Source organism: Drosophila innubila, assembly GCF_004354385.1.
Source record: "Drosophila innubila isolate TH190305 chromosome 2L unlocalized genomic scaffold, UK_Dinn_1.0 5_B_2L, whole genome shotgun sequence".
Lineage (NCBI taxonomy): Eukaryota > Metazoa > Arthropoda > Insecta > Diptera > Drosophilidae > Drosophila > Drosophila innubila.
The window spans coordinates 2,130,285-2,274,463 of record NW_022995373.1 but is presented as its reverse complement, the minus strand read 5'-3'; the positions used below and the strand labels follow the sequence as shown (position 1 = coordinate 2,274,463).

The window sequence follows — 144,179 nt, the reverse complement described above, 5'->3', positions numbered from 1 at the left end:
TGAAAATATTTTTCAACTTTGACCGAAGGTCTTGAATTAACCAGAAAGTCATCAAGCCGTACAAAACATCAGTTTTTTAAAGCTTAAGAATGCTTTTAAATTTTTTTGAAATATTTATTGGTTCTGCAAGATATGATTTTAATACAGCAAAATGAGAGATTGACCCACTGTGCACCGTTGATCATATTAAGTCAACATGACTGTTAGTTAAGCTTTAAATATAAGATTTGATAAACTAATTGTAAGTCTCCCTTGGAGAAGATTCAATAAATAAAGGTAAAGAAATAACAAAAAAAATAAAAGCTATCTGTTTGTAAAAGTTTTTCATAAACATTTAAAATTTTTCATTAAACTTATAGGCTTATACATCACATTGAATTTTAAACCGCTTTAAAGCAGTTCATTTCTGGTTAGAGGTGTCAACGTCAATGTGTGAAGTCAAGAAATTTAATTAAAAATTTACAAATCGTCAAATGCAGCGACAAGTTGAGGCCCCAACGGCTGGTCGACTCTACTACATCCTTACCTGCTTCTTCAACTGCTTTATTTATAAATCACATTTGAGTTATATGTCAAAATAACTAATCTATAGTGTTTTAAAATCACTTTCTCTGTTGGAAAAATGAAATAACGAAATTGGCTCTATATGGCAAATTACACTAGACAACAGCCTAAAAACGAACGAAGCCCACTTTTTTGGATAGATTTAGTATGAAAATTTTTTTTAATTTTTTAAGTTATTTATATCAAACTCACAAGTTATGTATCTCGTATTACTGCGGAAGGCAGTTTACGCTAGTGACGAAAGCAGCACGAAGGGTGCGAAAGGCGACTAGCAATATATACAGCTAATTTGGGAAATTTGCTTTGACTGTCCGATCAGATCTAGTGATTTACCGATCGAAAGGTTTAGTCCTAACTTACAAAATAGCATACTACAACTTTTTCTAACTCATCTGGGTCAAGAGATACGGGGGAGTAAGTGGGAGGGCAACAAATTCAATGATTGCAGCTAATGTTGGGGACCTTTGGTAAAATTTTAAGATTTTTAAAAATTTTAATTTATTATACGCGTCGATTGATACCTCGATCACCCAATTCCGATAATTGGTTCAAAAGATAAATAAATTTGAAAATTTTAGTGGACTTCTCAAAATGAAATGAAAATTCAGTTTGTTTGTTTATCTGTTTGCATCAAAGCGCTAAAAAAGTTTAGATGTAATGATAGATTTATTCCTTTTCGAAAATCTAGAAATGTTTGTTCACGACTTTTTTGAAAAAAACTGCTAAGGAAAAACTAAACCTGCTAAACGCTTTAAACCTTAATAGTTTTCAAACCAGCAAAGAAGCTACAGATATGTCCTATATATCATTGGAAAGGTGAGCTTATGAGCTTTAAGGCGTACCCTTAAACTTTTTTTCTAAAGTACTCAGGTCACATATTACAGAATGATTTTTTAGACCCTGTACTTAAAAAAAGTACAGGGTCTATTGGGTTTGTTTTACCGAATATGCACAGGTAGAAGGAGGCGTGGCAGACCCTATAAAGTATATATATTCTTGATCAGCATCAATAGTCGAGTCGATATAGCAATGTCCGTCTGTCTGTCTGTCTGTCTGTCTGTCTGTCTGTCCGTCTGTCTGTCTGTCTGTATGAACACCTAGATCTCGGAGACTATAAGAGCTAGAGACACCAAACTTGGTATGTAGGTTCCTCTATACTGCAGGCAGATCAAGTTTGTTTCAAAAATCAGCCACGCCCCCTTAACCGCCTGCAAATCGACATTGAAAATTTCATATCCAAATTATAAGAGCATTTTGAAAGCCAGAAATTCCAGATTTTGCACAGATGAAGATATAATTGTCCTAAATTTTGCTGAAAATTTCATTCTGATCGCACAGTAAATAGCGAAGATATTCAAATAATAAATTTTGCTGTTAAATTCGTTGATGGCGTTGGCAGTAATTAAAACTTGAATATCTTGATAAAACAAAAAATTTATATTAACATATTATATAACAAATTGGCGTCCATTCAGACGTGAGCTTCGGTGGCGCAGTGTACTGAGTCGCGGAGTCGGACAGTGCTCGTGGGTTCGAGTCCTGCCGTGGGCGAAAGAGTTTTAATTTATTTATGTTCGAAATCAATTTCATTTTATATTAAAACTAACTCAGTGCTTATTTAAAATGTAATATTAACATTAAATGTTAAAATATAAATTATTTCTTTTACTTTTTAATTGAGCACTAAAACAAGCAATATGGCCATTTAGGAGGATAAAGACATATGCGAGAGTGGCTCAACACTTTGAGCCTTTGTCTTTGAAATTTTTTGCAATTTTGTCGCGGGTCTGATTCCCGGCGGGAACAACTTTTTCCAGCTGAATTTAAGCTTTTTTTTTTAATTTTTTACAATTTATTGAAATTGTTATTTATGAATGTTATACTGACATTTAATATTGAATACATGTTTAAAAGTTCATTTAAATAATTTTACATTGGTATTTATATAAACGTTAAGTTAAAATTCTATGTTAATTTCATGTTTATTATAAATTTACTGTGTAAATTTATGTTTTAGTAAATTTGTCTATTTTTGGTTTTCAATTATTTTACTATTTGATTTAACATTTAGCATGTTTAACATGCAGTTTTAATTTATTCTCTGTTAAGGTTTCACTTATGCTTAACATAGCCAAATATGCATAAACGCATGTTTATATATATGAATGCTTAGCTAGAAACTTCTTTGTTTTGGCGCGTGCCAACATATGTATGTATGTGCACTTAACAGATCTTAATCTTAAATATTATTTAGTTTTTAGAAGTGACTGATTTTGGATAGTAAGTACGGGGTCTCCGACAGTCGAGTATGCTCGACTGTAGCACCGGCCGACTAGTTTAGCTTACATCTAGGCGATTTCTGACAAAACAGCTCTATCGATTTTTATTAAATTATTTATGAGTATGTATGTTGTAGTACGTAAAATTTTGCGTTTTTTCGTATATGAAACATAAATTTTGGCAGAGGGGTTTGAAAGATATTACCTGTAATGAACTTTACCTTCTATTATGTAAAACAGGATTTAGCAGTTTAGTCTCACTGATATCATTTTGTGAAAAAATTAGTTTATCTGTATTAAATAAAAATATAAATTATTAAAAAAACGGCGAAAAGTGGCATTGTGCACTGTGAGCAAAATTTCTTTGTACACAAAAATTACTTTGCGCAGTACCGAATGCCAATTTTCGTTTTTTTTATCAATTTATATTTTTATTTAAAATTTTAGATTAAACTAATTTTGTCTGTCAAAATTGATATCAAATTTTGCTAAAATTGCTTTCGTCACTAGACTTTTGCCTCGTGTAGAGGTTTTTTTTGTGGGATATCAGAAATTTTTGCAATTGCTTTTGCTTTTGCTTTTGACATTGTAACTTTATCATTAATGCAGGCAAATAGTAAAATATATAAATTAAGTTGTTGAACGTATTTCATATTTAAAAAAATTTTGTTCTTTAATTATAAAGAAAAACTAGGGGCTTCGCCCCTGCTCTCTTTGCTCGCGTTGCTACAGCCGAGTATACTCTACTGTCGGAGACTTCGTACTTACTATGAAAAAAAAAGGTTTTCATACTAAGACTTGGATTTCGCCCGATCGGTCCTATGACAGCTATATGATATAGTGGTTCGATTAGAAGCAACTTTGGTCTGGATATATAAGTCTAACTTAAATGCATATTGTATTAGTTTGGCTAAGATTTCTCATAAAACAAAAAAGTTTTTCACTGTAGAACTTGATTTTTGCCCGATTGGTCCTATGACAGCTATATGATATAGTGGTCCGATAAGAACTAACTTCGGTCAGGATTTTTAAAACTAACCTAAATGCATATTCTATCAATTTGGTTAAAGTATCTCACTAAACAAAAAAGTTTTTCATACTAAATATTGAACCAATCGGTCCTATGACAGCTATATGATATAGTATTCCAATTTGAACCAACTTTGGTCAGGATATATAAAACCAAGCTAAATGGATAGTGTATCAGTTTGGTTGAGATATCTCATAAAACCTAAAACGTGATTTTCGACCGATAGAAAAATGTATTTATTCACTTAACAGGTAATATCTTCCAAACCCCTCAACCAAAATGTACGTTCCATACACCACAAAACGCGAAATTGTACATATTACAACATATTAAAATTTAACAGAAATCGTTAAAGCCGTTAGAAATCGCTAAAATGTAAGCTAAGAAACTTTATTTCGTCTGTAAAATTTTACCTGAATACTTTAGAAAAGGTTCGCATAAAAGCCCTCAAACTCACCTTTCCAATGATATATAGAACATATCTATAGCTTCTTTGGTTTGGAAACTGTTGAGGTTTCAATTTTAGCGGGATTTAGCGTTTTCCCGCTAAGCTAGCGGTTTTTTCAAAAAGTTGTAGAACAAACATTTCTAGATTTTTTGAAAAGGAATAAATCCCATCATTAAATTTAAGCTTCGTTAGCAGACAAACAGACAAACACAGAAACTGACTTTTCATTTCATTTTGAAGTCCACAAAATTTTCAAATTTATTTATCTTTTGAACTAGTTTTCGGATTTGGATGATTGAGGTATCAATCGACGCGTATTTTTAAGTAAATTTTTAAAAATACAAATTTTACCAAAGACCCAACAGCCATTAGCTGCAATCATTTAAATTTTTCCCCCACTTACACCCGTATCTACGACCTTGGTTTGAAAAGTTTTAGTATTCCATTTTGTGTTAGGACTAAACCTTTCGATCTGATCGGACAGTCGTAGCAAATTTTCCAACTTAGCTGTATATATTGTTAGTCGCCTTTCGCATGTTTTTATCAGTAAAATCACGTTTTAGTACGAAAACTTTTTGGTTTTATGAGATATCTCAACCAAACTGATACAATATGCATTTAACTTGGTTTTATATAACCTGACCAAAGTTGGTTGAAATTGGACCACTGTATCATATAGCTGTCATAGGACCGATCGGTCTAATATTAAGTCTTAGTATGAAAAACTTTTTTGTTTTTCGAGATATCATAACCAAACTAAAAGAATATGCATATAGTTTAGACTCATAGATCCTGACCAAGATTGGTTCTAATCGAACCACTATATCATATAGCTGTCACAGGACCGATCGGGCGAGGTCCAAGTCTTAGTATGAAAAACTTTTTTTTGACTGTAGCAACGCGAGCGAAGCGAGCAGTGGGCGGAGCCCCTAATTTTCTTTATAATTAAAAAAAAAAATTTTTTTTTTTATGAAAGTTATTCAACAACTAAATTTATATATTTTACTTTCTGCCTGCATTAATGATAAAGTTACAATGTCAAAAGCAAAAGCAATTGCAAAAATTTCTGATATCCAACAAAAAAAACTTCAAAACGTGGTAAAAGTCTAGTGACAAAAGCAATTTCTAGCCCCAAAATTATTTTATTAATTTTTTTCGAGTTTTCCTTGATTTTTGAAGTAAAAAAGCTAAAAAAAAAAAGTAAGCAAAATTTATAATAATTTTCTTAATTATGAAATTGATGCCTCTAAAAAAAAGTAAGAAAAAAAGCCAGATTTTTAATAAAAATCTAAAAAAAACTTTGCCATAGAAAATCTATCCAAATAAGTGGGTTTCGTTCGTTTAATAGCCAAAAAGTTCAAATTTGTTGCCAAGTGTTATCAATTATACAGGGTTTAAGGAGACATTAAAATATATATAAATAATACAAAGAAACACATAATTCTTAGGGCCAGTTTTTCAATGCCTCCTTAAACTGTTTTGTAGCTATTCATTTTATGAGGTTATCTGTTTGTAAAAGTGTTTCATAAACATTTTTAATTTTTCATTCGACTTACATCACATTGAATTGTAAACTGCTCTAAGGCACTAGATTTTTTAATTAAAAAATTACAAATTGACAAAAGGAGAGACTAGTTGCGACCCCAAAATTGATATATAACTGATATAACTGCAATTAAAAAATGCAGTATCAACCAAAGCCTCAACAAAGTTTGGTATGATATGAAAGACGATTTCATTATAAGTAGCAGAAACGGTTAGTCGACTGCTTTCTCTTCTACATCCTTAACTGCTTCTTCAACTGCTTTACTTATAAATCACATTTGACTTACATGTCAGTTGAAGTAACCTATGGTTTTATAAAATCACATTGATCTATTGGGATAATAAAAAACGAAATCGACTTTATATGACAGATTGTCTAACATATAAGATTTAAGGAAGCATTGAAATTTTAATGTTGAAAACAGTTCCAATTTCATGTATAGCGTGACCCTTCACAATGTTAGGCAGTTGCAATAGATGCCACCACGTAAGTTGCCCCTACATCTTTTACCCCTGCACTTACTACCCCTGCACTTGTTACCCCTGCACGTATTACCCCTCCACTTATTACCACACCACATATTACCCCTGTTGACACAGTTTTCAAGCCAATACCCTGTTCTTTCTGCCTCTTTTTTCCCCACCCCACAGTCGTTGTTCCTTGTTGCGTTTGGTTGAAGCAAAACCGACAGCAGCTTCGTTTTGTGCGTCGTTATTCATAGCCGAAGGCTTTGGCACATTCGGGTGATTTTCGGTATAAAAATCTGTGCAAGGAACTCGATGCGACACGACGCGCCGCAACGCCACAAAGCCGACTCCAGTTCTTAGTTTAGTTTTCATTGTGTTGCCTTTGCGTAAGGACTGCTGTACGATTTCGCTCCGTTCAAGTTTTTTGTCGTGCGTAAAAAATACAAAACAAGAAGTGAGGAAACTGCTGCAACAATTAACAGAATTGAACTATTCGTTGCAGCTGTGGGCAGTGTGCTCGTTTGTGTGCGTTCATTTGCAAGATGTGTGCAGATAAGTGTTTGTTTGTTTAACATTGCATATTAGAAACTAACTAAAGAAGCATATCTAAGAAGAGCAGAATCAAAGAAAAGAAGAAAACAAAACAAAAAACCGGTAATCAATCTAAAAATTTAAACATATAAATACATGAAAAATTCAACATTTTGATTTTGCTTCTATAAATTGCCGTGTTCGCCTGTGTGAATCTGTTGCTTCTTACTGTGTGCTGTGTGTATATGTGCGTGCATATCAGTGTGTATTTTTCTGAGCATGTGAGGTACATGCACTAACGTGTTCCTAGGCGATTTTGGCGAGATCCTTGATAAGCTAAATAGAATAAGAAACAACAAATGAAAAAGTTGCAACCTCCGACCAAAACAACAAGAAAACGGAAAACCAAAGCGCAAACAATATTCGGTTAATTTGGGCAAAGCGACTAAAAAATAAAGATTAAGTACTACAAATAATGACTTTCGTACATAAAGGGTAAAATATGTGACAAAATTGTAAACTTATAATACAAATCAAACGAATAATAAACATTTTAAAAAAGTTTCAACCACTTGAAATTCAAGCAGTAAGTCATCAGTTGCAAATATGTACTTATATTAAAAACAAATATGTAGAAAAAATATAAATCCCACTTGGATAATATTAAATATTATGTTCATACGACCGTACTTGAATTTAAACTGTTTTGCACTTAATATATTAAGATTATTTTAATATTATAATAAGCTAGCTTTTCCGACAGATGTAGTCCTTTACAAATTCAAAAAAAATGTATATTACCTTCAATATAAAGTGATATAGTAATTGCCACGTATCCTAAGAATTTTTTATTTTTAAGGAGCGATTGAAAGCGAAACCGTAACCGCTAATCGGTATTAATTGATAACCGAAATTGAAATAATTAGTTACCGATTCCTGAATAACGGTTAGTTTCGGTACAATCAAGCGTTGAGTTGAATTTCGTTTTCAACGCGAAATCATCAATTTGTATCCATTTTTGATTTTTTTTAATTTAATATGGATTTTATTAAATAGATCTTACTTTGTGAAATAAGAAAAACTTATGTTTGTATATAAACATATGTCTAATTGACTGGAAAAGTGACTTATCTCAAAAATGGCATTTCGAGATAAACGCATTTAAAGTCTTTAAGTGTCGTATGTCTTGCAGCAAAGCGGTCATACATATTCTATTCTCACGCTCTGTGTATTAAAGATGGGGTGATGAAATTTTTACACAACATAGATCAGCATATAATGAACATTTCTGCATCATAAACTCATAAATCGTGTTTTCGACTTATGTCACTCTTCTATTTAATGAGCGATATGTGTAACATATATTTAACTATTTTTTGTGTGAGCCCAAATCATACAGGTATTTTAAAAAGAAAAAAAAGGAAAACCAGCAAAAATCAATTTTCGTGTAGTTCTGTGTGACAAAAATTCTGATGTTATTCGATCAGGAATTGGTTCTCGTATTTTATGGATAGGTTTTTACATTTTTAGTTAATCTTAGTAATTGCAGATAAAATATGATAGCAAATAAATTTTTTGTTCAACCCTTTGTGGATTTTCTTAAAACACACAAAAGCTTTACTAAAGCAAAGATGGTAAGATTTTGATCTAAAATTTTAAATATATTTTTTCTGTTTTTTGTGTACATTTTTTAAGTCAACATACAAGTAGCATTGGCATGAGAACAGGCGTAGTTTAACGGGCAATCGCGCTTAGATACCTAGGTAGAGCAAAAAGAATTTTTTTCCTGACCGAAGTTGGTGCAAATCGGACCACTTTATACTCGTACATAAAGATTCAGTATGAACTAGGGGGCTCCTCCCTGCTCGCTTTGCTCGCCAACGCTGCTACAGCTCGAGCATACTTGACTGTCGGTGACCCCGTTCTTACTGTGGAAAAAGCAAAAGCTAGAAATTCAAAAATATTTTGCTCATTTGTCGCCCTTGCAGAGCGCTGTATTACATTTTCGACTACTCTTTTCAATGGCAGCTATATGATAAAGTAAAACGATTTGAGCTGTAAGGATGTCTGTTTGGATACGATATCTCATAAAACAAGAAGTTTTTCATGATATGACTTGATTTTTACCCTATGGCTCCTATGACGTCTAAATGTTATAGTGGTCCGATTTGAACCAACTTCGGTGAGGATGTATAAGACTAACTTAACCCTTTATCCACTGGTTCTAGCATGATTTTGGGCTGAAAAACACGAATTTAAAGTTGGTTTGTCGAAAAAAGGTCACCTAAAAGCGCCAGGTGAAAAAGTTGGATGACCGTCTGTAGACGGTCTTAGTGGGTAAGGTGAAAAATTGGAATTTAATTTAAATATAATTAAACGTTTTTAATTAAAGTTAATGCTCAATTCCTTGGCCAAAACGGTTTAAAAATAATGAATATTAACCATACATATATATCTTAGCTTTTTTTTGGGTTTTGAGAAAAAAAATTTGATTAGGGTCGGATTTTTTCACAGTTTTTTGATCACCATTCAAAAAATTTGTTTGTTTCATCGAATCTCACACTTTCTACTGGCTGAACTGATTTCTTAACAACGGCAAAGCTGGTAGCTGGTAGCTGGCAGTGCGCCGGGGGTGGATCTACGATTTTCTTATCAAATTCGTCGGATTCCATATCACTTTCAAAGAAAGTTTGCATTTTTGGCCTTGTCGCAGGCTCTAATTGCTCCGATTTATCGTACAAAATTGTCAAATAACAATAAAAAATTTAAAACATCCACGTCAACATGTATTTGAATCAAAATATTGCAAGTGGGAAAAATTTTTTTCACCTTAACCACAGACGTCCACAGACAGTCATCACAAATAGCTTGAAATAAAGAAAAAGCGTAGGTCTTAAACCAAATTTATAAATACTTATTACAAAACAACTATAAACATCTTACCAAAAAGATTTCCGACTTAATTGAACTGCTGTAATATACTTTTTTTTTGGTAAGCAGACACAAAATTACAAGTAATTTTTGGACCTGTTTTTACAAAAATTGAGACGCAAATCGGTGTGGCTCTCAAAATACTTAACTGTGATGAATTTTGAATTTGATGAAATTGTCATTTTTGATGAAATTGTCGAAAATCATATCTGACGGTTAGACCGCAAAATCGTTTAGATTCAAAAATAATTGGATGTTAGTGATACCCTTCTGTAGACGGTCTTAGATGATAAAGGGATAAATGCATATTCTATTAGTTTGGCTACGATATCTCGTAAAACAAAAAGTTTTTCATACTAAAAGTTGATTTTCACCCGATCGGTCCTGTTCTTGACTTTACCTTTTAAGAATCCACTTGTATTAAAAATGCCGATCCGGCTCCCGATTCAATGTTGTCGTTTCTCAAAATTTGTTTATAAAAACACACATATTGATTTAAAATAACTTATTTATTAAACAGCGTATTTTTTCAATTCGCTTAAAACTTCAGCAAATTCAAACTTCAAAAATCTCTAGTAAAGTGTGTGGCCATATTTACCAAGTGTGCCAACCTTTTACAAAAAAAAAAATGCACTAACTTTTGTCTGATTCTTTATGCTTTTGCAACACTAGCATTTCAATAAAAATAATCTAATATTCAAATTTAACTTATATAATAAAGTCTTATGCAACAGATCCCATGACAGCTATATGATAAAGCTTGAACAATTTTTGCACAGTCATCAGGAATAAAAGCAAGCAGTGTTGGAAAACGACTATTTAATTATCTGGCAACTCTGTTTTATCGGATTTGAGAACGCACTAGCTAAGCCGCTGCTAAATGTTCATCTAACTAATTTCGGCATTGTTGTTTTTTTTTTGTGTGGATTTGACATATAGCGCACAGGTTTTTTCGGTGTCACTACTTTCAGTATCTTAGTCATAAAATTTGTATATAGTTAAAAAAAATGTTGGGCCTTTATATCGGTTTATTAGCAGTAATTATATTATTTCCTATTCGTAAACTTCATTTAATTAAACATTTATCCAGTTTCGACAATTTCCACATGTAAGCGCGCGGCAGAAAATGAATACGAAAAAATGTCGTTAACCACGCTGAACATAGAAAGCTTGTCAGCTGCATAACATTTGCTCTCATAAACTGCTAACAGAAACTTAAGGATCTGAGCTATGTGTATCATGCAATAATATCCTCAGATTTTGCCTTTTTCATGTCACATTTCATGCAGTATTTCGTTGCTTTTTTTTTTGTGTGCTGCTTGTATTATTGACAAAAATTCCAGATGCATACTACAGTTTTTTGGCCAAATGCTGAGTCAGGCATAAATTGTTGTTCTTTTCGTTTCCGCAGCGAACAATCAAAATGTACACAAGTTTGTGGGACACGTTTGATTGACTGATTGATATGTGCCATGATTTATTATTGTCACTAAAAGGCCAAGGACCTTCGACAGCTTTAAGAAACTCAAGTTTCTATACCCTTCCAGGGTGTATTTAAATTTTGTTGTGAAACATGTAACGTATTTAGTGTGGGGTTTCAGACTAAGAAAAGTATATATCACTCATTTATAAAATAAAACATGGATTTTAATTTAATGACGCAGAAATAATTATTAAATCCCGTTACATGTTGTGTATACTACTCAATTGTGTATGATCTTCAATTAAAGCTGTTTATTATCCGATGGTAAACATGGTAATCTTTAGAAAGATATTTTAATTTTTAGACCCCGTTAGTAAAAAAGTACAGAGATGTATTAGATTTGTTTCAAACAAATGTGCGTAACAAGCAGACCCTATGAAGTACACTCAGATAAATATGCCATCCTAAAATTAGGTACGACCGTACTTGAATTTATACCGTTTCGTTCTTAAGATTTTAAGATTCCTGTGTACTAAAACTCTTGAATCAAGTATGAATCGATCTTAAATTTAGAATTCGGACTTCCCATTCCTATGGCAGCTATCCGAAATAGTAGTCCGATTTTTTCCAAACTTAGTCAGAATATATAAGACGATGAAAAATATATAATCCGTGAGTCACGTAAAGATACCTCCAGAAACAACTGAGTTATTTGTACAAAGCTAGTTTAAGATTTTTTTGTACTTAAAATAGTATTTTTCAAGGTTGAAAGGAAGTTAAAATAACAAACAAGTACGTTTTGGGATATTTCTTTTTCATTCTCGCACCTTAAAACCAGCACCAATTCCGAAAGGTCGCTAACCAAGAAAATACACCATTATTAAATGGTACTTAATTTTGGTATCTTGCCTCATTTCAGTACACATACTAGAGTATGTTTTAAGATAAAAGTTATTTAATTATGACAATGTTTTGTACTAAAAACAAGCACATTTTGAGTTTAGTTCAAGATTTTTGTGTACTTAAAGTAGTATGTTTTCAATTTTCGGACCCTGTACTTAAAAAAAAGTACAGGCGTCTATTGGGTTTGTTTTAACGAATATGTGCGTAACAGGCAGAAGGAGGCTTGGCAGACCCTATAAAGTATTTATATTCATGATCAGCATTAATAGCCAAGTCGATATAGCACTGTCCATCTGTCTGTCTGTCTGTCCGTCCGCCTGTATGAACACCTAGATCTCAGAGACTATAAGAGCTAGAGACACCAAACTTGGTGTGTAGGCTCCTCTTTATTGCAAGCAGATCAAGTATATTTCAAAATTAGGCCACGCCCCCTTTATCGCCTACAAATCGAAAAAAAAATTTCATATCAAAATTATAAGAGCAATTTAAAAGCTAGTGTCACCAAATTTGGAATGTAGATTCCTCAATATTGCAGGCAGCTCCAGTTTGTTTCTTTTTTTAATCGGACCACTATATCATATAGCGCCCATAGGAACAATCGGGCGTAAATTAAGTCTAAGTAAGAAAAACTTTTTTGTTTAATGAGATATCGTAACCAAACTGATTAAATATGCAAACCAATTGGCTTAATATATCCTGTCCAAAGTTGGTTCAAGTCGGACCACTATATCATATAGCTGTCATAGGAACGATAGGGCGAAAATCAAGTCTTAGTATGAAAATCTTTTATGTTTTATGAGACATCGTAACCAATCTGATAGAATATTCATTTAAGTTAGCTAAATATTTTTTAATTTTTTCCATTATTAGTTCTTGCCATAGTAAGTACGGGGTCTCTGACAGCCGAGTATGCTCGACTGTAGCACTGGCTCACTAGTTTTAGACTTGAATTAAACCCAAAGCGTACTTTAAATATCCCCGAAATATCTTACTTTAAGATTTCCGTACTTTCGAAAACCGAACTTGAAATAAGATTTTTGTTCTCAATTTTAGAAATTCTGAACTTAGACAGCTTTTAAGATCGTTTGTACTTGAAAATGGCCTGTTTAAGTACGGAAATTTTGATTTTTTTTCTGAGTGTATATATATTCTTGATCAGCATCAATAGCCGAGTCGATGTTGCAATGTACGTATGTTCGTCCGTAAGAGCACCTAGACTTCAGAGACTATAAGAGCTAGAGACACAAAAATTGGTCCAATCGGGCAAAAATAAAGTCCTAGTCGGGTTCCCGACTAAAGCATTCCCGTTCTTTCTTGCTTAAATTGAATTTCGTAATTTGCGTTGCTGAAAACTAAAGGCATCACTTGGCTCTTACAATTTTTCCTATCGCTTTCGTTGCACTTTCAACTATTAATAATAACAAAAATGTATCTTAAGGGAAATAATGAATGCCATTTAACACGGTCAGGTGCACGTAAAGTTAGTCCCGGATTGTTCTGGACAAAAACCAGCCGAAAATAACAAGAATAACAGCAATAGCAATGAAAATGGGCAACTAGCGACAAGCGTTTAATGAGCTGTGAGCTTCAAAGAGGAGTGTACTTCAGTCTCTGCAGATGGCCAAGAATTTCAACAATTTTTTACTGCCACCTGCAGGGACATCGCCGTTCTTTTTTTTATCTGCTGCCGCTTCTGCTTTTATTTCAGCTAGAAGCATTTCTCTAGACGGATTTCTCTGCAATTTTGTTTGGGGTTAATGCGCTATGCTTCGCCTTACTGTGGCTTATGACCATAATTTTTCGAAAAATCTCCTCTCAAAATAAAACGGCATGCACAACTCTCCAGTCAGCTTCGATAATTAGTTTAAGGTGCACCATTTTGGGGATTTTCCCCCTTCTCTATTTTGCGTTTGTCCTATTATAGAAAAATGTTAATAAAAATAGAGCGAGTTCCGAGTTCTTTGTTCGAGACTTGCTTCAATTTAATACATTTGGCGTTCTTCTATTATTTGTTTTTTCTTATTTAAGATAGTCTGTTAGGTTTTTTTTGAAAAAAAATTTGCGTTACAGACAGAAGGTTGCGTTTGCCATTAAAATCTTTAAAATTATTTTGAAATAATTACTCCTTTTTTGTTTCAATTAGTTAATAGGTTTAGGCTTAAATTCACATGCAAATTTTAATAAAACCTACGATGATATCTTATCGTACACGTTTCGGTAATCGGTATTTCAAGTAAAATTGGTTTTTGTACCATTTTTGGAACTAAACACCTATAAATTGGTTAATATCTGTTGAAACGGCCAGCTCAGGTATTATTTTATGATATTGTATATTAAAAATTGTTAAGCTTATTCGTAACATCTAACTAATCAATAGCAAAGTTTAAGCTCTTATGTAGCCCGATGATGTTCAAAAATATATTACTGTGCGCAAAAAGAGTGAGCTATCACGAACATAATATTTATTTTTTGCGCAGTGCCGAATCTCAATTTTCGTTTTTTTTTTTTTATTAATTTATATTATTTTTTATAATTTTTATATTAAACTTTATTTATTTCGTCACAAAATTGGATATCAGAAATTTTGGGGCTGGAATATGCTTTCGACACTAGACTTTTACCTCGTATAGAGTTTTTTTTTTGTGGGATATCAGAAATTTTTGCAATTGGCTTTTTTTTTGACACTAGTTTTTGACATAGTTATAATACTATCATTAATGTAGACAGATAATAAAATATGAAAATTTATTTGTTGAATTTCTTTCATTTTATAAAAAATTGTTTTCTTTAATAATAAAGAGGCCAATGTGCCTCCGCAACCTGCTCGCTACGCTCACGGTGAGGTGCGGATACAGTCGAGCACGCCCGAGAGTAGGATACCCTGAACCGATTTGAACCAAATCTGGTCAGAATGTAGAAAACCAACATAAATGCATATTCTATTAGTTTGGTTAAGATATCTCAAAAACCAAAAAACTTTTTCAAACTAAGACTTGATTTTTGTCCGATTGGTCTTATGACAGCTATATGAGATAGTTGTCCGATCCAAATATAAAAACAAAACTTGATCTGCCTATGGTATCCAGGAACTTACATACATATCCAAGTTTGAAGTCTCTAGCTCTTATGGTCTCTGAAATCGACACGTTCAAACAGACGGACAAACAGACGGCCATGGCCCATGGGGGTCTGCCACGCCCCCTTCTGCCTGTAACATACATTCTGCCAAACACATAATACCCTTTTTTGACCATTTTCATAGGCTCAGGATATAAAAAAAATATATAAATTTCATATATTTCAATTTTAGGTCAATTAAACTAGTTTAAGCCCGAATTGTCAAAAAACAAAACTAAACTATCTGGCAACTCTGGCTTTTTCTGCAAAACAAAACAAAATTTTCTGTCAACACTGGTTATTTTTGTCGCGCAAAAGCTGTCTTCTACATAGGTTATGGCTCTTATAGCTGCTGTCATCTTTGAACTCATAGTTATATGTATGTCCCACAAAAATCCTCTACACGAGGTAAAAATCTAGTGACAAAAGCAATTTCTACTCCCAAAATTTCTGATATCCAATTTTGTGACGATTAATATTCAGTATTATGTATAAAAATTTTAAATAAAAATATAAATTAATAAAAAAAAAAACGAAAATTGGCATTGAGCTTCTTTGTACATATAATTACTTTTTGCGCAGTGCCGAATGCTAATTTTCGTTTTTTTTTTATAAATTTATATTTTTATTTAAAATTTTTATTTAATCTGAATTTTGTTCGAATTTTGTAGAACATTGAATATCAGAAATTTTGGGGGTAGGAATTGCTTTTGTCACTAGACTTTTACCTCGTGTAAAGGTTTATTTTGTGGATATACGAAATTTTTACAATTTCTTTTGCTTTTGACATTGTAACTTTATCATTAATGCAGGCAGATAGTAAAATATATTAATATATCAAGACTGATATTAAGTCCTATGACAGCTATATGATATAGTGGTCCGATTTAAACCAACTTTGGTCAGGATATATTAAACCAAGTTTAATGCATATTGTATCAGTTTGGTTGAGCTATCTCATAAAACAAAAAATTTTTTTCGTTCTTTCGACCGATAGAAAAATGTATATATTTAGTTAACAGGTAATATCTTCCAAACCCCTCAGCCAAAATTTATGTTTCATATACCAAAAACCGCAAAACGTTCTACAACATACTCAAATTTTGGAAAAATCGTTTAAGCTTTTTTGTTAGAAATCTCAAAAATGTAAGCTAACAAACTTTATTTGCCTAAAAGCCCTCAAACTCACCTTTCCAATGATATATTGGACATATCTGTTGCTTCTATGGTTAGCGGAATTTAGCGTTTTCCCGGTTCTTTCAAAAAGTCGAAAAAAAAACGTTTCTAGATTTTCGAAAAGGAATAAACCCATCATTACATTTAAGGTATTTTAGCGCTTAGATGCAAACATACAAACAGACTTTTCATCTCATTTTGAGAAGTCCAATAAAATTTCAAATTTATTTATATTTTGAGCTAGTTGTCGGATTTGGGTGATCGAGGTATTACTTTGACACTTTGTAAGTAAGTACTAAGCCTTTCGATGGGTATATAACTCGTTCTGATCGGACAGTCATAGCAAATTATCCATATTAGCCATAATATCTTCCAAACCCCTCAGCCAAAATTTATGTTTCATATACCAAAAAACGCAAAACGTTCTACAACATACTCAAATTTTAGAAAAATCGTTAAAGCTTTTTTGTTAGAAATCTCAAGAATGTAAGCTAACAAACTTTATTTGCCTAAAAGCCCTCAAACTCACCTTTCCAATGATATATTGGACATATCTGTTGCTTCTATGGTTAGCGGATTTTAGCGTTTTCCCGGTTTTTTCAAAAAGTCGAAAAAAAAACGTTTCTAGATTTTCGAAAAGGAATTAATCCCCATCATTACATTTAAGGTATTTTAGCGCTTAGATGCAAACATACAAACAGACTTTTCATCTCATTTTGAGAAGTCCAATAAAAATTTCAAATTTATTTATATTTTGAGCTAGTTGTCGGATTTGGGTGATCGAGGTATTACTTTGACACTTTGTAAGTAAGTACTAAGCCTTTCGATGGGTATATAACTCGTTCTGATCGGACAGTCATAGCAAATTATCCATATTAGCTGTATATATTGCTAGTCTCCTTTCGAACCCTTCGTGCCGCTTTCGTCACTTGCGCGAACTGCCGTCCGTAGTGGAAAATATGTAAGTACACATTATGATACAATCAATTAATTTCATTCATTAATTTCAGACGCTATCTGTCCAATTCAGTGCAGGGAGCTTTTGCGGTAAGGTCTCGGCCGGAAAACTGCTGAAACTGCTTGCACGCTCCTGAAAAAATGGTTTTTTCTGTTGTTAGAACGGCCCCAAATTGTTCATAAGCTAATACCACTTCGTTACGAAATTATACTAAGCATGTTCCCGAATTATTCCAATTCGTTCGAAAAAAAGACCCAAAGGTTTGGAACATTTTATGAACAATCGTTCATGAACTATGAACAACCGGTGTCACGCTGTTTTTGACTACGTTTGGGAACGATTTTCGACCGTTTCGACCGGATATTTTTCTGAGTGTAGAATAATTGAGTGTGTTTATACATGCATTTAAGTTAGTCTTATGCATTCTTACCGAAGTTGGTTCAAATCGGACCACTACATCAATAGCTGTCATAGGACCAATCGGTCTAAAATCAAGCTTTAGTATGAAAAACTTTTTTGTTTTTGGAGATGGCTCAATCAAACTCATGAATTGGGTATCTTTAATTGCCCGTTACATCATAACCCAATTTGGTAGAAATCGGACCACTATATCATATAGCTGCCATAGGAACGATCGATACGAACGGTCGATAAGCAACCTTTAGTATGAAAAACTTTTTTATTTTTTAAGTTATATGCACCTAACTTACAAACTATAAACCTCGTATTGCCTTATGCAACCTGTCCAAAGTTGGTTGGAATCGGACTACTATAACATATAACGGGACCGATCAGTCGAAAATCAATCTTTGCGTAAAACTTGTTTCATTGCTTATATGCTAATTACTTAGTCGTCTTTCCATATATTTAAAAAATTCATAGCTTAAACGACGCATAATGAATGCAGCTATGTAAATGAAATATAAAATAAAATGTAATTAATTTTTTTTCGACTTTTTCTAGAATTTTAAACAAAAAAAAATCTAAGAAAAAGCTAAACAAAAAATCATAATTTTCTTAATTCGAAAATGTATGTCTCTTTAACTTCTGGTTTAAATCTTAAACTTTGAATTAATTAAGTATGGATATATTCATAAGCTTTCAGAAAAAGTAAAGCTTTTGAAAATCGGCTTTGTCATTCTTTTAGATTTTTAAAAAAATCCTATGATAAATCCAATATTTTCTTTCATATGGGGCCCCATCTATTGAAAAAAGTGGTTTTGGTTCTTGTAATTTTTTGGCTGTTGCCTAGTTTATTTAATATTTTCACATTTAATTAAATATTTTGATCTATGATTAAGCGTTAAATTCGGATTTAGTAGATTTAAAGTGTAATATGCTTACTATTCGCAAATTATACCGTTTACTAACTCTAGAACATAAATTTATTTGCATTAAGTAGCTTCTTACACAGCAAAATTCGATTCGTATTATTAGCTACAATATTACCAACATACGTCATAAGTTTGACAGTTCAGAGCAGTACTTCTTTGCTTATTGTCTGTGTAATCAAATGCAAGACAGGTGGTAGCGCACCGCGATTCAGGGACAAATTAAAATACCATTTGTCAAAAAATTATATTAACTAAATGAGTTTTCGTAAAATTATAATAAATTTAAATTTAATATGTGAAAATTTCTATGTAAAATAATATAATTTATTTTTGTGACTAGTTCACTAAAATATAAAAATACCCTTCTACCACTTGGAAACAAGATTCAAATAAATAAATTAATGTAAAATTCAAATAAATGGCAAAAATTACACATACCATTTATAAATTGCAACCTTTTAAATGAAAGTTTTACTTTGCACTTTATTTATTTTAATTCATTTAATTTGTATCTCTGTGTATCTCTTTCTTATTCTCTTACTTATACTTTTATGTACATGTCGGACAAAATATGTTCTCATTTGCTTATTTGGCATATCTCAAATATCTCAATTAGAATACCTGAAGGAAAACACAAGGCAGGAAGAAGCGCAAAATTATAATGTTATTTGAGTGTTATAAAACCGCCTTTAGTATTTCAATACTCAAAATATTGAGAGCAAGCAAGGATTTACACACACACATATATGCATGTGAAAGAAGAGGCAAACTTGTGAAAATTGGTAAACAATTTATGTGGTCAAATAAAATTGCAGCAGCATAGAGAAAAAAAGAACGATAAGGAAGTAGCCGCACCAGATGCAAATTTATGGCTGCTTCTAAGTAGCAAAGGATGTAGCTCCGATTTCCGCCCCTCGAAGTATGCAACACAACAACTGCATGAATATAGGCAACATAGAGATAGAGAGAGTGAGAGAGAGACAGACAGAAAAAGATGAAACAACATTCAGGGATATAAATTACATGCTTAGCTACTCGTGGTTCTCATATGCAAAGTTTTTTGTCGGGCTTCGGTTGGTGGAGTTGCTATTTTTTTTTTTATTGTAAAGATTATGAAATAAATTTTCAGAAAACTTTTCGATGCCAATACGAAGCAAACCACAGCTAGAAATCCAGCAACAACTAGATGTAAGTTTCTAGGTAGTCTTCTGTGCATTTCGCTACTCAACGATGCCTGGCAAATTTGTTGTTGTTACTCTTGCACTTGAGATGCGCCAGCGCCTGCAAGTAGGCAACACATATCGATACACACTTTGATTTTCTGTGTGTATGTGTGTGGAATCTTGTGTGTGTGTTTTTTTTTGCGGCTGGTAAACACATAAACACAAGGAGAAAGAAAAACAAGAGTACATTCGGTAAATTTACATATGAAAATATTTTTCAAACGCCCAAAGGTTTGCCTCTTGTCCTATTTGCCCCAAGAACTTTTGATATGTGTTGTCTTTTAGAATACCTTCTTAGCATCAAAAAAGTTCTGCGTTTAATTCATTTTCTTTCTTTTCACTTTGCACAGCTGGTAGATTTTTCTCTGCCATTACAATTATATGAATAGATAGCGATCAAAACACGAAAGAAATGCTATTTTCAAGACAAAAACTAACACGAAATCTATGAAATAAGTTGAGAGTCGTAAGCTTCCGATTCATTATGCCTGTTTCACACAAATGGCAAAATACTTGAAAACAAATTGTGCACGAGAATGTTTTAGTTTGAGCAGGCTACCCATTTGTAATTTAATATAAAATTAATTTTTGCTTAAGATTTTATTATCAAGATTTACTTGTTTTATATTTTCCATTTTTCCTGAATATGTCCACATTAACACGGGTCAATTTTTTATCTCGAAAAGCATCCACCAGAATCGAAAGCTACGTTGAATCCGAACAATACTGCATCTAGAAGAAACTATGGGTATGAAAAGATATCACTGAAAAGCAGGCTTTCAGCTTAAGGTGCTTAATATAATTTAATTAAGTCAGCAGGGGCGCAGCTAGTCAGTTCGAGACCCGGGGCAAAAAATATTGGGACGAAAAAAAAAACATGTCGGAAAGGCAAAAGTCGAGATCCCGAAGGGTGCGAGAGGCGACTAGCAATATATACAGCCAACAGTGAAAATTTGCTACGATTGCTCGATCAGATCGAGTTATTTACTGATTTTAGGCTTAGTCCTAACTTACAAAATGGCATACTTAAACTTTTTCTCACCAACCTGGGTCATGAGATACGGGGGTGTAAGTGGGAGGGGAAAAATTTAAATGATTGCAGATAATGACGCTGTTAGGGCCTTTTGGTAAAATTTTTTTTAAGCTCCACTTAAAAATACGCGTCGGTTGTTACCTTGTTCACTCAAATCCGACAACTAGTTCAAAAGATAATTAAATTTTAAATATTTAGTGGACTTCTCAAAATGAGATGAAAAGTCAGTTTGTTTGTTTCGTTGTTTGTCTGTTTGCATGAAAGCGATAAAAAGCCATAGATGTAATGATGGGGACTTATTCATTTTCAAAAATCTAGAAAAGTTTGTTTTACGACTTTTTAAAAAACCGCTGGTTTAGCGGGAAACGCTAAATTTCACTAAAATTCACCAATAGCCCCAATAGTTTCCAAGCCATAGAAGCTACATATATGTCCTATACATCATTAGAAAGGTGAGTTTGAGGGCTTTAAAGCGTGTCTTTAAACATTTTTTCTGAATTACTCAGGTAACATTTACAGGTGAAATTAGGCTCACACTTATCTGTAAAAATTCGTTTCGGCAAGATATTACCGATTCAGTGTATATATACAATACAGTGTATATACAGCAATAAAGTAGCAAATCAGGAAACCTATGTAGCAGACAGCTTTTGCGCGACAGAAAAAGCCAGTGTTGCCCGACAGTTAAGTTTTGTTTATTGACAATTCGGACTTAAACTAGTTTAACTGACCTAACCTTGTTGTGTCTTTCTGCAACGCATATGAAATTAATTTATTCTTTTTCTCTTTATTATTAAAGAAAATTATTTTTCTTAATATGAATGAAAATCAACAAATAAATTTACATATTTTAAAATCTGTCCACATTAATGATAGGTTTAATGCAATTTTAAAAAAAAGCAATTGCAAAACATTCTGATATCCCACAAAAAAACCTCTACACGAGGTAAAAGTCTAGGGACGAAAGCATATTCCAGCCCCGAAATTTCTGATATCCAATTTTGTGACGAACACAATTATTAATATTAATATTAATTATTATTATTAATATAAATATTCTTGATCAGCATAAATAGCCAAGTCGATATAGCAATGTCCATCTGTCCGTCTGTATGAAAACCTAGATCTCAGAGACTATAAGAGCTAGAGACACCAAACTTGGTATGTAGGTTCCTCTTTATTACAAGCAGAACAAATTTGTTTCAGAATTTGGCCACGCCCCCTTTTCCGCCTTTAAATCGACATAAAAAATTGTATATCCAAATTATAAAAACAATATAAAAGCAAAAGATTCAAGAAAGTGTCCTATATTTTCGATCTGATCGGACTGTAAATCGCCAAGATATTCAAATAATAAATTTTTCTGTTTGATTCGATGATGGAGCGTTAGCAGTAATTAAAAGTTGAATAGCTTGATAACATGAAAATTGTGTTAAGATATTATTTAACAAATTGCGTAGTGTGCTGACTCACAGAGCACATTTGTAACAAACATATTTGTGTTTTATATGTATGTGTGATCTTAACAAATCTCGAAAATGCACATTAGGAAGAATCAAGTCTTTAAGATATGTATGTTAATCAAGCTAACAAAATATGAATCTGAGTTATTCTTTTAATTCATGACCGAAGTTAGTGCAAATCGGACCCCAATATGTATCATATAGCTGACATAGGACCGATCGAGCGAAAATCAAGTCTTAGTATGAAAAACTTTTTAGTTTTATGAGATATCATAACCAAACTTTTAGAATATGCATTTAAGTTAGGCTTATACATCCTTACCGAAGTTGGTTCTAATCAGACCCCTAACATATATCATATAGCTGTCATAGGACCGATCGGCCGAAAATCAAGTCTTTGTAAGAAAAACTTTTCATTTTTATGAGATATTGTAAGCAAGCTTATACAATATTCATCTAACTCGGTTTTATATATCCTTACCAAAGTTGGTTTAAATCGGACTCCTATATCATATATATGTCATAGGACCGATCGGCCGAAAATTAAGTCTTTGCATGAAAAACTTTTTTGTTTTATGAGATATCGTAACCAAACAGTAACATAGCTGTCATAGGACCGATCAGGCGAAAATCAGGTCTTAGTATGAAAAACTTTTTTGTTTTATACATCCTTATCAGTTCAAATCGGTTTACTTTATTATATAGCTGCCATTGAAAAAAGGTGTCGAAAATGTAATACGGCGCTCTGCAAGGGCGTCAAGTGAGCATAATATTTTGAATTTTAAGCAGTTTTAGATTTTTCCATAGTAAGTACGGGGTTTCCGACAGTCGAGAGTGCTCGAATTTAGCTTCGTCCATCTATTCGTACAAAGATTTACTCCGAAAGGTAAATCTTGAGTTTTGTACAGTATTTTTTCGTGTGTTTGGTACCTCCTTGAGTTATAGTTAGATAAGGACTAGCAACAAAGCGTTCACACCAATCGTATGTGTTGGCGTAGGACTCGCATCTCCTTTTACTTTTGTGGCTGACCCTTTCCTATATTTAGCTCATGTGTTATAGGACCATATGCAAAGAACATTCTACTCATTTCTTAGCGAGGGTTGTTCTTAATATTCTGACACTCGCAAGATAAGAATATATGTTTATTTATAAACATAGTCAGTCAATCAGTTAGGACAAACAGTTTTATATATATATAGATGTAGATAATTAAAATACTATGTTTATGTCTCTATCGATATCTCTTATTTCTACTCTATAAACAATGGCTTGTTTTTCCCACTTTTAATTGTGTTCCCATGAGTGTCCGTAGCAAGTTCTTCAACGAACACACCCACAGACTGTTTTTGCTGGTCGTGTCTAGGAAACCCCAATGAAGATACGTGCTAAGACGATCCATACTCATGAGCGAAATGCCAGATGGACAAGTAGTCAATTGGTCAAAACAAGTGTAAACAAAAGCAAGTGGGAAAGGTTATAGTCGAGATTCCGACCATAGGATACCCGTTACTTATTTCTAAGGCTGCGAACCACCAGAATTTTGGTAAAGGTTCGGCTTCGATGATTCAGACTACAGAGCAAGACTTAGGCTCGGCTTGGAAACCGGTTAATATACCTCCTAAACTCAAGGTTTGTGTTGGAGCCTAGGTTAAATTATGTGCAAAAAAAATATTTTTTTGTGTATAATTTTTCTAGATCTTTTTAACGAAGTAAATTTAATAAAAATAAAATTTTATAAAAGTCTTAATCAGTTTTAAGATGACTTATTATTTTATGATGAACAAGCTCCAGTGATGTTTTCACGGAAATCGATAGATCGCGAGTTGAACTACTCGATGATCGCTTTCGCGAAAATGTAGTTGGCTATTTTTCGATGAACTTTTACATCAGTAATAAAAAGTATATTTGTAAATATTTTGTTTCGAACCAAACCTTTTATTTAAGAATTTGGTTCGGTTCAGGTTCGGGCTCACAGAGCTTATAATATCAAAGGTTCGGTTCATGATCCGGTTTGGTTTGCTTAAAAACCCGAACCGAACCGGCTACTCGAGGTTAGGTTCGGAACCGGTTTGCAGCCTTAAAAATTTACGTTTGACATGTTATATGAATGTTATGTTAATATAATTTTATGTTAATATACATTTCTTCTGCAAGTTCCATTGTTTATTTTATTTTATTTTAGCATTTTGAAAGTTAAAATTGCAAGTTAAATTTAGCCACTGTACGAACAAAATTTTTTAAAAGTATTTTTAAGTAATAAGAAGCTCAACCTTTATGCGCATGGTGCACAATATAATTTTTTTTTTTTTTTAATTATTTATTTTTGTTTAAAATTTATCGCGCCTGTTCCGAGTTCCGAAAACGAGTGGAAATGCCGCAAATTCCGAATTCCGCAAATCAACAAGAATTGTCAATTTCAAAACGTGTACTGTAGAGCGAACGGAATTAAAGGTAAATGCTACTTAAACATAAAAATAATTCCATAAAACAATAAACTAAAAATTCAAATAACCTTGAACACTTTTAAAATCGTTTAACATCACTACTTTAACTGTTTAAAGTTAAAGTATATTTAAAAAAAAATTTTATTTGTAAACATCTATAAGAAATTGCATACAATGACTAAACTGAGCTGTTCTGAATTCCACTTTAATTTTTGTTATCGATACTAGCTCTGTCAATCGAAAGCTGCTAGAGTTACTTCAATTGATAAATAAAATTCGAGCAACGATAGTCTAATTTAGCTTCTATGTACTATATTTAACATGAAATATTTCAAATTAATTTTGATAAATAGTTTTAAATAATTCTTATCCTATTTAAAAGGAAAAAAAGATTGAATGCTCTTAATTTTAAATTCTTGGCAGCTCTGAGCAAATGTATTTCTAAAATGCAAGTAACCAATAACCATAAGTGCCGGCATTTCGTAGAATTAACAAGGGCGTAGGCAGGGGGTGCCAATTCTTAAAATCGATTCTATAAAAAATCTCTAGAGATTTTTAGTGTGTGGATATACAATGAAAAGTAAAAACAAGTCCATTTCGGTCGGAGTTGGGAACAGCAAATAGTAAAACGTTCGTTTCAGTTTCGATTTTTCTTTTTGAAAACGTTTGGAATTCGGAACAGGCCTGCATATATTAAATTAAATATTGTTTGTCACTAGAGTTTTACCTCTTAAAGAGGGTTTTTTTTAAGTTTAAGGATACGCCCAAAAGCTCTCAAACGTACCTTTCCATCGATATATACGACATATTTTAAGCTTCTATGGCTAGGAAACTGTTAAATTTTAGCGGGATTCAGCGTTTTCCCGCTACACAAGAGGCTTGTCCAAAAAATTGTAGAACAAACATTTTTAGACCTTACTAAATCTTACCTTTTTTGATCCAAACAGAGAAAAAGGTAACCAGAAAAACTGACAAACAGGGAAACAAACAAAGAAAGGCCACTACAAATTAAAAATATTTGGGCGATCGAGATATCAATGAACGTTAATTTTTTATAAGAACTTTTTAAAAATAAAAGATTTTATCTAAAGGCCCCATTAGCTGCAATCATTTAAATTTTGGCCCTCCCACTTACACCCCCTTATCTCAATAACCAGGTGAGTTAGCTAAAGTTTAACCCGAATTATCCCAGCATTACCATATGGTAACAAGCAATAGGCATTTATTAAAACTTAATTTTAAGACAACATATTAACATTAGATTAACTTTAATATGATATTCTAAGAGAAATTTGTTGTCTCTAACCGATAAAAAGTTGATTAAAATAATCTCTTGAAGTTATCTGATCGAAAAATGGGCTTTAAGTTGCTCACTATATTCTGTAGTGCTAAAAACGGCATTTGGCAATTCGTCGCAAGTAAAATTAAATCGTTTAACTTATTTTAGTACTGAACTATAGGCAATGCACACATCATTAGAAAGGTAAAAGAGTACTCTTTTAATTAAAAAAAAATTCGGAAAAAACACTTTTTTTGGTAAATTTCTGGGAAGTACAGGGTACAGGTTTTTTCTATACATTTTAATAGCGTTTCGGTATTGTTTTGTTCAAAAAATATGATTGTTCCTATGGCAGCTATATGATGTAGTACCAACCAACTTTAATGCACATTCTGTGAATTTGGTTTTTCATACTAAAGGTGAATTTGACCCCGATTGTTCCTATGACAGCTATATGATATAGTGCACCGATTTGAACCAAATTTGGTCATATATATCAAGGAGGAGCCCCCTGGTTGGATAAAGCTGTGTTTATTCGAATTTTTCGCTAATATTCTTATTTTGTAGTATTAAAAAACCTGCACCCTGTTATTCCCAGTGCTACCATATGGTAACAGCCGAAAAAATGGTCCTGTCGATTAACCTGGCAAGGACCAACAAAATGAACGTTTTTTTCGGATTCAGTGACCTTTTAGTCCTGAAAGTTTCATGAAGAAACTCGAAAAAAGTTGGTCAGGACGGTTTGGGTTAAGTATGTCATTCTGCTAGTTAGGACTAAGCCTTTCGAACGGTATATAACTCGATCTGATCGGAGAGTCGTAGAAATTTTTCCGTTTTAGCTGTATATTGCTAGTCGCCCGTAGCGGCTGATTTGGTCATTAGCGCGAACTGCCGTCCGCATTGATATATGTAAGAAGTCTGTCACGTATCTGTTACATAATTTTTCACAAATTCATTATACTCTCGCTGTTAAAGGAGCACAGTTCTAAAGTTTTAAGAAATGTGAAGCAGCCAAAATCTCTTGAAATAGCACAGTTTCCGTTGATGGTAATCCAAATCAAAGGAGTGCTTTAAAAGCTGTTTTCCACTTTTTTACGCTGCTTGACCGAAAACCAATTAAAAGGATGCTGCGACTTTGCCCTCTGTGCAGTTTTTGTTCGCCTTTCGAATGGGAATTGCTGTCACTCCTTTTCCTTCGTCTGTTTTCGTCTCGTACCGTCTGTTCAATTTTCTTGTGTCTGAGCTGCAGTTTGCGGCTTATCGCATTTTGGCCAGACGTTGTTTTTGTTGCCTCATCCCTTGGCTATGTGGCTTTCAATGGGCTGCGTGGCATACGAGCTTGTGGGGTAGCTGCACGCTGCTCATAAGTTTGTCAATGCATAAATTAAAAAGTTTTTTTTGTATTTTCCTTTTGACTACTGTTAATGAAGCTAAACCAATTAAGGTAAGGCACTACACAATTAATGGGCCAAATATTCTCGGCTCACGGGTTTTCAATGTGTAATAAACTGGAGTATGAGTATGAGTAACTTATGATTGCGAACTCCAGTACGACTTGCTGCCATAAGAGAATATAACATCCTAAAAGTCAGAGGAGGAAATAGGGACTGCCACACTCTTACCCTCCCATTTTCAAGCTAGGCTTAGGGGATTATAATAATCCAATTTTCAACTTTTAGTGTGCACAACAATTTGTATTATTTCGCAAATTAGCATTCGTTTTATATATTTCACATTTTTGGCAACAGTTTGTGGCTCTCTTAGTTTCCTTACATATTGCAGAAAAAGTTTAACGCATTAAGCAGCTCATTTTTCGGATTTTGGTGATACTGTTGTTGTTGGTTGTTTTAATTTTTTTTTTTTATTAAAAGCTTAACAATAATATCTGTTGGATATTATGATATTATGATATATGTCGGACTTGAAGTTTTGGTTTTAATATTAAAAGTATTCTAAATTGTTTTTTTTAACCAACTTGGTTCATGAGATAAATAGGTGTAAGATGGAAGGACAAAACTTAAATGATTGCAGCGGATGGGCCCTTTTGAATTTTTTTTAAGTCGCTAGCGTAACGCTTAGTGTGCTGTTACGCTGTAATGCCGCTGTTGAGGTGAGACAAAACGTCACATGCTTGAGGTCCGTAAATATTCTGTTAATTCGCACACTAACGCAACGAAACATATGAGTTTGTTGGTGCCGAGCACTGCTATAGGTATATTAAGCTCTCTCAACGCGATCGGTCCTACGACAGTTATATGATATAGTACTCCGATTTTAACCAACTTTGGTCAGGATATAAAAAACCAAGTTAATTGCATACTGTATTAGTTTGGTTGAGATATCCCATAAAACAAAAAAGTTTTTCATACTAAGACTTGATTTTGCCATATCGATCCTATGACAGCTATATAATAAAAAAGTCCGATTTGAACCAACTTCGGTCAGAATAAATAAAACCAATTTATATGCATATTCTATCAGTTTGGATGGAGATATCTTTAAAACCAAAAAGTTTTTCATACTAAAACTTGATTTTCGACTGATTGTTCCTATGGGCGCTATATGATATGGTGGTCCGATTCAAACAAACTTGACCTGCCTGATAGATAGAGGAATCTACATACCAAATTTGGTGTCACTAGCTTTAAAAGTGTTCTTATAATTTGGATATAAGATTTTTTTTTCGATTTGTGGGCGATAAAGGGGGCGTGGCCGAGTTTTGAAACAAACTTGATCTGCTTGCAATATAGAGGAACCTACATACCAAGTTTGGTGTCTCTAGCTCTTATAGTCTCTTAGATCTAGGAGTTCATACAGACGGACAGACAGACGGACATTACTATATCGACTTGGCTATTGATGCTGATCGGGAATATATATACTTTATAGGTTCTGCCACGCCTCCTTCTGCCTGTTACGCACATATTCGTTAAAACAAACCCAATAGACCCCTGTACTTTTTTTAAGTACGGGGTCTACAAAATGTGGCTTTTTTATCCAATATAGTTCTCATGTTAATATTATAAAATTTGTATAATATTGACTAGATATCAAAAATTAAAAATACAAAGCTTTGAAATTAATTAATGAAATAATTAATTTTTCTTAAATAAATCAAAAATTAATAATAAAGCTTGCATCATAAAAATTTAACGACTTCTCAATTTCAAAAAATCACAAAGTTTGTGGAAAAAGAAAAAAATAATGTTGATGTTTTCGATACACATTAAATCAAAACATTGCACATTTTTATTCTAAGCTCCGATAAATATACGTAAAATCGGTTTATTTGCGGATATGCATCGCGGCAATATAAATGGTTATTGCAGGCAGAAAGTAAAATATGATAAATTTCTTTCATTCATAACAAAATTCTTCTTAAATACTAAGGAGAAAAATAACACATAACACAAAAGATTATACAGGAAAAAAAATTTGGAGTGTTATTTCCTTTTTTTGGGTCCTTATTTCCCAAAGAAAATTGGCGTCTTATTTCATAAATAAATTCATTTTTTATATGGAATTATGGTTAAGTGTTGTTGTATATCGAAAGTTTCCAAATAATACTCGTCGGCCGGTGCTACAGTAGAGCATACTCGACTGTCGGAGACCCCGTACATACTATCCAAAAGCAGCCACATAAAGATACAAATGTAAGCGAGCGCCAAAACAAAAGAAGTTTCTAGCTAAACATTCATATATATGAACATGCGTACATGCATATTTGGGTATGATAAGCATATGTAAAGCCTTTAAAGAGATTAAATGCAAAATGTTTAAATAAATAAATAAACGACCACTTAATTCATATAGTAACATAATTGAAGCCCACAATTTAATTAAATAATATAATTAAAAACATAAATTTACACAGTAAAACCTAGTTTACATTCAGACCGAACTGAAATCGCTACGTTTGCCCTTTTTCCTCGCTGAAAATCAGCTGTTATGTTACGTACAGAATTTTGGTATTTTTGTTATCGATATACTTATTTAATCGAGCGTGCGATTCAGCTGCTCATATACAAAACAAAATGACAAAATCTAATTTAACCAAATAATGTTAATTATGTTTGTTATTTGTATTTATGTAATTTCATAGTTACATAAATATTTTTGTTATCGATATACTTATTTAATCGACCGTGCGCTTTTATTGAGCCCTGTTAAACCAAATCAGCTGTTCATATACAAAACAAAATGACAAAATCTAATTTAACCAAATAATGTTAAGTATGTTTGTTATTTGTATTTATGTAATTTCATAGTTATGCATGCTTATTGCATATATAATTTTTTTAAAATTAATATTATCATTGAAGAAAGTTTTATTTTATTTTTTTATATTTATTCATATCTGCGTTCTTAATTTTATCGGCATTTATAAGCTGCACCTTATCCACTTTTCCAAAATCATCAAAGCAACGCTTTCTTGTTGTGCTCTTAATTGGCGCGCTAATTTTTTTTCATTATTGACTGACGAAAATATGTTTGAAACCTATTTCCAATACGTAATTGCGAAGAGTGGCTTTAACAATGCCATGTTATGGTTAACACAACGTTATGCCAATACGTAGCGTTACGTAGCGAGAAGTGTGAACCAGATATTAAACAGCAAGTCGTAAAATTTTTTTACTGTTTTTTTTTTGAATGGAGTTTTAGATTCCGCGGTCCTTTCGCTCTAAGTCTGAACAGGCCTTGAATTTAAAAAGGACATTGAATTTACATAGAATTTTAACATGACATTTATGTAAATACCAATATGAAATAATTGAAATGAAATGATTAAACATGTATTCAATATTTTAAGTCAATAAACATAACATATTAACATTCATAAATAATAATTTCAATATATTTTAAAATTTAATAAAAAAAAGCTTAAAATTAGCTGGACAGAAGAGTTTTTTCCGTCGGGAATCGAACCTCAACAAAATTGCAAAAAATTTTAATTGACAGAGACTCAACATGTTGAGCCACACTCGCACTAATGCGTTCAACCTCCCAAATGGCCTTATTACTTGTTTTAGTACTCAATTACAAAGTAATAGAAATAAATTATATTTTAAAATTTAATGTTAATATTACATTTATAAATAAACACTGATTTTTAATATAAAACGATAATGAATTCGAACATTAAAAAAACAAAAGTCTTTACCCACGACAGGACTCGAACCCACGAGAACTGTCCGACTCCGCGACTCAGTAGAACACTTTTCTTTTCGTCTGTTTAAAATCTGGAATCTCTAGCTTTTAAATTTATAATATAATATATAATATAAATATAATATAAAATTTTCTATGTCAATTTTTTAGGCGGTTAAGGGGGCGTGGCCAAATTTTGAAATAAACTTGATCTGCTTGCAATATAGAGAAACTTACATACCAAGTTTGGGGTCTCTAGCTCTTATAGTCTCCAAAATCTAGGTGTTCATACAGACAGACAGACGCTGATCAAGAATATATATACTTTATGGGGTCTGCCACGCGTCCTTCTGCCTGTTACGCACATATTCGTTAAAACAAACCCAATAGGCCACTGTACTTTTTTTAAGTACGGGTTCTAAAAAGTTAATTTTTTTTTTAAACTTTAAAACTCAATTTAAATAAATCATTTTTTCATGAAATAAAACCCTAAATTTTTGACGTATTTCATTTCTTCATTTGGGGCCTTATTTCCTGCAGCCAAATTTAATATGCTTTGCAGAAAGGAACAAACAGTTCAGTTAATTTAAGCTAGTTTATACCTAATTGTCAAAAAAAAAAAAAAAACTGTCCGGCAACACTGGCTATTTCTACAATGCAAAACAAAACTTTCTTGCAGCACTGGATATTTCTTCCGCGCAAAAGCTGTCTGCTACAAAGGCTTGCTGATATGACATTTTATCTATTTATCTGTCTTTAAACTCTAAATAACATGTATATAAGGGTGCATCGATTTTTTCAAAAAAATATAAAAATTTTACTTCATATTCGTAATCTACAGTCAATTCTAAGATGTTCAAACAATAGTTCTAAAATTAGTTCCTAGTCCCCGCTTTTTAAGTTTAATTATCTTTTGAACTAGTTTTCGGATTTGGGTGATCGAGGTATCAATCTACACGTATTATTCATCAGAATTTTTAAAATATAAAAAATGTAACCCAAAGGCCTCAACGGCCCACTTAGCTGTAAACATTTAAATGTTGCCTCCCACTTACACCCCTTATCACATGGAGCATGTGAGTTAACAAAAGTTTAATTATGCCATTTTGTTAGTTAGGACTAAACCTTTCGATCGGTGTATAACGCGATCGGACAGTCGCAGCAAATTTTCCATAGTAGCTGTACATATTACTAGTCGCCTTTCCACCCTTCGTGCTGCTTTCGTCACTGGCGCGAACTGCCATCCGCAGTGATTTATAATTAAATACTAATTAAAGTTGTTTTTCTTTCTCACCTATAGCAATCCATTCAACTACTGCAAACATGCGATTTCCACATATTTTCTACTATGCGTTGTTTCTCTTAGGTATATCAATCGGTAAGTGTGTTATACATTATGAAATAATTTCATGAAATAATTTTAATGCTAATTATTTTTATTTTAAATATATTAATTTTTGAAATATCTTGACCTATCGACGTATTCTAAATAGCATAATCTCTTACTTTAGAATCTTAAAAACACATTTAGAATAATACGAATCGAACCCATCTATTTTTCAAACTATAACTATAATTAGAGAGCGTAACACCCAAAAATATTATGAACTTCATAATTTGTATAGAATGTATAAATATGTCAAAAATAACGCAAACACTTTTATAAAGGCACTCATATTGTATTTTGTATTTTGAACAATCTAGCTAAAAACTATAGTGACGAGGGGACACTTAGCAGGTTATTCAGACATTAAACCTTTATACCTGATTACTACTTTTTACATTCGGTAGCTCGACCGCACTCGACAGTAGGATACCCTGCGCTCAGGCATTTTGAAGACGTTCGGCACCATAAAAGATTTTCATACTAAAGCTTGATTGTCACCCGATTGGTCCTACGGCAACTACAGTGATACAGTGTACAGCTTTGAAATAATTTCGATCAGAATGCATAAGACCACACTAAAACTTTATTTTCGCCCGATTGGTCCTATGGCAGCTATCTGAGTGGTCCGATCCAAAAAAAAAGGAACAAGCTTGATCTGCCTGCAGTATAGAGTAAAGGGGGCGTCGCTGAATTCTGATACAAACTTGATCTGCTTGCGATATATAGGAACCTACTTACCAAGTTTGGTGTTTCTACCAAAATGCTAGTAAGCGATAATTAAACTTTATGTCATAGAATTCTTGCGTGATTAAAATTTATTTAATTTGGCAATTGAGCATTAAAAGAGCTCATAAAAACTTAATAAGTATTGCAAAAAGGCTTAAAAATGATTTTAATGCTTAATAGGGATTTGCATTTGTCGCTGTAATTAAAATAAATTGAACAATTTGTTTACTGTCATTAATGGGTTAGCAGAATGGTAAAATTGATTTCGAAAGAAAGAAAATATCCCACAAAAAAAAACCTCTACACGAGGTAAAAGTCTAGTGACGAAAACAATTTCTAGCCCCAAAATTTCTGATATCCAATTTTGTGACGAACAAAATTCAGTTTAATCTTAAATTTTTAAATAAAAATATAAATTAATAAAAAAGAAAGCGAAAATTGGCATTGTGCACTCCTGAGCTCCTTTGTACATAATAATTACTTTTTCTTCCCACACTCAAAATGATCTGCCTAAATATGAATGGACTATATGGCAAAATAATCGGTTTTGCGATATCAGCGCATTAAGGCGGTCAAGGAGGTTACTATTCACCCCACCTAGTATACCCGTTACTTTAAAAACACATATCATCTCCGACCCTAAAAGGAGTAAATATTCTTGATCAGCATCATTAGCCGAGTCGATATAGCAATGTCCGTCTGTGTGAACGCCTAGATCTCAGAAAATATAAGAGCTTGAGGAACAAGATTTGGCACACAGACTGCTATAAAACCAAAGCAGTTGAAGTTTGTTTTTAAGTTTTCCAACGCCCGCTTCGTTCCTCCCAATTCGCAAGTAACCACCTACCTTATGGCCCCCTGCCTACGCCCTTGCTTTCGCTGGCTTCACGGCTTTCAGCAGTTGTCGGAGGCTCATTTTTTTTACCAGCGCACATAAATTTGAAAACCACAAGCACAGGACTCCCACATACACCCAAAGGAATATACACGTATATAAATATTTGAACAACACCCTCCACAGATTGATTCAATAAATTACAAGTTGCTGCCACACTCGCAGTTCACACTGACTCAACTGTGCAAAATACGTAGATTTAAATTTTATCTGCATTTACTCACACAAATATAATCGACATTGAGTTCCATCGGTCTGACTGCCAGGACACATGACAATAAAGTAACTTACTCTCAGTCTGTGACAGCCTGCCTTGGCACTTAAATGCATTTTACTTGCAGGTTCTTCTCAGCTCATCTACTTCTATATTTATATACATATACACCAACATACTTATACACATACTCATAGTATAAATATATGAATCAAAAGCTTTTCTTTGTTGTAGTTTTATTGACACTTTGATTGGATTCAATATAAGCTCGTATGCCCACGTACATATTCGCTTACATATCTATCAGTCACTCTATCAGCAGATGCTTAAATGACAGTGAATACATCAAATGACTTTCAATCCTTTCGCGTGACTAAAATTTTTGACTCATTGTCACTTGCGACGGACTCATCTATGCCAGTTAAAGTGTCTGGGAGTGTTTGTGTAAATATGAAGTTGTGTCGCACGCAATTGTCCTTGTTAGCACATAACACTTGTGTTTATGCGTGTGTGTATGTGGGGCTTCACACAAGACTTAATAAATTCAGGCATCGTGTCTGGTATTTGCAATTTATGTACTAAGCTAAAAAAATAGCATAATTGTTTGTCAAATGTATATAACAGGCATCTACGACCACACAAAGTATGTATATGTACAAAAGTGGAGTTAATTTGACTTTTTTTCGAAAACGCTTTATCATCAATGATAGTACGATATAAAAGCAATTTCTGTAAAAAAAATTTGATTTTTTTTTAATTCCACCTGAGGTAGCTCATTTTAAGAAATCAGTCAAAATCTCAAAGAATCCGACATAATTGTGATTTAACGGCATATCGACATATCTGGCGGAGATATGTCGTTTGAAAATGACGCGCGGACTAATGTCGTTTAAAAACGTTATGTCATATTATGTCGTTTCAGAACGACATATCTACGCCGTTGATCTCCGAGGAGTTATGTCGTTTTTAAACGTAATTTCAATACTTAATTATTTTGGCAATTGATTTGATGCACATATAATCATTTTACTAAGGTATAACTTTAAATGCAGCACGGCATTCCTTCCACTGTTGCCAAACAAGCTTTTTATAAGAATTTTAAAAGGTTTAAGAGTTATTTAAATTTAAGCAAAACTCTTTAATCATAAATTTTCTTTGTGGTTTGGCTGCATTGCTTCTTAGCCTTTGTTAGCATTTTTAATGTTATTTTTCCCTCTTTACTACATTGCTTTTAGGTTTCAATTACATTTATTAATATTGTTTTCATCTTTCAATCCTTAGGCAGGGGTTGCAGAAGGGGACCATTGCCCCTGTAGACTTATGATAAACAAATTTTTTGCTGCATAATCCCACTCAGAATTGTATCACATCACATCAGATAGCGAAAAAAATTTCAAACTCTGGTTCTTTTATTGTTTGCAAGCTGTTAAAAGGGTATATTCGGGCCTGTTCCAAATCCCGAAAACGAGAGAAATTGCCGCAAATCGAGTGGATTGCTGTTCCGAATTCCGCAAATCGACAAGAATTGTCGTTTTCAAAACGTGTGCTGTTGAGCTAGCGAAATTAAAAGTAAATGCTACAAAAAGCATTAAAATAATTTCCTGAGACAATAAACTGAAAATTCAAATAACCTTGAACTTTTTTACAACATCTATAAAATATTGCACACAAAACAAAATCGAGCGGCAATGACTTAACCGAGCTGTTCTGCACTCCACTTTTCTTTTTTTTTTATCGATACTAACTCTCGCCATCGAAAGCTGCAAGAGTTACTTTAACTGATAAATAAAATTCGAGCAACGAAATTTTAGTCTAATTTAGCTTCTATGTGTTATATTTAACATGAAATTTTTAAAATTAATTTTCAAAAATAGTTTTAAGTAGTTCTAATTGGATTTGACAAAAAAATGTAATGCAAAAATGCAAGCAACCAATAACCATAATTGCTGGCATTTCGCAGAATTAAATTAGCAATTTATATTATTTTATCAATTCCTACTTCTTTATTGGCTAAAACAGCTGATACGGTCGATGACTTACTGCTATCGAACAGTCGAGCTTACTCGACTGTCGGAGACCCCGCACTTACTATGGAAAAAGCAAAGACCGCTAAAAATTCAAAAATATTTTGTTTAACTTGACGCTGTTGCAGAGCGTTTATTACATTTTCGACTACTTGTTTCAATGACAGCCATATAAAATAGTGGACCGATTTAAATCAACTTCGGTCAGAATATATAAAACTAACTTAAGTGCATATTTTATAAGTTTTGTCATGATATCTCATTAATCAATAACGTTTTTCATACTAGGACTTGATTTCCGCCCGATCGGTCCTATGACAGCTATATGATATAGGGGTCCGATCTAAACCAACTTCGGTAAGAATGTATAAGACTAATTTAAATGCATATTCTAATAGTTTGGTTATGATATCTCATAAGACAAGAAAGTTTTTCACACTTACACTTGATTTTCGGCCGATTGTTCCTTTGGGCGCTATATGATATAGTGGTCCGATCAAAAAAAAAAAAACAAGCATGAGCATGGTGTCACTAGCTTTTAAATTGCTTGTATAATTTGGATATGAAATTTTCTATGGCGATTTTTAGGCGGCAAAGGGGGCGTGGCCAAATTCTGAAACAAACTCGATCTGCTTGCAATATAGAGGAGCCTACATACCAAGTTTGTTGTCTCTATCTCTTATAGTCTCTGAGATCTATTTGTTCACACAAACAGACGGACAGACGGCTATTGATGCTGATCAAGAATATACATGCTTTATAGGGTCTGCCACGCCTCCTTCTGCCTGTTACGCACATATTTGTTAAAAAAAAGCCCCAATAGACCCGTGTACTTTCTTAAGTACGGACGAAAGTGAATGATATTTAGTGTGTTGTATTCAAGTAGGAAGAATATGCAACCACCCATAAAAGTTATGTGTGAATTCTTCTATTTCATAAATAAAAATTTAATAATTTATATAATTTTGGCCGACAATTTTAGCTAATACTCCTGCAATTTTGTCCTGATTGAAAAACTCCAGACGTCTTTGTTTTGTTTTTAAATGAATAACGTCCATTTTTAGGTTGTCAGGCGTAAAATGATTGAAAAATTCCATACTGTCGCAGTCACTAGAGCTAAGAGCCAGCAGTGTTAAAAAACGACAATTTCTTGATCTGGCAACTCTGTGTAATCCGATCTCCGAACATGCCAGCTAAACCCCTGCACATTGATGCCATTTCTTATTTTGCGTTGCAAAAATCATATCTTTTGAACCAGTTAAGGTATTTTGAAAATTTAAAAAGCATTTGGTAAAAACTTCTAAGCTTTAAAATTACAGCTTACACAGGGTGATTGTCGTTCACAGTTGCAAAATGTTTTCTGTGCATATTTTACATGTAAAATTAAAATTAAAAAATCAACTTTTTTTGTCCGAAATATAAATTTAAATCTTTTATTATCTTTTAAACAACATTGCTTGAAATTTAAAAGAAATTTGTTGCGCTAATTACAAAAAAAAATTTTTTGATTATTCTCGAATGATGCCTGGCATATCGAAAACGTATGTAATTGTACCGTGCTCTTCATCTTCCATTACCATTTTATTGCGAGGGTGCTCCAGTTCTTGGAGTATAAGTGTGCTTAGGCGCACTCAGATGCATTGAAGAGCGGGGTAATTTCGTTAGAGAATTCAATTTCAAAGGCTCCTGTAGTAGTGGGATGGAGTCCAAATGAGTCGAAATTTAGTTATATTCCATCAAAGTTGAAAAATTGCCAAATTTAAGTGATTATATAAAACATTGCTGTTATAAAAAGTAAACACGTGAGGTATCAAATTTTTCCCTAGAAATTAACATAATCTTCAGATGAAGCCATAAACAAAAAGATCGGTCTCATACATTGTATAAAAGTTAGTATTTCTGTAAATTTTGACATTTGTGCACGCACTGATAAATGGGTCGACTTTGAGAGGAAGCCACGCCCACAAAAACCTTTCGGATTTGTAATCATTGAAGATTTCTTTGTGGAATGCATATATTACTTTCTCGTCAAAAAAATGATTTTTGCCTCGCTTTTTGGCCTGCGGCCAAAGTGTGCGCTGGCTAAATTTTATCAAACTAATTTCGCCTCGGTTTTTTTTTGTATGAATTTGACATTTAGCGCCCAGTTTTTTTTTTTGAATAAATAAATTTGTAGTTTCTTTTAATAATTTAATAAAAAATTCCATAATTAATGGTGATTCGAGCTAGCAAATTTCGACTGTATATCAGAGAGCTGCAACAGGTAAAAAATGTTTGATCAGGCTCGAACGCTGACTCGTACTCGTCGTGATTTTTTCACTTTGGTTGAGCGATCGGAGCGGATCGTTCGAACGGTCAGTTGGAATCAAATCGTCCGCGATCATGCTGATCGTTTGTGAGCGTTCGTTTTGATCCAATCACGTTCGAGTAGCAATGATCGAAATGATTTTTGAGCGTTTGTTTTTTGCCAATTTCTATTACAAAAATTGAAGACTAAAAATCCAGTGTAAATAAAAAATACATTTAACATCCTTAATATACGTCCTTTAAGATCGTTTTATGTATCATATGAAAAGTATTGAGTCACACATTATAAATGTTTTTAGATTTTGGAAATACGCCCTTTGGTTCAAAGTATATTTACACTCAATTTTTATCTTTCAATTTTTATAAAAGAAATAAAATAATATAATAAATATTAAAATTAATAATTATTTTTAATTTTTTGATTAAAAATTAAAGTTAATAATAATTTTAAATTTTAAAATTAAAAATTGAAATAAATAATTATTTTTAAAATAAATATTTGAATTAATAGTTATTTTTCAACTTTTTTATACAATATTTTTTTAAATCCAATTGTCTTTATTTATTGTTTAAGTTAGTTGTTATATCAATTTTAATTTAATAACTTTTAACTTTTTCTCACTCCTTAAGCGTCCAGCTCGGCCAAATACAAATCGCACTAAAACTTCTCAGCAGCTCTGTAGCTGCTCTCCGTCAGAGATGAAAAAGAGTTGCGATTACCGTTATGTCTTGCAGCTGCGTGTGAAGCAAAGCACGCGATCTCTAAATTCGGCACAGTACTATGTCAAATAATGAAATAAACACAGTAAAATATTTATTTTTGTGCGTCGGCTTTTTATGTTGGTTTTGATACAAACAATAAATGTAAACCAAATAAAAGTATGGTGCACTAAAATTAATGTTTTAACTATTTATTACTATACTAAACAGAATAATATAATATAATATAATAATAATATTATGTAATGCATATACAATATCACTCGTTGAGTGAACTTTGTGACTTTGAAAAGTACCGTTAGCCCTTATCTCACGTTCGTCGCTGCAGATGTTCAAGAACAGTTAAGCCAGCACAAGATTTTAACTGCAATTGTCGTTGGCCTCGTTGGCCATTATGGCCTCGGCATCCCCAGCCAGACCCACGTGGCAGATAACGTCATCGAAGCTACTACCAGAAGGACGCTCCAAGCCTAAGGGAGGCCCATCTGCGTAGCAGCAAAGGTGACAAAGGTGTCCCCCAATACGCAGCCAGATGACTTTTCAAGCGAAGGCGATGCAAGTTTGTCCAGCATAGAGCCAGGGGAGATAAGACGCAAGACTCCCGCTCGAAGTGCCCAGCAGAGCAACAAACCCAATGTCAGGAACAGCTACTTAGACAACGCCAATAGATTCGCCGCGCTCTCCGATGGATGCGATAAAGAAGGAGAGAAAGAAACGGACAAGTACCAGGACGCGGTCCCTAGCGCCCCAGAGAAGACTATCAAGCCACCACCAATATCCATTCCTGACGTCAAAGTCAGGGTGAATCTTGCCGACAAGAAGAGCTTCTCACAGTTGTAAGCTACCTAAATGAGGAAGACATCCTGTACCAGACTTTCCATGCCAAGGACGAGCGAGCCAATCGGATTGTTGTCAAAGGACTGCATCACTCCAGGGACATTTCTGAAATTAAGGAAGCCCTAGCTAATCATGGACACGGTACGACGCCGTGAGATCAAAGCCGCTGTCAGCCGTAGCAATGATGATGATGTCCTTGTTCTTGATATACTGGTTCGATTAGAACCATCTTTGGTCAGGATATATAATTTCAACTTAAATGCATATTTTATTTATTTCAATTCATATTTAATTATATGTAGCCTTTTTAGACCACGTACTTAAAAATAGTACTTGGGTCGATTAAGTTTGTTTTCAGGAATATGTGCGTAACAGGCAGAAGGAGGCGTGGCAGAACCTATAAAGTATATATATTCTTGATCAGCATCAATAGCCGAGTCGATGTAGGAATCCGTCTGTCTGTCTGTATGAACACCTAGATCTCGGAGACTATAAGAGCTAGAGACACCAAACTTGGTATGTAGGTTCCGCTATATTGCAAGCAGATCAAATTTGTTTCAGAATTTTGCCACGCCCCCTTTATCGACTAAAAATTGACATAGAAAATTTCATATCAAAATTATAAGAACAATTTAAAAGCTAGTGACACCAAGCTTGGTATGTAGATTTTGTTTCTTTTTTTGGATCGGACCACTAAGCCATATAGCGCCCATAGGAACAATCGGTCAAAATCAAGTTTTAGTATGAAAAACTTTTTTTATTATGAGATATCTCAACCAAACTGATACAATATGCATCTTACATAGTTTTATATATCCTGACCAAACTTGGTTTATATCAGACCCTTATATCATATAGCTCCCATAGGACCGATCGGGCGAAATTCAAGTCTTAGTATAAAAAACTTTTTTGCTTGTCGAGGTATCGTAACCAAACTTATAGAATATGCAATTAAGTTAGTTTTATACATCCTTACCGAAAATTTAGCGTATTATCGACAACTTAATTTTCGCTAAAGTGATTATCGAGTATTTCAACTCGCAAATTAGCGAGTTGATTACATCGATTTCCCTGAAAGCATCGCCAATACACTGAAGTTTTTGTTCATTGTAGTTAATTTCCAGAACTAAATGATCAACGATCGAAACTTTCTTGAAATTTAGTGCTTATCGAAAATTGAAGTGAACTTTATCGCGCGGAAACATAGCATTGTCACTTACATAAATCACCTATGAATAATAATAATAAAATAATAAGTCATCTTAAAACAAATTTAGAACTTCATAAAATTGGACTTTTATTTAAATTAACATTAAAATGAAAAAAAAAATGTATACAATAAAAACGTTTTTTTGGCATAAAATTGAACCAAGGTTTGAACCCAACCTATGTCTTGCTCTATGGTTCGAAACACCGAACCGAACCTTTACAAAAAGTTTGGTAGTTTGCAGCCGTAATTCTAATAAGAATGTGGTAATACCGAAAGTTAATATGAAAATATTATATTTTACACGTAAAACGCAACTTTTTTATCGGTGTACTTAAAATTCTTACACAGAGGGAAAAAATTAAGTATTTCGTACTTAAAACACCACTTTTCGAACTTGATTTCTCACTAAGAATGAAAATACTGAAGTCGAGGATTTCGATCTCAATTCAAGTACGATATTTTAAGAACGAAATTTAAATATTTTAGTATCTTTAAACTTAAAATAACTTTAAATCGTACTTGATTGAGTACAGTTCAAACTTGATTCAATTCCTTTTAATTCTGAAACCGACTAACAAAATATGTTTGAATTCGAATATAATACTTGATTTAAGTATACTGCAAGCCTTAATCATATTCGTGTACACTTCATTGTTAGGTATATATGAAATTTTCATGAAATAGGTATTACCACACGCTACCTGATTAAATTATCCAAATCATAAGCGTGGGTGTTATAAGCTTTCAGTTAGTGTGAAAGCAAGTGAAGACTAATAACAGAAAATATTTTGTCATAGTCTTAAGTTCTGAGTGTCCAACAAACTACTTCTTATTGCTGGCAAGCTAGAACCAGTTGAGAATTCTAAGCAAGCGAACACAAAACTTATGTAAGAATTACTGAACTCAATTCAAGATTTGACGAACTTGATCTGGAGTCCCAATCTTATATTAAAAATTTTCATACTCATTTCTAGTAACTTAAGAATGTTACTTGATTCAAGATTCTTTGTTTTTATATGAGGAAGGTTTGTACTTGGTTAAAGAATTTTTTAGCTTATTTTCAGTTTGTCGTACTTACATCAAGTATGAACTTTAAGTATTGAAAATACTTAATTCGAGTTCACTCGAACTTAATTATAGTACGGTTTTTTTCCCTGTGTATATCGCTCGACAATGTGTTTCAAATACACTATAATCAGAGTGACACAGAAAGCAATACAGCCCAGAGATCTTCTAAAGCTATTATATTTAACAATTTTATATAACTTATTTCCCTCAAATGCGTCAAATCACTCTTCTCAAATTGTCGGCAATCTACATTGTTTACATTGTTTACACTTTATAGTTGAGACTCAATTTTTTACCCGTAGACAATCGTGTTATCTACATGGTGATTTTAAATTTTGCTAAGGATTTGTTTTATCGATAACAAAGCATAAAAATCATATAAATTATTGCACTATTTTGGTGATGAATTTTCACCTATCAGTGATTAGCTATCAAAATTACAAATTTTTGGTTGCTCTTACAAAACGGTCCACTATATCATATAGCTGCCATAGAAACGATCGATCAAATAAATCACCTTTTTATGCTTCTCAGGGTGGGCTAGGTATTGATTTTAGATCCACAGCATCTTAATGAAATATTCTTAGAATTCTTCGATTATGATTTTGGCGGACGTTTTTTGAGACAAAAAAATGAATATAATATAATAATAATATTATGTAATGCATATACAATATCACTCGTTGAGTGAACTTTGTGACTTTGAAAAGTACCGTTAGCCCTTATCTCACGTTCGTCGCTGCAGATGTTCAAGAACAGTTAAGCCAGCACAAGATTTTAACTGCAATTGTCGTTGGCCTCGTTGGCCATTATGGCCTCGGCATCCCCAGCCAGACCCACGTGGCAGATAACGTCATCGAAGCTACTACCAGAAGGACGCTCCAAGCCTAGGGAGGCCCATCTGCGTAGCAGTGGTGACAAAGGTGTCCCCAATACGCAGCCAGATGACTTTTTCAAGCGAAGGCGATGCAAGTTTGTCCAGCATAGAGCCAGGGAGATAAGACGCAAGACTCCTGCCTGAAGTGCCCAGCAGAGCAACAAACCCAATGTCAGGAACAGCTACTTAGACAACGCCAATAGATTCGCCGCGCTCTCCGATGGATGCGATAAAGAAGGAGAGAAAGAAACGGACAAGTACCAGGACGCGGTCCCTAGCGCCCCAGAGAAGACTATCAAGCCACCACCAATATCCATTCCTGACGTCAAAGTCAGGGTGAATCTTGCCGACAAGAAGAGCTTCTCACAGTTGTAAGCTACCTAAATGAGGAAGACATCCTGTACCAGACTTTCCATGCCAAGGACGAGCGAGCCAATCGGATTGTTGTCAAAGGACTGCATCACTCCAGGGACATTTCTGAAATTAAGGAAGCCCTAGCTAATCATGGACACGGTACGACGCCGTGAGATCAAAGCCGCTGTCAGCCGTAGCAATGATGATGATGTCCTTGTTCTTGATATACTGGTTCGATTAGAACCATCTTTGGTCAGATATATAATTTCAACTTAAATGCATATTTTATTTATTTCAATTCATATTTAATTATATGTAGCCTTTTAGACCACGTACTTAAAAAATAGTACTTGGGTCGATTAAGTTTGTTTTCAGGAATATGTGCGTAACAGGCAGAAGGAGGCGTGGCAGAACCTATAAAGTATATATTCTTGATCAGCATCAATAGCCGAGTCGATGTAGGAACTGTCTGTCTGTCTGTATGAACACCTAGATCTCGGAGACTATAAGAGCTAGAGACACCAAACTTGGTATGTAGGTTCCGCTATATTGCAAGCAGATCAAATTTGTTTCAGAATTTTGCCACGCCCCCTTTATCGACTAAAAATTGACATAGAAAATTTCATATCAAAATTATAAGAACAATTTAAAAGCTAGTGACACCAAGCTTGGTATGTAGATTTTGTTTTTTTTGGATCGGACCACTAAGCCATATAGCGCCCATAGAACAATCGGTCAAAATCAAGTTTTAGTATGAAAAACTTTTTTTATTATGAGATATCTCAACCAACTGATACAATATGCATCTTACATAGTTTTATATATCCTGACCAAACTTGGTTTATATCAGACCCTTATATCATATAGCCCCATAGGACCGATCAAGCGAAATTCAAGTCTTAGTATAAAAAACTTTTTTGCTTGTCGAGGTATCGTAACCAAACTTATAGAATATGCAATTAAGTTAGTTTTATACATCCTTACCGAAAATTTAGCGTATTATCGACAACTTAATTTTCGCTAAAGTGATTATCGAGTATTTCAACTCGCAAATTAGCGAGTTGATTACATCGATTTCCTGAAAGCATCGCCAATACACTGAAGTTTTGTTCATTGTAGTTAATTTCCAGAACTAAATGATCAACGATCGAAACTTTCTTGAAATTTAGTGCTTATCGAAAATTGAAGTGAACTTTATCGCGCGGAAACATAGCATTGTCACTTACATAAATCACCTATGAATAATAATAAAATAATAAGTCATCTTAAAACAAATTTAGAACTTCATAAAATTGACTTTTATTTAAATTAACATTAAAATGAAAAAAATGTATACAATAAAAACGTTTTTTGGCATAAAATTGAACCAAGGTTTGAACCCAACCTATGTCTTGCTCTATGGTTCGAAACACCGAACCGAACCTTTACAAAAAAGTTTGGTAGTTTGCAGCCGTAATTCTAATAAGAATGTGGTAATACCGAAAGTTAATATGAAAATATTATATTTTACACGTAAACGCAACTTTTTTTATCGGTGTACTTAAAATTTACACAGAGGAAAAATTAAGTATTTCGTACTTAAAACACCACTTTTCGAACTTGATTTCTCACTAAGAATGAAAATACTGAAGTCGAGGATTTCGATCTCAATTCAAGTACGATATTTTAAGAACGAAATTTAAATATTTTAGTATCTTTAAACTTAAAATAACTTTAAATCGTACTTGATTGAGTACAGCTCAAACTTGATTCAATTCCTTTTAATTCTGAAACCGACTAACAAAATATGTTTGAATTCGAATATAATACTTGATTTAAGTATACTGCAAGCCTTAATCATATTCGTGTACACTTCATTGTTAGGTATATATGAAATTTTCATGAAATAGGTATTACCACACGCTACCTGATTAAATTATCCAAATCATAAGCGTGGGTGTTATAAGCTTTCAGTTAGTGTGAAAGCAAGTGAAGACTAATAACAGAAAATATTTTGTCATAGTCTTAAGTTCTGAGTGTCCAACAAACTACTTCTTATTGCTGGCAAGCTAGAACCAGTTGAGAATTCTAAGCAAGCGAACACAAAACTTATGTAAGAATTACTGAACTCAATTCAAGATTTGACGAACTTGATCTGGAGTCCCAATCTTATATTAAAAATTTTCATACTCATTTCTAGTAACTTAAGAATGTTACTTGATTCAAGATTCTTTGTTTTTATATGAGGAAGGTTTGTACTTGGTTAAAGAATTTTTTAGCTTATTTTCAGTTTGTCGTACTTACATCAAGTATAAACTTAAAGTATTGAAAATACTTAATTCGAGTTCACTCGAACTTAATTATAGTAATGGTTTTTTCCTGTGTATATCGCTCGACAATGTGTTTCAAATACACTATAATCAGAGTGAACAGAAAGCAATACAGCCCAGAGATCTTCTAAATATTATATTTAACAATTTTATATAACTTATTTCCTCAAATGCGTCAAATCACTCTTCAAATTGTCGGCAATCTACATTGTTTACATTGTTTACACTTTATAGTTGAGACTCAATTTTTTACCCGTAGACAATCGTGTTATCTACATGGTGATTTTAAATTTTGCTAAGGATTTGTTTTATCGATAACAAAGCATAAAAATCATATAAATTATTGCACTATTTTGGTGATGAATTTTCACCTATCAGTGATTAGCTATCAAAATTACAAATTTTTGGTTGTCTTACAAAACGGTCCACTATATCATATAGCTGCCATAGAAACGATCGATCAAATAAATCACCTTTTTATGCTTCTCAGGGTGGGCTAGGTATTGATTTTAGATCCACAGCATCTTAATGAAATATTCTTAGAATTCTTCGATTATGATTTTGGCGGACGTTTTTTGAGACAAAAAAATGACACGCCCTAAGATAAATATATAACAGCTTTCAAATATCAACCGATTCCTTTTATTTTTCAAACAAGCTTAAGTGCAAATATTGACCGCAATACAATAGAATATTAATTTTAACTAATATGCACTTTTATGGGCTAAAGTGTTGTTCAATATATCTATTATATTGTTGTTTATTCGGTATCCCCAGAGTGCGTTTGGACGTACTCCGAGATTAAATAAATTCTCTAACAAAGTTGACTTACATTTATTTGTCTGACCTTAGAAACATTACTACGAATACCTCTGTCATTAATTGGAAGTGGCTAGTCAAATAATTCAGTGTCAGGTAAAGATAACTGTATTCAAGTTTGCTTTTCGGGGGAAGAATCAATAAATTATCTCAATCTTGTAATTTAATACGCATTTAGAAATAATAGAAATCAAGGCACTTATCGCTTAATATACTAGACCTGTATGGTATTATTTATGTATGGTATGCCAACTAATTTTATTCGACTTGAAGCACAAACAATTTGTAATTAAATGTCAATTTTCATGTCGAAAAAAATGAAAGCATTGAGACATTAACAATGGGGCGTAATGCAATCGAATTAAATAAAGCTAAGGTATACAAATCATTTTATTTAATAACAATAGAAGGAAAGAGAGAAAGAGATTGTGGAGTAGCAACGGGTTCCACCGGAAAATTTGCGATCCGTCAAGGTTGCTTATTAAAATAAAATCAAGTAACTATACGACCGACTTTCGATACTTACCACACTCAAGGCCAGAGCTTGGAGGACATAGCCCCAAGTCGGACAGCAGACTAATTAGGGACTTTTGTTGTTGTAGAAATCGCATCGGTTGTCGACATGAGCTTTAGGTGCATATATGATAAAAAGAACAATGCCAATTCAAAATACGTTTTGTTGTTTTACACAAGAACAATATCAGCAATAAAATAAAAGTCAAGACAACCGCAACAAATGCTTCTATGAGTGCCATGGGTTTGCCTGTTAATAACAGGATAATAAACATTAAAAATCGACATTTGCAGGCACACACACTATTACTACAGTGCCTGACTACCATTTATATACGGTAAATATTTTGTAGCATAGTTCAGGCAGAAATTCTACAAAATCAGGTCGCAATTCACTTGCCTTACATAATTTTTAGTTAAATACAGTCTTTTTATTCCCTGTGCCCATTAAAAATGGCCAAAAAAGGGTATGTAACATAGACAAAGTATATATATTCTTGATCAGGATTTACAGCCGAGTTGATTGAGCCATGTCCGTCTATCTGTTTAAACGCGTCGATCTCAGAGACTATTAGAGCTAGAGACTTCAAGCTTGGTATGTAGGTTCCTGGCTACCGTACGCAGATCAAGTTTTACTTATTTTTTGATCGGACGTTTATATCATATAGCTATCATAGGATCGAAATGTCAAAAATTAAGTTTTTGTATATACAAGTTTTTTGTTTTTTGGGGTTTTTGAGGTTTCTTACCCAAACTGAGAAAATATGTATCTGGGCATGTATTATACATCCTGATCAAGTTTGTTTCAAATCGGCTCACTAAATCATAAAGCCATAGAGACGCTCAGTCAAAAATTGAGTATTAGTATGAAAAAGTTTTTTGTTTTTTTAGATATCTTAATCAAACTGATAAAATATGAATTCAACTTAGTTTTGCACATCCTGAGCAAAGTTCGTTAAAATCGGTCCTCTATATCATGCAGCTCTTATAGGATCAATCAGTCGAAAATCAACTGTTAGTACAAAGTACCTAGGCACTGGGTAACCTACTGTCGAGCGTGCTCGACTCTAGCGGACCTAGGCTTTTATACTTAATTTTGTAAGCCATGACCTTTTTATTAGGGAAGAGCGAAAACAACTTTTTAAGTTTTCAAAACGCCCGTATCATAAACCCATGATACGATCTAAAAGCAATTTCAGTGCTGAGGTCATGCTGAGGTGGCGCATCAACAATATATATATATGAGAAATCAGTCAAAAACTAATAAAATTCGACATAATTGTGATTTAACCCCAAAAGACAATAATTTAAGAAATAATTATAATTTTTCTTAGTTAGCCCTTACTGTTTGCTTTTCAAAACAATATCAACTGTTAAGATCGGCTGAAAAACATCGGACTTACAGAAGAAAACATATGAGTGTGTTGGTTCCGACTACTGGTCTAAAATGGTACAGTCAGAATTTGAACATTGGCCAACACTGATAATTTAAGCGGCATAAACTCTAAATATAAAACTAGAGACTTTAAATTTTTTGTGAACGTTAGACTAAAATAAATTTTAAAAACTTGATTTTGGAAATTGGACTATCCCCTCCCCATTTGGCTCTGAGAAAAAAATTCGACATATTGGCCAAAAACTCTAAAATTAAGGTATGAACTTGACATTTTGTACAAATATTACCTACATTAAACAAGATTTTTAGAGAAAAATAATTTATCAATTGGGCCACGCCTTAATTTGTACAAGCAAAAGGAAATTTTTTTAAAGTGATTTATTCAAAGAGGAGCAATAAAAAGATAGTTACATTATAGACTATAGACCTTAACAAACAAAAGTAATAGTCCACGGAACACAACTTCCTTGGTTCGATTTTTGAAAAAAAAATATACTATCAATAACAGTGGACAACAACAACACAACACATATAAATTTACTTATGACAGCAGATATATATTAGAATGCCTCAAGAATATTTATCCATATCAAACTTTTTTTACTTTTAAAACATTTGCTAATGTATTAGATTTTAAAAGATTTTTTAAATGTATGGTGACATTGGGCGCCAAATTTCACAAGCAGGTTTTATGGAAAATGATGACTTTGTAGAGCTGCCACAAAAAAAGGTTTGCCACCCAAACCAGAAAAAATATTTTAATCTAACTGAAGTATCTACTTTTAATAAATTAAGTTATTTTTTTGTTTATGCTACCGTGAAAGCTTGGGCTTTGTGCCTCCTTAACTGAAAAATCGCCCATAGTGCGACGGTAAACTTTGCCATTTATATTATTCGCTTCGGTTTTTACATAGAGATGCCTTCGGTTAATTTCTCATCAAATCTGGCAACACTCTATCATTTCTGTATGAATTTTAGTGGCTTGAGTTGACCGACGCAAAAAACCGATGGAATAGGACGTATTCTTTTTCCATCGGTGAGCGTCGGTTTTTAACCGACGACTTAAAATGCTGTCTGTTTACACAACACCAACGGTCTTTTAGCAAGAGTGTCGGTGAAAAAATACTCGTCTGACTCGTGCTTTAACAGCTCTGAAACAGATATGCTTTGATGCCCCAAACGACGAAAAAAAACTTTTTTTTTTTTATGGTGATTTAATTTGGCCACTATATGATATAGCTTACCGATTTGAACCAACTTTACTCATAATGTGTAAGACAATAACAAATTAAAATTCTGTGAGTTTAGTTAGGATATCTCAAAAAACACAAGAAATTTTCTTACTAAAGCTCATGCCGCTCCACAAGGAAGTCATCAAAGTCGACAAAAACATGCCTGGACACAAAATAATATTATATCGCCGTCTCTCCATAGATTTTAATGAATCATACTGAACATTAAACAAGATCATGAGGAATAAGCAAGTTCCACACAAAGAATAAAAACAATCATTTGGCGCCCTTTTTCGTCCTGAAAACAAAACTAATCTAATGCATATTTATCAAATAATGATTATTTTTGAGTATTCCACACAACTTAGCTGGCACTTCTTGTTTCTTACGAGTCAAATAAATATTTTGCGTTTTCTCTTGACAGTGGCAGCATGGCAGTGAGCACATGTGCCAGACGTCACAACAACAACTTGTACTGATACGAAAAGTCAGGCACAAATGCTCATGTAAAGATAATAAAAAACACGATTAAGACTCTATAATTTAATCGAGAGTTAGTATTTTTGGCATATTTTAGTGTGAAAGTTTTGACAACACTTGTTTAGTGACGACACGACACACAAGCATTTGTTTGATTGTAGGAACAATTTACAATGCAACCCACAAATTATTTTGCAAGTCGAAACAACAAAAAGTTAACGGTATTTTCACACTTTATAAATTTAAAAATTGTTAATAAAGGGCGCATCGAATAAAAATAAATGAAAAACATTGAAAGAGATTCCAGATTTAAACCGGCAACTTTTGTACATCGTGAACTCTAGCATCTAGACTACCAGGAAGCTCAAACATTTTCAAACCAAATTATAAAACTGAAATACAAATTCTTGGGCAGGACTGAAATGTAAGGGCATGTAATGCATATGTGCCCACTGCCATGCTGCCACTGTGAAGTGAACACCCTAATTATCGATCAAAAAATATTCATCCAATATCACCTTTTGCTTCTGTAAGGCATCAATTTCAAGATCACAGTTGAAACCCGTCGAAGCAGTGAAAAGTGATAATTTCATAACTTTTGGTACTTCGACTGAAGCAGTTAAAACACTGTTAGCTTTGTAGAATTACCAATCGATGGTCTATCGAAAGCAGCCATGTAATCGACAAAAAGATATTACGTGTCGACGTATTTAGATATACATACATAGTTTCGCATTCGCCTTACGTAATCTTTAAAATCAAGAAACGCTGGATCTTTTGGTGCGTCAAGACAACAAATTTTTTTTTATTACAGAATGGTTTTTCTATTATATTGAAAATCGTTCAAACCAAAATTTGATATCTGCACTTTTGGAAAATAAATATAAATTAAATATTATTTCTTTACTGTAGACACTGAGAAAAAAAATCAAATACTTCCGTACTTGAATTAAGAATTTTTCATGTCAAAATCTTGATTCAAGAGAACTTTTAAGCTTAAGAACTTTAAGAAGATAAGTCAAGCACATTTCAGGATAATTTAAAAAAAATTATGGTCGATAAAGTCCCAACATTTTACCAAATTACCCAACATTCTGTACTAATTTCAAGCGCGTTTTAGACTTTAAAACTTTCAAACGTACTAGATTTTAGGACATTTCATACATTTCATAGTTCAAAAGCAGTTAGAAATAAAAACATAATCAGGGGTGCCTCAGAAAACTCTGGAGATTTTGGCTCGAGTTAATTTTCAAATCTCTCAAACCAAACCCTAGGTGACACAGAACTTTGAGAGATTTTATTTTTCGGAGTATTTATTGTAGTATGAGATAACGCTCAAAACGAGAACGGATACCGCTAAAAAAAAAAAGGGGGCGGAGCGGGTATCGAGGTATCAATCGAAAAAAAATAAAAAATTTTTCCAGGAGGCCCCATTAGCTGCAATCATCGAAATTTTTCCCCTCCCACTTACACCTCCGTATCTCATGACTCAGGTGAGCTAGAAAAAGTTTTAGTATGCCATTTTGTAATTAAGGAGTAAACCTTTTGATCGGCACATCGGACAGTCATAGCAAATTTTCGAAATCAGCTGTATATATTGCTAGTCGCCTTTCGCACACTTCGTGCTGCTGTCGTGTCTAGCGCGAACTACCGTCCGCAGCCTATGTAGACTAAAAGAACAGGTGATGAGTGAATCAGGAATATAGGCTAGACATTTATTCCTGAAGAAAGCCTGTCTCCAGCACACTAAAAGTCCCTGTCAGAAATTTGCTATTTATTTCATGTGTTTGTTGAACATAACTAAAACAGTGTGACCAAGCACCTAACATTAAATAAATATTGTATGACGTAAAAAAATTTCTGCTTTAAGTTAATAATTATTTTATGCAGAAAACGTACATAACGAATTCTTAGCAGAATGTTGCTGACTAATGTTTTTTTCGAAGAGATGGTCACACACGAATTTACTTCTAAATTAAACCTAAATCTACCTCAACTTCAATTTGTAAGAGTTCGATCTGCGCACACAACACATTTTATACGGAGCTTCTATGAATCGAACCAGTGTGAGTTCCAAGGAAAGTATTAACGAAGGTCAAAACACAATTCAATGAATAGTAAGAAGTGCACACAAAACTCAATGTTCCGCATTCTAAACACATTTTTATTGCAGTGTGAAAAACATGGCCAACAACGATAACAACAACAGCAACAACGATAAGTAATTGGAGCAGCTACAACAAACATTTGGCTGGTGTTTAAGGCGACAATGTGGCAAGTATTTGAGAACGAAATTAAGGCCAAGACGTCATGATAAAAACTTTGCGCACCCCTCCTCGTGTTTGTTGTTGTTCTTGATGTTGTTGTTGTTGAACTTGAGGCATGTTTGTTGGCAAACAAACGTAAGGCAAGCCCCGCCAAACTCATAGCCGCAACTGTAGCAATTGGCTCATTAAAATGCGAGGCGTTAAGCTCCTTTGGTTTGGTATCCGCAAAAGTTGGCGCCTGACCTGTTCACCCACACAGTCACATTTTGAATGGCAGCCAAACAAATCTTATTTAATTTGGCTTTGGCGTTTTTCACGCGGCTGCTGCCAACAAGTTTGCCACGCACACACCACACCATACCACTCCACTCCACTCCACACCACACCACACCACTCCAAACCAGGCACACTGACACATACATTACGGGGAACTCGTTTAGCAGGTCGCAGCTGTTGCTTCAAGAATTTCAAGTGCATTTGAATGGCCTCATGGAATGGGGCTTCTGCCTGTTTGTCAAAGTGTTAAATGTCAGGAGCAGTGGCATGGCGGGGGGCAATAGGCACAGCTGGACCTTAAAATTTATGGAAGTTTCAGTGCGATTTGCATTTACTACATGCCATATTTATTATTTATGCGTAAGCACTAGCTTTCTATGGCTGACTGTCAACTGTCGCTAGTTGCCAATAAAATTGAGCTGACAACAAGTTGCATTTCCGACTGCCTCTCAACTGGTTCGTAAAGGAAGTGTACAAGATACGTTTTTCGGTTAATATTAGTTATGGCTGCATTTCGCTTTTTTTTTATTTTATGCCCACTGCACTTTTCTTCTTCAAAAGATTAATTAATATGCGCACATGCGTTTGTAACTCCTCGAAATTTTTTATTTCACTTGTTGAAAAGTTCAAATTGAATTTACGCCAAAAATTATGCAGCACATTTTTTGTGGCCAACTTTTATTAAGGGTCGAAACACGAGAGTACAGTTTGGCATATTAATTTTATTTTGTTGAGTGTTTTACGTGGACCTTTAGCTGTTGAGTTCTGAGAACTCGGCTGTAGGCTGTGAGCTCTGAATGTCACAGCTCTGAATTAAAATGTTACGACACTTTAAATGCTTTCAATTAATGATCATGTTTTGTGTTGATTGATGGAGTGCAGTATGTTTGGAACACAATTATCAGCTATCACCTGTTCAATTTAAAATTTTATTAGTTCGAAATAATTATAGTTATTTCAAGGCTTTAAGCTTTGAAAACCAACTGTATATATTATTTTCTTTTAATCTCTTTAATAGTAATACAGGGTGCCACAGAAATCACTTCCGTTTGAATTTCACTTCAATTTCATTCCGCTGTGCCACAGAGCAATCCCCAAATTTTGGGCAAACCGAATCAACCCTCAATCCACTGGCATCCGATGCTGCCACCTAGTATGATTTAGATTTTTGGTGTCAAGGTCAACAATACCACATTTTTCAGTCAGAATTCGAAAAAAGGTATTTTTAATTAAAATTTATATAGAACCAATTCTTTTTTTTTTGAAATTAGGCAATAAAAAAATCTCTTTTGAAGTAAACAAGTTTTGCTGCAAACTTCTTTTACTTATTGTGCAATTTGTGAAAGCATTTCAGAGCAGTTTTACTTCTACAAGGTGGCATCGCCTTTTAATCGCCATCAGCCGTTTTTAATTTAATGCCCAACTGTCTCGCTAATAGCAAATTTTTTTATTTTGATCAAAACAATTTAAATTTGTTTTGTTTTCAATTTCGTTTTTATTGCTGCATGTCACGATAAGATGCCAGAATGTTGGCAGACTGTTGCTAGAGTTGTCGAGTAACTTTAATTGTTTGTCGCGGCAAATATTGAATGATTAAATTTTTTAGCTATACAATATCAATTGCTATATAAATAAATTTAGTTACATAAATTAAATAAGAAAACAATTGAAAACCTATTGTCCTGCAATGATAAACTAATAATGATGATAAGCAAATCCTTGGGTAATTTAATCTGAGAAGGTGCCAACCCTTAGAAGCCGAGTTTGAAAAGGTTGGCGAAAATGGTTAATAAATTAAATCACTGACTGTGGCAACACGGAAATTTCCTTGCGGAAATGCTTTCAGAGAAATTCAATTTCACTAGAGATTTCTGTGGCACCCTTGATATACTTGTTTTCTGTCAATTAACCCGAATAGTGCTGAGATACTTTTTTCTGAGTTTCTTCATAATATTATCGGAACTGATAAATTGTTGGTCGCTCAATCCAAATAAAAACATTCTGTATTTCCACCCTTTTAAGGTAATCGACAAGACCATTTTTTCGGCTGTGACGGTATCACCCATAGGGTACAGGTTTTCTTAATACAACAATATCACTGGTAGTGATGAAAGCAGCTCGAAGGGTGCGAAAGGCGACTAGCAATACAAAAAATTTCCGTGTGCGTTATTGCGCTTTTTGATGTGACGCCCATGGGCGTTATTGTACTGGGCGTTATTGCATGCAACCGTTTGAAAGCCTTATTTGTCTAGTTCTCTGCAGCTTGTATCTTTTAGTGAAGGGTAGCGTTTGACATTGAATTCTATGGCTGGCAAGTTTTCTAAGTATCTCATCTACTAACAGACTCCAAAGTAGTGGAGACAAAACACCCCCTTGAGGACATCCTTTTGTGGTTGTAACTGTAACAGTGCTGTCTTGAACTGTTGAAATGGCTTGTCTAGATCGCAGCAGTGAGCCTGGACAGGGCTGCCTGGACAGCCACGTGGGATGTGTTGTCAAAGGCCCCCTCTATGTCCCTCTATGTCCTTCTTATTGTCAACCGAATCCGTGGATCGGTCAGCTCTGTATGCATGCTGCGTTGGGTGCAGTGGAGTTTGCATCAGCAGTTTTTCTAACGTTTTCAGCAAAAACGATGTCAAGCTGAAGGACTTGCGGTTGGTGATATCTTTCTTCCCTGCCTTGGGGATGAGGACCACCCTAGCTCTGCGCCATGTACTGGGCATGTGACCAAGTGCAAGGCTGCTAATCATTATCCCTCTAAGGATTGGGAGGAGTATATCCTGCCCTTGCTGTAGAAAGGATAGTGATATCATATCTAGGCCTGGAGACTTGAATGGCTGAAAGGGTCCAGTTGCCCATTGTAGCCGTTCCGTCGTTACCGTTGACTTGACAATTTCCCAGTCGGTGTACGTTGGCCTGATAATGGTCCTTATTTCGACGGAATCTTTATGTTAGGGGATGCTCCCTGGGAAGTGCGTCTCAAATAAAAGCTCTAGTCTCGCTTTGCTACTGTTTTTGAAGGTGTCAAATCTTCTTTTCAAAGCTAGGTTCGCTTCCGGTGTACGTTTCAAAAGTGCCCTATGGAACCGGGCACCCTCAATTGTACTTTCAATACTTTCGCAGAATTCGCGATAATTCTATCCGTTTGGCCTTTCTTATCTCCTTGTTGATGGATGTCAGGTTTTCACGGTATGAGTCCCTTATTTTGTCTCTCTTTTCTCTGTTAAAGAGGCGACGGGTGGTGAGTCGTAGCCTCTCAAGGCTGTCGTTACACCAAGGGGCGTCTGTGTCTTTGCGCTTCCTTCCAAAAGGACAGTTTTCTTCAAATACATTTATTATGCTACTGTTTAGAGGGCCTACCTCTCTTTCTAGTTCCAGTGGCGAGCGGGGTATACCCGAACTTCCATTGGAAAGGTTTAGTTGTAGGGTCGTTTTATACTAATCCTAGTTAGTTTTCTTGGGATTGCTGCTATCCATATTAGCTTGCAGCTCAAATAGGATGGTTCTATGATCAGACATAGCTTCATCCGATGAGACATGCCAGTTTCTTAAATATGGTTTAAGGCATCTACTTATCATGGTTATGTCTAAGACTTCTTCCCTGATTCTGGTTACAAATGTCGACATTTCCAATTTCTAAATTATATCTGAATATAATGTCAAGAAGGTACTAACCTCTCGTTTTTGTCTTTGGTCTTTGCGCCGCCTTCGCACGGTGGATGTTTACCTGGGCTAGCTTAGACTTGCGTCATCGCACTATAGAAGCGGCTCCATTTCGCATGACGAGGGAAACTCTCCGCCAGGGCCTCATCCTCGGCCAGATCCTTCAATGAATTGGTGGGATCTGCCAGATGAACACTGGATCCACCGACAGCCATGGGCGATGATTCCGCTACCGCCATAGGGGACTCCTCTCTTGCCGTTGCAGCTTGCTCAGTTGGAGTGGGTGCGGCCGTCTTACCAACTTTGTCCACCAGCTTCTTAAGTCTATTTACGGGTATTGACCCGTAGCGGAAGAAAAGTTGGTGACCTCTCGCGATGATATCGCAATTCGTCAATTCATCGATGCCGAGCATCAGTAAGGCGCCACCTCCATCGTTCCTCCTCGATATTAACCTCCATGCGTCGGTCTCGATCTTGTTTTGATTCCTCAGCAGCATCAACAAGGAAAAGGTAGACCGTTCCGCACTTCTCGGGCAAAATGTCGTGATAATATGCGGCGGTGGGATGTTATCTCCCATCCTGTTATCAAGGGGTACGCCCTTCCATGACTGAAGTCTTGACGCTACGGTCATCAGCCAGTCCGTCGAGTTCTCGTCGGTGCAATCAATAATCAGTTGTCACATCCTGAAGTGAATGCCCGCGAAAGAGACCGCAGTGTCCCATCCCGTCAGTATGACAAGTTCCCGTGACTGAGAACTACCTGGGGATAATCCACAGGTAACACGGCCACTTTCACCCTTTTCGCGACATCCACAAAGGACACGCGGGGCTAAGTGGGCGCTGAGTCGGAAGACTTCCCAGCTTCAGCTGCTGTTGATGCCGCCGATGCTGTCCCGCCGTTCAGCTTTCGCGCTGCTGGTGCATAAGTGATCCATCGGTGTATCACTTTATGGTGTGCGGCTTCATGGGTGGATTTTTTCTAATGAAGTCCAGTCCCCTTTGCTACTTTAGCTTACGCTGAAGTTAGGTAATGGTATTAGGGGTAGTTCTTCCTATAGTGTCTCGGCAGACCTATTGCTAAAGATGCAGTCTGCTCCTATTCCTTCCTTTGCCATCCTCAGGTTGCTTTCTTTTGTAGCACAACAACATGATGGAGTGGCGTGAGCTCCATTAGGACTTCAATGGCCGTTGTCAGACAGGTTCGATTAGCTCCCCTCATACATACGCAGGCCAGTCTTTGCAACTTTTGCATTTGATTTTGCACTGCGATCAGACGTACTCTCTCACCCCAGGCGATTGCTATGTATGTGAGTATCGGCCTTACTACCATTAAATATAGCCATCTGATTATCTTTGGTGAAATGCCCCATGACTTTCCGGCTGTACTACAACATGTATAAAGCGCTCTGGAGCACTTTGATATTGCATTCTGAACGTGTGGGCCAAAACTTAATCTGCTGTCGAAGGTCACACCGGGATACTTGACCTCCTTACTTGCCTCTATTATGTTTCCCGAGAGCCTTATTTGCCTTAGTCTCTGTAACTTGTAACGTCTCGTGAAGGGTACGATGACAGTTTTGGCGGGGTTAAGTAATCTTTCTTCTTCAGTCCACAGACGGGTATTATCTCGAAGCATAAGAAGACCTGGCGTCCCCTTGTGTTGATAACCTCCTTGGACAGACAACATATTACTCTTAGAATATCATATAAAAGTAAATATAATGTTAGGTAAATATGTTGTCTAAAAAGGAAGTTTTTATAAATTTATTTTGCGTGTGATCACATGGTCACACTAGCATTATCCGGATAAGCTTTATTTTTGTTTTTTAATATATATTTATTAGATGAAGCGTTAAATCCGTACAATGCAGTAATAGTATCATAACAACACAGGTATTAAATAAAGTCTTTCAAAACTTTTTTAAAATTAGTTAAATTATAAAAAGAATGTAAAATGTATGACAGCAAATAAAAATATTGTTCTCAACTAAATAATTGTTAAACTTTGCTGTAAAAAGAAACTTACTTTTTCCTTTTGCCATTTGTAGACTTTCCCTGAATAGCCAAAACGAGATTCACTGAGCTTGTTGCTAATTGTGAAAATTTCAAGCACAATTGAACTCGGTTTAAATGTCCGAAACGCGTTTGAATGTCGTGTCTGTTTTCTCTCCTTGACAGCAGAAAAGCCGGTCATGCCGCAAAATAGGGGACGCTTCCACCCAATCGAGCTGTCTGCTCTGCCTTGTGGACTAGACGACAATCGACGGAGTATTTCATACCCATTATAAGTCCGGGCAAATGAAAGACAATCGCCAGGACAACGCGGATGAGAAGGAAAAATTAAGTTAAAATTAGCAGTGCTTAAAGTATAATGAGCGCATAAATGATTTATTCGTTTTTTTTTTTTATATTGATATAGGAAGCCGAGGTTGACAGTCAGGTAAAAGTCGCTTAATTAACTAGGCTTTATTGGCTGATGAAATTAAGCTAATTGGCCGCTTGACGCGTCCCGATTAACCCTTGTGCACAGCTTTTTTTTATAAGCATTGAAATGGATGCAGACAAGCTCACTTTCTCGCTATAGCACAAAACATGTTAAATAAATAAACTTAAACAAATTTTGTTTTCTAGATTTGTTAAAAATACGTTTGTCAAATACTTATTTTGATGTGGTTCGATTAAAATTTGGGTTTGGTAATCAATGAAGAAGTTGTAAATTTTGAGAAAAATGTTTGTGACCCAGCTTTTAAAAGTTGGGGTAATTTTCGAAAAAATACTGGAAAAGTATTACTAAAATTCGCATTGTAAGGGAAACTTTTGATCATATATTTATGATAATTGACTTATTAACTCGGTAGCCAAAAATGGGTACTAGAGATTATTCGATCCGAGACCATAAGATTTACAGGAACTAAATTTAAAACCAATACTCTTAGGATGTTGACCTACATGAAGCTTATTTTAAAATTTCGCCACGCCCACGTCTGCTCTCGTAAATAAAAATATTAAATAACAAAAGCAATTTTAAAGATACACCTTTAAGACTTGAAACACATTATGTTGGGACGAGTCCTGACGTGTTCTTTTCATCAAGATCGGTTGGTGGCAGTACTGCAATGTTGTGCACGCAGATCCAGTTTGCTTCAAAATTTGGCCACACCTTAAAAAAATAAAAAAAAAATTTTATACTTAAAGTTAACTTGCATTTAATTGTTCCAATGGCTGCTATCTGATATAGTTACGCGACTTTGACCAGGGTGTAACAGGCAGCCTCAAATACACAATCTGTGAGTTTGGTTGACATGTCTTAAGACACAAAAAGTGTTTCATACTATAGTCCTCCGATATTAACAAAATTTGAGCGGGGTGTAACAAAGGTAAAAAAAAAAACAATCTGTGAGTTTGGTTGAGATAGCTTAAAAAACCAAAAAAGTTTTCCATACTAAAGGTGAACGTGAACCCATTGCAGCTATATGATATAGTAACTCGATTTTGACCAAATTGTAAAATATCGTAAAATTTAAAAAAATGTTATTAAAATTAAATTAAAAAATATAATAAAATCTTGCCTGGTGTAAGGTTTGAGCCCGCGTCTCCTTGTATTAATATTAATAAAAATATATTAAGACTTCACACTCAGCACGAAGGTGGTGTGATGGGATTTAGTTTAATTTTTGGCGAAGAACAGTTTTCAAAGCGTTGACCGTCTCAAATTTTTTTGTTGACACTTTGTCCTCTAGACTGGACCATATGGAAAAATTCATTGGGCTAAAATTTTGAGAATATGTTAGCCATTGATGAAATAAAGCTGAGAACGTTGTCTTGCTAAATTTTTTGGTATTTTCTGACTTTATGAGATGGTGCTAAGTCTTGTTGAAATGTAATATGGTTTCTACCAAATTATATAGGTGCTTAAGGAAGTAAATCACCATTAAAAATATTTTTAAGGTAGATAAGTTTATTAACCATTACGTCCTGTGCGATGAAAGCCATTGATGAGTGTCTGTGGCAGTTACTGCAGTTCAAGGCATCAATTAACTCATCTAAATTGTCGTTTAATTTGTTCTGGAACCATACGTTATGCTTGTTTACAAACTGGTGAACTGTTCCAATTTTTTCATCAGAAAATGCAATATTTTCGAGCTCGCCACATTTGGGCTGAGTGTGAATTCTTGAGAATCGAAATCGATGCTATAATCCGCGCTAAGGGTGGTTACATCTAACAATAACTGATTTTTTCTATAGTTTAAAATGTTTTTCCAATGATCAGAAGTTTTGAATAAAATTTTTTTTAAAAATTAACGAAATTACAGAATTTTTTACTGGTATCACTTCGAGTGCCGACCCCTGTATATCGATAACAAAAACTATAAATATAAAAATTATGTTAAGATTACATAGATTACCCTTTATTTAACGCTCTTTTGAAGTAACTAGAAAAAAATCATTTTTTCAGTTAAAAAAATTGATTGAAAACCATTTTTTTATGGAAAAAATACTTTTGAAGCCAAAAGTTGCATGATAAATGTTATTCACACTCTGCAAGTGGTTGTTTGATGAGGCTAAACTTGGTCGTACAAACACGAAGAGCTCTCTAATCGTCCAAGCTCGGCAGTTGTTCCGGAAATATAAGAAAAATCTATACAAATTTTTGTTCTTAATCGTTTAATTAAGTTGAGGGAGTTGGCCAAGGAGTTAAAGGTTTCAGATAAAAGTATTTTCACAATCTAGCATGAGCATTTGGCTATGAGAAAGCTGTTCTCAAAACGGGTGCCGCGTTTGCTTAAAATCGTTTAAAAACAAGTACTACATAGTATACTCACAAAATTGATTCTCCACATTCAAGAAAATCATAATATTAGAACTGCCCAACAATTGAGAAAAATTTTCTAATTATGAGAAATATTTTTCTTCAAAATAAAAAGTACCACCCTAAAATAAATGTTTTAGGGTTAATTTTTCTAAAAACCGAAACTTTCTACAATTTAGGAATATTGATCGGCTGCTCAAAAGTCTTTCTGTATTTTACGGTCTATTGCCTTTAAAAACGCACAGAAAAAAAGGCCTCGACACATACATTAGGCTTTTCTATTCACAATGAAAATGTTTCTAAGTTGTGTTGTGCAGATTATCATACGTCCCGTGACTCTGTGGTTGGAAACGCTAACCTGCCACATTTTCAGTCTGGAAAACTGGGTTCGAGTCCCAGTACCAGAGGTCATGAAAAAAAGGATGTAAAAAAAATTTAGAAAAATAAATGTAATAAATAAAAAATTAAGTATATAACAAAAAAAAAAACAAAAAAAAAATAAATTAAAAAATAATTAAAGAAAACAAATAACAAACAAACAAATAAAAAAAAACAAATAAAAAAACAACAAAATAAAATAAAGAAATAAATTTAAAGTATGGTTTTACCTTAATACAAATAAAAAATAAGTTTAAATTTCAATGTATTTTTTATTAGTGTTTAGATAAATTTTCTATTATTTAGAGCGATTCACCTTAATATCTGGAAAAAAACTTCTATAATTTTAGAAAATTTGCTCCAATTTTATCAAAAAATAATCCTATATTAAGGAGGCATCGCCTTAAAATAAAGAAAAACTTTTATAATTTTAGAAAATTATCTCTTATTTTCAGAAAGTTATTTCTAGATATTTAGAAAAAATTTTCTAAAATTGACGCTTAGTCGCCTTTGGCACCTTTTATAGGGCGATTTTCTAAATTTTAATGTGAAATCGACTGTTTTAGGGCGATTTTACGGTAAGATTTGTTTGAAAAAAATAACAATACATTACAGGGACTGTACTGGATTTTGGATTGCATTCGCCTTAGTTTTCGTTTATCTAACCAAGCAGACAATCACAATCCGAGCTTTTGTTCTCTCACCCAATTACTGCCATTAACATTTATGCTGTCGACCTGAAAAATAGAGACTTTCCAAATTGGGTAGCCAAGCTAAACAAGCTGGAAGGAAATTAAGTAGAAAATTGCAAAAATTAACAGCAGCAACCAAAACGAAAATGCACAAATTCCTTCTGTTTTTGTTGTTTTTGGATAGGTCTTTTTTTTCTGACTCTCTTGGCTCCGGGGCTTAAACTGCTTAAGAAAAATTAATTAAAAATAAACATGGCACACGCTTGTACTTTGGGAATGCCAACCAAAATAAACCTGTGGCAAAAGCGGTGTATGAGTGTGTGAGAGAGGATGACTGAGAGAGAGAAATGAGGAGAACAATGAAAAAAGAATCCGAGGCAAGGAAGACAAATAAGAAAAATAAAAGCTAGTCGAGCCGAGTTCCAACAAAGCACACGAACATTTGCGGTCACAAATCCGAGACGATAAAAGAATAAATAAGAGAGAGAAGGGGAAAGAAAGATTTGCTTAGACTAAGAGAGAATGAAACACACCTAAAAACAAAAGAAATAGCTTAACTAGAGCCGTTCAAGAACCAAATCTGGACAGCATAAGCGCCAAAAGTATTTAGTAATTACGTCAAGCACACAACAGTTGGAAAGTGAAGGGTCTGCAGGGCTGCGATGGAAGGAAGTGAATGGATTTGTGGCCAGGTGAAAATTGCATTAGAAACATCTTGGCTTCCCGTGATATTGTGGGCATGCGAAGTTATAACAACCATAAAATTACATGCTCTACAATTCGCGTGGAGTTTAATGTAACGTAATAACGGGAGAGAGGGCCGTGAGAATAGCTGCTGGATTTTTGTAAAACCTCACAAACATATTTTTAAGCGCAAGAGCAACGATATATATATTTTTCCCAAAAGGCTAGTTTTCAATAAAAATCAACAAAACATAAATCCTGTGTACTGTTGGTTAACTTTGAGTTCATGAATGGGCTGTTTTAAATGCATACTCAGAACATTTAGAGCTATTTTTTATTTGCATTAGCACAAAATCATTTGTGTTTTTAGAGATATCTTAGATATCAATGCATTTGGGTCTTATACATCCTGACCAAATTTGCTTCATATCGGTCCACAATATGATATTGCATTGTTGGTTTTATATATCCTAGGTGAATTTTGTTGAAATCAGTCGACTGTATCATAACGATTCGTTAAAAATCAAGATTCAGTATTGAAAACTTGCTTTTAAATATTCTTTGGCATTCGGCACTTTGCTCAAAAAGCTCCATATTCTATATGTTTTTTTGCGTAGTGTCAAAATGCCAAATTTTTTTTTTTAAAGAAGTCATGTATTAAATGTAATATCGTTCGTCACAAAATTGGATATCAGTAGTTTTAGCAATGGAAATGATTTCGTCACTGGACCGTTACCTCATAAAAAGGTTGTTTTAGATGATAATATGGTACTTGTTTCTAATATACTAAGTTTTTATACGCATTTTACGTTCTATTAAAGGCATTAATCTTTCTAACTGTAAGGCAAGCTCCAAACGGTGACGAATTATCACAAAATATTAGATACAAATCTTATTTGAAAAATGGGCATGTAAATTAATTGATTGATAGTGCGTTTTGATTGTCAGCAAATAGGCAAAAAAAACAGCCAAATTCATGTCCCTGGCACGCGATGACAAGCGTGGAAGTGACTTGAATCATTGAACTTACGTTATTTCACAATAGATGGAATCGATTTCCTTAAAAAACTTCCGAAAACTTTATTCTGTATATTTATGTTCAACATGCAATCAGATGTATTTTATTATAAGAAGTCATTCAGTCCTTAACCAGTGTGTCGACTACTTTATATTTTGTTTGGCGGATGGAGGTATTCGTCTAGGTAAGAAAAATGTTGTGCTTGTTCGTGCTTATTAATACTAAAAGACTTAATACAGACTAATTCAAAATACTACTTTCATGCAAAAAGAATTGATTTACCTAAGATACCATTTAAATATCAACACGCATTCAGCTCAATAAAAATTATTTGTAATTGCAACTTTAATTCGATTGCACGTAGTAGAGAAAAGCATCTGGGTTGTAGCTTACATGCTGACCAAATCCACGTAACGTAATGTTGTATTGTGCTGGGATTTTTATTATAAAAATTTAAAATAATAATTAATTTCAATTTTCATTATAAAAATCAATAATTAATTTAATTGTTTTTATTTAAAAACTAAAAAATAAAATTAATTTCAATTTTAATAATAAAAATTTAAAGATAGAAATTGAATGTAAATATCCATTGAACCAAGTGATGATTAAAAAAAAATTGTATTAAGAATTTTTATTTTAAAAATTGAAATTCATTTTTATTTTTGACCTGTACTTTTTTAAAATACGGAGTCTATTTAGTTTATTTAAAAGAAAATGTGCGTAATAGGCAGAAGGAGGAGTGGCAGACCCTATATCGCTCATAAAATAGAAGAGTGGCATAAGTCGAAAAACACGATTTTGAGTTAATGAGGCAGAAATGTACATTATGTGCTTATCTATGTTAGTTTGCCATTTCTTTAGTTAGAACTAAACTTTTCGATCGGTATATAACTGCTATATTGCTATATAGCTATATAGTGTTACCCTTTGTTCTGTCGTGGCACTATCGCGGACTGCCCTACGCAGTGATAGTGCAAGCAGATCAAGTTTGTTTCAGAATTTGGCCACGTCCCCTTTAACGCCTAAAAATTGACATATAGGGTTTTCGCTTGACAGTGGCAGGATGGCAGTGAGCACATGTGCCAGACGTCACATTAACAACTTGTACTGAAAAATTTCATGCCGCGGTGCTAGACCCAGACCCTTGACTATGAAAAATCAGGCACAAATGCTCATGTAAAGATAATAAAAAACACGATTAAGACTCTATAATTTAATCGAGAGTTAGTATTTTTGGCATATTTAAGTGTTAAACTTTTGACAACACTTGTTTAGTGACGACACGACACAAAAGCATTTCTTTGATTGTAGTAAAATTTTACAATGCAACCCACAACATTTTTTCAAAACAACAAAAAATTAATGGTATCTTCATATTTTATAAATATATAAATCGTAAATAATGGGAGCTTCTAATAAAAATGAACTAAAAAAATTGGGGGCATTCAGCATGTAGTTCTGATCATCAATCATGATACCTGATCACTACTTTTTGTATTCAGCAGGAAGCTTTCGACAATCAAAAATACCAAATTTTGTAATCGATATCACAAAAAATGTATTGTACAAATAGTGTGATACATGACACTGATTACTGATACTTAACGACAAACAACAGCTTCGTGTTACTATTATGTGTTTTTAACGATTATTGGCTTAGATCCCAAAAAGAAAACCTCTACACGAGGTAAAAGTCTAGTGACGAAAGCAATTTCAAGCCCCAAAATTTCTGATATCCAATTTTGTGACGAACAAAATTCAGTTTAATCTAAAAATTTTAAATAAAAATATAAATTAATAAAAAAAAAAAACAAAAATTGGCATTGTGCACTGTATATAACCACCTTTTCCGCAGTGCCGAATGCAAATTTTGTTACTACTATGAAAAAAAAAGTTTTTTATACTAAGACTTGAATTTCGCCCGATCGGTCCTATGACAGCTATATGATATGGTGGTCCGATGTGATCCAACTTTGGATAGGATATATAAAACCAAGTTATATGCTTATTGTATCAGTTTGATAACGATATCTCATTAAACAAAAAAGTTTTTCATACTAAAACTTGATTTTCGACCGATTGTTCCTATGTGCGCTATATGAGATAGTTTTCCGATTAAAAAAAAGAAACAAACTGGATCTGCCTGCAATATTGAGGAATCTACATACAAAATTTAGTGCCACTAGCTTTTAAATTGTTCTTATAATTTGGGTATTTAATTTTTTTTTCAATTTGTGGGCGATAAAGGGGGTGTGGCCGAATTTTGAAATAAACTTGATCTGCTTGCAATATAGAGGAACCTACATACCAAGTTTGGTGTCTTTAGCTGTTATAGTCTCTGAGATCTAAATGCTCATACAGACAGACAGACAGACAGACGGACATTGCTATATCGACTTGGCTATTGATGCTGATCAGGAATATATATATACTTTATAGGGTCTGCCACGCCTCCTTCTGCCTGTTACGCACATATTCGTTAAAACAAACCCAATAGACCCCTGTACTTTTTTAAGTACGGGGTCTAAAAACAAACAAGCGGGAAAGGCTATAGTCGAGATCCCGACCATAGGATACCCGTTACTTATTTCAATATATATTAAAGTACTTTATAGAAATTACTACCTAATAAAAGCTACCGCATATTTTTAGGTGACTGTATTGAATTAATTATTAACGATTTGGTTAGCTATTACCGCCGTTCTACTTGTTCCGATCTTGCTGCGCTAATAGATAATATTGATAGATAATGTTAATGTCGGGAGGAGAACTAAGCATGTTATTCTTTGCATAATTAACATCTTTTAAAAGTCTAGCCTGCACATTGGCATAAGCATATTGCTAGCATTATGTAAAATAACTCTCCTAATGTTTTTTGTGGCTTGTGCTGCATCATACAATGTTATCACACTTTACTCAATCGCTGTTAACGAAAATATATGGATGCACACAACGCTGCTCAATCGAAGCCACGCTTAGTTTTTAATTTCGATATTAATTCGCAAAAAGGGCTCACAAAATAGTGACTCCTCGAAACAGTTAATTTACATAAAAAATGTATTATCTTGAAAGCAGTAGGTGTGGTGGTTTTTCACGATTTGCGGGGCCGGAGGGGGGCATGTCCAAAATTTAAAACTAACTTGACCTGCTCCAACGCCTTTTGGAGTCTGTGTGTGAAAGTTTGGTATCTCTAACTCTTAAAGTCTCTGAGATCACACGGACGGACAGTCGGACATACACACATGGCTATATCGACTTGGCTGTTGATGCCTCCTTCTTTCTGTTACATACATTCCAACGAACACAATATATCCTTTTATTTATTTTTTAATTAACGGGTATAAGAGCACGAAAATTGTCAATTTGCACTGTGCGCAAAAACGAGCTTCTTTGTACATAAAAATTAGTTATTGCGCAGTGCCGAATGCCATTTTTTTTTTAAATAAGGCCCCAACTGCTTTAATGGCTGCAATTATTTACATTTAAGTTTTGGCTCTCCCACATACACCCCCTTATCTCATGAATCAGGTGAGCCAACAATCGTTTTAGTTTGCCATTTTATTAGTGATTACTAAACCTTTCGATCGGTACACAATCTGATCGGCCAGTCCATATTAGCTGAATACTATATATGGCTAGTCGCCTTTCGCACCATCCGGGCTGCTTCGTCTGCAGTGATGATGGATACAAAGATCCTTGAACATTTAGCATATCATTAACACATCCACCCATTGCTTGCAACCTCGGTCATTTATTTAAAACTAAATTAGACAAGAATCGCTAAATCGCCAACTAAGCTCATAAAACCCCACGAACAAGAGGCAGAAAGTGTAAAACAACGTTTGAAATGTTAAGGCAATGTGAAAAAGTAGAAAAGCTAAGGAAAACTAAAAAAAAAAAAAATAAAATAGTGCCAGGGTAAAATGCTATGAAAAAGTGCAAGGGATCAAACAACTGAAAGCAAGAGACACTCAGCACGACCAAAAAAAAAAAAGAAAGAAAAAAACAGTTAAAGAAGGAAACATGGCGGAGTAAGGGAAAGCTGTAAAAAGTGAGCAACGTATCGTGTTGCAATTCCTGCCCCCACCCCTTATACCCCACTTGCTTACATCTAACTGTGAACCGTTTTAATCTTACAGTGAAAATTGTGCAAGAATTTGTTCCAATGAGCTTTTTATTATCCATTTTCAACCCACATGCATTTACACCTGCACATACAACTACATACCCGGCAGAAAATTCGCCTTTGAGTAACAAATGCTTTGCAGATTTTACACTTTTTGCATTCCTTTCGGTAAAAATTGCAGTCCCAGCGTGTTTTCAGGCAGCAACCATGTGTACAGGTGAAAATTTATACCCTTTGCACCAATGGATAGCAATTGTTAGCTCACACCACCGAGAGTGGTTTATTTCTCCCCATCATAAAATCTAGGGTTTTTTTTAGCGCTTTGATGGATGCATTCAAACATCATGTCTTTTGCGCAACAATCTGTCGATTTTCCCAAAGTCCAATTGCAGGAAAACATTTAATGCAGCGGGCAGCGTGAATATAAGTATTTGTTTCCCTAAAAAATATTAACAAAAAAAAAAATATACAAATTTTGTTCAAAAAATCTGATAACTGATAATAATTGCTTCGTACGAAAGGTGAATAAACGTTGAAGTCTGATTTGTATAAGAAAGGTATCATCAGATACTGATTACTGAACAATCAGAAGTAAAGAAGGGATTACTGATTAAAAAACCAGCCGAATAAACCAAATGCTAGAAACAACGACTCTTAGCACTTAATTGACAGAAATATACTTGAAGATAATTTCCGTTTACTGCAGTTAAAATGCCTTACCTTGCAGATATTATTCCTACTTTAATCATTTCTTACATACAAACACATTATTGTGGTCGGATTTCAGAATCAACAAATTGTATGGTGGCAGGGTTACAGAATATTTCATAGATAACTAAGGGGCTCCGCCCCGTGCTCGCTTCGCTCGCAGGGCTACAGTCGAGCCTACTTGACTGTCGGTCAAAAATATTTAGCTCACTCGACGCCCTTACAGAGCGTTTTATTAAATTTTCGAATACTTGTTCCAATTTGAACTGGTGAGGATGTCTAAGACCAGCTTGAAAGCATATTCTGTCAGTTTGGTTACGATTTTCGTCTATGACCGATCCGATATGAACCAACTTCGGTCAGGATATATAGAACCTTGTAAAATGCATACTGTATTATTTTGCTTGAGATATCTCATAAAACCGAAAAACTTTTCACACTCAAACTTGATTTTCGTCCGATCGGTCCTATGACATCTATATGATATAGAAATCCGATTTGAACCAACTTCGGTCAGGATATATAAAACCAAGTTACATGTATATTCTATCCCACAAAAAAAACCTTTACACGAGGTAAAAGTCTAGTGACGAAAGCAATTTCTAGCCCCAAAATTTCTGATATCCAATTTTGTGACGAACAAAATTCAGTTTAATCTAAAAATTTTAAATAAAATATAAATTAATAAAAAAAAATCGAAAATAGGCATTGTGCACTGTGCGCAAAAAGGGTGAGCTTCTTTGTACATAAAAATTACGTTTTGCGCAGTGCCAAGTTTTTCATACCAAGACTTAATATTGGACCGATTGGCTATATGATATAGTGGTCCGATAAGAACTAACTTCGGTCAGGATTTTTAAAACTGACTTAAATGCAAATGCTGACTTAAATGCTAAATGAAAAAGTCGTAAAACAAACATTTCTAGATTTTCAAAGAGGAATAAATCCCCATCATTACATCTTAGCTTTTTTAGCGCTTTGATACAAACAGACAAACAGACAAACAAAGAAACTAACTTTTCATTTCATTTTGAAAAGTCCACTAAAAATTTCAAATTAATTTATCTTTTGAACCAGTTAACGGATTTGGGTCATCAAGGTATCAATCGACGCGTATTTTTGATAAGAATTTTTAAAAAATAAATAATTTTACCAAAAAGCCCCAACGGCTCCACAAGCTGCGATCATACAAATTTTTCCCCTCCCACTTACACCCCCGTATCTCATGACCCAGGAGAATAAGAAAAAGTTTTAGTATGCCATTTTGTAAGTTAGGACTAAACCTTTCGATCGGTATATAACTTGATCTGATCGGACAGTCGTAGCAAATTTTCCAACTTAGTTGTATATATAGTTAGTCGCCTTTCGCACCCTTCGTGCTGCTTTCGTCACTAACGCGAGCTGCCGTCCGCAGTGATCAGTTTGGTTACAATATCTCATATAATAAATAAAAAATTTCATACTAAGACTTGATTTTCGCCCGATTGGTCCTATGACAGCTATATGATATAGTGGTCCGATTTGAACCAACTTCGGTAAGGATGTATAAGACTAACTTAAATGCATATTCTATTCGTTTGGTTATGATACCTCACAAAACAAAAAAGGTTTTCATACTATGATTTGATTTTCACCCGATCGGTCCTATGACAGCTATATGATATAGTGGCTCGATTTGAACCAACTTTGAACAGAATATATAAAACCGAGTTATGTGCATTTTGTATCAGATATTTGAGATAAAACAAAAAAGTTTTTCATACTAAAACTTGATTTTCTACCGATTGTTACAATGGGAGCTAAATAATATAGTGATCCGATCCAAAAAAATAACCAAACTTGATCTGCCTGCAATATAGAGGTATCTATATACTACATTTGGTGTCACTAGCTTTTAAATTGTTTTTAATTTGGATATCAAATTTTTTAGAAAAAAAATCTTGATCTGCTTGCAATATAGAGGGGCCTACATACCAAGTTTGGTGCCTCTAGCTGTTATAGTCTCTGAGATCTAGGTGTTCATACAGACATACAGACAGACGGACATTGCAATATCGACTCGGCTATTAATGCTGATCAAGAATATATGTACTTTATGGGGTCTGCCACGCCTCCTTCTGCCTGTTACGCACATGTTCTTTGAAAAAAATTTAATAGACCCCTGAACTTTTTTTAAGTACGGGGTCTAAAAATTGAGTTTCCGAATTATCAGGCTTTCCGAATTATTGAAATAGTACAGTAAATTATTTTTGCGTGGAAGAAGTGCTTCTCTTTTTCACGCTTCAGTTCCGCGAGCGAAGTGAGCATGGGCGGAGCGCCCTATCTATATATATAAATTTGTATGTCCAACTGTCTATATATATTAATCTCTTTGTCCAACTGACTCACTGACTGACTTAGCATTTGATGCTAAGTTTGCAGCCCAAACGGTTTGACGTACGACCTTGAAACTTGTCCTGTGTGCTTTGTAATCTTTCCTTTTTTAATTAATCTCGCACAAAAATCAAATCAAAGGGCTTGAACATAAAATTTGTTTAACAGATGCCAAAACTGCTGTTAGCAGGCTGTGTTAATAGATAATTTAAATAAAATATTTTATTCTGTATAAATTTTTTTTATCAAAATAATGATCCGTATTTTTGTTGCTGTTTTTTTTTTTTTGTTAAAACCAAAGAAAACTAATCCCAGGGCTGCAGCATATCATATTTGCTTAACACCTGTTAAAAGTTCTGTAAAAAAAGCTGATTTACACCACATAATTATTTTTCTTAAATTAATAATTATTTTGTCAAATTAATATTATGAAAGCTAAATAAACCGAATTGTTTGTACCTTGTTAATAAATAAATGCCGCATTTAGTATGCTTATCGATAGTCCGTTTTGGATCTCATATCAATATTTACTTTGCATAAGTATCGCTGCTATGCATCAATAGATAGCGACACCCATCATTAAAAGTTGAAATTAAGTTTTGGCGGCGAGAGATCGGTGGGTGCGCTGCAGCCCAATTTGCAGCCACAGCAACAGAAATATTGCAATGGCCAACAACCACAGCAGCAAGGCAGCCAGCAATAAAAACAACAACAGCAACAGCAAAAGAAACAAAAACAAATGCAGATTAAGAAGCAACCAAATAACTCAAATATTATGAAAAACTTTTTTGTTTTTATGTTATCTCAACCAAACTCACAGATTCGCTTTTGCACGCCATGTCTCGAATTTTTCTGCCAAATTTAGAATTTTGCCGCCAAATCTGGTGATTTTCCCAAACATATTTATTCGTTTCTCTTTCAAAAAATGTTTTTTGTGATTTATATATTGCAGTGTTTGGTCAGCTAAATTAATCCAATGCGTTGTCAAAAGTACGGTAATCCCGGATTCTAATAAAATAAGTATTAAATACTTGAATCAAGCCCGATTTTTCTCAACACTGTTTTCATTATTGGGGTTCTGTAATATTTGTTTTCAGTTAGATCAAACAATTTTGGCTTCTTTGACTTTTTTAATGTCGACTTTTTAATATCGCTACCTTTTATCCACGTATTATATTAATTTAGGAATTATATCCTGAATAAATACTTAAAAAATTCAAGCTAAAATTAAGTTTTTAGAATGGATTTATTTACTGTGTAAGTAGTGCAGAGGATGGTGTGTTAGACCCAGGTGCAAGGAAGCGCGGGCTCATTTCCCACACCATGCAAGACTTAATTCTTATTTTTAGACCCCGTACTTAAAAAAAGTACAGGGGTCTATTGTGTTTGTTTTAACGAATATGTGCGTACCAGGCAGAAGGTAGCGTGGCAGACCATATAAAGTATATATATTCTTGATCAGCATCAATAGCCAAGTCGATATAACAATATCTATAGCGCCCATATATCATATAGCGCCCATAGGAACAATCGGTCGAAAATCAAGTTTTAGTATGAAAAACTTTTTTGTTTAATGAGATATCGTAACCAAACTAATATATTCTGTCCAAAGTTGATTCAAGTTGGACCACTATAACATATAGCTGTCATAGGACCGATCGGGCGAAAATCAAGTCTTAGTATGAAAAACTTTTTAGTTTTATGAGATTTCATACCCAAATTTATAAAATATATATAACACTTGGCTTTATATAGCCTGTCCAAAGTTGGTTCAAATCGGACCACTATATCATATAGCTGTCATAGGACTGATCGGACGAATATCAAGTCTTAGTAAAAAAACTTTTTTCCATTATTAGTTTTTTCCATAGTAAGTACGGGGTCTCCGACAGTCGAGTATGCTCGACTGTAGCACCGGCCGACTAGTTTAATTTAGTTTTATTAATATTTTTTAAAATAAATGATATTTGACAATTTGGTCAAAATCGGGTTACTATTTAATATACATAGCCGCCATAGGAACTATCGTGTTCACAGTAAGCTTTAGTATGAAATTTTTTTTTTTTAAAGTTATCTTAACCAAACTTATTTTATTGTATAAATTTGTTGCTACTTATAGTATTACATTCAGAAGGAAATTTTCTTTAAAAATTTTTTAAAGCCTTTTTTTTTAAATTTTAAACTAATATAATTTGATGCATTATTAATACTCAGACTAAGCCTTAAATGCTTAACCAAAAAAGCTGTCAAATTGCAACAATAACAAGAAGACATCCAACAGTCTAAGTTAAATTTATAGACATTGAGTCAGGAATTGCCACTTCCGGCTCTGACAACACATGCCCAGTACACACGTACACACACCCGAAAAGACATTGGCATATACTTACAGCTATTGCAATTATACTGGCATTTTGAAACATGGCAAACTTACAGTTACATTCACTAGCAACTTCATTTGAGAAGGCAACGGAACTTTAGATAAGTTCTCCAGCAAACACACGAGGACAACATAAAATATAAATAGCTTAAATTGTTGGTGGGGGTGTCTGAGAAGGGGAATGGTGCGGAAGTATGTACCACTGATAGCCGTCACATGCTGAAGATTTACTTATTTATGTCAAGCCTGAATCCTGCATCCTGCCAAAAGACAAACAGACAGTGAGACTGACAGCCATACAGAATTACCACCCGCTGTGTGAGTTTGTTTTGTTTTGAAGTTTCTTTGGTTTGCTGGGGAAGATTTTTGGTCTCATGGTCGTCTTCCTTTGGGGTCCCCATTGACTTTCGCCACCCTTCTGTACTTTCTGACATAATTTGTGCCCAGGACTTGCCTTGAGACCGTCTGTTGCTTCTTGCTTTTAGTGACTGTGACAGTTTTATACGATTTATGTCATGGTGAATTAAAAATTACGCGTCCTGCCTTCTCCCTTAATGTCGTACGAGGGGTTACTCGTTAGTGGTCGGGGGACATGTACAAAAAATTGGATAATGGAAACACAAGGGGAGGACCATTGTTATAGTGTGCAAGTAGTGCCAATACTTTAATAGATTTTATATTTCTAAATTCCCGAGTGTTATGAAATGTCTACCCGTCTGCTTTAATGAGAAGTCACCTGTATTGAGAAAAAGACCGACGTTCATGTTTCAGGAAAATTTATTAATTAATTTCGTTTTACATTAAAATGTCTTAAGCAAGGTGGTTGTCTAATTTTAAGGGGTTGAGCCTGAGATTGCTCAAGATTGCCACCTTGCTTAATACATTTTAATGTAAAACGAAATTAAAATAAATCAGACAACGAAAAGTGCGAAAACAATTTTAATATGTGGCTGCATATGATAGCAAAAACATACCAGAAGCTGCAACATATTGAATTCTATTTTTAGAATCAATCGACCCCATCATTTAGCAACTAAAATTGAGATTTGAGGCACTTTTTATTGTTTCTGATGATTTGAATTAACAAACAGGACTTTAACACTAAATCCAAATTGGACAGTGAACTTTTTTAACGATTCACATTACATCTTTCACATCGTATATTTAGCAAACTTCAAATAAATTTGAACAACTTACGATCATCAATTGGACAAGATAACTTAGCAGTCTCCATTTGCTATTGATCGAATATCTCCAAATATGGGTAAGGTAATTAATGATTTTGCTTTCATAAAAGCTAACAATTAATACCTCAACTTGGGGGACCTTAAATCAATTTTACAATTTTAGAAATAACAAACCATTAAAAAATTAACGTTTAAAATTCTTAATTTTTAAAGTATGTATTCAGAATGTTATAGTTAAATTCAGACAATATGCGGTGGTTTTTCGCGATTTGCGAGGGCGGAGGGGGGCGTGATAAAAATGTAAGACAAACTTGACCTGCGTGGTGTGTAGAGAAATCTGCGAGCCAAATTTGGTTATTCTATCTCTTTTAGACTCTGAGATCCTTTTGTTTAAAGAAATTACTTTGAAAACATTAAATCGCCATAACTGCCGATAGTACTAATAGATAACGTTTATTTTCACAAAAAACGTATTATCATAAAAACTGTGGGTGTGGTGGTTTTTCGCGATTTTCGGGGGCGGAGGGGGGCGTGGCTTAAATTTGAAACAAACTTGATCTGCGTAAGGTATATAGAAATCTGTCTGTCAAATTTGGTTACGCTATCTCTTATAGTCTCTGAGATCCCTTTGTTCAAACAGACGAGCAAAAGGTTTTTCGCTATCTGCGGGGGCGGAGGAGGGCGAAGCTTCAATTTGAAACAAACTTGATCTGCGTGGGGTATATAGAAGTCTGTGAGTGAAAGTTTGGTATCTCTATCTCTTATAGTCTCTGAGATCCTTTTGTTCATACGGACGGACGGACGGACGGACGGACAGACGGACAGACACACATGGCTATATCGACTCGGCTATTGATGCTGATCAAGAATATATATACTTTATAGTGTCGGAGATGCCTCCTCCCTGTTACATACATTCCAACGAACACAATATACCCTTTTACTTATTTTTATAGCCATGTGTGTCTGTCCGTCTGTCCGTCCGTCCGTCCGTATGAACAAAAGGATCTCAGAGACTATAAGAGATAGAGATACCAAACTTTCACTCACAGACTTCTATATACCCCACGCAGATCAAGTTTGTTTCAAATTGAAGCTACGCCCCCCTCCGCCCCAGCAAGTAGCGAAAAACCTTTTGCTCGTCTGTTTGAACAAAGGGATCTCAGAGACTATAAGAGATAGCGTAACCAAATTTGACAGACAGATTTCTATATACCTTACGCAGATCAAGTTTGTTTCAAATTTAAGCCACGCCCCTCCCCCCGAAAATCGCGAAAAACCACCACACCCACAGTTTTTATGATAATACGTTTTTTGTGAAAATAAACGTTATCCAATAGTATTATCTATTATCCCACTGAATTGCATCAAGATCGGACAAGTAGAACGGCAGTTATGGCGATTTAATGTTTTCAAAGTAATTTCTTTAAACAAAAGGATCTCAGAGTCCAAAAGAGATAGAATAACCAAATTTGGCTCGCAGATTTCTCTACACACACGCAGGTCAAGTTTGTCTTACATTTTATCACCCCTCCGCCCTCGCAAATCGCGAAAAACCACCACACCCACAGTATTTAAGATAATACGTTTTGTGGGTATTAGAGTTGCAAGTTGCTATTATCTATTATCCTATAAAATCGCAGCAAGATCGGACCAGTAGAACAGCAGTATTAACATGCCGAAGCTCTTGAAGCAAAACTAGCTCCTTAGAGTATGCAATAGTTTTAATATTATTAGACTTAACAAAAATTCATCAAATAATTCTCAACTGGTTCTGACGACGCAAATATGACATTCGACTTGAATCGCTACTCGACTCAACCCAAATGGTACCGATGAATCTTTAATGATGATGGAACTGGCATCTATCGAATCGTATTGAGCATACTACTTGCAATTATGCAAGTGTAGTATGTTGTTGAGCGTGTCAAGTCACCGGTTACCATATAGAGAGGTCGCTAACCAAGGGGATTGACATTTAGCAAAATTATAAACCTGAAGAAGTTGCTAATTTAAAATTTTTTGAATCGACAACTAAGTAACAACAGCAACACAATATGCCAAGCAAACTTTTCTGTCATTCTTGTGCCTAAGAATTCTCAACTGGATTCAGGCAATATAAAATAACAAAATCCTTTTTTCTTAAAAAAATACTTTTATACATATTTAAGTTAAGTAACGGGTATCCTATAGTCGGGATCTCGACTATAACCTTTCCCACTTGTTTTTTTTTTTATAATTTCTATTTGTATTAAATATTATTGTATTTAACTTAGTATATCATAAATTTTTGGGCTAGAATATGCGTGCGTCATTTGACTTTTATTTCGTGTAGAGATTTTTTTTTTTTGTATTAGGTCATTACTGTATCAAAAAAATATGTATTTACATAGAAATGAAGAATTCTCTTGTATCTATATCGTTCGCCGTTGACGGTAACATTTTAAGAAGCATGAACCAACGATTCCGCCTTAAGCACAACGAATTTTAATTTTTTTTTTTTGTGATTGAACCGCGATGTTTATAAGCAAAGTAAAACCTTTAAAATCACTGTATACATATATTCCAAAATATTCGAATAAGAGGGAATAATGCCCTGTCCTCACTAAAACAACATTCTAGCATTTTAGCATTTTGGTAAAAAAGCAACATTTTTCCCTATATATTTTAAATGAGAGCTAGTGGTGGGAGAATAGTACATTTCGAACAAATTTAATAGCATTTCAATGAAACTATGCGATATTCATCTTTTATGATTCGATATTTCGTAATTTTTTTGGATACCAAGAAAGTATTATCACTAGATTACACACAAGTAAAATTATTAAATGGCGCCAAATTTAAAACGATACAAAAATTATACAAAAAGTATTGGTTATAGCTAATAGTTATAATCTTTATTAATATGCAAATTAATAAATAATACAATAAGAATTATAAAAATCTCAGACTGTTGCTCTTGAAGCACTTGCACCTTGTCTCCAATCATTCGTTGTTCCACAGATGATTCTCATGCTGTTTGCTGTGAGCAAACCGAATAAGTGAGTCCTTTTTTAACAGGGGACATATTGCACCACAACCTGCTCCTGAATATTCCGTACCCTTTTAAAACATATTTTCTCAGACGCTTTTTTTTCTGAATGGTTTTTAAATCCAAAAGAGTTGGATAACCCTTAGAACATTAGGAATTCTGTTTTAAGCCGCGAAATAAGCTCCCAATTCTTCAAATTATTTTATCAAAATATTTTAATTTCGGTTGTCAAACGATTTGTAAACAAAACTAAATTCTAAATGCAAATGCTATGCAATGAGGACAGGGAGTTACATACTTATCGATAGCACCCATTTTTTCTATAAATGTACATTAGTGAGGACAGGGCATAACTCAAGCCGCTAGGACTAAAACACTTTCCCTATCATAATTCTACACATTTTTTTTACACAACTTTATAAAAAATAAGATAGTTTGGCGGAAAATCGATAAAACTTGTGGTTTATTAGACCAAATCGTCTTTAGCAACTTTTTTTGAGTTTTTCAAGAAACTTTCAGGAGTGAAACATTGAGGTTGCTGAATCCGAAAAAAAAACATTCTTCTCTCATCCCTGCATTGGATAATCGACAGGACCATTTTTTCGGCTGTTACCATATGGTAACGCTGGGAACCACAGGGTAAAGGATTTCTCAATACTACAAAATACAAATATTTAAGACAAAGTCAAAGAAACACAGCCAACAAGGGAGCCTTGATTTTTAAAAATTCTTATCAAAAATACGCGATTGATACCTCGATGACCCAAATCCGACAACTGGTTCAAAGGATAGCTAAATTTTAAATTTTTAGTGGTCATCTCAAAATAAGTCAGTTTTTTTGTTTGTCTGTTTGTCGATTTGTCTGTTTGTATCAAAGCGCTATAAGAGCTGAGATGAATTGATGGGGATTTATTCCTTTTCGAAAATCTAGAAATGTTTGTTCTACTTTTTGAAAAAACCGCTGGCTTAGCGGGAAAACGTTAAATCTCGCAAAAATTTAAGTTTCCAAACCATAGAAGCTACAGATATGTTCTATATATCACTGGAAAGGTGTGTTTGAGGGCTTTTATGCGTACCCTTTAAGTACTCAAGTAACATTTTACAGGTGATATAATGTTTTTAAGCTTACATTTTGGCAATTTCTGACAAAAGGTTTCTAACGATTTGGTTGAGGGGCTTGAAAGATATAACCTGTTAAGTGTATAAATACATTTTTCTATCGGTCGAAAATCACTTTTAGTACGAAAAACTTTTTGGTATTATGAGATATCTCAACCAAACTGATACAATATGCATTCAACTTGGTTTTATATATCCTGACCAAAGTTGGTTCAAATCGGACCACTATATCATATAGCTGTCATAGGACCGATCGGGCGAAATCCAAATGAAATACATTTTTTTTCATAGTAAGTACGGGGTCTCCGACAGTAGAGTATGCTCGACTGTAGCAACGCGAGCAAAGCGAGCAGGGGGCGGAGCCTTCTACTTTTTCTTTATAATTAAAGAAACATTTTTTTTTTACATATGAAATACGTTCAACAACTAAATTTATATACTTTACTATTTGCCTGCATTAATGATAATGTTACAATGTCAAAAGCAATTGCAAAAATTTCTGATATCCCACAAAAAAAACCTCTACACGAGGTTAAAGTCTAGTGACGAAAGCAATTTTTAGCCCCAAAATTTCTGATATCCAATTTTGTGACGAACAAAATTAAGTTTAATCTAAAAATATTAAATAAAAATATAAATTAACAAAAAAAAAACGAAAATTGGCATTCGGTACTGCGCAAAAAGTAATTATTTTTATGTACAAAGAAGCTCAAAATTTCAATGCTAATTAACGTTTTTTTTTTTTTATTAACTTATATTTTTATTAATTTATATCTTTATTAAAAATTTTTATATTAAATTGAACTTTGTTCGTCACAAAATTTGATATCAGAAAATTTTGGGGCTAGAAATCGCTTTCGTAACTAGACTTTTACCTCGTGTAGAGGTTTTTTTTTGTGTATCATATATCTGCCATAGGAACAATTGGTCGAAAATCCACTTTTAGAACATAAAACTCACATTTATGTTGGTTCTATACATTCTGACCAAATTTTGTTTAAATCGGTTGACAATCGTAGGTCGAATTTTTAACAATCGCACAGTGGGCGATTTACCGATTTAGCTTTCGAAACAAATTACTCAAAATCCAAAAGATTTTTTACAAATTTTTTAATATGCAAAAACCCATAAAAAAAAACATTTTTTTTATCTTTTTTAAATAAAAAAAAGTTTTATTACAAATAAATTTTTTTTTTAATTTTTCAAATTTTATATATGAAAAAATTTATTCAGAGTCGGTGCTCAAATTCTATTCCGAACTATTCGGCTTATTAGATAACTTTAATAGAAGATTTTTTACCTAAGTTTCAGTGTTTTTCACCTAAACATGATTACTGAAATGATCAATAGTTTTTACAGCTTCAGACTGCTGCAGATAATTTTGGTCAATTGACACAGAAGACGATCCAATCAATTGATACAGATATGTTAAACTCAAATTTATTGTAGTCTACGACGGTCCCACTAAGACGTACTCCACCAAAGTTAAGACTTGCTCACAGAAAGGGTGTTACAAAGGTTGCTATTTAAAAACACAAATTAATAATTAGGGTGTTCACTTTACAGTGGCATTATGTGGTAAAATAATTTGACGGTTGCATTGTTAAATGGTTCTACAATCAAACAAATGCTTTCGTTTCAAGACGTCACTAAGAAAGCGATGTCAGAAGTTTCACACTAAAATATGCCAAAAATAGTAACTTTCAATTGAAATTATCGACTTTTAATCGTGTTTTTTATCATCTTTACATGGGCATATGTGCCAGATTTTTCGTAGTCAAGGTTCTGGGTCTAGCACCCTGGCAGGAAATTTTTCAGTAGAAGTTGTTGTTGTGACGTTTGGCACATGTGCTCACTGCCATGCTGCCACTGTCAAGCGAAAACCCTAAATATAACACATATGCACAGGTCACAAAACAATGTTTTTCTTTTATTACACACCTTTAACTTTAATAAAAACCAAACGCAAGCTGCTAACAATCCAATCTGGCAATTATTCTAAAAAAGACGGAAAATGCTTTTTGTCACAGCTGTGTTTACATATGTTGACGTTGAAAGCTCACAGCTGATCAAAAATATCAAATTAAAATGTAAAGATAACATTTTTATGCTAATTGAAGATTTTGCTTTAGGCGGGAAATCAAATTTTGGTAGATTTCCAAGATCAAAAAATTTCATTTCTTTACACTAAATCGCCCACTGTAAATCGGTCGAAAATCAACTTGCGAACTCTAAGAAGTCTCCAGATGTTCGCATATGACGACTTGATGATTGATTTGTTGATCAAAATGTTGTACACATGATCATCAATTGATCACAACTAGCATCATCAATGGGGGTATTCAGCAGGTAATTTTGAACATTAATCATGATACCTGATCACTACTATTCAGCAGAAAATTTTCGAAAATCAAAAATATCAAATTTTGCTATCGGTATCACAAAAAAGTATCGTACAAATAGTGTGATACATGATACTGATAACTGATACTTAACGATAAACAACAGTTTTTGTGTTGCTATTCTGTGTTAGTTGCATATTATATATATTATATATATATATTTATTATATTATATATTTGCAAAATGAGTCCAAATGTGCTTAACGCAGTAATTTTAAATAACTAAAATTAAAAAAATTCATTTTTATTACGGCATGAAGGTGCCACGTTTTTATAAAAAAGTATCATGTCATTCAGAAGGTACTGATTACTGATTGATCACAATTAAACGAGCGATTACTGATGCCTGCTGAATGCCCCAACTGATACCACCTTCATCTTAAGTGGCATTTTCTTCGCCACTTTAATTTTTACCATTAGCAGGTGGATGAAGGTTAATCAAATAAATTTTGTTTTCAAAAACTTTTATTTTTTTCCTCCTCAATAAGCTGATCTTAGTACTCAGCCACTTCTTGGACGGTTTATTTCCTAAACAATAAAAAATGGAATCATAAATTTATTCGATAATTCGAAAAACAACAACAGCACCCTGTACGTTCCAGCGTTACCATATGATAATACGACAATAAGAAGAGTACATTTACCGAATTTCACTTCTTTACCTTTTTTATGATATGTGCTTTCCATATAGTTCAGTACTTAAATTAGTTGAGCGATCTAAATTTATTCGTGGAATTGCCAAATACCGTTTTTTTGCACTGCAGAATATAGTAAACAACTTAATTCGCATTTTTTAATCAGCTAACTTCGAAGGATTGTTTTAATCAACTTTTGATCGGTTGGAGACAACAATTTATTTATAGAATATCATATTAAAGTTAATCTAATATTAATATGCTGTGTTGCCATATGGTAGCGCTTGAAATATTCGGGTAAAGTTTGTTTCAAATAAAATGTGAGTATCAGACTGCGTGGCAGACCAAAGTATATCAGCATCAATAGCCGAGTCGAGCCATGTCCGTCTTATCATCTGTCCCAACGTCTGTATAAACACCTTGATTTCAGAGACTACAAGAGCTAGAGACAAGAAACTTGGTATATAGGCTCCTCTATATTGCAGGCAGATTAAGCTTGTGTTTTTTTTTTTTTTTTTTTTTTTTGGATCGGACCACTATATTATATGTATGTCATAGAACGAAACGGGCAAAAATTATGCTATAGTATGACAACCTTTTTTGTTTTATGAGATGAGATTTAATAGAAAAACTCTTATGTTTATTAATCAAAATAATAGAGTATGCATTTAAGTTGGTCTCCGACAGTCGACTGTAGCAACGCGAAGCGAGCCGAGTGTTTGCGAGCGAAGCAAGAGGGGGGCAGAAACCACTAGTTTTATCTCACAATTTGACGATTTACGAGAAAACGGTTTATTTATTCATATTTTGTCAATAAAATTTTACGTTAATTGATATAGTATACTGGTCTGTCACAATTTGTATAGCATAGCATACATATCATTATACTTCGAGTTGAAAAAATAGCAATAAAGTAACGTAGTATTAGTTGTTTTTTTTTGATACTTTTATAATTATTACATAATACACGGTAGGGTTCGAACCCAGTTATTTTTCAAACTGTAATTCTTGTTATATGACAGGTCGGCGACTCTAACAACTGAGCCACGGGACTACACGTAGTGTTAGTTAAATTGAACAAACCTACAAAGTCACAAATTCCTAAGCAAATTAAATTTAAAATATTTCTTATATCCTGTATAAAAAAAATTCTGGTGACAAAAGCATATCCATTCCCTAAAATTTCTGATGTCCTATTTTGTTAAGAACGATTTTAAATTCGTTAGAAGATTGTTCCTACAAGTATCATCCCCAAGATTATAATATTTATTTTGTGTTTTGCGTGGCGTACATAGAAATGCATTGAATTAAATGAGAAACCAAGAAATAGCTGACAATGCGACTGTCATTGTGGGAAGCCGGAAAATGTGCCATTAAATGGCAAACACCAAGACACAAAGCACAGACACAGACAAAGCAGTCGAAACACAATTAGACAAGCTGCACTCTCTTTAACAGTGAGACAAAAAACACGAGTAGGTTTTTGTTCTTAAATTTCATAATCCATACAAAGCAAAGCAAAGACAGCACATCAATCTACTTCGTCTGTTGACGCTACAACGTCAGCAGCAGTAGAAGTGGCAGCAACTTCTAGTATTACTGCGGTTGCCTCTTTGAATGGCTCCGACGAGGCGGCAAATACAAACCAAGAAGTGGAAGTCTCGCCAACTTGGTCACAATTTTCAGTTGACAGTGCACTATGGGCGATATTTCGATTTAGGCGGCATAAACTCTAAATATGCAGCTAGAGACTTGCAAATTTTTGTGTACGTTAGTTAGACTAAAATAAAAATGAAAAAAAAAACAACATTGTAGACTTTAGACCTTAACAAAAAACTTTTCACCTTTAGTTGTTTGCAACGGCGTGCACCATAAAAGTAATAGTTTACGAAAAACAACTTGTTTGATCAGATTTTTAATAAAAAAAAATGTATAGTAACAATAACAGTGGACAACAACAACACAACACATATAAATTTACTTATGGCTGCATATATATATTATGAAAATCTCAAGAATATTAAAATTTAACATTTTTACTAATTTATTAGCTTTTAAAAGTCACCATACATTGGGCGCCAAATTTCACAAACACGTTGTAAGAAAAATCAGTTGTCTTTGCAGAGCTGCCTCAAAAAAAGGGTTACCACCCAACTGAAAAAAAAAAATGTATTAATCTAACTGAAGTATTTACTTTTAAAAAATTAAGCCATTTTTTGAATATGCTACCATGAAATCTTGGACTTTATGCCGCTTAAACCGGAAAACCGCCCATAGTGCAATGCTAAAAATGCATGAAATGAATGAAAAGTGCGCATACATGTGACCGCACGAGAATTATATCTGTGTGTGTGTGTGTGTGTATGTGTGAATGTGTCTGTGAGGCGCAAACAAAATGTTGGAGAAGCGATTGAAACGAACTCTGTAATAGTAGTGGCAGACCCCAAAAATACTGACATCCAAATGCATTAAGCAAAAATTGTCAACAATTTTTCAGTCACATTCATCCCCATTCTCGTCCTCACCCTCGCCAACGGACTTCGACAGCAGCATCCCCTACGCGACGCTGCGACGTCAAGTCTGCCTAAATAAACAGTTTGTTGGGAAAAGAAGGGTGGATGGATGTACGGTGGTGGGGGAGTTTCTGATAAAGTCAGTGAGTCACCATCAGTTCTGCTTGTTAGTGGCTAGAGATGGTTTTTTGTATTACAAAGGTTAGCTGTGCAGTTTTTTATATATTTTGATTATATAGTACTGGGATGGATGTATTTAGAATTTTTTTTTGTAATTAAATGGATCATAGTTTACTACAGTAACAAATATCGCTCATTAAATAGAAGAGTGACATAAGTCGAAAAACACGATTTTTGAGTTAATGATGCAGAAATGTTCATTATATGCTGATCTATGTTGTGTAAAAATTTCATCATACAATCTAAAATACACATAGTTTGAAGACATACGGCACTTGAAAACATTAAATGCGCTTATCTCGAAATGACAGTGAGATATGTCACTCTCCTAGTAAATGACAGATATAAATGTAATTATCAGGGACGGTAAATAATTATTATTTTGGTTTTTTTTTTTAATTAAAAAAATCATTCACTTCTAGTAACTTTTAAAGTGCGTGAAAAACACAAAAATTTGTCTTAAAATGTATTCTATGCAATTTTACCATGATCGTTATTATTTTAGATACGAAATAATGATTATTTTTTATCAAAGAATTTGAAAATTTTTCATAGTATACGCCTTGCAACAATTCTCTATAGATTTAAAAAACAAAACTAACGAGCTGATTTTCGAAAAATTGTTCCTATGGCTGCTATATGATATATGGAACCGATTTGAACCAAATCTGGTCAGAATGTACAAAACCAACACTAATGCATGCATGTCTTAAGAAATAAAACACTTTTTCATACTAAAACTTGATTTCTTACCGATCAGTCCTATGACAGCTATATGATATAGTGGACCGATTTAAACGAACTTCGGTCAGGATGGACAAATCCAAGTTAAATGCATATTCTATCAGTTTGGTTAAGATATCTCAAAAATCAAAAATCAAATCAAAAAATCAATAATGGTCTCTGAAATCGACGCGTTTAAACAGACGGACGGACGGACAGACATACGGACTTGGCTCAATCGATTCGACTGTTGATCCTGATCAAGAATATATATACTTTGGGGGATCTGCCACGCCTCTTCTGCGTTGCAAATGCCCTTTTTGACATATCCCAGAAACAGTTTATGAATAGCACTTGCCCTGATGTAGTTCCAGTTAAGCGGTTCCCAGCTAATAGAAAATTTAAATGTCATGTCCTAGAGCACCTCTTGCCCAAGTGAAACTTAATGTTGCAAAACATTTTAAGCCAAGTTAAACGAAAGTTATGGAAAAAAACTTTACATCAAAAACTTATAGTTTCTTGAAATTTTTGTATCTGTTTTTATTTATTTCAAGAAAACTGTGTGGTCAGTAAGGCAAATGTTACTTCTAAAAAGTTATGGCTGTTGTTGACAGATCCAAAGAAAAAACTAGTCGGCCGGTGCTACAGTCGAGCATACTCGACTGTCGGAGACCCCGTACTTACTATGGCAAAAACTAATAATGGAAAAAAGTTTTTCTTACTAAGACTTGATTGTTGATGGACCCCTGTACTTTTTTTTAAGTACGGGGTCTAAAAGTCTGACCACCCCAACATTTTCATCATGCGTACGCCCTTGACAACAATGATTACACAAATGAGATGTACCATCGAGTGCTCTGTCCTGTAATCGCTATACAAGGGAAACGTATGTTGCCAGCAAGGACACCAACTAAGGAACGCAGTGTTGGCCTTTACTGGAAGCTGCCTTTCACAGCCAGCCCAAGGCACAGATTCACCTGCAGGCGTGTGCATGTGTGTAGGCTCCTCTATACTTTGTGTGCCACTCACGTTGTGCTCGTTATTCATATATATTGCACACGTTGCTAGTGCCACTGACGACTGCGAAAACAATGCCTTCATGAGCCGCCTTTGTTGCAGATCCTGGCTATTGGGAGTTGCAGACAAATGCACGGGTTGTAGCTGAAAAAAATGTTACAATTACAGTTATTTAATGGGATTTGTAAGGGTGACACCTCCTACTGATGCGTGTGTTACCTGTTTGGTCACTCATATGTTGCCGCATTTTACTTTATAGTCTAAACGATGCAGTGTGTCACAAAAGTATAAGCCACGAAAAAGCGGTAAGTGTTTTTAATTGGAAGTTATTACAAAAAGAATAAACATGCTATAAAAATTTGATTTTAAATTTTTATCGCAAAAAATAACAGAAGTTATGGTTGCTCAATATTAACAACCATCTACCAAAAAACCTCTTTACGAGGTTAATGTGTAGTTATAAAAGTCTTTCCATGCCCCAAAATTTCTGATTTTTATTCTTGTGTTTCATACTAAGACTAGATTTTCACCCGATTGTTCCTATAGACGCCATATGGTATACTGGTCCGTTCCAAAAAAAGAAAAATAACTTGATTTGCCTGCAATATAGAGGAATTTACATACTAAGTTTGGTGCCACTAGTTTGGATATGCAATTTTTTTGTTGTCGATTTGTAGGAAAAGGGGACGTGGCCGATCTTTGAAACAAACTTGATCTGCTTGCAATCACGAAGGGTGCGAAAGGCGACTAGCAATATATACAGCTAACTATGAAAATTTGCTACGACTGTCCGATCAGATCGAGTTATATACCGATCGAAATGTTTAGTCCTAACTTTCAAAATGGCGTACTAAAACTTTTGCTTACTCACCTGGCTCATGAGATAAGGGGGTGTAAGTGGAGGGGCCAAATTTTAATGATTGCAGCTAATGGGGCCGTTGGGGCCTTTTGGTAAAATTTTAAATTCTTAACTTCTTATTACAAATACGCGTCGATTGATACCACGATCACCCTTGTCCGACAACTAGTTCAAAAGATAATTAAATTTGAATTTTTAGTGGACTTCTCATTAAATAAAAAGTCAGTTTGTTTGTTTGTCTGTTTTTATCAAAGCGCTAAAAATGCTTACATATAATGATGGGGATTTATTCCATTTCGAAAATCTAGAAAAATTTGTTTTACGACTTTTTGAAAAAACAGCTAGCTTAGCGGTTAACAGTTTCTTTTAACCTTTTTTTTAAGTACTCAGGTAACATTTTACAGGTGAAATAAAGTTTTTTAGCTTACATATTGGCGATTTTTGACAAGACGGCTCTAACGATTTTATAAATTTGAGTATGTTGTAGTAGGTAAAATTTTGCTGTCAGAGGACCGATCGGTACAATATTAAGTCTTAGTATGAAAAAAATATATAAACTAATAAAAACAAAGCGATAATTGGCATTGTGCACTGTGAGCAAAAAGGGTAAGCTTCATTGTACATAAAAATTACTTTTTGCGCAGTGCCGAATGCCAATTTTCGCTTTTTTTTATTAGTTTATATTTTTTTTTAAATTTTAGATCAAACTGAATTTTGTTCGTCACAAAATTGATATCAGAAATTTTGGGGCTAGAAATTGCTTTCGTCACTAGACTTTTACCTCGTGTAGATATTTTTTTGTGGGATATCAGAAATTTTTGCAATTGCTTTTGACATTTTAACATTATCATTAATGCAGGCAAATAGTAAAATATATAAATTTGCTCGCGTTGCTACAGCCGAGCATACTCTACTGTCGGAGACTTCGTACTTACAATGAAAAAAAAAGTTTTTCATACTTAGACTTGGATTTCACCCGATCGGTCCTATGACAGCTATATGATGTAGTGGTTCGATTAAAACCAACTTTGGTCAGGATATATAAGTCTAACTTAAATGCATATTCTATTAGTTTGGTTACGATATCTCGTAAAACAAAAAAGCTTTTCATACTAAGACTTAATATTGGACCGATCGGTCCTATGACAGCTATATATATGACAGCTTCATAAAACAAAATTAAATGCATATTGTATCAGTTTGGTTGAGATATCTCATAAAACCAAAAAGTTTTTCGTCCAGAAACGTGATTTTCGACCGATGGAAAAATGTATTTATTCACTTAACAGGTAATATCTTCCAAAACCCTCAACCAAAATGTATGTTTCATATACCAAAAAGCTGTTACACTATATTAGAATTTAACAGAAATCGTTAGAGCCGTTTTGTCAGAAATCGCCAAAATAAAAGCTAAAAACTTTGTTCCACCTGTAAAATGTTACCTGAGTACTTTAGAAAAAAAAGTACGCCTAAAAGCCCTCAAACACACCTTTCCAATGATATATAGAACATATCTGTAGCTTTTATGGTTTGGAAACTGTTGAGGTTTCAATTTTAGCGGGATTTAGCGTTTTCCCGCTTAACGCGGTTTTTTCAAAAAGTAGTAGAACAACCTTTTTTAGATTTTCGAAAAGGAATAAATCATTACATATAAGCTTTTTTAGCGCTTTGATGCAAACAGACAAACAGACAAACAAACTGACTTTTCATTTCATTTTGAGAAGTCCACTAAAATTTTCAAATTTATTTATTTTTTGAACCAGCTATCGGATTTGGGTGATTGAGGTATCAATCAATCGCGGTTTCAATAGAGTATTTTTAAGTAGAATTTTTAAAAAATACAAAACTTTACCAAAAGGCCCCAACAGCACCATTGGCTGCAATAATTTAAATTTTTCCCCTCCCACTTACACCCCCGTATCTCATGACCCATGTGAATTAGAAAAGTTTTGTAAGTTAGGACTAAACCTTTCGATCGGTATATAACTCGATCAGATCGGACAGTCGTAGCAAATTTTCCATCTTAGCTGCATATATTGTTAGTCGCCTTTCGCACCCTTCGTGATGCTTTCGTCACTAACGCTAACTGCCGTCCGTAAATTGATGATTTTCATTGTGAAAACAAAATATTTATTAGATACTTAAATATATTAGAAGCAATTTTGCATCATCAGATAAATTATAAAATGTTTATTTGATTTTAAATTAATTGAAATTTTTCACACCGCGATTCTAACCTAAACAAGTTGTCGGATTTGATCAACTTGTTCTAATTTCCGAAAGTATTTGTGAAAATATATGGGTAATATAGTAGGGCTGCCCTTGTATGTGCAGAAACGAGTACATTTTTTGCTACATATTTTGATCAACAATTTGATTGCTTTCAGAATAGCGTAATTCAAAATGAAACACAGGCAAAATTTGACAAAATTTTGTTTAATTAAATAGAAAGAAAATATATTAGATTTGTATCGGAGCTGACCACTCTGTGAAAAATAAATTTTCAGCCCTAAAATTAGGCAACATCAAATTTTCGAAAATCATTTTTAAATTTTTCTTATGCTGAAAAGACCGGTTTTTAAATTGAAACCACTGTAAATTCTATCTGTACAATCAGCTCATTTTCTTTGAATGCTTTTCAGCAATGCTGCAAAGTATGCACTAAGTCAGAGAAGGGAAATTCGTAGAAAATTTCAGGGAAATTTATGGGAAATTCGGGTCAAATTATCGGATTGAAATTCGTAAATTTTAAGTGAAAACCGGAACAGGCCTGTATATACATTTTATAGACACTCGAAAAGGAAATCATAGTTAGCACAGACCTGCGACTGCAGACCGCAGATTGCGTATACGGTGACTATCAGTAACAAATGCTTGACTTTATCTCTTCCGATTATTTGATTTATTTATACGATTAATGTTTTTGAATAATATTATAGGACATATTCGCAGTTCACTGCAGTGCTGACAGTAATCTACTAGTATATGCGTATTTTATAACAATTTTTATGACACTCCCAGAGGCGTGCTTTATTTTTTAATTCCATCGCATTTTCTCATACGAAATCAGAATTTATAGGGTTTTGTATACTATATATTATTACATACACGCAATAAATGCAGCAGGAAATGTTGAGAACGAAAAGGCAGGCCTTATTAAATGTTGATTTGTAATGCACAACGACAGGCACTTAAATTGATGGCATTAAATGTGCTGACAATAAACAAGTGACGACAAGTGTACAAATGTCAGCGTCGGACAATGGACATAAATTTCAGTATTTCACATAAACACGGTATAATAAATAAAGCCGATATTATTTATGCTACAAATTCTCATATGCTTAGAAGAGTGCCAAATGACACGTTTAATAAGTATTAAATTATAAAATAATTCAATTATAATTGAATGAAAAATCAGTAGAAGCCAGAAGTATAAATATAAGTTGTTCTATGGGATTCCAGGGATTTACCCTGGGAATTGTGAAGTTCATAAAGTTCGAAGCGGATTTATTTTAATAATAAAATGCATATCATAAATAATTTTCAAAGCCGTAAAAAAAAAATCAAAATTAATAATAAAATACAAATCGTAAAAATGAAAACAAAGAAAAAAGTTGGGGATTCCGCCCCTTTATGTTTCGCTCGCGTTGCTAGAGACGAGCATGCACGACTGTCAGTGACCCCGCACTTACTGTTAACTGTTACCCAGAGCCCAGGCAATTAGATACTTGAAACGCAGAAAGTTCGATGTCCTTGCAGAGCGCTTTCCTAAATTTTTTGACTAATTGTTCCAAAGACAGCTGTGTAATAAAGTAAGCTGAATAAAACCAAATTTGGTCAAGTTATATAAGACCAACTTAAAGGTATATTCTATCTGTTTGGTTCAATTACCTCAAAAACCAAAAAACTGTTTCTTACTACAACTTGATACTCGCAAGATGCAAATAATTCAGCTCGATTTAAACAAACTTCGGTCAGAATGCACAAACCAACTTGAATGCATCAGCTTGGTTAAGATACTTCGAAAAACAAACTAGATGGACGAAGCTACAGTCGAGCATTCTCGAGTGTCGGAGCTAATACTGCTAAAAATTCAAAAATATATCAAAGATATAGGGGTTCCGATCTTAACCAACTTTGGTCAGGATATATATAACCAAGTTAGATACATATTGTATCAGTTTGGTTACAATATCTCAAAAAAACACAAACAAGTTTTTAGACCCCGTACTTAAAAAAAGTACAGGGGTCTATTGGATTTGTTTTAACGAATATGTGCGTAACAGGCAGAAGGAGGCGTGGCAGACCCTATAAAGCATATATATTCTTGATCAGCATCAATAGCCAAGTCGATGTAGCAATCCGTCTGTCTGTCTGTATGAACACCTAGATCTCAGAGATCTCTCCTTATGCCTGTTACGCACATTTCTTTAAAAAAAATATAATGGAACCCCGTTCTTTTAATAAAAACGGGGTCTTAAAATGAGAAAATCGTGTTCATTAAACGAATAGAGAGTTTTTGCTATTTTTATTAGGACGCGTTCGTTGTTACAATAATTTGTGTACTTTGTCGATTTTGTATGCTGTCAAATACATTTTAAACTTTAAAATATCTGTTAATATTTATATATGTACACATATTTTTTAACATTTCAGAACTCTCCAGTGCATTGCGGGACGTTCGTGTTCGGGTACCACATGCTGCGAGGCGAGGCGAAAAGGTTGTGCTTAAATGTTTCTACGACATCGAGGATGACAGTTTGTATTCGGTTAAATGGTACAAGGGGAGAAGAGAGTTCTACAGATATACACCCAAGGAAACGCCTCCAATGAAGGTCTTTCATTTCCCTGGGGTTAAAGTACGGGTAAGCTCAGATAATTTAAAGATATTAATAATACTGAAGAGAAAACGCTTAGCTCAAGGGTGACTGGCTACGAGCAATCTTGAATAAAACAAAAATGTACACTACATATATAAAATTCTTTGTCCTGACTGACTCACTGATCATTGTACAGCCCAAGCCATTAGACCTAGGAGGCTGAAATTTTTACACAACATAGATTAGACAATTTTATCGTGCAAAAAGCCGGCGTTTTGCGAAATTCAAACTACAAGGGGGTCAAAATCGGGGTCAAAGTTCACACTTTGAGACAATTGTTTAGTATAAAATACTTTGTTTGTTTTACAGCGATCTCAACCAAACTCACAGATTGTGTATTTGAGACTGCCTGGTATACACTTATCAAATTCGTTCAAAATCGGATCATAGCACACTGGGCCAAATCGCGATAACTAATGGAAATAAAACACAATTTTAGTAATCCATAATTAAAGTAAATACTTTATCTATGAATATTTGATAATAATTTTCGCTATTACTGCAACCGTGAAAATTTTATCGGGCTTTAAAGTCAGGTGTTTAGTCAGCTGTTAGCATTGCTAAAATTGGCTGGAAATTTTTGATGACTTTGACGTCTTCGCATTTGCACATTTTTGGAGCGAAACTCATTGCTAATAATGGATATTGAAGGTCAGCGTATGTGGAAAGGATAAACCAAAAAATATTTTGTTAGCATTTGCTATTTGTCATTTATGTGTATTGTTTTATTTTGTCCAAAAATTAACAAAATTCAAGAAAAATGCTCGTCTTCTGTGGAGTAAAAACTAACTTTCTGCAGGTTTCTGCGATCTGTTATGTATGTTAAAATAAAGTAGAAAGTGTCTATTAATTAATGTTTCTAATGCATTTTGCGGCCTTTTCGGAACTTTCAATTAGCAGGTACGTTTTATTTCTCTCATGCAACGCTGCTAAAAGTTTGCTCGACAATATCCGAATATATATGTAGTTTTGACCACCTAAAAATTAGTCATAATTCATTTCATTTTCTAAAAATCTTAATTGTCATAGAAATTTCCTTCTTACATGAAGATTACATATCCGCAACGTGGTCTTATATGGGCGTTCAGGGTAAGAGTGGTCAAACGAATTCAAAATTTTGAAACAATCAATCTCAATTTAAACTTTAGCATGAAAACCTTTTTAGGTTTTTGAGCTATCTTAACCAAACTCACAGAATACGTCTTATTTACCATATGTTGCACTCTGGCAAAATTTGTTTACAATTTTTTTATTTCACCTGTGAAATGTTACCTGAGTACTTTAAAAAACCAAGGGTCTCCGTCCCCAGCTCGCCATTGGGATATACTGAGCCCAGGTACTCTTTTATAAAAGTTGATTTTCGACCAATTTTTCCTATGGCTGCTATATGATATATGAAACCGATTTGAACCAAATCTGGTCAGACTGTACAAAACCAACATTAATGCATATTCAATCAGTTTGGTTAAAATGTCTTAGAAAACAAAAAACTTTTTCGTACTAAAACTTGATTTTTACTGATCAATCCTATGACAGCTATATGATATAGTGGACCGATTTAGCAAACTTCGTTCAGGATGGACAAACCAAAGTTAAATGCACATTCTATCAGCTTGGTTAAGATAAGACCTTACTTTCGATTGATCGTCTCTATTGCAGCTATATGATTTAGCGGACCGATTTTAACCAAATTTGGTCAGGATGTATAATACCAGCCCAAATGCATTTATTTTTAGTTTAGTTCTGATATCTCAACAAATAAAAAACTTTTTCAGACTAAAACTCCATACTCGTATAAAAAGTTGGAAGGTGCACCTAAAAGCTCTCAAACTTACCTTTCTAACCATACATAGAAAATATCTGTAGATTCTACGGTTTGTAACTGCTCAATTTTAGCAGGATTTAACATTTTCCTGCTTAGCTAGCTGGTTTTTTAAATAGTCGTAAAACAACAGATCTAGATTTTCGAGGGGAAATAAATTCCGATCATCAAATCTAAGCTTTATTAAAGCAAACAGACAAACCGACTTTTCATTTCATTTTGAGTAGTCCACTAAAAAATTCAAATTTAATTATCTTTTGAGCTTGCTGTTGGATTTGGGTGATCAAGGTAGCAATCGACGCTTATTTTTGATATAAACTTTTAAAAAATAAAAATTATTTTCAAAAGGCCTCATTAGCTGTAATCATTTAAGCCCACAAAAATACCTTTACACTAGGTAAAAGTCTAGTGACGAAAGCACTTTCAAGTTCCAAAATTTCTGATATCCAATTTCGTGAAGAAAAAAAAATCAGTTTAATCTAAAAATTTTAAATAAAAATATAAATTAGTAAAAAAAATCGAAAATTGGCATTCGGTACTGCGCAAAAAGTAATTTTTATGAACAATGAAGCTCACCCTTTTTGCTCACAGTGCTTCTTTGTACATAAAATTACTTTACTGCAACCAATTTAATTTTGTTTTTAGACCCCGTACTTAAAAAAAGTACAGGGGTCTATTGGGTTTGTCTTAACGAATATGTGCGTAACAGGCAGAGAGAGACGTGGCAGACCCTATAAAGTATATATATATCCGAGTCGATATAGCAATGTCCGTCTGTCTGTCTGTCCGTCCGTCTGTATGAACACGTAGATCTCAGAGACTATAAGAGCTGGAGACACCAAACTTGGTAAGTAGGTTCCTCTATATTGCAAGCAGATCAAGTTTGTTTCAAAACAGGCCAGGCTCGACAGGCTATAAAAAGCCAAGTCTTATGTACATTCTATAAATTTGGGTATGAAATCTCATAAAACTAAAAAGTTTTCCATATTAAGACTTGATTTTCGCCCGATCGGTCCTATGACAGTTATATGATATAGTGGTTTGATTTGAATCAACTTTGGACAGGATATATAAAACCAAGTTATATGCTTATTGTATCAGTTTGATTACGATATCTCATAAAACATAAAAGTTTTTCATACTCAAACTTGATTTTCAACCGATCGTTCCTATGGGCGCTATATGATATAGTGGTCCGATTCGAACCAACTTTGGACAGGATATATTAAATGCATATTTTATAAGTTTGGTTACGATGTCTCATAAAACAAAAAAGTTTTTCATACTAAGACTTAATTTTCAACCGATCGGTCCTATGACAGCTATATGATATAGTGGTCCGCTTCGAACCAACTTTGGACAGGTTATATGATTATTGCATCAGTGGTTACAATATCTCATTAAACAAAGAAGTTTTTCATACTAAAACTAGATTTTCGACCTATTGTTCCTATGGGCGCTATATGATATAGTGGTCCGATTAGAAAAAGAAACAAACTGGATCTGCCTGCAATATTGAGGAATCAACGTATTAAATTTGGTGTCACTAGCTTTTAAATTGATCTTATAATTTGGATATGAAATTTTTTTTTTTCGATTTGTGGGCGATAAAGGGGGCGTGGCCGAATTTTGAAATAAACTTGATCTGCTTGCAATATAGAGGAACCTACATACCAAGTTTGGTGTCTCTAGCTCTTATAGTCCCTGAGATCTAGGTGTTCACACAGACGGACAGACAGACAGACAGACGGACATTGTTACATCGACTTGGCTATTAATGCTGATCAAGAATATATATACTTTATAGGGTCTGCCACGCCTCCTTCTGCCTGTTACGCACATATTCGTTAAAACAAACGCAATAGACCCCTGTACTTTTTTTATGTACGGGGTCTAAAAAGAGAAAAGTATCCTAGATTTTTGCTGAAAATTTCACTTCTATCGGACAGTAAACAGTCAAGATATTCAAATAATAAATTTTACTGTTTGATTTGATAAGGGAGCGTTGGCGAGTAATAAAATCTCGAATAACTTGATAACATGAAAATTAAGTTGACATATTATATAACAAATTGGCGTCCGATCAGTCATGGGCTTAGTGTAATAAGAGGCGGAAAGTCAGACAATGTTCGTGGGTTCGAGTCCTGCCGTGGGCGAAAGGCATTCAATTTTTATTTTTTTTCAATTAAAATTCAGTGATTATTTAATAATCATATTATTTTATAAGCAACATTGCTATAGGAGCAGTACTATTTCAAGACCATAAACCTATATGCTACGCAAGCCAAACACTAAACAAACACTAAACGAACTACTCAGCAATTGAAAAAGAACTTTTAGCAATTGTTTGGGCCACCAAATATTTCAGGTCATATCTTTTCGGGAGAAAGTTCGAAATTCTCAGTGACCACAAACCTTTAAACTAGAAGAGAATTTATTAGGGGAACTTTCCAACAGTACAGCAGCAACAGTGTATAGCGCACAAGAAGATAATCAAAATTATATTTCAATAACAGAAAGACCAATTAACTATTACAACAGACAAATAGAATTCGTTAAAAGTAACAATAATGAAGTAAATGTATTGCACTATTTTCATAAGACTAGAACACAAATCAAGTACAAAGAAATGACAAACACCCACACTAAGTAATTAATAAAAGAATATCTATGTACAAAGAGGAGCGTTATATACTTTCATAACGAGGTAGATTTCCTAACATTTCAAACCGCTTTAATAGAAATAATAAGTCCAAATAATTTAACAAAAGTAATGAGATCAAATAAAATGTTAACAGACATTCAAACATATGCAGAATTTAAAGAATTTGTCGTTAAAACACATAAGAAATTATTGCACCCAGGTGTTGAAAAATTAACCGTACTTTTCAAAGAAAAATACTACTACCCAGATTATCAGAATTTAGTACAAACCATTATTAACGAATGTCAAACTTGTAACATTGCCAAAACAGAACATAGAGACACAAAGCTAGCATTTGAACTTACTCCAGAAACATTCAACCCTAGAGAAAAATATGTTATAGATTTTAATATGGTGGACAACAAACAATTCTTGTCTTGTATAGACATATATTCTAAATTCGCATCCCTTATCGAAGTAAATGGTAGAGATTGGCTAGAAGCAAAAAGAGCGTTACTTAAAATATTTAACGAAATGGGTAACCCAAAAGAAATAAAAGCAGACAAAGATTCAGCATTTATGTGCTCAGCGTTACAAAACTGGTTAAGATTCGAAGGAGTGGACATTAATATTACTACAAGTAAAAATGGCATTTCTGATGTTGAAAGATTTCATAAAACCGTTAATGAAAGTTAAGAATTATAAACAGTGAAAATAAGTTGACTAGGTTCGAAATAATACTTTATACATATAATCTCAAAACTAAACATAATACTACAGGTAGAATACCAGCAGACATTTTCATATACGCAGGAACCCCAGAATATAACACTCATTTAAATCAAATAGAGAAACTAAACAAAAAACGTAAAGATTTCGAAATTGACACTAACTATAGACAATCACCTTTAGTGCGATCAAAATCAACTAACCCATTTAAGAAGACAGGTAATCTAAAACAATTAGACGAGAAACATTTCGAAGAGACAAATAGAGGCAGAAAAATTATACATTACAAATCTAAATTTAAGAAGAAAAAGAAAATTAACAAAAGCAAATACGATAATTCGAGATCAACATCAAATGACAACTCAAACCAGAAAGCCACTACATAAAACAATACTATTTCCAATACTATTCTTAATAATATTTTTGACTCAACAAACTAATGGCCAAAGCTTAGAAATAAACCCGATTCAATCGAAAAATGGATATCTTATATTCACAACAGGAACTAAATACTTACCAATTAATTACGAATACCACTACTTAACTGTTAATTTATAAAAAATTGAAGATACATACAATAATCTAATAAAACAAGCAAAAGAATTTGAAACATTAACACAAATTCAATATTTAACAGAGAAATTAGAAAGAGAAATGAACGGTATTAGATTAGCAAAACGTAATAAAAGAGGTCTAATTAATTTTGTAGGAACATTTTACAAATATCTATTTGGCACATTAAATCAAGAAGATAAAGTAGAATTAGAAACAAAAATAAATAACCTTTCAGAAAACAGTGTCCAAGCAAATGAATTAAACCAAGTAATAGATGCAGTAAATAAAGGAATAGAAGTTATAAACACTTTAAGTTTAATTAATGAGAGAGAAGAAAAATTAGCAATAATAACATTTAACTTACAAGAATTTACAGAATACATAGAAGATATAGAGCTAGGAATGCAACTGACAACATTAGGTATTTTTAACCCTAAATTACTAAAACATAGTCCATTATCACACGTAAATTCTGAAAAGATTTTAAACATTAAAACTTCAACATGGCTTAAAATAACTACAATCGAAATTTTGATAATTTCCCATATTCTTCGCGAAATTATATTAATTATATTAATCGTATCCAGACAAAAACAAAAACATTTTAACTGAAATTATCCATGATAAATATTACTTACAAAACAGCCAAGCTTACACAGATAAAACCAAAGACCTAGTTATGGACAAATGCATTACAGGAATATTAAATCAAGCATCAACCGAATGTAGATATTCAAAGACACACAAAACTTTTGAAATTAAATACGTAGAGCCTAATATAGTGTTGACATGGAACTTACCTAAAACTATTTTAAATCAAAATTGTCTGAATAGAGAAATAACAATAGAAGGTGACAATATAATAAAAGCATTTAACTTTTCACTTCAATTAGAAGAAATGTTAATAACAAGCTCTATGTTAGATTACACACAAACAGTTTATGTAAACAATAACGTAACTAAATTAGAACCACTTTCCTATATCCAAGCAAAAGAAATTGTACAACAACAAACAAAGCATTAGAATACATTTCAAACTATTACATTAACGACACTTATAACTATTATAATCACTCTAATACTATATTTTAGATATAAGTATAAAAACATACCACACAAAATATTTGTTAATTATAAAAAACAAACAGAAACAAACCCACAAACAAATAATGTAAACTTAAATCAAATTTCAAACGTTAACGAAAATCCAAATATTGTACTCGAATCTATCCCAACTTTATACCCTACAATCACCGCCTGAGGACAGGCTAATTTTAGACCCCGTACTTAAAAAAAGTACAGGGGTCTATTGGGTTTGTTTTAACGAATATGTGCGTAACAGGCAGAAGGAGGCGTGGCAGACCCTATAAAGTATATATATTTTTTGATCAGCATCAATAGCCAAGTCGATATAGCAATGTCCGTCTGTCTGTCTGTCTGTCTGTCTGTCTGTCTGTCTGTCTGTCTGTATGAACACCTAGATCTCAGAAACTATAAGAGCTAGAGACACCAAACTTGGTATGTAGGTTCCTCTATATTACAAGCAGATCAAGTTTGTTTCAAAATTCGGCCACGCCCCCTTTATCGCCCATTAATCGAAAAAAAAAAATTCATATCCAAATTATAGGAACAATTTAAAAGATAGTGAAACCAAATTTGGTATGTAGATGCCTCAATATTGCAGGCAGATCCAGTTTTTTTCTTTTTTTAATCGGACCACTATATCATATAGCGCCCATAGGAACAATCGGTCGAAAATCAAGTTTTAGTATGAAAAACTTTTTTGTTTAATGAGATATTGTAACCAAACTGATGCAATAAACATATAACTTGGTTTTATATATCCTGTCCAAAGTTGGTTCGAATCGGACCACTATATCATATAGCTGTCATAGGATCGATCGAACGAAAATCAAGTCTTAGTAAGAAAAACTTTTTTCCATTATTGGTTTTTGCCATAGTAAGTACGGGGTCTCCGACAGTCGAGTATGCTCGACTGTAGCACCGGCCGACTAGTTTATGGCTGGGGAAGTGACATATCCACTACACAAACCCACTTATATTATTTAATACGACACCTCACTTATGTATGCCTAAGCACTTTCTCGTATCAAGTAATAAGATATCAATAAGAATAGAGGGCCAGTGAAAATAACATTTCAAGTGCTCCCACGAACCTTATGCTAACATAAATATCCGCTAGCTGACTAAGGGTCAGTATTGTCAACGCGGCACAAATCCAAGCTGTTGCTTAGCGCCCCAAATGTTCGTCATCTCAACAGAGCGATCGCTAAGATCTCTGTTTACTTAAGAGCAGATTCCATCTCCAAGATCCCACAGACGAGGTTTGCTAAGCGTCGCCAACACACTTTATGATTAGTCTAGATTTATTCTCTAACTCGAATGTTCGCCTTTTCCGTATTATAAATAAAGTTATGTACATATTCACTGTTTTTAGCTTGTCGACTTGGTTTGGCAAAATCCGTTTCACGAAATACATTAAAATACAAAACAATATGTTGGTATTATTATTAATATTCTTTCACGACACAGAAATACAATACTTACATGGTAAAAATATAAAAACTTCACTTATTTATTGGCAAATTCACAAAGATTTCGTTTTCACTTGTGTACTGCTCTGCTTCTTTCGGTGTATTAATTGCAAGCTGCATTTGAAAATGCAGATCATATGTATGTATACAATAAGAAGAGCAGAGACAAAGACGAAATTAAAGTTAAAATTACGTTAAAATTATGCTATGCCCGCTCTTTCGTGGTAGTTGACAGAGTTTGTGGCTCTCTTTGCGAAGCAGAGGGCGTGACAACATACATAGCAGAGCAGCGAACGTTTTGAAAGGCCTGGCATTTAGCCTTCCAAAGTCAGCAAATGCAGCGTACTCCTATGGCAAGGTATTTTGAGCTCTTTTAGCACCCTGTAAAGCCATATACTACTCATTTTGCATGAATCATAAGGTTGCCAGAAGGAATTGCTTGGCGGAACACGTTGCTTCGGGTTTTACTGGGCATATTCGTGTATATAAATCCATACATTTTGCATTACATAAACTTTCACGGCACTTAAAACTTAGTATGTTCAATATATTTTATAAAAAAAACACTTTATATACATATGAATGTATCTGAGTGTGTGTATAAAGGAATAACTTCTTAGAATAGACAACAAAAAAAGACGAGCTTCGAAAAGCCTGTGTGCATGTGTATTGAATTAATTTTGCACAAGTTGAAAACAATCACTGCGGACGGCAGCTCGCGCTAGTGACGAAAGCAGCACGAAGGGTGCGAAAGGCGGCTAGCAATATATACAGCTAACAATAAAAATTTCCTACGACTGTCCGATCAGATCGAGCTACATTTAAAAAAAATTTTTAATCAAAAATACGCGTCGACTGATCCCTCGATCACCGAAATCGGACAACTAGCTCAAAAGATAATTAAATTTGAAATTTTTAGTGAACTTCTCAAAATGAAATGAAAAGTCAGTTTGTTTGTATGTTTGCAACAAAGCGCTAAAATACCTAAGATGTATGTTTGTTCTACGACTTTTAAAAAAAAAACCGCTAGTTTAGCGGGAAAATGCTATTTTCCGCTAAAACTTAGACCGAAACAGTTTGCAAACCATAAAAGCTACAGATATATTCTATATATCATTGGAAAGATGTGTTTGACTCCGGTAACATTTTACAGGTGAAATAAGGATTTTTATGCTTACATTTAAACGATTTTTGAAAAATTGACACATGACATCTTTATCAAATTCCAAAATTTCTGATATTAAAGTTTGTGACGAAAAAATAAAGTTTAATGTAAAAATTTTAAATAATAATATAAATTAATAAAGAGAAAACATGCAAAATTTACAGTCAGCACAGCGCAAAAAGTAATTTTTATGTTCGTGGTAGCCTTCCGTTTTTGCGCACGGTGCTGAATGTCAATTTTCGTGATATTTTTTTATTAATTTATATAATTTTTTAAATTTTTTACATAAAATTTATTTTTTTCGTCACAAAATTGGACATTAGAAATTTTTGGTCTGGAACATGCTTTCGTTACTAGACTTTTACCTCGTGTAGAGGTTTTTTTGTGGGATTCTTACTAACACTCACCTTTCAAATAATCAAATACATTCTCAATCCCGAATGTTTTAAGCAGAGCCACTACACTGCTATCTTTTAGCCCGGGTGACTGCAAAAATCTGGAATTGTTCAAAAATTTTACGCCTGACAAGCTTAAAATGACCGTTTGGAGTTTTTTAACCAGGACAAAATTGCCAGAATATTAGATAAGATTAAAACAATTTGTCGGCCCAAATTATATAAATTAGTTTATTTATTAAAGAGAAGAATCCACACATAACTTTTTTGTGTCTTTGCATATTCTTCTTATTTGAATTATAATAAACTAAATATAGGATATTTCGTCATTTTTCATTCCCTATGCCTCCTCAATGTAATCTTATCAGTTGTGCGTTTTTAAAAATGTGAACAAAGCACAACTAACGCAACAGAGTTTCCATCAAAATTTTGGTTATTTTTGAGTGTTGCGTTGGCAACACTGACACTCGCTCACAGACAGCTAAATATTGAGCACATTTCCTTCGCTTGTGTCAAATCTTTTGTCCATACCCACCCAGCAGAACTGAAATTCCCTGTGCTTGATTTTCGAACACCACTAGAACACCCATAAATAAAACAATAATTTAATACAATATAAATTAAAAGATAAAAAAACAAAGTAAATAAAGTAATAAAAAAAAACAATTTAAAAAACTCAAAATAAAAACAATACGTTTGAAATATTTTTTTTATAGTTTAGTGCCTGGGGATTTTTTGGCAGAATTACACGAGGAGTCACTAACGGTTCTTGTTAAGGGAAACGTTGAGAAATGTATAGGAAAGCTTCCTCGTCAATCATTTTCATACAAACGGCTCCATGTTTCCTCAATGTCCAGGGAATGTTCCTCAACTTCAACCAATGTTTCTTTGAGGTCCAGCTCTGCTGGGCAGCTTAAAAAACAACGCGCAAAGCACATGAAAACCAAAGGTTTTTCGTCTTAGTGAAGCGTTGATGCTGATGCGTGTCGCAAAAACGAAAGCATGTGAGCACGAGATTAAAGAAAATACTTCATTTTCAACACAGTCGTGATTGAACGTGACTCAAAAATATTGCTAGGCTCCTTCTCTAAGAATTGGCATCTACAGATGAAAAAGATGACGCTTGAATATGACAATAAAGGAGTAACGTAAGAAATTCGATTTAAAAATCGATATTTTTAAAAAGTTATATCTTTATTTCTATGCGAATCCCACAAAAAAAACCTCTACACGAGGTAAAAGTCTAGTGACGAAAGCAATTTCTAGCCCCAAAAATTCTGATATCCAATTTTGTGACTAACAAAATTCAGTTTAATCTAAAAATTTTAAATAAAAGTATAAATTAATAAAAAAAAAAGCGAAAATTGGCATTGTGCACTGTGAGCAAAATGGGTGAGCTTCTTTTTACATATAATATAAATTATTTTTGTGCTACAGCCGAGCATACTCTACTGTCGGAGACCCCGTACTAACTATGAAAAAAAAAGTTTTTCATACTAAGACTTAATATTGGAGCTGGCCTTTGACAGCTATATGATAAAGTGGTCCGATTTGAACTAACTTTGGTCAGGATATATAAAACCAAGTTATTTGCATATTGTATTAGTTTGGTTAAGATTTCCTATAAAACAAAAATGTTTTTCAAAGTAGAACTTGATTTTCGCCTAAACAAAAAAGGTTTTCATACTAAAACCTAATTTTAGCCCGATCGGTCCTATGACAGCTATATGATATAGTGGTCCGATGATGCCACTTTAGTCAGGATATACAAAACCAAGTTAAATGCATATTGTATCAGTTTGGTTGAGATATCTAATAAAACCAAAAAGTTGTTAGTACTAAAACGTGATTTTTGACCGATAGAAAAATATATTTATTCACTTAACAGGTAATATCTTCCAAACCCCTCAACCAAAATTTATGTTTCATATACCAAAAAACGCGAATTGTTCGTATTAAAACATATTAAAATCAGAAATCGTTAGAGCCGTTTTGTCAAAAATCGCCAGAATGTAAGCTAAAAAACTTTGTTTCACCTGTAAAATGTTACCTAAGTACTTTAGAAAAAAAACTTTAAAGGTCCGCCTAGAAGCCCTCAAATACACCTTTCCAATAATATATAGAACATATCTGTAGCTTATATGGCTTGCAAACTGTTGAGGTTTCAATTTGCTGGATTTAGTTTTGCCGCTTAACGCGGTTTTTTCCAAAAGTAGTAGAAAACATATCTAGACTTTCGGAAAGGAATAAATCCCCATAATTATATTTGAGCTTCTTTAGCGCTTTGATGCAAACAGACATACAAAGAAACTAACTTTTCATTTCATTTTGAAAAGTCCACTGAAATTTTCAAATTTATTTATCTTTTGAACCAGTTATCGTACCAGTACCTAAGTACTTTAGAAAAAAAACTTTAAAGGTCCGCCTAGAAGCCCTCAAATACACCTTTCCAATAATATATAGAACATATCTGTAGCTTATATGGTTTGCAAACTGTTGAGGTTTCAATTTTACTGGGATTTAGCGTTTTGCCGCTTAACGCGGTTTTTTCAAAAAGTAGTAGAAAACATATCTAGACTTTCGGAAAGGAATAAATCCCCATAATTATATTTAAGCTTCTTTAGCGCTTTGATGCAAACAGACATACAAAGAAACTAACTTTTCATTTCATTTTGAAAAGTCCACTGCAATTTTCAAATTTATTTATCTTTTGAACCAGCTATCGGATTTGGGTGATTGAGGTATGAATCGACGCGTATTTTTAAGTAAAATTTTTAAAAAATAAAAAATTTTACCAAAAAGCCCCAACAGCACCATTAGCTGCAATCATTTAAATTTTTCCCCTCCCACTTACACTCCCGTATCTCATGACCCAGGTTGGTTAGAAAAGTTAGCTTAAAATTTTTATATAAAACTATATTTTGTTCGTCACAAAATTGGATGTCAGAAATTTCGGGGCTAGAAATAGCTTTCGTCACTAGACTTTTACCTCGTGTAGAGGTTTTTTTTGGTACGATAATTTCGCGAAAAGGGGTCGATTTGATGTTTTAACCCTATCAATTTGAAAGTAAAGTTTTTTTTATCGTAACTTTAATAAAATTTGTTTGACTGTCGCACCGTGTATTTTTTAAATCGTAATTGATAATAATAAATGAAATAGATGAATAGGCTATTTCCACGACCACGACCATAATTTATTGAACAAAACAGCTGGTTAAAGGTATGAGCCCCCTAGTTAAGTACATATTTTCTGGACCAGCATCAACAAATCGATATAGCATTTTCGATTAATTTTTAAATATTTTTTTATCTCGCTTTTGTCATTTACTTCCCATTCTCATCGTTTGACTTTTTTTTGCAGCGCCCAGCTTCCAACGAGAGTCAAGTGGTGCTCGATGCGGTAACAATGCCAACATCCGGTAAATACAGTTGCGAAGTATCTGCGGATGCGCCCTCATTTCATACATTAATAGCAGCCGCCGAATTGGAGGTTATTGGTAAGTAGAAATATGTAAGTTTATAAAGGAGGCAGAAAGGTCCACCGCGACCAAAATAGTAAAATTTATAAAAATTGAAAATCTTGTGTAATTTTCTTCGTAATCAAATTTTAGATACTTGTTTAAACAGATTTTATTTGTATTTATTAATTTCAATTTATTAACATTTTTATAAATTTTACGATGTTTAACAATTTTTTCAAAATAGCTGTCATAGCAACAATCGGGATCATATTAAGCTTTAGGATGAAGAATTGTTCTGTTTTTTAAGTTATCTCAACCAAACTCACAGATTCGCTTTTGCACGCCAAGTCTCAAATTTTTCTGCCAAATTTTGAATTTTCCCTCCAAATCCGGCTTTCTTTCGCCAAGTCTGGCAGCGTGAATATAATTATTCTTTTATCTTTCAAAAAAGTTATATTATATAAATTTGTTGCTACTTATTACATTCATCAGGAAATTTTCAACCACTAAAAATTTTAAATTCTTCTCAAATAACTGATAACTGATAATAATTGCTTCGTACGAACGGTGAAAAACGACGTAGTCTGATTTGTATAAGAAGCTATCATGTCATTTAGCAGGTACTGATTACTGATCCATCAGAAGTAAAGAAAAAAACCTGCCGAATAAACCCAATGTTGAAAAAGCGACCCTTTGCTTTTAAACGACAGAAACTGCAGTATAAATGCCATCACTTGCAATTTTTAGACCCCGTACTTAAAAAAAGTACAGGGGTGAATTGGGTTTGTTTTAACGAATATGTGCGTACTAGTTTTTTGTTTAATTTATATTGTTATTTAAAATGTTTATATTAAACATTATTTTTATCGTCACAAAATTGGATATCTGAAATTTTCAGGATGGAATATGCTTTCGTCACTAGACTTTTACCTCGTGTAGAGGTTTTTTTTGTGGGTTATCAGAAATTTTTGCAATTGCCTTTTTTGACATTATATTATAACTGTCATTAATGCAGACAGATAATAAAATATGTAAATTTATTTTTCTAAAATCTCTTTCATTTTATATAAAATAGTTTTCTTTAATAATAAAGAGGCCAAGGGGCCTCCGCAACCTGATCGCTTCGCTCGCGGTGAGATGCGGCTACAGTCGAGCACGCTCGCCGGTAGGATACCCTGAACCGATTTGAACCAAATCTGGTCAGAATGTACAAAAACTTACATTAATGCATATTCTAAAAACAAATACTTTTTCAAACTAAGACTTGATTTTTCTCCGATCGACCCTAAGACAGCTATATGAGATAGTGGACCGATTTAAACTAACTTCGGTCAGGATGTACAAATCTAAACATATTCTATTAGTTTGGTTAAGATATCTAAAAAACAAAAAACTTTTTCATGCTAAGACTTAATTTTCGATTGACCGTCTGTATTGCAGCTTTATGATACAGTAAACCGATTTTAACCAAATTTGGTCAGGATGTATAATACAAGCCCAGATGCATATTCTATCAGCTTAGTTTCGATATCTCAACAAACAAAAAACTTTTTCATACTTAAACTTTATTTTCAACTTGATCTGCCTATGGTATCCAGGAACCTACATACCAAGTTTGAAGTCTGTATCTCATATGATCTCTGAAATCGAAGCGTTCAAACAGACGGACTGACGGACAGACAGACGGCTATGGCCCCATCGACTCGGCTGTTGATCCTGATCAAGAATATATATACTTTGGGGGGGTCTGCCACGCCCCATTCTGCCTGTTACATACATTGTGCGACTAACAAGATATACAGCTAAGTTGAAAAATAGTTAGTTAGTTGAGTTCTATACCGATCGAAAGGTTTAGTCTTAACTTACAAAATGGCATACTAAAACTTTTTCTAACCAACCTGGGTCATGAGATAGGGGGTGTAAGTGGGAGGGGAAAAATTTAAATGATTGGAGCTAATGGGGCCTTTTGGTGAAATTTTGTATTTTTTAAAAATTCTACTTAAAAATACGCGTCGATTGATACCTCAATCATCCAAATCCGATAACTGGCTCAAAAGATAAATACATTTGAAAATTTTAGTGGGCTTCTCAAAATGAAATGAAAAGTCAGTTTGTTTGTTTTTCTGTTTGTATCAAAGCGCTAAAGAAGCTTAAATGTAATTTTGGGGATTTACTCCTTTTCGAAAATCTAGAAATGTTTGTTTTACAAATTTTTGAAAAAACCGCTAGTTAAGCGGGAAAACGATAAGTCCCGGAGTCCCAAACCATAGAAGCTTCAGATATGTTCTATATATCATTAGAAAGGTGTGTGTTGAGGGCTTTTAGGCGTACCTTTAAACTTTTTTTTCTTAAGTACTCAGGTAACATTTTACAGGTGAAATAAAGTTTTTTAGCCCTCATTTTGGCGATTTTTGACAAAACGGCTCTAGCGATTTTTGTTAAATATTTTGTAATACGTACAATTTCACGTTTTTTGGTATATGAAACATAAATTTTGGTTGAGGGGCTTGGAAGAAATTACCTGTTAAGTGAATAAATACATTTTTTCTATCGGTCGAAAATCACTTTTTAGTGCGAAAAACTTTTTTGTTTTATGAGAAATCTTAACCAAACTAATACAATATGCATTTAACTTGGTTTTATATATCCTGACCAAATATGGTTCAAATCGGACCACTATATCATATAGCTTTCATAGGACCGACCGGGTGAAAATTAAGTCTTAGTATGAAAAACTTTTTTGTTTTATTAGATATCGTAACCAAACTGATAGAAAATAAATAAATAATAAATATTTATATATCGTGTCCAAAGTTGGTTAAAATCGGGCGAAAATCAAGTCTTAGTATGAAAAACTTTTTTGTTTTATGAGATATCGTAACCAAACTGATTTAATATGCATAAAAATTAGTTTTATATATTTTGTCCAGAGTTGGTTCAAATCGGACCACTATATCATATAGCTGTCATAGGACCGATCGGGCGAAAATCAAGTCCGAGTATGAAAATCTTTTATGTTATATGAGACATTGTAACCAATATGATAGAATATGCATTTAAGTTAACTAAATATTTTTTAATTTTTTCCATTTTTATTTTTTGCCATAGTAAGTACGGGGTCTCCGACAGTCGAGTATGCTCGACTGTAGCACCGGCCGACTAGTTTTAATTTCGTTGCTTGAATATCTTTATCTTCATCCGGCGCTAGCAAATTTGTGGGTATTTTATTTACTTTCAGTTCATTTTTAATTCACCACCACTCACAGCATCAGCTCGCTTGCTCTCTAACCACTGCATATTAACATCAACTCAAATCGGAGCCCTTTGGCCTGCCCAATTGAACTCGACTCTTCCATGTCGACATCGAATATGATAGCCATGTATGAAATTAGACAGTTTTTCATTGCTTCTCCTTTTTATATTTGACTTACTTCAAGCTTGCGCTTACATTGAACTTCTGTATGGGTGAGAAAGGCGAAAATAGCACATTATAATAAAAAGATCATGTTTTTCATATATTTTTTGAATTTAATAGTCAGTACTTAAACTAAGGATTTTGCTTCAAGGAATACAAACCAAATGTAATGTCAAGTAAAATAAGCAAATCGAGCTTATTTTATATATTTTGAAATCTCTGCTGCCGGTGTTAACGCTGTTATTGCACCGCTAAAAAAATGTGCAACAGTCGAGTTTGAGTTCGAACACGTTTACAAATGAATTTTAATTATAGACTGTGTAACCACAGAGATCAGTACTATCCAGTCATTACGCAAAATGTTGGCAAAAAAGCAACAACAAAACCCTTCACATAACTACACACGTCGGCCGCGAACGACGTGAAGTTTATCAAATCCACACTCAGAAAAAAATCATGTCGAAACGCTTGAAAATCGTTCCCAAACATAGTCGAAAACAGCGTGACACCACTTGTTCATGGTTTGTGAACGTTTGTTCACAAAATGTTCTAAAACTTTTATTTGTTTCACATGTCAATGTAATGTTGTTAAATTTTATACTATTATTTTTCAAGTATCAAAATTTATGCATCGAGAACATGGGCCATAGTTTGAAATCAAATGTAGATGTTTTGTCAACAAAAAAATAAGAAAGATTCGGTTTTGAATCATCACCAAATGTGTTTGATATTTATCTGTCTTTTCTTTCTAAGTGTAGTGACAATCGAGGGCCAGATTCGCTCGAAAATGTTCAATAAAAATAACCCGACGGCAAGAGTCCCTGTACTTAATTTGTGAAAACAGACACTTCGTTGTAGTGCCAGTCTTTTCTTTTTTTCCTTTAATTCTACACTGAGTATACTCCCCGCATGTCAGAACTACAATACTTATCATGAATACATAAACCCAAGCCTATAATTCTTAAAAGGCTCTAGTTTTAAGATGTATATCATTTAAATATAGTACTGAGAATTCCACACCACAGATTTTTGAAGATTTTGAAGGGACTTGCTTTTGAAAACAACAGTTCGAAAAGAATTATATTAATGCTTAAATTAAATAAAAAAAACGTATAATACATTTTAACTGCTCTTTTTTTTACCAGATATACCAATAATAAATAATTTTATTGATATTTGAAATGAATTTTTGGCAGACGATGTATATGTTTACCTAAATATGCCTAGCTTACTTACCTCATCGACAATTTTATATCATTTATACACTATATTTGATGTGGTGTGATTGGCCGATTTGGAAAACAAAAAATTTGATGGCCCTCCTGCCTAAAAGTCTGTTTTTCGTTGTAACTAACTCGCTTTTATATTTCTGTTACATTTATAGAGACTCCTCACAATGCACCATTCATAACCGGAATCCGGCAACGATATCGGGTCGGCGACATATTGCGGGGCAATTGCACTTCGCGACACTCACGGCCGGCGGCGAATCTCACATGGACGGTGAATAATGAAGAGGTGAGGCCAATGAAAATTATGCAAACACAATTTTCTTGTTTTTAAACGGCATCTGAGCGTAATTTATGCGTGTGTCTGTCGGTGTTTGTGAGGGCGCAACGTGAGAAGTATGGCATGAGCTATTTAATTACTACAGAAGCACCCACACATGCACACCGCCCAAATACGCATCTGTTTTGACTCTTGTCTCTAATATTTTGGCGCAGTTTTATGCACGCACTGGGCATGAAAATGTGTAAAATGCTTTGGGAAATTCTCCTCCGTGGCGTACACATTGTTTTCAGTCAACATTTTCGGCGTTACTCTTACAATGCCAACGCGGAGGGAGGGAAGTGGTGGGTTGTGTATGAGCAATGTAAAATGAGTATTTTTTGTTTGACCTTTTCGGTTTGCTTAACTAATTTACCATCACCATTTGTGCGCTCAAATGTATGCAATGCTTTTTTGTGTAAGTGATTGCACCGCACTTACTGCTGCTTTGTGGATACGTTAAAAAGTCACAATTCTGTGCATAATGAATGAATGAACCATCACACCCACAGTTTTTACAATAATCCCAGATCAAATAAGTGGATAGGTAGCAATGGCTGATAGAATGTTTTAAACAGGCGACTATGGGGAATTTTACCATTTTCTTGAAATTAATTAATAGCTCGAGAACGAATGTGTTTTTTTTGGGATTAGTTTTTTGCATTAGGCATATAATATCAATACACAAATGAGCTAGAAAAGTGGGCGGGGTGTCGCCTTTATTCTGGATTCTGTGATATGCAAATATTTTGCTGGTTTGGTGTGTTATACTAACTTATTGGTTAAATTTAAACCAAATCAGACAATTTTATCATATAGTAATAATAATAATTATCGGTTGAAGACCACTTTTTTGTAAAAACCTTATTATTTTTTCATTATTTATCTGCTTGCAATATAGAGAAACCAAATCGAAGTTTGACAAAAACATCGGTCGTAACGATTAAGACTGCTATAAAAGCATAACATACGATGCATATGACTGATACGGTAGCACTAATTGTTCTTATTATAATTTAAAACATTGTTAGTCAAAAATATTTATCAACGGAATTTAATCAACGGAGTTTATTGTGATAATATTTATTTTAAACATTTTCAATAAAAAATTGTAAATGTTATGAAGAAAACATTTGTATTATTTTATTGTATATAACATGTCAACGCTTAATTTTTATTACTTTTTTTTTAAATGGAATTTTGTTAAGAAAAAGGAGCATCGGACACCATCGATACATCGAAGTTTTTGACCGATGTTTTATACACCATCGAATTTGCATTTTGTAAACATCGATGAACATTGACATCGAAGTTTCGACCCAAATTTACATCACTAACACCTCGTGCTTTGATTAAGTGTAAATTTGCAGTGCTTTTAAAAATCATTTAAAAAAGTCAAAATATGCAATGTATTTTAATAATTAGTGTTTTTACTTTGTTCTGCTACTCATATTTTGTTAGATATGGGGCCCCAAACGACGAAAAACATTTTTTTTATTCTATGGCAGAGTTTCTTTTTTACAATTTTTTTTTTTTTGATCCGTTTTTTAGAGGTACGCCCACTTTTGTCATCATTACTCCAGAGTGGCAACACCGATTTTCAAAACCTTTACTTTTCATAAAAGCTAATGAATATATCTATATTTCATATATACATAGTCTAAGATTTAAACCACTAGTTTTAGAGCCATCAATTTTTGAATTAAGAAAATGTTGTTTTTTTTAAGCTTTTTTTGTAGCTTGTTTTATTTTAAAATTCAAGGAAAACTCGACAGAATTTCTGAACTTCGGTTTTAATCTATTTTTGCAAAGCTGCATTAGTTGAGCGTCGTTTAAAAAATGATTCATTAAAATCTATGGAGATATGGCGATATAAAATTTTTTTTATATATATGCATGTTTTATTGATTTTTATGATTTCCTTGTAGAGCGGCTTGACCTTAAGTATGAAATTTTTTTTTGTTTTTTAAGATATTTTAACTAAGCAGTCATTTTAGCTAAATTTTTTTTCATTGTGCACTGTGCGCAAAAAGGGTGAGCTGCTTTGTACATAAAAATTACTTTTTGCGCAGTGCCGAATGCCAATATTCTTTTTTTTAATTATTAAATTATATTTTTATTTAAAATTTTTATATTAAACTGAATTTTGTTCTTCACAAAATTGGATATAAAAAATTTTGGTGCTAGAAATTGCTTTCGTCACTAGACTTTTACCTCGTGTAGAGGTTTTTTTTGTGGGATATCAGAAGTTTTTGTAAAATATACAATTTATTTGTCGAATTTCTTTCATATTAAAAATAATTTTTTCCTTCAATTATAAGGAAAAGTAGGGTCCTCCGCCCGAGCATACTCTTCTGTCGGAGACCCCGTACCTTCTATGACAAAAAAATTTGTCATACTTCGAGAAAAATGCGTATATAAAGTAAACAGGTAATATTTTTCAAAATTTTGTGTTAAAATTTATGTGTCATATACTTAAAAACGCAAAATTGTACGTACTACAACATCCTCAATTTTCATTAAAATCGTTTGAGCCGTTTTGTCAGAAATCGCCAAAATGTAAAATAAAACACCTTATTTCACCTGTAAAATGTTACCTGAGTACTTTAGAAAAAAAGTCAGCTTAAAAGCCCTCAAACACACATTTCCAATGATATATAGCTTCTGTAGCTTCTATGGCTTGGAAACTGTTGAGGTTTCAATTTAAGCGGGATTTAGCGTTTTCCCGCTAGACTAGCGGGAAATTGAAAAAGTCGTAGAACAAGCATTTCTAGATTTTCGAAAAGGAAGAGATCCCCATCATTAAATCATTTTTGAGCGCTTTGATGCAAACAGACAAACAAACAGACAAACATTTTTTTCATCTAATTTTGAGATGTCCACTTAAAATTTCTTATTTAATTATCTTTTGAACTAGTCGTCGGATTCTGGTGGTCGAGGTATCAATCGAGGCGTATTTTTAATTATAAAAATTAAATTTTACCTGAAAGCCCCAACGGCCAATTAGCTGCAATCATTAAAATTTTTCCCCTCCCACTTACACCCCCTTAGCTCGTAATGCAGGTGAGTTAGAAAAAGTTTTAGTTCGCCATTTTTGTTGTTGGACTCAACCTTTCGATCGGTATATAACTCGATCTGATCGGACAGTCGTAGCAAATTGTCAATATTAGCTGTATATATTACTAGTCGTCTTTCGCATTCATCGTGCTGCTTTCGTCAACAGCGCGAACTGCCGTCCGCAGTGATTTGGCAAGTGATGTTAATAGATGCTTTTTGAAACGAAAGTTAAGCTTCGCAAAAAGTTACAAAAAATTGTTAACACTTGTCATTAATTCTCAATTCAACACAGTTGGTCTCAATGTGCGCTTTTTGAGAAAATTAGTTTTTTAGGACACAACCTCACGTTTTCAAATGAAGATTTGCTTGCAGCGCGCTATGAGAAATCTGAGCAGTTTTAAAGCCCCACCTATCATTTTTTTTTAAGGTTTTTTTACAGCCGTCTAAGAGGGCTCAAATCTTTCTGCATCGAAAAATCATGATTGTTCTTAATGCTAATAATATACAATGATGGAAATTGTTACTTTCAATGGCAATATTTCCATGCTCCCACTTATTTTAACCATGTTATTTTAGCATAATAAAATAAAAATTAACATCATTTCATGTAAAAAATAATTTTGTTTTTATTTTTGACTCAATCGCTTATTTAATTATGTAAATCTCAAAATGTTTAATGGTTAATGAATGTTTACTTTTCTTTTATATTAACATTTTGTCATTTTATTTATGGGTCATTAAATCAAACGACTGCGAAGATTTGGCTCGACTGTAGAGCTTCTACACCTCACCGCGAGCGAAGCGAGAAGTTGGCTGATCCCCAATGTTTTTATTTTTTATGTTGCTTATTAATTAAGTAATACATGCAAAAAAAATTTACATTTTATTGTTAAATCCTTTCTTTATTTCGTCCACAGGTGAATCCCGCACATGTTCGTCATCATAAAATCCTACGGGATACACGAAGCGAAATGGAAACTGCAATTGTGGGAATTCATTTTGTGGTGACCGATCAGCACTTTGACAATGGCAAACTGAAGGTAAGTTCAATTGCCACCGTGATTATGGAAAAGTGATTGATATGTATCATTCTATATGAAGCTTCGCTGCAGCGCCCAACTGCATGATGTGTACTGGAAAACTACGGAAAAGACTATTTTGGAAGCGGATCTATTGGGCAAATATGGTGGCGGTAGTGCCGGCGGCAATCACGTGAAACCCGATGAAGTATACGACCAGTATACGCTGCACGAGGATGACCAATTTCACAGCAAGAAGAACAGTTACCTGACTCAGCTGCAGGGTAAGTTGGAATGTCCAATTAGCTTTCACATACACAAAGATTCGCTGTATAGCGGAGACAAAAGACAACAACAGCAAAAACAACAAATAGTATATGCGTGCATTTTTCTATTTCTTGCTAGACTTGTTCTTTCATTTTGTATCCTCAGGCGAAGAAGAAGATGGCGCCGAAGATTTAGAGGAAGGCGGTGCCGCATGGCGAGGTGCCAGCTCGGGCAGTAGCCAAGCTGTGGCACTCAGTGGTGCAACAGCAACGATGCTGACCCTACTCAGCTGGTCGCTGGCCAGGCAATTAGTGTCGCATCTAGTGGCGATTACAAAGCCCTGGAAACTGCCAATGCGGGATGAAACATCGCAAAAGGAGCAACAACAGCGTCAGAAACAAAGCCTGCGGGTGACCAGCTGCAACAGCAGCAGTAGCAGCAAAGGATGCAGCAGATGTATCAGGCAATTAACATGATTCAATTGTCACGCAACTCTAGTGCCACACTTCAGGGAGGGTAATGCGGGGCGAAAAGCAAACGAGGAAATATATGCAACATATTTAAGATGTGAAGGTTTAGCCCTAGGCAACAAGCAACTGCAAAATGTCTCTGAAATATTTACACCAATACACACACACAAACACACAGCATATACTTAAATATGCTAGCTCAAAGTAGCTTCGAAGGCATTTAACAGAATTACTTACAAGGCAAATCATGCAAAACAATGATTGTTTATTTTTCTTGTCGAACATGAAAATAGGCCGGCAATATTGGTTCCAATAAAAACCTATTATATATCGAAAGGTTTCGATTATCAACAAAACCATCACAAAAATAATGTATTTCCTTGTACAGCCGAGCCACAATGTTTTGGCACCCAATGCCGAATTCTAAGACGAAATGTTGCGAATTGTCGCGGTTTACAAATGTAGCTTTTTTCATTCAAAAAAATGTTGTGCTAAGCTTTTCTCTTTAGTTCTCTATAATTAATATATTTATACAAAAAAATATACATATGCATATACAAAAATCTACATTACTATATGTGACATTTATATGTACCATATACAATTATGCATGTATGGAAAATCAAATACTCATATACGATACATATATATTTAACCTAATTCCAAAACACCCCAAATAGCAAGCCGAAAATAAGCAATTAGTACATAAGTCTAAATACGCCTATATATGTAAAAATATATATGTATTTGTATATAATATAAGATAAATTAAGTAATTACATTAGATAATCAAAAATTAAACGAGCAAAAAAAACAAGAATAAAAAATGTGTAATTTTCTTTGATTGAAATGTACTGACCACTGGGTAAGATTTTAAAGTATTTTAGACACAACACAATGTTCCCACTTGAGGTGGACACGGGCCGTGTCGGTTCTCGTGGCCCTTGCAGAGCGCTGTATTACATTCTCTACTACTTGTTTCAATGGCAAATATATGATATATTAAACTGGTTTGAACTGGTAAGAATGTATAAAAAAAAAGTTTAAATCATATTCTGTCAGTTTGTTTACCACATCTCAGAAAACAAAAAGCTTGAGCCCATGTACTCTTTTATAAAAGTTGATTGTTGCCCATTTTCAATGGGCTCAGGGTATAAAAATTACACACGCGAAACGATGAACAACTTTCGGTTTTCTTAAATCACTGTGCTTATCACTGCAGACTACGTTATTAATGCCTCACTGAACTAATACATCACTCGGTATTATATTAAACTTATTTAAAATTAATTAGAAATTGATAAATTGGTAAATCGCAAGTCGTAATCGTAATCGCTTGCAATCGATGTAGAGTGTGTCAAGAGTAGCCACAAACTACAACTTCGCTCAGCCTGCATTTTGGCAGCACCCATTTTCCACTCTCACTCTCTCCCTCTTACGCAACAGATTCGAGCCTGCCAAAGGCTGCTGCAGTTCGCGCGAAATTTGAAATAAAAGACTATGTCTAATTTTATGAGATTCTTAAAGAGGAAAATGCTAAGTTTTTTTTACAACTATAATAAGCAGATACTTATTATATATATGTGTAAGGAACCGGAAATATTAATAATTAAAATTATTATTTTGCAGCTTTCAGTGCTCGGCAAAGATGCAAAAGTAGTGCTGCAAAATGATCGCTTTTTCTCTCATGCAACTTCATGCATAGCTATCAGCTTCTGCTGATTTTTGCCATGCAAAAATACATATATATATACACACAATTATATTTTAATCAAATTGTGTATTTGTATATACATAAACTATACATTATCATTTTCATTACATGATATCGATAATATTTTTGCTTATCGCTTAATTCTTATTTGGTACCCAAAAAAAATGGGTACTGATTCGTACTGTCTTTGTGCGCGCCTTGCATACAAACGTGAACATGCTGTCTCGCTCGCTCGTTTGATTTGCCATGCAAATGTAATTATTTTATTAAATGTAAATTCCGAAATAACTTTTTTATTTATGGGACAATCGATTTGAAATTTTCAGGGTCGTTTAATACGCATACTTCTCAACTGATTGTTCAGTAAGGGAGTGCTATGTCAAAAATTGCGCCTGTAAATCGTTTTTTTGCAATTTGTGGGCGAAGGGGGCGTGGCATCAAAAATTGGAAACAAACTTGACCTGCGTATGGTATTCACAAACCTGCATTCCAAATTTGAAGTCTCTGGCACTTACAGTATCTGAGATCGACGCGTTCAAACAGACGGACAGACAGACGGACAGGGCTAGATCGACTCGGCTGTTGATCCTGATCAAGAATATATATACTTTATGGGGTCTGACACCCCTCTTTCTGCCTGTTACATACATTCTGCCAAACACATTATACCCTTATTTTCCCATTTTTAATGGGCTCAGGTTGTAAAAACCTTACCTGTAAAATGTTACCTGAGTACTTTAGAAATAAAGTTCAACAGCCTTCAAACTCATCTTTCCAAAGATATATAAGACATATTTGTAGCTTCTATGGTTTGGAAACTATTGGGGTTAAATTTTAGCGGGACTTAGCGCATTCCTGCGAAACTAGCGGTTTTTTTTCAAAAAGTCGTAAAACAAACTTTTCTAGACTTTCGAAAGGGAATAAATCCCCATTGAAGCGCTTTGATGGAAACATACAAAAAAACTAACTAACCAACAAACAAACAAACAAAGAAACAAACAAACTGATTTTTCATCTCATTTTAAGTAGTGCACTAAAAATGTAAAATTTAATTATATTTTGAACTAGTTGTCGGATTTTGGTAATCAATCGACGAGTATTTTTAATTAGAATTTTTTAAAAATAAAAAATTTTACCCAAAGACTCCAACGGCCCCATTAGCTGCGATCGTTTAAATTTAGACGCTCCCATTTACACCCCCGTATATCATAAACCAGGAGAGTTAGAAGAAGTCTTAGTATGCTATTTTGTAAGTTAGAGCGTGTCCGAATTCTGAAACGTACTTGGTCTGCTTGCAATGTAGAGCAACCTACATACCAAGTTTGGTGTCTCTAGCTTTTACAGTCTCTGAGATCTAGGTGTTCATACAGACAGACAGACGAACATTGCTATATCGAATTGGCTATTGGTGCTGATCAAGAATATATATTCTTTATAGGATCTGCCACGACTCCTTCTCCCTGTTACGCACATATTTGTTAAAACAAACCCAATAGACCCCTGTATAATTTGCTTAGTATTAAAAACTTAATTATTATAGTCTTATAGCTAACTCAACCAAACTCACAGTTGTTCATACTCAAACTTCAATTTGGCCAGGTCGGTCTTATGGCAGCTGTATGATATAGTCGACCGATTGGTACCAACTTTGGTCAGGATGTATAAAATCAAGTTAAATGCATATCTCATAAATCAAAAAAATTTTTTATTCTTAAACTTGATTTTTTACCGATCGGTCCTATGACAGTTATATGATGTAATGGTTTAATCAAAAAACGAAATTAACTTGAACTGCCTGCAATATAGCTTGCTTTTATACTCTCTGAAATAATGTGAACATGAAATTTTCCATTCCGAGTTTTATGCGTTAAAGCGGGCGTGGCCGAATTCTGAAACAAACTTGATCTGCTTGCAATATCGAGGAAAACACATGCAGATCAACAAAAAATATACTTTATATGGTTTGCCTCCTTCTGTTTGTTACGCGCAATTTCTTTTAAAACAAACTTAATAGTCTCCTCTTTATCTCTTTAAGTGAAAACAAATCGGCAATATCTAAAAAATCAACAACTATAATTATTGTTATAATAAATAAGTAAATGGGTATATTGTGTTCGTTGGAATGTATGTAACAGAAAGAAGGAGGCATCTCCGACCATACAAAGTATATATATTCTTGATCAGCATCAACAGCCAAGTCGATATAGCCATGTGTGTCTGTCCGTCTGTGTGAGCGCCTAGATTTCAGAGACTATAAGAGATAGAGATACCAAACTTTCACCTACAGTCTCCAAGTGCGTTGAAGCAGATAAAGTTTGTTTCAAATTTACGCAAATCGCGAAAAACTACCACACCCACTGTTTTTATGGTAATTAACGTTATCTAGTGATACTATCTATTATCTCACTAAATCATATCAAGATCGGACAAGTAGAACGGCAGCTATGGCAATTCAATGCTCTTCAAGTAATACAAGTAATTTCTTTAAAGTACTTTTATATACATTCTCACTTTCTTACACAAGCATAGAAGCTACAGATATGTCCCTGATATCGTTTGAAAAGTATTTTTGAGGGGCTCTGTGCAGTTATCGATTTTTTTTTTCATTTTCCATATTTTTATATATATCTTAATTTCGTTTGTCACAAAATTGGATATCACAAATTTTGAGCCTAGAAAAATAACAGAAAAATTTTCAACAAAATATATAAATTTATAAAAAAAATTACATTTGGCACTCCGTAAGAGAAGCTCAAACTATTTGCACATGAAACAGAATTTAATTTTTTTTTGATTTATATATTTTGTTGCAAATTTGTATGTTAAATTGAATATTGTTTGTCACAAAATTTGATATCAGAAATTTTGGGACATGGAAAGACTTTCGTCACTGGACTTTAACTTCGTAAAGATGTTTTCTTTTTGAAAGATCTAAATGTCTTGGCGCAAGGTATATACTAGTCGTGATTTTTCGAATGTAGCGTTATTATCTGTTTTTGTTTTAAATTCTGATTGTTGCTCTTTGCTTTTGTTGTGCGTTCTTATTGTTAGCAATTTGTGGGTGTAATAAACGTTAATGGCGGTTGACCACAAAGAGAAATTGAGGTACTTCGTTTTTCGGCCACTTCCTTTGTCGTATTTTCGTTTTGTGCATTTTCCTGATTAGCACAATTCTTTTTTATATGTTTTCAGCTTTAATTGGTTCTATTTAATTGATGATTTGTTATCTCAGCTGTTTAGTGCTTTATTATTTGCATTACTTATGCCATTATCTGTGAGAAAATAAAGAAAAGGAAGAAAATAATATAAGTAGCTCAAAGCGCTTCAAGCGTATCAGCCGAGTTTTTGACAAAGCCGCTTCAAGCATTTAAAAAAAAAGAAAGCTGAATGCGAGCTTTCGTCTTTTATTGCGACTTTTCGCTTTTTTTTTTGTCTGTGCTACTTATTAAACCAACTGTTAAGGAAAGTTTTCACCAAAACAAAAGTAAAGCGGCTTTTTAAAAAATTCAACAACTTGGCTTGGATTCTCACTTAGCGCAAAACAGACACCCTGCAGCAACAACAACGCATAGTAACTACAATAATAATACCCGCAAGACACATATAAACTGAAACTTAAGTTGATGTAGCTAAGTATTCATAATGATTGATTGTCGCTTCTTTCGTCTCTGTTATCCTACAGATTGAAAATTTATTCAGCAGTCTGTCCATCACCGTGTTCTCCAGTACACCAACTCTCTACACAGCCTCACATAGCATATCAATTATTAAAAGCTATAGACGAGCAAGCTTGACTGTGTTGACCCTGAACACATTGAGCAAAAAACGAAATTTTGGCAGTGATTAAAAATTTCTAATAGCACACTGCATCACGTCACATATCGTCGTTTTTTCAACATTTTCGATATGAACAAACACATGCACAAGACAGGCAATCAGCTTGTGACAAAGAAATGTTATGAAAAAATACAAGCAACCAATACTAATACTAATACCAATACCAATAACCTTTTGCAGAATTAACTAAGTAATTTATATTATTATGGCAATTTCCACTTCTTCATCACTGCGAACGGCGGTTTTGTCCTAACTTACAAAATGGCATACTAAAACTTCTAAATCACCTGGCTCATGAGATACGGGGGTGTAAGTGGGAGGGTCAAAATTTAAACGATCGCAGCTAATGGGGCCGTTGGGGCCTTTTTGTAAAAATTTTTTTTTTTTTTTAATTTTTTATCAAAAATACGCGTCGATTGATACCTCGATCACCTAAATCCGACAACTAGTTCAAAAGATAGTTAAATTTGATAATTTTTAAATTCGCTAGCTTAGCGGGAAAGCGCTAAGTCCCGCTTAAAATGTAACCCCAATTTTTCCAAGCAATAGAAGCTACAGATATGTTCTATATATCATTGGAAAGATAAGATTGAGGGCTTTTAGGCGTACCTTTAAACTTTTTTTCTAAGGTACTCAGATAACATTTTACATTTTACACATGACACATGACATCTCTAACAAATAGGTTATAGTCAATAAAATTCAGCGTTTTTTGATATATCACACTTATCTGCAATAGCTCGTTTCGGCAAGATATTACCGATTAAGTATACATATTACTAAGAGTGCAAAGATGACAGCAGCAATAAAGTGGAATATCAGCAAATCTATGTAGCAGACAGCTTTTGCGCGACAAAAATAACCAGTGTTGCCAGAAAATTGTGTTTTGTGTTGCAGAAAAAGCCAGTGTTGCCAGATAGGCTAGTTTTGTTTTTTGACGATTCGGGCTTAAACTAGTTTAATTGACATAAACTTGTTGTCTTTCTGCAACGCATATGAAATTTATTTATTCTTTTTATACCCTGAGCCTATGAAAATGGTCAAAAAAGCGAATAATTTGTTTGGCAGAATGTATGTAACAGGCAGAAGGGGGCGTGGCAGACCCCCCAAAGTATATATATTCTTGATCAGGATCTACAGCCGAGTCGATTGAGCCATGTCCGTCTGCGTCGATTACAGAGACCATATGAGGTAGAGATTTTTAACTTGGTAAATAGGATCCTGAATACCACATGCAGATCAAGTTTTGTTTTTATTTTTGGATCGGACCACTACATCGAATACATCGAAAATTAATTCTTCGTATGAAAACGTTTTTTGTTTTTTGAGATATCTTATCAAACTGATAAAATATGCATGTAACTTAGATTTTTACATCCCGACCGAAGTTCGTTTAAATCGGTCCACTATATCATATAGCTGTCATAAGACCGATCGGAAAAAAATCAAGTCTTGGCTTGAAAAAAGTTTTATGTTTTTTGAGATATCTTAAACAAACTGATAGAATATGCATTTATGTTGGTTTCGTTCATTGTGACCAGATTTGGTTTAAATCGGTTTCATGTATAATATAGCAGCCATTTGGTCGAAATTCAACTTTAATCCTGGGCTTATCACTGTATCGACTGTATCAGCGAGCAAAGCGATAGAAAGAACAATTGAACATCTGAAATTCAACTTATACATAAAAGAGTTCTGCCACTAGCATTTTTTCCGACAAATCTTGCCTTTTCCTGCCAAAACTGGCTATTTCCCGGCAAAATCTAGCTTTATGCCATTGCCAAATCTGGCGACTATCCCGCGAAATCTGGTGATATTCCCAAAGGCCAATTTTGTGACGAACAATATTTTATTTAATGTTTATATTTGGGACGTTCTTTGTCAAACGGAACAAGCCTATGCCCAAAATTGACCTCGATGGATTTTAATGGCCCCACTTAAGTATGCTAGGAAATGTGGTTGAGTCACAGAGACCAATCCACTATGATCAGGATGACGATGTTTTGGAATAAAGTCATTATTTAAAGTTGTTCAAATTAACGATTTTTTGATGGTGATGCATTCAAAATACATCCAACTCAAATGTTGCATGGTCAAAATTCCAACATTGTCCAACACTGCTTAGGAAACAGCTGTTAAACAGCAATGATTTGAACGAAGAGTACATGAAACTGTTATTCCCATTTTTTTTAGACCCCGAACTTAAAAAAAGTACAGGGGTCTATTGGGTTTGTTTTACAGAATATGTGCGTAACAGGCAGAAGGAAGCGTGGCAGACGCCATAAAGTATATATATTCTTGATCAGCATCAATAGACGAGTCGATATAGCAATGTCCGTCTGTCTGTCTGTCTGTCTGTAAGAGCTAGAGACCCCAAACTTGGTATGTGGGTTCCTCTATATTGCAAGCAGATCAAGTTTATTTCAAAATTTGGCCACGTCCCCTTAACCGCCTGCAAATCGAAATAGAAAATTTCATATCGAAATTATAAGAGCAATATGAAAGCCAGATTTTGCACAGAAGAAGATATATTTGTCCTAGATTTTTGCTGAAAATTTCATTCCGATCGCACAGTAAATAGCGAAGATATTCAAATAATAAATTTTGCTGTTTAATTCGTTGATGGCACGTTGGCAGTAATTAAAACTTAAGTAAATAACTTGATAAAATAAAAAATTGTATTAAAATATTATATCACAAATTGGCGTCCAATCGGTCGTGGGATTTTTAATTTATTTATGTTCGAATTCAATTTCATTTTATATTAAAACAAACTCAGTGATTATTTAAAATGTAATATTAACTTTAAATGTTAAAATATAATTTATTTCATTTACTTTGTAATTGAGCACTAAAACAAGCAATATGGCCATTTGGGAGGTTGAACGCAGAAGTGCGAGAGTGGCTCAACACGTTGAGCCTCTGTCAGTTACAATTTTTTGCAAAAACTAATAATGGAAAAAAATATAAAATATTTAGTTAACTTAAATGCATATACATAATACATAAAAGATTTTCATACTAAGACTTGATTTTCGCCCGATCGGTCCTATGACAGCTATATGATATAGTAGTCCGATTTAAACCAACTTTGGACAGGATATATAAAACCAAGTTTTATGTATATTCTATCAGTTTGGTTACGATATCTCATAAGCCAAAAAAGATTTTCATACTAAGACTTAATTTTCACCCGATCGGTCCTATGACAGCTATATGATATAGTAGTTCGAGTATGCTCGACTGTAACACCGGCCGACTAGTTTCTTTTTCACATAAAATAAATAAATGTATTATTAAGATAATTAAAGGCTAAAATAAATTTTTTTTGATTTTGTAATTGATTAATAAAAGAAGTAATATGGCAATTTGGGAGGCTAAACGGATATGTCCAAGTGTGGCTCAATATGTTAAGCCACTGTCATTCAATATTTTTTGGAGTTTTGTCGCGGGTTCGATTCCCGCCGGGGGCAACTTTTTTGTTTTAAAGAATATGTGCGTAACAGGCAGAAGGAGGCGTGGCAGACCCTGTAAAGTATATATATTCTTGATCAGCATCAACAGCCGAGTCGATATAGTAATGTCCGTCTGTCTGTCTGTCTGTCCGTCTGTATGAGCGCCTAGATCTTAGAGACTATAAGAGATAGAGACACCAAGCTTGGTATGTAGGTTCCTCTATATTGCAAACAGATCAAGTTTATTTCAAAATTCGGCCACGCCCCCTTTATCGCCAACAAATCAAAAAAAAAAAATTTCATATTAATTCAAATTATAAGAACAGTTTAAAAGCTAGTGACACCAAATTTGGTATGTAGATTCCTCAATATTGCAGGCAGATCAGTTTTGTTTCTTTTTTTAATCGGACCACTATATCATATAGCGCCCATAGGAACAATCGGTCGAAAATCAAGTTTTAGTATGAAAAACTTTTTTGCTCTATGAGATATCGTACCCAAACTAATATAATATAAATAAAACTTGGTTTTATATAACCTGTCCAAAGTTAGATCAAATCGGAGCACTATATCATGTAGCTGTCATAGGGCCGACCGGGTGAAAATCAAGTCTTAGTATGAAAAACTTTTTTGTTTAATAAGATATCGTAACCAAACTAATTAAATATGCATAAAAATTGGTTTTAAATATCCTGTTCAAAGTTGGTTCAAATCGGACCACTATATCATATAGCTGTCATAGGACCCATCGGGCGAAAATCAAGTCTTAGTATGAAATTCTTTTATGTTTTATGAGACATCGTAACCAATCTAATAGAATATACATTTAAGTTAGCTAAATATTTTTTAATTTTTTCCATTATTAGTCGATAAGCAGAGCGTCGGCCGCTCTTTACTGCTCGCAACCACGAAACTAAAAAAAACGAATAAAAGCTTCACTTTTACTCTCTTAAGTTGAGTGTCTTGACCCATAGTTGGACAACCGCAAGCAAATGCATACGATCAGCAGTTAGCATGCAAAACGCAATCTACACTAATGTTCAAAAATTAATGTTTTGATTAATGAAGTCGAGTAATATTTATTTCATTTGAAGATATTCTGTCGGGATTTAAATTTATTCAATTAATGATTAATTTTTCTAAGATCGTCACATGCATTATACATACATTCCATATGTTATATATTTAACTATTATAAATTATTTATATGCATGAACATATTTATTATATTAATACCTTAATTATATTTGTATCTATAATTACTCCTCATTTACAGCAGCTCATAAATACTTGCAAATGTTAGTCGATAGTATTATTAATGTATTTTCTTAAAATTCATGTCGGCTATGATTTGTTTTTATAAGTTTGTTAATATATTTATGTCCGCTTAAGCTTTGTGTGTAGTTTTCTGAAACCATGAAATTCCGAACGGCCGGTATTTAGCTTATCGAAGGCTACAATTAGAATCCTGATAATTTATGTTTATTTTTGGACCTACACAGGATCGTGGCAGGTCGGGTTTGTGTACCTCACACCAGTACACCAATAAAAAGTAGCCTTGTTTTATATTGGCCTTCTCTTTACTTTCCTTTCCTTAACTTTCTACGATTTCCTGTTCTTCCCTTAGTTCCCCTTCTAGTTTTCTAAAACGTAGTATGCGAAATTTAATGGAACATAATTAAGCGAATCGGAGCAAGGTATTAGGCGGTTAAAACATGAACCCAGTCTCATGCCGTTGAGCAATAGCTGTGGAAGCAAGCGCATACTCCGCTGCTGCAATACACTCCCAACAGCTCTTTAAAACAGGTCGATCGTTATTCGGTACAGTATAAGTATTTTTTGTGTGATATTAGAAATTTTTGAAATTGCTTTTTCTTTAGGCATTGTAACTTTATCATTAATGCAGGCAGTTAGAAAAATGTATAAATTTATTTGTTGAATTTCTTTCATATTTAAGTAAAAATCGTCAAAAAACAAAAATAAACGGTCTGGTTACACTGGGTATTTCAGCAACTCAAAACAAAACAAAACTGTCTGACAAAACTGGTTATTTTTGCAACGCGAAGCTGTCAGCTACACTCTCAAGTTTTCAATGGGCTCAGGGTATAAAAACTAGTTAAGACCGCCAACTAATTATAATTATAATAATAATTATTATCTGTAAGTTTATCATAATTTGGCCTTTATCTGGGGTTTTAGGGTCTATTAAAATTGTTTTAAAGGATATGTGCGTAAAAGCCAAAAGAAGGCGTGACAGCCCTATAAAGTATATATATTATTGATCAGCATCAATACACTCAGAAAAAAATGATCGAAAAATATCAAACACATTTGTTACGGTTCGTGACCGAATCGTTATTATTTTGTTGTTGACAAAACATCTACAATTGATTTTAAACTATGATAACATGTTCTCGATTCATAAATTTCGGTGCATGACGTAAAATAGGCGCTTGATATTTAACAATATTACATTGGCATGTCAAACGGATGATGCTCCGGTGGCACTCTGCTCCTACTCTGGCGAAGGACAGTATTTAAGTTTTAACAATAAAAATATTGCAATACAAGCAACTTATTTATTTACAATTCTCTTACAATAATAATCGCTATTCATTCATTTAAGATGCTATCTTTTATTAATTCTAATTGTTTCGGACCACCCAGAGCAGAAGCTTGCTTAAAAAACTTTATAGTTTTAATGTTATTTTGTTCTTATAACGACCACAAATTGTTCATAGTTCCACTTCGTTTCGAAATTATACTCAATATGTTCCTAAAAGTTTCCCTTTCTTTCACAAAAATACACCCAAGAGTTCTTGAAATATGAATATGAATCTTACGCTTTTTTCATGCACAGTTGGTGTCGATTTTCTACTAGTTCGACCGGTTTTTCCTGTATGTAGCCGAGGCGATATAGCTATGTCACCAAACTGGGCAAATAGAGCAAAATTTCTTATCCACATTATCTCAGAGATCATAAAAGCTAGAGATACCAAACTTGGTATGTAGGTTTCTCTATATTGCAGGCGGATCAAATTTGTTTCTTTTTTCGATCGGACCACTATATCATATATTACTCATAGGACCGATCGGTAAAAAATAAAGTTTTAGTTTTAAAAACTTTTTTGTTTTTTGAGATATCTTAACCAAACTTATAGGATATGCATTCAAGTTGGTCTTATACATCCTGACCTAGTTAGTGCAAATCGGTCCACTATATCATATAGCTATTAGCTACCATAGGATCGGTCGGCGAAATTCAAGTTATAGTATGAAAAAATTTTAGTTTTATGAGATATCGTATCCAAACTGATAGAATACGCATTTAAAGTGGTGTTATTCAGTCGAGTAAACTTAATAATTTTTAATGTTTTCCAGTCTTAGCTTTTGCCATAATAAGTTCGGGTCTCTGACAGTCCTAGTTTTTTTTTTTAGCTAAGTTCCACCTAACATTAAATTACCAATATAAAAATCTCAAATAACTTCTTTGCATAAAGTGGAAGCTCGATATTGATGTTAGACCATGGTTTCTTCTTAGAATTCATCGTAGAGTACGATTTTCATAGTCACTATGTCACGAAAATAATAATAATGTATAGTTTTCCACCTGTTTCAATAACCGTAATTAAACTATTTTATATACTATATTGTTTAATATATTTATATTTAATATTGTTTATTAAATAAAATAAGAGTAAATGTATATTTCGAGCAAAAAAACAAGGCTTTTTTTATATTTGATCCAAAAAATATGCAGAGAAAATATTTTTCTGCATTGACCGCATTTCAAAGCGGAAGAAGTTTACTATCAAATACTTTAAATATTTGAAATTTTGTATTGGTTCAAAACATATGACCTTTGCCAAAACGGTAATTTGGCCCACTGTGGTTCGTTGGAAGCATAAAAATTCGCGGCTCCGAAAAGTATACTATCAAAATTTATAGGCATATACTGAATCTACGGCATGAAGCCAACTAGATACTATCTATAAAAAAGGACCATTTCTAATAATTTGCAGACATAAAAAAGTGCTCGTCAATGCGTATAAATTTTAATAAGCCACAAAAAAAGTCACCATCTACTTAAATAAAATGAATGTACCATATAAACAAAATAATGAGAATGGAAAGCCAGTTAAATATGGATTCTATTGTAAAACGAAGAGTTAAAAGCCTTTGATTTATTGTGGATAAATGTCTTTTAGTACAGTAAGATTTTCGTATACACAAATATATCTGGCAAACTATTAAAACATTTTAAATGGCGAGACAAACTGGCAGACTGACTGAGTTGAATATGTCTGTCCCATCTCATGAGTCATGCGACAAATTCTACGAGGTGTTGCCAAAATAGCAAAAAGAAAACCAAAAAGAAAACGGAAAATGCAGCCAGAAAAAGTAATAGAAGCATCAACATAAATTTTGTCAAACAAAGCGTAACGGTCGTGTTTTTTTATGGCAAGGTCGAGGAAAAGCAGGGTTAATAGCAAGTGGCATTGCCAAATGCCAGGCTGGGAACGATTGTAATGTCGTTGTAGCTGCCTGACTAAAAATGTTGCGCGTTATAAGGCGTAAACACTCAAATATGAATGTAACAATCACATTCCACTTCGCAACACGCCTCGTTTCAGCGTGTTACCACAATTATGTGAGAAAGAGTTAGATGGAAGCTTACGACTTCTGGCATGCCGCTTGAAGGTATGCAGCAAAAAATCACAGACCCACGCACTATGGTCCGGATGACGATTTTTTTTAAAATAAATTAATAACTCGAGAACGAGTGAAGATTTTTTGGTCTAGTCTTTTGCATTGGGCTTATAATATCAATACGCAAATGGCCTAGTGGGCGTGGTGCCGCCTTTATTTTGAGTTCTGCGATATGCAAATTTTTTGTTTTTCAATCTATCAGCACAAAATTTGCAGGTCAGGCGTGTTACTATGCACCTAACGTGTTGGTTAAATTTGATTAAAATCGGACAAATATATCAAATAGAAATAATAGGAATTATCGGTTGAAAATTCACTTTTTGTACAAAAACCATGCATTTTCCAAAATATCTGACCAAACTGAACGTATATATGTAATATTATGCTCCTCACATTCGGGCTAACATATATCAAGATCAGAATACTATAATTTATAATATCATGTTGTTCACATTATAAAAATTGGTCGTGAACTGACTTTTTGTATGAAACAAGAAATTTCTATTTTTTGTCGATTGTAAACATTTAACATTTATTCAATACGTTAACACAAGTTTTTGTAATTTTCGCCAATGCGCACAAAAAAAATAAGACAAAAAATTATAACATTCGTAATTTTGTCTCATGTGTTGTCGCTACACCTTAAACAACAAACTGCAATAAAGGAAAATATAGAGAAATGCGCAAAAATGCGCAACTTCAGCTTAATAATACAAATTAAGAATTGATTTTTCTACAAAATGCATATAGTCGCATTGCTAGCATATGCTAGCAAAATTAGTTACCTCTTTCCAAAGATAAAATTTAATCCCAACATTTTTTAACGAGGCAAGTTTTTAAATTACCAGAAAAACTATTGGGCCGGTGCTACAGTCGAGCATACTCGACTGTCGGAGACCCCGTATTTACTGTGGCAAAAACTAATAATGAAAAATTTAAAAACTATTTAGTTAACTTCAATGTATATTCTATCAGATTGGTTACGATGTCTCATAAAACATATAAGATTTTCATACTAAGACTTGATTTTCGCCCGATCGGTCTTATGACAGCTATATGATATAGTGATCTGATTTAAGCCAACTTTCGACAGCTTATATAAAACCAAGTTATATGCTTATTGTATCAGTTTGATTACGATATATCATAAAAAAAAAAGTTTTTCAAACTAAAACTTGATTTTCGCCCGATTATTCCTGTGGGCGCTATATGATACAGTGGTCCGATTCGAACCAACTTTGGACAGGATATTTAAAACCAAGTTTAATGCATATTCTATTAGTTCGACTACGATATTTCATAAAACAAAAAAGTTTTTCATACTAAGACTTGATTTTCACCCGATCGGTCCTACTTTTTTTTAAGTACGGGGTCTAAAAAATTGCACGTTGATTTTTACCAACGCGGATATATAAACACAAATTACAAGCCACAATGAATAGAATCCACGATAAATTTAGTTAAAAAGTTTCTGAATTAGAGCTGTAAAGTAATTTAATGTAACCTTAAAAATTGAAATAACAGTTTCATGTGCTCTCTGTTGAAAGCAACTCTGCTTTACAGCTGTTTGCTAAAGAGTGTTGGAAAATTTCAAAACTTTGGTTATGCAACATTTGAGTTGGAAGTATTTTGTATGCATCGCCATCAAAAAATCGTTAATTTGAACAACTTTAAATAATGAATTTATTCCAAAAAAATCGTCATCCGGACCATAGTGCCACGGAAATAACTGGAAAATTAAATACAGTGTGCTTTAGAATGCAATGTCTGGTCTTGGCGGTTAGAAAGTTTACGGTTTGCAGACGAGGTATGTGCCGAAATGATGCGACAAAGCATCGAATGAGGCTGCTCCAAAGAATATTCTGCTACTGCTTTTTACTGGAACATAAATCAAAATCAAGACAAGCAGAAAATCTGCACGCTTATACCATGCTTACAGCTTTTTTGGAAACACATTCGGTTGATCCGGCGAAGAGCGAAATGGATTTGCAGCCATGTAAGTAAGATAGTTATAATATGTTGCAGTAAATGAATTTGGGCTAAAATACTAAAAAGGTAGAGAGCTTCAGACTAAATTCAAGCATGCATTTTCTATACAAACAAGGGGGCTCCGCCCCACCTCGCTCCGATCGCGGTGAGAAGCGGCTAAACTTTTTCATACTAAAACTTTATTTCCGAGGTATCGTTCCTATGGCAGCTATATTACATAGTTAACCGATTTTAACCAAATTTGTTCGGGATGTATAATACTAGCCCAGATGCATATTCTATCAGTTTGGTTCTGAAATCTCAACAAATAAAAAACTTTTTTATACTAAAAGTTAGTTTTCGATGTAACGTTCCTATGGTAGCTATATGGTATAGTGATCCGATCCAAAAATAAAAACTAACTTGATCTACCTATGGTATCCAGGAACCTACATGCCAAGCTTGAAGTCTCTAGCTCTTCTGATCTCTGAAATCGACGCGTTCAAGCAGACGGACATGGCTTAATCGACTCGGCTGTTGATATTGATCAAGAGTATATATACGTTGGAGGGGACTGCTACGTCCTTTCTGCCTCTTACATACATTCTGCCAAGCACATTACCCTTTTTTGCCCATTTTCAATAGGCTCAGGGTATAAAAATAGTACAAATGTCGGTGATAAAAAGAAATTGGATATTCGTTACCAGAAACCAGTTTGAAGAAGACAATCAACTCCCCCGAGCAAAGTCTTTATTTCTTAGCAAACTAAAGCCCATCTCCAAAGTTTGAAATTTTATATTACGCACTATATAGAATTTTTCCATTTTTATACCTTGTGATCATTAAAAATGAGCAATAAAGAAAAGATTGTGTTTGGGTGAATGTAAGTAACAGGCAGAATGAAAAGAGCCCCATAAAATATATATTTTCTCCATCACTGCGGACGGCAGTTCGCACTAGTGACGAAAGCAGCACGAACGGTGCGAAAGGCGACTAGCAATATATACAGCTAATATACGTCAATTAATACCTCGGTCACCCATATCCAATAAATGCTTTTTGTTTTAAATGTTTTTTCTATAGAAATACCCATTATATTTTTATATATTTACAGCTGTATGTATGTAAATAAAATAAAAATATTAGCAATGACAGTATTAATGTAAATATTACGTATATTGTTGTACAAAAAACTTAACTAAGTTGTACATATTTAGTTATATACATACATATATGAAAAACACTTAGTTGGGCACCGGGTATTTCGGAGGTATTTCGCGATCGAAAAAGCGCGCTGTTTTGCTTTTGCTACTATAGTTTAATCAGTGGTGCAAACTTCCAAAATTTTGGAGATGGCTCTTGCAGCGTTGATTTTAACTGCTATACGTACGTACACATCTACACGTAAATACATACAACTAAATTACATTCCGGTCGTCAAGTAACAGTTTGAACAAGAAAAAAAAAAATTTTATTTTTTTTAAAGACCATTTTTTTTGTGAACCGACACCAACGGGTTGGTTTAAAACCGAAACTTACAAATAACCGGTAACCGTTACGAAACCGATATTTGAAGATTTTGCGTAACCCTTAACCGAAAACCTAAATGAGAGCATAACCGTAACCGTAACTGTAACCGATATTCGTTTCAGTTTTAATCCTTGGTCTAAAATTAATCGATCAAGGCTTTAATCTTTTTTTGCATGGCTTATAAAATCACAAACAAAACTGGCATCAATTTCAATGAAGGAAAAAAGTCTTAAGTTAACAAGAAGAGCTTAAAAAATTAAGACATGCTTCCATATTGATTGAATCAGTAGCAATTATTGTGGAATTGGGTGGTATTAACTGTAGTTGCTCTCAGAAATACCAACTATTACGAAAGTAAATAATTTGAAGGAAATAAATGTAAATTGTTGAAATTATGTGATGATAAATGTTTAAGTTTTAAAGGACCCGATGGATTAAAATACTATCTTCACGATCTAAGAATAGAGAAAAATAAGGGTATCACCTTTTACGGAAAATCCGAATTTACAGGTATATTTTTTAAGTTAGATGTCTTAAAATATATTTATTTTTGTAATGGTAGTCCCAAAAAGCATTTTGGGAGACTGATTTGTATTAATTGAGCATACACTTCTACCAATTTACTGACTATATGCATCTTTTTCTTTAGAAAATTTAAAAATTATATGCATTATCAAAGCACTATATACAGCTAATTTGGAAAAGTTGCTATGACTGTCCGATCAGATCGATCGTTGTATACCGATCGAAAGGTTTAGTCTTTACTTACAAAATGGCATACTTAAACTTTTTCTAACCAACCTGGGTCATGAGATACGGGGGTGTAGGTGGGACGGGAAAAATTTAAATGATTGCAGCTAATGGGACTGTTGGGACCTTTTGGTACAATTTTAATTTTTTAAAAATTGTACTTAAAAATACGCGTCGATTGATACCTCAATTACCCCAATCCGATAGCTGGTTTAAAAGATAAATAGATTTGAAAGTTTTAGTGGACTTCTTAAAATGAAATGAAAGTCAGTTTCTTTGTTTGTCTGTTTCTTTGTTTTTCGGTTTGTCTGTTTGTATCATAGCTTAAAAAAGCTTAAATTTAATGATGGCGATTTATTCCTTTTCGAAAATCTAAAAAGGTTTGTTCCACGACCTTTTGAAAAAAAAAACCGCTTTTTTTTGACATTATAATATAACTATCATTAATGCAGTCAGATAATAAAATATGTAAATTTATTTGTTGAATTTTTTTCATTTAATAAAAATTGTTTTCTATAATAATGAAGAGAAAAGGGGGCTCCGCCCCCTGATTGCTTCGCTCGCGGTGAGCTATATGACAACTATATGATATAGTCGACCAATTTGAAAGAACTTCGGTCAGGACGGACAAAGCCAAGTTGAATGCATATTCTATCAGTTTAATTAATATATCTCAAAAAACAAAAAACTTTTTCATACTAAGACTTTATTTTTGATTGAGCGTCTCTATTGCAGCTATATGATATAGTAGACCGATTTGAACCAAATATGGTCAGGGTGTATAATACCAACCCAGATGCAAATTTTTTCAGTTTTGTTAAAATATTTCAACAAACAAAAAACTTTTTCATACTAAAACTTCATTTTCGATGTATCGTTCCTATGGCAGCTATATGAAATAGTGGTCCGATCCAAAAATAAAAACAAATCTTGATCTGCCAATGGCATCCAGGAACTTACATACCAAGTTTGAAGTTTAGCTCTTCTGCACTCTGAAATCGACGCGTTCGAACAGACGGACAGACGGACCGACAGACGGCCATGGCCCAAGCGATTGGCTGTTGATCCTGATTAAGAATATATATGTCCTTTGGAGGGTCTGCCAGGCCGCCTTCTGCCTGTTACATACATTCTGCCAAACACATTGTACTCTTTTTTGGCCATTTTCATGGGCTCAGGGTATGACAAGAATATATAAATTTCATATGAGTTGCAGAAAGACATAACAAGTTTAGATCAAAAGCTGTCGGCTACATAGGTTTGCTGATATGCCCCCTTATTGCTGCTGTCATCTTTGAACTAATAGTAATATGTATATATGCACTTAATCGGTAATATCTTGCCGAAATGAATTTTTACAGATAAGTGTGATATACCAAAACACGCTGAATTTTATCGACTATAACCTATTGAAATTTGATAAAGATGCCATGTGTCAATGTAAAATGTAATATGTTACCAGAGTACTTTAGAAAAAAAGTTCAAAGGTACGCCTAAAAGACCTCAAACTCATCTTTCCAATGATATATAGGACATATCTGTAGCTTCTATGGTTTGGATACTAATGGTTTAAATTTAAGCGGGATTTAGCGTTTTCCCGCTAAAATAGCGGTTTTTTCAAAAAGTCGTAGAACAAACATTTCTAGATTTTCGAAGAGGAATAAATCCCCATCATTACATCTAAGCTTCTTTGGCGCTTTGATGCAAACAGACAAACAAACTGACATTTCATTTAATTTTGAGAAGTCCACTAAATATTTCAAATTTATTTATCTTTTGAACTAGTGGTCGGATTTGGATGATCGAGGTATCAATCGACGCGTATTTTTTAGTAGAATTTTTTAAAAAGACTTTACCAAAAAACCCCAACGGCTCCATTAGCTGCGATCGTTTAAGTTTTGACCCTCCCACTTACACCCCTGTATCTCATGACCCAGGTGGGTTAGAAAAAGTTTTAGTATGCCATTTTGTAGGTTAGAGCTAAACCTCGATCGGTATATAACTCGATCTGATCGGACAGTCATAGCAAATTTTCCATATTAGCTGTATATAATGCTAGTCGCCTTTCGCACCCTTCGTGCTGCTTTCGTCAGTAGCACGAAATGTCGTCCGCAGTGATCACCGGTCAAATAAGGAATCGGATGCGAGCTCATAAAGCAAAGAGAAAACTTCCGAATAAAAGACCATTTTATTCACTCCAAGCGAAACTTTTGTATAGAGTAAAAAGTGTATTTTTAGCATACATCGTGGGCTGTCGGATATTTAAATACCCAATGTCACTAGTATATTTTTTATTCCATAGCATAAAGGACACCTCAAGGTATCTGTTAAGGGTGAGCTTTATTTATTTTTCCCATTTCTTTATATTTAGCAGCACTTCTCGTCCATTTTTTCTATAGAGAAAAAAACTAGGTTTTCACCTGTATAAAACTACAGGAAACCCACAGAGAACTAAACTCTACTTTTTAGACCCTGTACTTAAAAAAAAGTACAGGGGTCTTTGGGTTTGTTTTGACGGATATGTGCGTAACAGGCAGAAGGAGGCGTGGCAGACCCTATAAAGTATATATATTATTGATCAGCATCAATAGCCAAGTCGATATAGCATTGTCCGTCTGTCTGTCTGTCTGTTTGTCTGTCTGTTTGTCTGTATGTCTGTCTGTCTGTCTAGAGACACCAAACTTGGTATGTAGGTTTCTCTATATTGCAAGCAGATCAAGTTTTTTTTAAAAGTCGGTCACGCCCCCTTTATCGCCCACAAATCGATATAAAAAATGTCATATCCAAATTATAAGAACAATTTAAAAGCTAGTGACACCAAATTTGGTATGTAGATTCCTCAATATTGCAGGCAGATCAATTTTGTCCAAAGTTGGTTCAAATCGGACAACTATATCATATAGCTGTCATAGGACCGATCGGGTGAAAACAAGTCTTAGTTTGAAGAACTTTTTTGTTTTATAAGATATCGTAAGCAAACTAATAGAATATGCATATAACTTGGTTTTATATATCCTGTATCATACAGCTGTCATAGGACCGACCGGGCGAAAATCAAGTCTTAGTATGTTTTATGAGACATCGTAACCAATCTGATAGAATATACATTTAAGTTAGCTAAATATTTTTTAATTGTTTCCATTATTAGTTTTTGCCACACTAAGTACGGGGTCTCCGACAGTCGAGTATGCTCGACTGTAGCACCGGCCCACTAGTTTTTTCTTAAAGTTTAGTTCATCCTCTTTCCTATAAAATAAATATTGCTACGATATCTCTCACATGCTTTGTTATGGATATTTTTAAGTGTCAACACCTTCTCGGGAATTTAAATACCCATTAGCATGAAATGGGTTAAAATTGATGACATTATTATGTTACACTGATAGAAAAAATGTGCTAAAATCAATATTTTGGTCTCAAAACAAAGAATTTTGTTCTAAAAAATGCGTCTTAATTAAGAAAACACAACTTGGATTTAAGAACATTTCAAATAAGACCAAGTTTTTATTCTAAGAATGATCGTAAAATTAAAATCAAAAAATAAATAAATTAATCATGATTTTTTAAATTTAATATTTTTTTTTTTTATTTTGACTGTTATACATTTTATACCGGCGCCTACTGGGCGACCAGTTTTTTTATATGAAATGGTAAATATTTATAATTTCCAAACAATTTTAGAAATAATATGGTCTTAACCATCTAACGGGTAAGACCGTCTGTAGATGGTCATCCGTTTTAATAATATAAATGGAAGACTAATCAATATTTCTTTTCGATTGACTAAGTCTATCGTTTTGTGAATTAGACTGCTAGTAGGTAATATTATTCTCTTATGATTTATAGAAAAATAAACACAAAAATACAAATACAAGTATTCTTAAAAAACTAAAAGTGAAGACCATCTGTAGACGGTCTTGTCGGCTTGAGCGTAAAAAAATATGGCCGTTCGCTTGGACATATCTGCGACTTTTGGCGATAACTTGTGCTATTTATTGCTTCTTAAGTTTTTTTTGAGTTCCAACCTACGGAAAATTATTAAATTTAAAACGTAAGCTTATTTTACCTATATCTACTTTTAAAATAAATATCAACTTGATTGAATGACTTTTTCGATTTTTCCTGTTAGAGGGTTAACCCGAATAGTCCTAGCGTTACCATATGGTAACTAGCAATAGGCAATTACTAAAAATTTTTGTAGACAACATATTTACATTAGATTAACTTGTATATGATATTCTAAGAGTAAATTGTTGTCTCTAACTGATAAAAAGATGATTGAAACAATCTGGAAGATAGCTAATCGAAAAAAGCGCATTAAGTTACTTACTATTTTCTGTAGTGCAAAATGCTTTTTTTAATTATGAAAAAATTCGGAATTCTGTAAATTTACGCTTTTTTTCTTCTTGTTACCATATTGTATCGCTAGTACCGACAGGGTACAGGTTTTTCCATAAATTTTATTCGCATTTCGGTATTGCTTTGTTCATAAAATATGATTGTTCCTATGGCAGCTATGTGATAAAGTTAACCGATTTAAACCAAATTTAATCAGGATGTACAGAACCAACTTATATGCATATTCTGTGAGTTTGGTTGACACATATCGAAAACCAAAAAAGTTTTTCATACTTAAGGTTAATTTGACCCCGATTGTTCCTATGACAGCTATATGATACAGTGCGCCGATTTGAACCAAATTTTGTCAGATATACCAACGAGGAGCCCCTCTGTTGGATAAAGATTTGTTCATTAGACTTTTTCTTAAATATTTGTATTTTGTAGTATTAAAAATACCAGTAATCTGTTGGTACTAGCGTTACCATATGGTAACAGCAAAAAAAAAATATATATAAATATAAATAATAAATCATAAAAAAATTATATTAATTATATAATTTATAAATTATTATAAATTATTAAAAAAAAAATTTTTTGACATTCTGCACTAAAATAATAAATTTTACCAAAAGGCCCCAACGGCCCCCTTATCTCAAGAACCGGTGAGTGGGCAAAAGTTTTATTATGCCATTTTTTAGTTAGAACTAAACCTTTCGATCTGATCGGACAGTCGAATCAAATTTTCCATATTTGTTGTATAAATTGCTAGTCGCCTTTCGCACCCTTCGTGCTGCTTTCGTCACTAGGTTGAACTGCCTTCCGCAGTGATACTATTCCAGTAACAGATTTAAAATGCAAAGACTTTTTAGAACATAAAAACGCACATGGCGCACACTATCAACGCATTCGCTTACCTTATTAATGAAATGGCGCTCATACCATACATAAGCAATTTGAGCAAACTGAAAAGTGTAAGCAAACAAATATTGTATTTTGAAAAAACTCAGAAACTGTTTTCAGTAAATAAAAATAAATAATTTAATGAAACACATTTAGATGCGCACACAGTATGTATTTAATATTTCACACCTGTTATGTTTAACATCCAAATAAATATTTTATTTACCATATTCCACAATGAGCTACATATGCTGACAAATACATTGGCGCAGATAGGGAAACTGGAGCCCCTTGATTATATTGCCGAGGTCCCTTTAAAGTTAGTTTAATTTAAGCTGCTGTTGCCACCGACTTTGACATAAATTTAATTTTTTTTTATATTACACTCAACAAATACCCCGCTCCTCTTAATGTAGTTTCCTATATCGCCCTGGAATCCGATAGGCAACCACTAACTGTCATCCCAATACACCCTTTACCATATACCCACAAAAATAACCTCTACACGAGGTAAAAGTCTAGTGACGAAAGCAATTTCTAGCCCCAAAATTTCTGATATCCAATTTTGTGACGAACAAAATTGAGTTTAATATAAACATTTTAAATAAAAATATAAAAACTTGGATTTCGCCCGATCGGTCATATGACAGCTTTATGCTATTGTGGTTCGATTAGAACAAACTATGGTCTATAAGTCTAACTTAAATGCATATTCTATTAGTTTGATTACGATATCTCGTAAGACAAAAAAGTTTTTCATACTAATACTATGACAGCTATATTGTGGTCCGAAAAGAACTAACTTCGGTCAGGATTTTTAGACCCGTACATAAAAAAAAGTACAGGGGTCTATTGGGTTTGTTTTAACGAAAATGTGCGTAACAGGCAGAAGGAGGCGTGGCAGACCCTATAATGTATATATATTCTTGATCAGCATCAATAGCCAAGTCGATATAGCAATGTCCGTCTGTCTGTCTGTCTGTCTGTCCTTCCGTCTGTATGAACACCTAGATCTCAGAGACTATAAGAGCTAGAGACACCAAACTTGGTATGTATGTTCCTCTATTTTGCAAGCAGATCAAGTTTATTTCAAAATTCAGTCACGCCCCCTTTATCGCCCACAAATCGAAAAAAAAATTTCATATCCAAATTATAAGAACAATTTAAAAGCTAGTGACACCAAATTTGGAATGTAGATTCCTCAATATTGCAGGCAGATCAATTTTGTTTCATTTTTTAATCGGACCACTGTATCATACAGCGCCCATACGAACAATCGGTCGAAAATCAGGTTTTAGTATAAAAAACTTTTTTGTTTAATGAGATATTGTAACCAAACTGATGCAATAAGCATATAACTTTGTATTATATATCCTGTCCAAAGTTGGTTCAAATCAGACCACTATATCATATGGCTGTCATAGGACCGATTGGGCGTAAATTAAGTCTTAGTAAGAAAAACTTTTTTGCTTTATGAGATATAGTTGGTTCGAATCGGACTACTATATCATATAACGCCCATAGGAACAATCGGTCGAAAATCAAGTTTTAGTATAAAAAACCTTTTTTGTTTTATGAGATATCGTAATCCAATTGATACAATCAGCATATAACTTGGTTTTATATATCCTGTCTAGAGTTGGTTTAAATCAGACCACCATATCATGTAGCTGTCATAGGACCGATCGAGTGAAAATCAAGTCTTAGTATGAAAAACTTTTTTGGTTTCTGAGATATCGTAACCAAACTAATAGAATATAACTTGGTTTTATATATCCTGTCCAATTTTGGTTCAAATCGACTTACTATATCATAAAGCTGCCATAGGATCAATCATATTTTTTGAACAAAGCAGTACCGAAACGCGATTAAAATGTATTGGAAAAACCTGTAAGATATCTCAACCAAACTCACAGAATATTTAAGTTGGTTTTATACATCCTCACCAAATTTGGTTCAAATCGACTTACTATATCATAAAGCTGCCATAGGAACCATCATATTTTACGAACAAAGCAGTACCGAAACTCGATTAAAATGTATGGGAAAACTGTACCCTGTACTTCCCAGCGTTACTATATGGTAACACGAAAATAAAAAGCGTAAATTTAACGAAAAATAGTATTTCTTATTGAATTTTTTTTTTTATAAATGAAAAGAGCACTCTTTTACCTTTCTAATGATGTATGCCTATAGTTCAGTACTAAAATAAGTTAAGCGACTTAAATTTACTTGCGCCGAATTGCCAAATGACTTTTTTTGCACTGCAGAATAAAGTGAGCAACTTAATGCGCATTTTTCGATTAACTAGCTTCATGAGATTGTTTCAATCAACTTTTTATCAGTAAGAGGCAACAATTAACTCTAAGAATATCATATTAAAGTTATTCTATATTAATATGTTGTCTGAAAATGAAGTTTTAGAAATGCCTATTGTTTGTTATCATCTGGTAACGCTGGGAATATTCGGGTTAAGATCGATTCATACTTAATTTAAGATTTTTAGTACACAGCAATCTTAAAATTTTAAGAACGAAACGGTATAAACTCAAGTACTGTCGTACTTAATTTTATAATGGTATATTTTTCTGAGTGTACCAAGACTTGATTTTCGCCGGATCGGTCCTTTAACACCTATATGATATAAAAATCCGATTTGAGCCCACTTTTGTCAGGATATATAATACCAAGCTAAATGCATTTTGTATTAGTTTGGTTGGGATTTCTCATAGAACAAAAAACTTTTTCACAGTAGAACTTAATTTTCGCCCGATTGGACCTATATGAGATATCTCATAAAACTAAAAAGTTTTTCTTACTATAACATGATTTTCAACCGATAGAAAAATGTATTTATTCACTTAACAGGTAATATCTTCCATACCCTTCAGCAAAAATTTATGTTTTACTTTAATTTAATAAAAATCGTTAGAGCCGTTTTATCAGAAATCGCCAAAATGTAAGCTAAAAAACAGATCAAGTTTGTTTCCAATTTCCACGCCCCCTTCGCCCACAAATCGCTTTAACGGATTTACAGGCGCAATTTGTAAGGTAGCACTCCCTAACTGAACAATCAGTTGAGAAGTCAGCCTATTAATCGACCCTGAAAATATCAAAGCGATTGAATTAGTTTAATTCCATAATTCCATTAGAAATTTGCAATCCGCGCGCAAAGTAATTTTTTGGTTACCTTCTTAAAATCGAGCGATAAACAAAAATGTTATCGTTATCATGTGATGAAAATGTTGATGCATAATTTATGTACATACAAATATACATTTAGATTAAAATATAATTGATCTGATATATTATTATGTATTTTTGCATGGCAAAATTCGATGTGACGTCACATTTTTCACTAAAGTCGGACATAGGCTGATTGTTATGCACGAAATTGCATGAGAGGACAAGCGATCATTTTGCAGCACTACTTTTGCAAAGCACTGAAAGCTGCAAAACAATAATTTTATTTATTAATATTTCCGATTCCTTTTACACATATATTCATTAAGTTTCCGCTTATTATCATTGTAAGAAGATACTTAACATTTTCCGCTTGTAAAATCGCATAAAACTAGAACTTGCATTTTATTTTAAATTGCGCGCGCAATGCAACAGCCTCTGGCAGACTCTAATTTATTTCAAGAGAGAGAGAGAGTGAGAGAGGAAAATTTATGCTGCCAGAATTTAGACAGACTAAAATTTTAGTTTGTGGCTACTCTTGACATATAGAGTCTACATCGATTCCGAGCGATTACGATTACGATTTGCGACTTATCAATTTGAATTCAATTATACCCTGAGCCCATTGTTTTTTGAGATATCTTATCCAAACTGATAGAATATGCATTTAATTAAGATTTGTACAATCTGACTGAAGTTCGTTTAAGTCGGTAAACTATATCATATAGCTGTCAAAGGACCGATCGGACAAAAATCCAGTCTTAGTTTGAAAAAGTTTTTGTTTTTTGAGATATTTTAACCAAACTGGAATATGCATTTACGTTGGTTTTGTACATTCTGACCAGATTTGGTTCAAATCGGTTCCATATATTATGTAGCTGCCATATAAACAATTGGTCGAAAATCAACTTTTATAAAAGAGTTTCTGGGCTCAGGGTATTCTACAGTACTCGAGCAGGGGACGGAGCCCCCTTGTTTTTTTTTTTTGCACAATGCCAATGTACTAGTGATGTAAAATCCCACAAAACAACCTCTACACGAGGTAAAAGTCTAGTGACGAAAGCAATTTCTAGCCCCAAAATTTCTGATATAAAATTTTGTGACGAACAAAATTGAGTTTAATTTAAAAATTTTAAATAAAAATATAAATTAATAAAAAAAAAGCCAAAATTTTCATTCATCATTACACACATCATTAGAATGGTAAAAGAATAATCTTTATAATTATGAAAAAAATTCGAAATATAAAACACTTTTCTCGGTAAGTTTAAGCTTTTCCTTTTCTTGTTGCCATATGGTAACCCTGGAAAGTACAGTGTACAGGTATTTTTCATACATTTTATTCGCATTTAGGTATTGTTTTATTCATGAAATATGATCGTTCCTATGGCAGCTATATGATATAATGAACCGATTTGGTCAGGGTGTATAAAAACAACTTTAATCCATATTATATGAGTTTGGTTGAGATGTCTCAAAATACAAAAAAGTTTTCCATACTAGGGTGAATTTGAAATATATGCTATAGTGCACATATTTGAGCCAAGTTTTGTCATATATATCAAGGAGAAGCACCTTGTTGGATAAAGCTGTGTTTATTAGGCTTTCTTGCAAATATTCGTATTTTGTAGCATTAACTAGTCGGCCGGTGCTACAGTCGAGCATACTCGACTGTCGGAAACCCCGAACTGACTATGGCAAAAACTAATAATGGAAAAAATTTTAAAAATATTTAGTTAACTTAAATGCATATTCTATCATCTTGGTTACATAGTCTCATAAAACATAAAAGACTTTCATTCTAAGACTTGATTTGAACCAACTTCAGTAAGGATGTATACGACTAACTAAAATGCATAGTCTATAAGTTTGGTTACGATATCTCATAAAACTAAAAAGTTGTTCATACTAAGACTTGACTTTCAATCGATCGGTCCTATGACAGCTATATGATATAGTAGACCGATTTGAACCAACTTCGGTAAGAATGTACAAGACTAATTTAAGGGCATGTTCTATAAGTTTGGTTACGATATCTCATAAAACTAAACAGTTGTTCATACTAAGACTTGATTTTCGGCCGATTGGTGCTATGA

At 33.7% G+C, this 144,179-nt stretch overlaps 1 protein-coding gene across 1 annotated transcript; it reads left to right on the top strand.

Annotated features, from left to right (window-relative positions):
• Nucleotides 1–32,621: 32,621 nt before the first annotated feature.
• On the top strand, nucleotides 32,622–115,923 carry LOC117782605. The gene is made up of 7 exons (XM_034619624.1): nucleotides 32,622–32,676; nucleotides 92,370–92,578; nucleotides 105,820–105,955; nucleotides 110,719–110,852; nucleotides 114,857–114,979; nucleotides 115,041–115,242; nucleotides 115,391–115,923. Exons 1-7 carry the CDS (start codon nucleotides 32,622–32,624, stop codon nucleotides 115,699–115,701), a joined length of 1,170 nt encoding a protein of 389 aa, XP_034475515.1. The 3' UTR covers nucleotides 115,702–115,923.
• Nucleotides 115,924–144,179: the final 28,256 nt, after the last annotated feature.

Coding starts and splice junctions, on each gene's coding strand:
- LOC117782605 (XM_034619624.1), top strand. CDS start 32,622: ATGCGATTTCCACATATTTTCTACTATGCGTTGTTTCTCTTAGGTATA. Junction 92,579..105,819: donor TCCCTGGGGTTAAAGTACGG/GTAAGCTCAGAT, acceptor TTTTTTTTGCAG/CGCCCAGCTTCCAACGAGAG. Junction 114,980..115,040: donor TTGACAATGGCAAACTGAAG/GTAAGTTCAATT, acceptor TTCTATATGAAG/CTTCGCTGCAGCGCCCAACT.